The 110118-nt window shown below is 43.1% G+C and overlaps 5 protein-coding genes across 16 annotated transcripts in view; 2 read left to right on the top strand and 3 right to left on the bottom strand.

The window, feature by feature from the left end:
* LOC135554283 (prostaglandin E2 receptor EP1 subtype-like) overlaps positions 1-9467 on the bottom strand; it is a 16024-nt gene extending 6557 nt beyond the window's left edge. The window contains exon 1 of one of the 3 annotated variants that reach the window (XM_064986487.1): positions 9234-9467. Coding sequence is in view for 1 of the 3 variants with exons in the window: in XM_064986486.1 (XP_064842558.1) it covers positions 3310-3442 (133 nt within the window). In the remaining 2 variants the exon portion in view is untranslated. The other 2 variants (XM_064986486.1, XM_064986488.1) reach the window with 2 other exon arrangements.
* Positions 9468-61958: 52491 nt separating this feature from the next.
* On the bottom strand, positions 61959-83492 carry LOC135554285 (protein Wiz-like). 3 transcript variants are annotated; one of them, XR_010457670.1, is made up of 18 exons: positions 83248-83492; positions 82412-82607; positions 82076-82259; positions 81665-81740; positions 78644-78792; positions 76869-78536; positions 75039-75482; positions 74477-74854; positions 71323-71412; positions 69253-69762; positions 68712-69155; positions 68085-68576; positions 67412-67954; positions 66972-67186; positions 65886-66177; positions 65628-65793; positions 64163-65305; positions 61959-63220 (listed from the first exon to the last, which is right to left on the bottom strand). XR_010457670.1 is itself a non-coding variant. In XM_064986490.1 (17 exons), exons 2-17 carry the CDS (start codon positions 82535-82537, stop codon positions 64930-64932), a joined length of 6141 nt encoding a protein of 2046 aa, XP_064842562.1. In that variant the 5' UTR covers positions 82538-82607; positions 83248-83492; the 3' UTR covers positions 61959-64929. The 3 variants fall into 3 exon arrangements, 2 of the variants coding, with proteins under 2 accessions (XP_064842562.1, XP_064842561.1); XM_064986490.1 differs by having other exon boundaries at positions 61959-65305; positions 74489-74854; XM_064986489.1 differs by having other exon boundaries at positions 61959-65305.
* An 801-nt stretch (positions 83493-84293) lies between these two features.
* Positions 84294-90174, bottom strand: LOC135554287 (N-acetylmuramoyl-L-alanine amidase-like). Of its 3 annotated transcripts, none has more exons than XM_064986496.1 (6): positions 90054-90174; positions 88999-89133; positions 87892-88737; positions 87463-87673; positions 84808-85102; positions 84294-84380 (listed from the first exon to the last, which is right to left on the bottom strand). In XM_064986496.1, exons 2-6 carry the CDS (start codon positions 89108-89110, stop codon positions 84366-84368), a joined length of 1479 nt encoding a protein of 492 aa, XP_064842568.1. In that variant the 5' UTR covers positions 89111-89133; positions 90054-90174; the 3' UTR covers positions 84294-84365. The 3 variants fall into 3 exon arrangements, with proteins under 3 accessions (XP_064842568.1, XP_064842567.1, XP_064842566.1); XM_064986495.1 differs by lacking the exon at positions 90054-90174 and adding an exon at positions 89716-89790; XM_064986494.1 differs by lacking the exon at positions 90054-90174 and adding an exon at positions 89558-89776.
* LOC135554288 (trafficking protein particle complex subunit 5-like) lies at positions 89769-91623 on the top strand. 5 transcript variants are annotated; one of them, XM_064986497.1, is made up of 3 exons: positions 89769-89847; positions 90594-90866; positions 90988-91623. In XM_064986497.1, the coding sequence occupies exons 2-3, from the start codon at positions 90597-90599 to the stop codon at positions 91282-91284; spliced, it is 567 nt and encodes a 188-aa protein (XP_064842569.1). In that variant the 5' UTR covers positions 89769-89847; positions 90594-90596; the 3' UTR covers positions 91285-91623. The 5 variants fall into 5 exon arrangements, with proteins under 5 accessions (XP_064842569.1, XP_064842573.1, XP_064842570.1 ...); XM_064986501.1 differs by having other exon boundaries at positions 90594-90839; XM_064986498.1 differs by having other exon boundaries at positions 89778-89847; positions 90579-90866.
* Positions 91624-91723: 100 nt separating this feature from the next.
* On the top strand, positions 91724-107438 carry LOC135554286 (mucolipin-1-like). 2 transcript variants are annotated; one of them, XM_064986492.1, is made up of 15 exons: positions 91724-92507; positions 92590-92659; positions 99185-99423; positions 99524-99685; positions 99882-100038; positions 101050-101131; positions 101368-101464; positions 101986-102085; positions 102229-102335; positions 104336-104485; positions 104618-104719; positions 104854-104976; positions 105097-105303; positions 105528-105662; positions 105759-107438. In XM_064986492.1, exons 2-14 carry the CDS (start codon positions 92620-92622, stop codon positions 105657-105659), a joined length of 1698 nt encoding a protein of 565 aa, XP_064842564.1. In that variant the 5' UTR covers positions 91724-92507; positions 92590-92619; the 3' UTR covers positions 105660-105662; positions 105759-107438. The 2 variants fall into 2 exon arrangements, with proteins under 2 accessions (XP_064842564.1, XP_064842563.1); XM_064986491.1 differs by having other exon boundaries at positions 91724-92659.
* The last annotated feature ends 2680 nt before the right edge of the window (positions 107439-110118 follow it).

The raw sequence follows: 110118 nt of genomic DNA on the forward strand, positions 1-110118 counted from the left end.
TTTTTTCTTTGTCTCTATGGGGTATGGTGTGTAGATTTAGGAGGGGGGGGACTCTTTCATCTATTTTAGAATAAGACTGTAAAAAGTCAAGGGATATGTCTGAATACATTCCAAATGCACTGTATATTTAAGTTGGATAAAAAATGTCATGACCGGTCTGATGGCTTAAAGTGACTTAAAATGTCAAAATGTGGACAAAACAAAATAAGCTAGATAAATTGGTAACATTTTCTGTGACATAACCATCAGTAGAGTTGAACATGCGAAGGAAACACATTTAACTTGTATTTTGTGTTCGGTACATGGGAATGTAACCGCAAAAAATATTTTTATGTGCACTACACTTCTTCATCACAGACAGCCTTTCATCCGCATAAAGTACATTTGCTGGAAACACATCTCTTGTGGGAAAATGTGCATATGCAGATTTTAGAATATTCTCATGAAAATCGGTTTCCTTTGGATGGAACCGGAGTAGCTACCACTTTGGTACCACTGGCATTGGCGAGTTGAGTGCAGGGCGGATATTGAGCTATACAATGAGATTATTATCGACAAAAGAGCGAGATTGTTTGTATTTGTCAAACGGCAGACAAGCATCATGATCATGTCACCAAAATAAGATATTTATTGGAAAGGAGCATCAAGCTCATCACTTTACACCTTCACCACCCTGTGAAGTTCATCATAATTGATTTAACGTGTAGCCTAAAAAACGGTATGCTTTCCGGAGTCGGACCACACAATTGTCATCCTTATGCTACTGCCTATGGGTCTGCTATCATGATAGGGCACCTTTCACAGAATGTGTGCTGTGTCACTGTCAGACACCGTCTAGATTTGACGGAGCACCTTTCACAAGAACTGCCTTGACTTGTCCTACATTCTCAGGTTGCAGAGTACCACGAGGGAGAAGCTGTTTGGCCTTTGTCTACAATAGGCTATTTAAAGGACACTAACCAGGTTTCCATCTAACCTTTTTATGACAGTTAGCATACAGTTCATTAGGCTACACATTAAATTAATTATGGTGAACTTCACATGGTGAATGTGCACGGTGATGAACTTGATGCTCCTTTCCAATAAATATCTTATTTTGGTGACATGATCATTATGCTTGGCTGCCATTTGACAAATAAAAATAATCTCGCTCTTCTCCATAAATAATTGCATCATGTGGGTAGTCCAGCCGGACTGTAGGCCTTTATGGGAGCTGTTCGCTAGAGCACACATACCAAGACAAGAGTGGGCACATTCGCTATATAAAGCCATTTTTGGGGGGGGGGGGGGGACAAAACCACCGGTAGAGTTGAAAATGCGATGGAAACCCATTTAGCTTGTATTTTTTATTCGGGTACATGGGAGATTAACCGCAAAAGTTGTTTTAAGGTGCACTACGTCTTCACGCACTGACTTTTCCCTCAACAAATGCATTTGATGGAACACATCTCTGGTGGGAAAATGCGCATAGGCTATTGTTTTTATTCGTATTTAAGAATATTCTGTTGCCAATTGACAGGCATTCAATGGAAACCTAGCGAGTGTCCTTTACATAGCCTATTGTAGACAAAGGCCAAACAGTTTCCCCCTCGTGGTACTCTGCAACCTGAGAATGTAGGACAAGTCAAGGCAGTTCTTGTGAAAGGTGCTCCGTGTCTGACAGTGACACAGCACACATTCTGTGAAAGGGGCCCTATCATGATAGCAGACCCATAGGCGTAGTCCCTATGCAGTAGCTATACGATGCCAATCAAATCACTTTTTTCCTTCTTCTTCACACCCTTCAATACATAATAACAGAACAGAGTCACACCACTTCTTCCAAAATTAGGTATACATAAAATCCTATACTGTGCCTAGTCTGTATAATGTGTTTTCTCATGAGTTACTCAGAATCGATCTAGCAATGGCGATTTGTAGCAGAGAGATACCATTGTTCATGGGAAACACACACACACACACGCACACACACGCAAATGGAATGCACCTGCCCAAACATGACATAGCTTCTACAGTTTTGTAGGGTGCATTTGCAGTCCTTGTTCCGTTGACGTTTCTAATCTAAAACAAAAATGATTTTAAAAGGGTGCGTTTGTAAATTCACTCTGTCTATCTACTCCGATTTCAGAGCACTCTCGTCTGAGTGTGCCAGAGCACAGAATAACTGAATAATTTAAGAACGTGCAACACCCGGTGAATATGACCGGTGTTAGTGAAGGTCGGCAAAAAAACGTTATTAAATTGTTGCAAGCAGAACAGTTACAGTCACTAACGCTCTAGATAACACGAAAACAGCCTAATCGAGTGTAAAATGGTCAGAGTGAGGTGTTCTCTAATTTTTGTCTGGAAGTAGCAAGCAAGCTAGCCAACTTTAGCCAGTTAGCTTTGGTGCTTGACTGCTGTCGTGAGGTCAGAACGCTCGGATCAACCCTACTCTTCGGCCAGAGCGTCCAGTGTGCGCTCTGAACACTCCGAGAGCGAAGCCTCTGAATTTATGAACAGACAATCTGACAACGCTCTGAATTTACAATCGACACATAGCCACTCTGACATAGTGGAGGCAATTTACGAACGCACCAGAAGACATTGATGAATGAGAGAGTTGAAAACATTTGCAGGTTTAAAATCGAAATGAAACCATACTAATTCAGCCCAGTACATGTGCACTCACTATTGGTAAAACAAAACGCATGTATGGTTCTTCTAAAAAACCTTATTAAGATGAACAGTGTATGTAACGAATAACTACATGGCGTGTAACGTTTGACCAGGCAAACAATTCTTTCCCCCTATTTTTACCCATTTCGCAAAATAAATACTAATAATTGATCATTGTAAATTTCCTGAATGATTTATGTTCTATTTAATTAATTTGCCATATCCAAATTAAAAGGGATCTGTGTGCATTGTCAAAACGGAATTGATTTATGTTCATAGCTAGTTCGGCAGCATTGGCTACTTGTCAAAACGGAATTTATTTATGTTCATAGCTCGTTCGGCAGCATAGGCTACTTGATGTAAATCAGTAACTTGATTATGCCATTCTTATAGTACAAATTTCGGAAAATGAAAAAGACCTAGCTAAAAGATAAATTGCAGTTAATTTTTCCAAACCGAAGATCATTAATGGTGTGAAATAAGTATTAATGATATTACCTGACCAAACAGTGAATCCATAGAAACAAATTCAGATTTATTCCTTTGGTTTTCAGATGTTAAATAATTTCACAGTGAACCATGAAATTCAAAAGTTCCTGAAACTCAGAGATTCATCAACGAGAATGTTACTTATTATCAACAATGGTTCACCTGAGCTGATAGTGAAGTCATGTATTCGGAGGAGTGCCTCATTCTCTCCTAAAGAAAATAAAACAAGCAACCGCATGAGAAGTCCGTCACCAAGAACAAGACCCAGTCTCCAAAAGGTTGCACAGACAACCATTTACTATTCAACGTGTGTTTCGTTGCTCGGCCCTCTTTATAGACTTGTACCGCGTCGACGCAGCCCCGGGGCTTCTTGAGTCCGCGAGAGGAATGCATGTATCCATATTACAGCAGTTCAGTGAAAGGGAACTGGGAGTGCTACTCAATAACTTATTGGAAACTAATTAGATATTCTATTAAGGCAGCCATTTTATTTAACAACCAACTTTACACGTTAACATGTAACTATAACTTCCTAAGATCAAGTAATGTCAAAGTACAGTATCTTACAGTGTTCAAACAAAACAGCTGGCAGGAGTTTGACAAATGTTTTGTTATAACAGCGTTATTAAAGGGCAATTCCGCCACTTTTCAACCTTATATTCATAATCTCCAGCACCAAACCAGTGTCTACATATGTGAAAACAGTGGGTTTCTATGATTTGTGGTTAAAAAGATAGGAAGAAATGTCTTTAAAAATGCTTCTCTGTGACAACACAGGGTAGCATTAAAAGTTTAAAAAATGTGAATTTCAAAACCTGTATCTAGTTTCGATTTTCTTGCTCCCCAAATCACTGCAGATCTCATAGTGTTTGAATATCCCAGTTTTTAAAATGTTTGAAGTTTTGATGATGTCACTGGGCAGAATTATTCACATACACTTTATATACAAAAGTATGTGGGCTCCCCTTAAAATTAGTGGATTTGGCTATTTCAGCCACACCCGTTGCTGACAGCTGTATAAAATTGCACACAAGCCTAAGATCACCATGCACAATGCCAAGTGTCGGCTGAAGTGGTGTAAAACTCTCCCCCATTGTACTCTGGAGCAGTGGAAACGCGTTCTCTGGAGTGATGAATCAAGCTTCACCATCTGGCAGTCCGACGGACGAATCTGGGTTTGGCAGATGCCAGGAGAAAGCTACTTGTCCGAATGCGTAGTCCCAACTGTAACGTTTGGTGGAAGAGGAATAATGATCCCAGGCTGTTTTTCATGGTACGGGCTCGTGAAGGGAAATCTTAACACTACACCATACAATGGCATTCTAGACTGTTCTGTGCTTCCAACTTTGTGGCAACAGTTTGGGGAAGGCCCTTTCCTGTTTCAGCATGACAATGCCGCTGTGCACAAAATTGTTTGTCGATGTTGATGTGGAAGAACTTGACTGGCCTGCACAGAGCCCTGACCTCAACCCCATCGAAGACCTTTGGGATGAATTGCAATGCCGACTGCAAGCCAGGCCTCATCGCCCAACATCAGTGCCGACCTCACTAATGCTCTTGTGGCTGAATGGAAGCAAGTCCCCGCAGCAATGTTACAACATCTAGTGGGAAGCCTGTTCGATGAGCAGGTGACCACATACTTTGGTCATGTAGTGTATGTTGACACTGGTATTGTGCTGTCGGCAAAAGTTGTGGAGTTGCCATTTAAAGGTGCAGTCAAGTTTCCACATGCAAATAGCCATCATGTCTATACTATCTATATTAAAGGAATTCAATTCCTCGAGTGAAAATATTCAAAGTGGTTGGTCCAAGCACCTTTAGTGTATACAAACATGACATTTTCTGGATTTACTAGCCGATTGGTTATGCTCTTGGTAATCAAAACATAGCCTGAATAACTTTTCATGTTCCTGCAAAACATTTTTGGGAATTATGGTAAAGAAGAGGTATGCAAAGTACAGTATATTTTCAATAAAATGAAAATAATAACATTTTACAGATGTCTGTCACAGATGTCTGCCAGGTGTTATGTTGAGCAACATTATAGTAACATAAGTAACATAAGGTGCCACATAATACACATTTTCTGGGACAGAGATTAAGCCTTGTCTTGGATTAAAAAGCATCTCCAATAAATATTCTACATTTCAATGTATCACACTTCCTTTTCAAGATGTTACTGTGTATAAGCAAGTAAGGACAATATAATTTCATAATGAGCCACGGGCTGACAGTGAACCTATAAGACCATCAGACGTAGTCCTATACACAGTACTATGTGTGCTCTTTTTGAGTAGCAGGGGAATGCCTTAGATACCCCGTGTCCCTTTCATCAACAATTAACCATTCCTTTTCTACCAAATCAGAATTCCGAAAACAAAGTTTGGTTTTGATATGCCACCTATGTCAAAACAGCAGAGGTCTATGGTATATAAGATATCTTAATCTACAGTATATTCTTTCAGCTACTACAAAATCAGACAGAAAAAGACATTGTCCTTGACTGACAGCCTAATGAAGCAAGCAATGGAATCTATCAGGTTGTGTGAGTCCGCTAGCCAGCCAGCACACTTCACAGACCAACATCAGAGACAGGTGAGGCTATTTGCTTGGCTTAATCAGGCCCAGACACTGACAGGTCAAATCAGTATGGAACCTGGACGGCAGCTAAGATCAACACCTTATAGGCAGGGTATTAACTCTGTGGTCATGGAGGAAAGAGTAGTGGAAAGAGAGGGAGCAGAAAGCAGAGGCCTTTTCACCCTGCAAAAGTGCTCTACTCCAAAAATGTACAAGAAAAACTTTAGTTCAAGTACAAGGTGTGCTTATTAGGTGTTTAATGTTATATTTACACAGCTAGAGCAACATAATCACCACTACCACAGCTGAGACTGCAAAGACAGGTGGGAAAAGGCTAACAGCTATTACCTTACTTTCTTTAGGTGGTAGCCCAGATAAATCTGATATGACAGGGCCTTGACTGCAACTGAGCAAATGCTCTGCTGTATTATGTCCCAATTAATGTTTCTTTGCACTAGAACTGGCTGGCACACTTGCAAAGAAAGCATCTTGGGCACTGGTAGTGCTTGACTTTGACTGGTAGGAGAGGATTTGTTTGGTGCAGGCCAGAATCTGATAGCTTTTTCAAGCAGAAATTTGCTTCCTGCAACACTAACTCAAAAAAGTTCTGGGACACTGTAAAGTCCATTGAGAATAAGAACACCTCGGCCCAGCTGTCCACTGCACTGAAGATAGGAAACATTGTCACCACTGATAAATCCACCATTATTGAGAATTTCAATAAGCATTTTTCCATGGCTGGCCATGCTTTCCACCTGGCTACTCCTACCCCAGTCAACAGCACTGCACCCCCCCACAGCAACTCGCCCAAGTCTTCCCCATTTCTCCTTCTCCCAAATCCGTTCAGCTAATATTCTGAAAGAGCTGCAAAATCTGGACCCCTACAAATCAGCCGGGCTAGACAATCTGGACCCTTTCTTTCTAAAATTATCTGCCGAAATTGTTGCCACCCCTATTACTAGCCTGTTCAACCTCTCTTTCGTGTTGTCTGAGATTCCCAAAGATTGGAAAGCAGCTGCGGTCATCCCCCTCTTCAAAGGGGGGGACACTCTTGACCCAAACTGCTACAGACCTATATCTATCCTACCATGCCTTTCTAAGGTCTTCGAAAGCCAAGTCAACAAACAGATTACCGACCATTTCGAATCTCACCATACCTTCTCTGCTATGCAATCTGGTTTCAGAGCTGGTCATGGGTGCACCTCAGCCACGCTCAAGGTCCTATACGATATCTTAACCATCATCGATAAGAAACATTACTGTGCAGCCGTATTCATTGATCTGGCCAAGGCTTTCGACTCTGTCAATCACCACATCCTCATCGGCAGACTCGACAGCCTTGGTTTCTCAAATGATTGCCTCGCCTGGTTCACCAACTACTTCTCTGATAGAGTTCAGTGTGTCAAATTGGAGAGTCTGCTGTCCGGACCTCTGGCAGTCTCTATGGGGGTGCCACAGGGTTCAATTCTTGGACCGACTCTCTTCTCTGTATACATCAAGGAGGTCGCTCTTGCTGCTGGTGAGTCTCTGATCCACCTCTACGCAGACGACACCATTCTGTATACTTCTGGCCCTTCTTTGGACACTGTGTTAACAACCCTCCAGGCAAGCTTCAATGCCATACAACTCTCCTTCCGTGGCCTCCAATTGCTCTTAAATACAAGTAAAACGAAATGCATGCTCTTCAACCGATCGCAACCTGCACCTACCCGCCTGTCCAACATCACTACTCTGGACGGCTCTGACTTAGAATACGTGGACAACTACAAATACTTAGGTGTCTGGTTAGAATGTAAACTCTCCTTCCAGACCCATATCAAACATCTCCAATCCAAAGTTAAATCTAGAATTGGCTTCCTATTTCGCAACAAAGCATCCTTCACTCATGCTGCCAAACATACCCTTGTAAAACTGACCATCGACTTTGGCGATGTCATTTACAAAATAGCCTCCAATACCCTACTCAACAAATTGGATGCAGTCTATCACAGTGCAATCCGTTTTGCCTCTCCTTCCTGTTCTCTGCTGCCAATGACTGGAACAAACTACAAAAATCTCTGAAACTGGAAACTCTTATCTCCCTCACTAGCTTTAAGCACCAACTGTCAGAGCAGCTCACAGATTACTGCACCTGTACATAGCCCACCTATAATTTAGCCCAAACAACTACCTCTTTCCCTACTGTATGTAATTTATTTTGCTCCTTTGCACCCCATTATTTTTATTTCTACTTTGCACATTCTTCCATTGCAAATCTACCATTCCAGTGTTTTACTTGCTATATTGTATTTAATTTGCCACCATGGCCTTTTTTGCCTTTACCTCCCTTATCTCACCTCATTTGCTCACATCGTATATAGACTTGTTTATACTGTATTATTGACTGTATGTTTGTTTTACTCCATGTGTAACTCTGTGTCGTTGTATGTGTCGAACTGCTTTTCTTTATCTTGGCCAGGTCGCAATTGTAAATGAGAACTTGTTCTCAACTTGCCTACCTGGTTAAATAAAGGTGAAATAAAAAATAAATAAATAAAATAGCGAAGGCAGATATCGCATCACACATTTACCAGGACCATCATCACTGAGAGGTTACCCTCGGAACGCCACTGGGTGCTTTTCGTTGTTGACATTGGACCCTAAGCAGAGAACCCTATGAAACATTGCGGGTTTCAATGTTTGTGGTCGTCAACCACAAGCCCCAAAGCCACTTTTTGACCCAGTAACTTTACTCCAGCAGTTTAGGATAAAGTTATGCTGTAGTCTGAATTACTGGGCCTCAGACAACATTTTCCACTGCTTTGTTTTGTAGTGGACGCCATTGTTCCATCTCTCACCATAATTAGCAAATGAAAAGATTGCCATTTGGCACCAATAACCCCAGGGCCCTCCAACAGCACGTCTAAGCCTTGTAACCTAACTTCTCTCACCCTGTCCCATTCACCAACCACTAATACATGCAGTGCAACTCTCTGTTTCTTTCAGGACCTCAACCTGCTAACATATAAGACATATAAGAGAGGATGGTCAAAGTGATTCAGATTGTTCTTCAATGCTTTTGAAGTGGTATTGAAATAAATTGGACCAAAAAATGTTTCCTTGGATTTTGGTCTTGCAGGCACAGATCCTTGATTGCTGTTTCACCATTGAGAGGTGCGGTCATTTTTTGGCATGAGGCTCAAATCCCTAATAGAGGCGGACTTGAGTTTTGCCTCTGTGATGTGTATGATGTACAGGACCATAATGCTATCACAACATCAACACTCTTGACACAGTTATTTTCATATGCTGTGCCAAAATCAGAAACAACTTGTAAACTTGTAATGTAAGCGGTGTAACTCCACATTTGTAAGAGAAACACATCATAAACATGGCTGTGTTTTTCACAGAATTACTTATTTTGTCCTCTGAAGCGCTGCCTTGTCCTTATTTCAAGACCTCAGACTGAGAGGCAGAAGGCCAAGATCAGGGCCACATGTTTTAGGTTTTGGAGCTGAATGACTAACCTGGTTGTTGGCGACGACGCAGTATGGCATCTCATCGTTAAACAGAAACCGAGCAGTGGAACAAGTCCTATTGCTTAGTGAAACACCCAAGTGTCCAACAGTATCTCTGGCCCTGGGGATCCAACTGGTAGCGGAGCAGCATTGGAACTAAGCCATATGTCTTGAAAGTATTTAATCTCCAATTTATCTCATTCCCTTTTAAGTCTGTGAGGTCATATTCCACTTTTTGCACTGTCACAATTTTACCCAGTAATATACTGTTGTGACAACACTTCCTGAGTGTCACAATGTCCACTTCCTGAGGGCAGAAGAAAGACAGGCAGTTTGGCCGTCAAGTATGACACTGCTCGATGAGCCTCCATGGTTGCAGTATCTCATGGTGTCAGTATCTCTTTATGGTGTCAGATAAAATATATGGTTAATCAACTAAATTAATCATGACCCTTTGACAACAGACACTTTATAGCTGCATGTCTGGCTCATGGACCTTCATGCCACTCATACTCACTCACTTTGGGGAATTTGGTCAATGCAATCTGGACCCGGACACTGAAACGCCTTGATTTGGGATAAAAGGAACAACAATTATCTCTAGAAATGACTGTGATTTCCTCTCACCCGAATTTCAACTATCTGATTAAGATTCTGCTGTGCCTGGATAAGAAAATGAGTCAGACATTTAGTCTGCAGTTCAGTGGGCGTCCACTGTGACATTCAGGCCATGATGTCTGTAGACTCTTCAACTTCTTGTGTGCATTTAAACGAGTGCATACTGTCATCTGAAAGAACACCTTTTTTGACACAAATTATCCACTTGAGATATAGGATTGAGCAGGAGGTGCTGTAGTCATTTCTTGGAGACATAATTAACAGAAAGCTCAAATGACTGCTGTTTCTCCTCCCCACAGATTCCTGACAGTTGCACTTAAGCTCCCCTAACCACCCGTCGGTTTACCACACGCAACAACAACAAAAAAGCCTTCCCATTCTGGGCCCAAGACAGGGAGCCAAAGTGGTTGTGGGGTCTGGAAATGAGGGGCGGTGGAGGGAAGGGTTGGATGCTTCTGGAGAACATTGTCTGGGTGGGATGCCAGGAGATGAGTGCTGTTTAGATCTGCAGAACTGGTCAGAAAGTCAGGGGTGACTAAAATATTTCTCTTTGAAGTAATGGGAAGAAGTTGAAGTTCTATTGAAGTTCTATTCATAGAAGGATCCAGTGACTCTGTAGTTGTTGGAATGATAATTCAGCTCATAAATGAAGGGTGATTCAGGGTGTCTATGTCTGTCACCAAGATAGCACATTGTCACAGAGAAAGATAAACAGAGTTAGAAGGGAGGACCTAAGGATAGGATGAATAATACAAGATGTGCCAGGAAGTTTAGAAGTCACTGTTGAAGGGGTCATCAATTCCAATGTAAGTGTCTTTCCTCCCTCCTCCCATCTCCCGTATTGGAAGAAATAACAGCCTATGAAAACTGCAATCAGCAACTGAGCACTGAGATTAGCCTTCTGATTTCCCCCATTTATCAACAGAAGCCCAGGAGTTAGGAGCATGTGCGTGTTTCTTCAGAAGCCATTTCCATTTCCCTGTACTTAGGGTTGCATGATTGCTTTGAAAAGTTACAAGTCTCTTCTAACCAGCCAAACTAGCACATTGAAAAGAAACCTCTGTCCCTGAGGCTCTCGACTGAGCCCCAGAAGGCAGGAAGAGCATTTGGCCTAAATTAATTCTGTCTGTATGGAGTGATTGCCCAGATAAGGTCAGGCCATTTTATAGAGCTTGTGCTTGCATAGGTCTTGGTAACTGTACATATAGGCGTAAAATCAAACATAACCTTAGTCATGCTGCATGGACTTCTTTTTGGTTTTCTATTCGACAGCAATGTTCCATGAATGATGGATGCCTTTCCTTTATCATGTCAATTCTTATTCTGATCTATACCATGCTAAGTTCCACCCTGTTCTCTGAAGCAGGACAGGAGTCTTTTCAAGACATGCTCCAGAACGTTGGCGACTACTAAGGATTTTTTGGTCTGGATGTGTCAATGTGTAGTTCATACATGCATAATCTATGAGCAGAATTACTGTCTTACCTCAATTAGCCTTGAAATCCCTAGTTTGAAAGAAACTGTTTCTCTGGTCCACTTGGGCCAGAACTACTGTCTAAAACAGTGATGGGAAACTGGCCCCCCTTTTGTAGGCACGCGGACCAATAATAGTTTTGGTGTGAGTACGCAGACCCACGAGCGCCCCTTCACAATGAATTCAGTTTTTTTGTGGCACCCACCCCCATTAAAGATGCCCATCCCTGGTCTAAAAAGTATACAAAAGTACCAGAGAATCTCTTTAATGTCGTATCTAATGCATTGCATTCTGCATGATCAATGCTCAGTCAGGGAGGGCAGGCAGCCTTATACTGTATATGATTTCCATAAAACACTAAACATCCTGTATGGAGATAGAGCTCTAATACAGATTTGTGTTTTTCAGTTCTCTTATTAACCACAAGATCAATTTTTCATCCATAGATAAATGTGCCCCGCTAAGCAGAAACTGCCTAATGTAATCTCTCTTTGAGGCTGCTCAGGAGAAGACAGATAGCAGCTCTCAGAAGTCAATACATATCCTCACAGTTCAAACTTAACTCTCCAATATTAGTAATCTCAACGTGCATGGTTAGAACCAATATGAAAAGTCATGGTACAGTGCCCTGTATATCAATTATTCTCCTCCTATCTCCTCCCTCCACTCTGTCCCTGTCCACCTTGCCAGCTTGGCATGTCGGCAATGTAGTCTGAGGTGCCTGAATGAACCACAGTTATTGAGATGACAACATTATCATTCCTGTCTTTCACCAAACCTGTCATGAACAACCTTCTCCACTGACTCACTGGAGTGTGAAATAGCTGGAACCCAGAGCAAAGACCCTGCAATCATTAGGACATAAATCAGCTGAAAATGTCATTAGCAGGGGATTTGAATGTGGATGAAAATAAACTCAGGCTGAATAAGAGACGGGGAAACTGCTAAAGGTCAGCCAGAGAGAAGTGGCCTGTGGCATAAAGCTGTGATGAATAATAGTCCCTTCAGTCCCAGGCATCTCTCTTTGTAGTTGGGGCTCAGTCTCGCTCTGGTAGCTATACTGATAGAGATGAGTAATAACATTGTTTATCGCTGGTTCCATAAACCAATACATGATAGTATTTTGTGACATCAACCATTCAGAACCTATAAGGTATCAAGGGCCATGGGAAAGATACTTTATGTTCTGTATATGCAACACATCCAAGGGTCTGCCTCAATGACATATTTTTCCTCATATCAGAGATATTATAGTGTATGTGTAGAAAAGGCCCATAGAGTTGGTGGAATAATCATTTAATTTCATGGCCACCTACTCAGCTGGGCCAGGGGCACTTTAATTAGGTCAGGTGGAAATGTCCAACAGATCTCAACTTCAGGAGGAAATGGCCATCGCCCGATCTCGCTGCTTTCTCTTCCTTAACTCCGTCTAATCCAGAAGTTCTGTGCGTCCATGAATCCACTGAATCTGAACCTTTCATCTGAACTATCTGTTGTGATCGGGAGAGCGGGCCATCAGTTGTTGTTTATAGTTATTACTGCAGAGCACAGCTTGGAGAGCATGCTTCAAACCTGTTGCTTAATGATCACGGCCCTACAGATCATCACAGGCCAATTATGCCATTGATATATTGTCATATGTAATGTAATTACATGTACATATGAACACAAACTTGAAATGGTGAAATATGAAACGTCATTATTGTTTGCTGAACTGCTCAATTCTGATATCGAACTGATGGAGATTATAGATTGAATACCGATCACTGATTATTGTATTATAATTCTGATTATGATGAATAATTATGAGCCTAAATGACTCAATGATGATTCCCATTGACTTCTTATTGAACTGAATTGCTGAATTACCTAATTGAATTACCAAATGAAAATGATTGTTATGATTTGACCTTTGTGATTATGAATTTGATTGGATACATGTTATTCTGTTTCCTTTGTTATGTAGCACAGACAGACTACCCAGTAAATATACCACTTTATGGTTAAAGGAATTCCTGCCTCAGTCTCATCCATTCCTCTGTCACCTGACCCGTGACACCTGTTCACCTTCATTGTCAGTCATCCTACCTGTCCAGCTACCCACACAGATTCCAATAATCTTTCAATATGTGTTTATCGATCTCTCTAATCAATACTCCATAGTGGCATTCATCCCTGACCCTGTGTTGTAATGATCTTTTCATGCATTATCACTTGCTGTAAGCATTCACAAAAGATTGTGGCTACATAAAAATTCATAAACCCCTATGAATGCATTCATGATACATTGGAAACGGGTAGTGACCTTTTTTTTACCAACCTTAAATGGTGATAAGGGGCCACACTACACCGCTCATATGAGGTCATTGCTAATGGAGAATTAGTGAGTATGTTAGGATTGCAAAGACTGTTAAGAAAGTACCCTTTGATATGAACACAACACGGCTTGGGAACCAGCCGAAGAAAGATGAGGAATTAAAGTACCCCAAAAACATGAACGCTCATTGGTCATTTTTGCTTTCTCACACACCACCCCTTCCTTCTCCTTATTTCATTTACAGAAGGAAAACAGATTAACGGGAAGTTAGAGAGGGGGACTGGGGACCTTCATTCAACATAATCAGTCAATGCTGACGCGTGTGCAACTATGGGGTAAACAGAGGCTTAGATTGTTGACGACATGTACAAAATTAACGAATGGCAGAAATCAACGCAATTGCGCATTATATGATATTTGTTAATCATTACATACATTTTTATTAAACAGTAAATTCTAAATAGTAAGTAGTGCGACTAGTACACAGTAGGCCCATGCAGTTTAAGTAAGCAGTAGGCAAGCCAGATTTCAAACACAGCGATTTTCTGTTCTTATTTACAATAAAAGTGACTCCAAATGTCCCAATAGATTATTTACCATTCATTTTTATTGGGCGCAACATAATCCGTAACACGACCAGAATAAACTGCAAATGTGCATCCAACAAGTTTGTAAAGTCACAAGCTTGATGTAGTCATTCGCGTGCTAGGAATATGCAGTGGCGATCCGTCATTCAGGGCAGGTTGGGTAGAGCACCTGTTTTGAGCCCCAACTGTTTTTAAAAATAAATCATAATAATTGAGTTAATAAAGCCACATACAAACGGTTTCTTTTTTGCTTTCTTGAATAAGGCAGCTCCAAAATGCAGGTGTCGAGCCTAGCTCAGTGCTTTCTGTGGTGGAGGGGCAGCCAGAGGAAAATACAGAGCGTATGTAACGGATGTGAAACGGCTAGCTTAGTTAGCTGTGGTGCGCGCTAAATAGTGTTTCAATCGGTGACATCACTTGCTCTGAGACCTTGAAGTAGTGGTTCCCCTTGCTCTGCAAGGGCCGCTGCTTTTGTGGAGCGATGGGTAACGACGCTTCGAGGGTGACTGTTGTTGATGTGTGCAGAGGGTCCCTGGTTCGCGCCCGGGTATAGGCGAGGGGACGGTCTAAAGTTATACTGTTACACGTAGGTGTTGGTCGTGTTCTCTAGATGTGCCTTGATTGACTCAGTGTTCTGTCACTCATTGGGACACTATGGCACCGCAAAAACTACAGAAGAGCTAAAAAAAACAAGCCTCTTGGGTGCTGCCACAGATTTACATTAGAAGTGCCCATCCAAGAAGGCCAAGGTCATTGTCCACTGATAAAATTATGTCAAATCACGTTATAGTTACTGTAACTTTCATTGGTCATACTTACAAAACCTGAGCTAGCAAGCTCGACAAGCAGTCATAATCATGAATAAAGTTGACAATCTACTGGAAAATCCTTTTCTATCCTTGTCATATGACGAGAAATTACAGATAAAGTGTATCGTGCTCATCGACCATTGGACATAAACATTACACAACAAGTTGGAAGGGGAAGGAATCAGTGGCTAACTGCAAGTGTTGCAAAGCAATCAATAGCCTGCTATTCAATGGAGAAGGTGTGTGGTCCAAGTCTGGGTTTAAGTGTCTCTTTTCCAAGCGTAAAAGGATAAACATTCACATTCAACACCATGGGCCAGAAAAGGTTGAATACATTGGCCATGTTATCAACCAGCATGACATGACTTCTGCTGCATTCAAAACACATGGAAACTCTGAACTGGGAAATCTCAGACTTCAGTAGGTTCAAGACAACTGGGAAATCAAGTTTTGAACAGTCATCCGACTCGAAATTCCACGTTAGGAACTCAGGCCTCTTTCTAGAGTTCTGACCTGAAGATGTCATGATTCAACCTTGTTTTTTCCCGAGTTCCCAGTTGTCTTGAAAGCATCATAAATCCAGAGAATGCCAGGAAGGACTGCCGCGCCACCTTCCTGTTCAAGTGAGCACAGCACAACAAGGTGAGTCCAGAAATGTCTAATATGCTGCTGCATAAATTATAGAATTTGCCAGGGAGATACGTATACTGTAGCTAAGAAAGTAATACGAAGTATATGTTGTGTAGTAACTGTTAGTAGCCCATATGCCTCACCCTAATAATTTTGTCCCTTTCCCCCTTTCCCCCTAGCCTACTGTTCTGACTTGGTGGTGCACATATAGCCAATAGCTTGTTTTAGAGAAATATGATCATTGAATATTGTAAGAGCTTTCAATGTCTGCTTATATGCCCCTTTATTTATCCTATGGTTCTGACTTGTTGTACAGGGGGAATACTGTAAGAACGGCCCATGTTCTCAATTCTGTCGCTGTACATTTTAAAAGTGCTGAACAATTAGTTATATTGACTATGTCCTTTTTAGATCGCTCATTAATGTCTTAATCGAAATTACGAATTGCCTCTTATCCGCTCATTGTTCCCTTATGCCATAGTTTGTACATTTCATTAGAAACCACATTTGTTTAACCTATCACATCTATAAACAGTCAACTTAGTAATCATAACTTCTTATCATATCATCATTCTGAACAGTCGTAACCTCCTGCATCTGCCAAAACCACAGCCTTCAGTACTACACAAATTGGTTGAATTATTTATTTATTAGCTAACTAAATGGTAACACAGGATAAACATACACACTTAATACATTAGAAACGGGTCCCTAGCGGACTGATACAATATGGCGGCTTGTTACAAAAGAGATGGAGAGGGGGAGGACAGAGGGACAGAGACCATAATACCTTGGTACAGTTTAGAAACGACTCTCACAGTCATTATATACTTTGCACAGTATACATATACTTTGCACAGGTGTTGGGCCTTTTTGCGGCATGCTTGTAAGGCTCCGATTGTCCAAAAGGTGTCCCCACCCATCTTCTACTGTTGTTCTCCTATGCTGTCATCTGGTATCCGGTGAATTGTTGTGTAGTCCTGAACAGAATTACAGAGTTTATTCTACTTCCATTTGCTCTGGAAATGCTTCTTTGAAGATAGGCTAGCCAGCCGTGTCGATGGTTCCCAATGGGGTGATGAGAGTAGTAGAATGGTCCCACTTAAATTCGCTTTTCTACATACCTTACTTAGAACAGCTAATCAGCCTTACCAGTGATTGTACGGTAAGTAACTTTATTGTCTCTACCTCGTGTTGAGAATCAAAGTTTAAACCACTTTAAATGTGAACTGCAGCTCAACGTCTTTCTGGTCTGATATGTTAATTCTTAACCCATAATTTTAAACAGTTCTTCAAAACGGGTGGTTCCGTCCTGCTGACCCGCTCTCTGACCTCACTCAAGGGGGTGGCGACTACGTATTTGTACAAAGTTATAGAAACAATTTCCGCTTATAGTTTCTAAAATTATACATCCCTCTCTTAACGAAATCACTGTCATCATTTTTCATATTTCATGCACGCATTGGACTTCACACATAAAGTGTGCATACTTTTCAAGTTATAGTATTTCCTTTATAACATTTTTAATAACATCACAAAATAACAACCAAACCAACATCAGTGATCTTTTAGGTCACCTCTTCCCATTCCCCACATTCTATGTTTGAAATATTGTTCCAGTATTTGCTTTAGAACATGTTAGAGTTTAGTCTGGAAAATATCTGTTGAAACATAGACTCATTCCTTAGGTGAATTTGAAGTGGGAGATAGTTGAATGTTCTGTCCTTGATTTACCACAGAGCGTAAGCTGTTAACCCCCCACCAGTTCCCTTCTCCCCCCTCTGCGGGTGAGAGAGGGTCTGGTTGAAGTTATTTATTGCAAAGTTGATCTGACCTATTTGGATCCTTACAGGACAGTCATGACACTTGTCATGAAACAATAAGGAATAATAACCCTGCTAAAGTTTAGTGCCAGATGTACCATATGTGGATGAGGCCCCTGGGAGGAATTACTCACACTTTGAGCGCATATGTGATCAAATCACATTTTATTTGTCACATGCACCGAATACAACAGGTGTAGTGGACATTACAGTGAAATGCTTACTTACAAGCCTACAATGCTTTAAGAAGTTAAGAAAAAGATTTTAAGTAAAAAAATAGATAAGTTTAAAAAAAAAAGAAAGAGTAACAGATAATTAAACAGCAGTAGTAAAATAACAATAGTGAGGCTATATACAGTGCCTTGCGAAAGTATTCGGCCCCCTTGAACTTTGCGACCTTTTGCCACATTTCAGGCTTCAAACATAAAGATATAAAACTGTATTTTTTTGTGAAGAATCAACAACAAGTGGGACACAATCATGAAGTGGAACGACATTTATTGGATATTTCAAACTTTTTTAACAAAAAATTTCAGTCTCTCGATGTGCAAAACTGATAGAGACATACCCCAAGCGACTTACAGCTGTAATCACAGCAAAAGGTGGCGCTACAAAGTATTAACTTCAGGGGGCTGAATAATTTTGCACGGCCAATTTTTCAGTTTTTGATTTGTTAAAAAAGTTTGAAATATCCAATAAATGTCGTTCCACTTCATGACTGTGTCCCACTTGTTGTTGATTCTTCACAAAAAAATACAGTTTTATATCTTTAAGTTTGAAGCCTGAAATGTGGCAAAAGGTCGCAAAGTTCAAGGGGGCCGAATACTTTCACAAGGCACTGTACAGTGGGTACCGGTACAGAGTCAGTGTGCGGGAGCACCGGTTAGTCGAGGGAATTGAGGTAATATGTGCATGTAGGTAGAGTTAAAGTGACCATGCATAGATAATAAACAGAGTAACAGCAGCGTAAAGAGGGGTCTGGGTAGCCCTTTGGTTAACTTTCAAGATTCTTATGGCATGAGGGTAGAAACTGTTAAGAAGCCTTTTGGACCTAGACTTGGCGCTCTGGTACCGCTTGCCATGCGGGATCAGAGAGAACAGTCTGTGTAATAATAGTTTTTCTCTCTTCCACAATGAGCCATCAGCAGTGAAGTGCCCTGTAGGCCAACGATCTGAGTGGATAACTCATAAAGGCGTTGAGTCACTATCCAAGGCTAATAATCCATATAAGCTTGGAACTTAATTACAGAGAGTGCACACAATCAGCCAGATAGCCCAATATGCTGGCAGAGGCAGGGTAGTGCAGCGCTCCACAGGACTCATAAAGTCCCATTGCAATAATGAGCCTGTGAGGAATCTCTGCAGTGACATGTTGACACACACATGCCTGCATCCGTTCCCAAGAGATAGGCCTGTGAATTGTGGGTACATAAATATATACCTTCACTTTTTAGGGCAAAAGAGACTTGGGTAGAAGCATTGTATCCATCTGAATATATACCATTTGCAAACATTTCAAAAATGGGGGAAATTGTGGATAGTTCTATTTGAGATGCCTCATGCAATGGTATTAACTAGTGAGGTTTGACCAGAAATCTAACTTAGCAGTTGCTTGAGAGTGAGGTTTAGTTACAGGCCCATTATGGTCTGCCATGATATTTTAAATTCTGGAAAGTTTAGTTTAGAACACTGGCATCATGATGCAGTGTTAAATTATTCCATGTCTCTAAACTGTGCCAGTAACAGAACTGGGGGAGGTCTGGCTGTACGGGCTAGAAATGGTTGTTGTTCATACTGAACTTCGAGCCAGGCGATGGTGTGCATAATAGGGTTTTTTGAGAAGTAACGGATGGTTTAGAGAGGAGGGGTAAAATAAAAATAATACAAACCTCAACTCAGTCTGTACCAGTGAGGTAATAAACCCCTTTCCTGCATTTTAGTTCTGAAATATTTCTGGCCATTCATTTCTGGTGGAAAGACACTGAGCTTGTGTACACCACCCAACCAATCAGTGGCTAGATCCCAGTAAGGAGAGGCACACAGATGCTGCTTGTTTAATTCCAAATCGTATGCATGGGTCCATTGTTTCTGTCCATATTAACAACTTATTAGTCATTCATTGATTTATTTTTAGCAAATAAACACACTCATGGGAGATGATTAAGAAACTGTACATTTACAAACTCCGTCCTCTAATCCCTACCCCCTAAAACACTAAAACATACTGTGTCTCTGAAGCTGACTTACTCACTTTTTATTGGTGTAATTTTTTCCCAGACACTACATAGCTTTATAAATACCTCCAGAGAACAACATTCCAACATGAAGGAATCTTGTGTCTGATTGATAGAAATTAGATTTAAATGGTCTTCATGCAAATGAAGGGAAGTTAGAAATCAATAAACACAGGCAGTTAGGAAAGCTAAGGCTAGCTTTTTCAAGCAGAAATTTGCATCCTGTAGTGCAAACTCAAAAAAGTTCTGGGACACTGTAAAGTCCATGGAGAATAAGAGCCCCTCCTCCCAGCTGCCTACTGCACTGAGGCTAGGAAACACGGTCACCACTGTCATGACGTTGGCCTGGGGGGTAGGTTTATGACCGTCATAAATACCTCTTCCCCCCTTTTTCCTCTCTCTACCCTACTGATGTTACATTTGCAAACCCCTTGGTTAACATAGAGATTCTGGGAACATCAGAAGGTGGGGGGGAAATTAACTATATTCTGGTAATCCGACCAATTGAACATATGCGGTGTTACTGAATGAATATGATATCAGTTCGGTTGTCATCTGAGACATTCTCATCAATGATAAGATGACAAACTCTACAGTGTAAAGTCTACACATCAGAGTTATCGGATTCACATGGAATTGTTGTTCAATTTAAATGTTTGAATATGAAATCATTCGTGATGGGATGAAATGTAATTTTAGCTTCCAAATGAGAGATTTGGGTTTTCATAAGGTTAGGGCTCTGCTCAATCAGTGGCCCACCCCTGTGAAGGGACATGGGTTATAAATCTTTTCAAACACGCCCACCTCTCCCTTCCTATATAAAGCCTTGACAACAATATAACCTCCTGTTCCGAGGATGTGAGGACCACGGTCCGATGTCAGAATGGTTCAGATAATAACTACAGAACGAAGCCAACATCAGCGTGAGCTTTGGTTGTGAATGGTATGAACTCTTATTCACTACAGAAGTGATACCTCCTAGCAGTTGAGTAGCAACAGCAGCTGCAAACGAGGGTCAGGAAGGAACAGACAGAGTATCCCGTCTATTACACAACGACATTACTACAACGTATACAATTGACCACCAGAGACATTCAAATGACAAAGGACTTGGTTTGGCAACACGGCCTTCCATCTACCACCAACCTACTGAAGCGCAGCTCAGAGTAAATATTTATTGCATTTTCCTTTTCCAAATGGGCGGTAATTTAGAATGCATAAGATACTGTATTTACGATAGCACAGCTTCTTCCTTTGTTCCTCAGTCTTCCCGCTCTTTTACTCAAACCCAGCCCCTTTCTTTTGTGTAAAAAGCTGACATATCTGTTCCGCCCGCTAGGAATGTTTTCCTTGATGACGTCATTTGTCATCAAGTTATGATTAATTATGTGTATGTGTAATTCTGTGTGATTAGTTAGGTATTTAGTAAATAAATAATGAAACCCAATTTTGTATTGCTGATTAAACTTGTTAAACAGGGTTCGTGAAGATAACCAAGAATTTACAACTTTCAGAAGAGACGGAAGGTGACGATTAATATTGGCTGCTATTGATGTAAAATATTACGAGGTCTTTAAGAGTTTATTCAGAAGATAACAGCTCTATAAATATTATTTTGTGGTGCCCCGACTCACTAGTTAATTACATTTACATGATTAGCTCAATCAGGTAATATTAATTACGGAGAAATGATTTTATAGAAAAGCTTAATCCGGCAAAGCCAAAGTCACGACACCACCGATAAATCCACTATAATTGAGAATTTCAATAAGAATTTTTCTACGGCTGGCCATGCTTCCCACCTGGTTACCCCTACCCCGATCAACAGCCCTCCACTCCCCACAGCAACTCGCCCAAGCCTCCCCCATTTCTCCTTCATCCAAATCCAGATAGCTGATGTTCTGAAAGAGCTGCAAAATCTGGACCCCTACAAATCAGCCGGGCTAGACAATCTGGACCCTCTCTTTCTAAAATGATCTGCCGATATTGTTGCGACCCCTATCACTAGCCTGTTCAACCTCTCTTTCGTATCGTCTGAGATCCCTAAAGATTGGAAAGCTGCCACGGTCATCCCCCTCTACAAAGGGGGAAACACTCTATACCTAAACTGCTACAGACCTATATCTATCCTACCCTGCCTTTCTAAGGTCTTCAGAAGCCAAGTTAACAAACAGATCACCGACCATTTCGAATCCCACCGTACCTTCTCCACTATGCAATCTGGTTTCAGAGCTGGTCATGGGTGCACCTCAGCCACGCTCAAGGTCCTAAACGATACCGCCATCAATAAGAGATATTACTGTGCAGCTGTGTTCATCGACCTGGCTAAGGCTTTCGACTCTGTCAATCACCACATTCTTATCGGCAGACTCAACAGCCTTATTTCTCAAATGACTGCCTATCATGGTTCACCAACTACTTCTCTGATAGAGTTCAGTGTGTCAAATCGGAGGGCCTGTTGTCCGGACCTCTGGCAGTCTCTATGGGGGTGCCACAGGGTTCAATGCTCAGGCCGACTCTCTTCTTTGTATATATCAATGATGTCTCTCTTACTGCTCGTGATTCTCTGATCCACCTCTACGCAGAATACACCATTCTGTACACCTCTGGCCCTTCTTTGGACACTGTGTTAACAAACCTCTAGACGAGCTTCAATGCCATGAAACTCTCCTTCCGTGGCCTCCAACTGCTCTTAAATGCAAGTAAAACTAAATGCATGCTCTTCAACTGATCGCTGCCCGCACCTGCCCGTCCAGCAGCACTACTCTGGACGGTTCTGACTTAGAATATGTGGACAACTACAAATACCTAGGTGTCTGGTTAGACTGTAAACTCTCCTTCCAGACTTACATCAAGCATATCCAATCCAAAATTAAATATAGAATCAACTTCCTATTTCGCAACAAAGCATCCTTCACTCATGGTGCCAAACATACCCTCGTAAAACTGACTATGCTACCGATCCTTGACTTTGGCGATGTCATTTACAAAATAGCCTCCAACACTCTATTCAACAAATTGTATGCAGTCTATCACAGTGCCATCCGTTTTCACACCAAAGCCCCATATACTACCCACCACTGCAACCTGTATGCTCTTGTTGGCTGGCCCTCGTTACATACTCGTCGCCAAACCCACTGGCTCCAGGTCATCTACAAGTCTCTGCTAGGTAAAGACCCACCTTACCTCAGCTCACTGGTCACCATAGCAGCACCCACCTGTAGCACGCGCTCCAGCAGGTATATCTCACTGGTCACCCCCAAAGTCAATTCTTCATTTGGCCGCCTTTCCTTCCAGTTCTCTGCTGCCAATGACTGGAATTAGCTGCAAAAATCACTGACGCTGTCAGAGCAGCTCACAGATCACTGCACCTGTACATAGCCCATCTGTAAATAGCCCATCCAACTACCTCATGTCACGACTTCCGCCGAAGTTGGCTCCCCTGCCTGTTCGGGCGGTGCTCGACAGTCGTCGTCACCGTCCTACTAGCCGCTACCGATCCCTTTTTCGTTTGTCTGTTGGTTTTGTCTTATTAGTTTCACCTGTGTGTATTTTAGTTTAATTAGCTTCCCTATATGTAGTAGGTTGTCCCGCCCTTGTTTTGCGCGGGATTGTTTTTGTTACTCTGTTGGATTGTGGTTTTCATGTGTGTATTCTCTGGACTGTTTGGTCCTGTGTTTGGGCTGGTCTGTTCTATGCTCCCTGTATGTTGGCGTGACCGTTTTTTGGCTGGAGAATAAATCACGATATACTGAACCCTGCTCTCTGCGCCTGATTCCAACCCACCACTCCTAGTATCCCGTGACACCTCATCCCCATACTGTATCTATTTTTTTTATCTTGCTCCTTTACACCACAATATCTCTACTTGCACATTCATATATACACATTCTGCACATCTACCATTCCAGTGTTTAATTGCTATATTGTAATTACTTCGCCACCATGGCCTATTTATTGCCTTACCTCCCTTATCCAACCTTGTTTGCTGTCACACCCTGACCATAGAGAGCCCTTGGTTCTCTATGGTGTGGTAGGTCAGGGCGTGACTAGTTTATTTTTCTATGTTGGTGTTTTTGTATGGTTCCCAATTAGAGGCAGCTGGTAATCATTGCCTCTAATTGGGGATCATATTTAGGTAGCCGTTTTTCCCACCTGTGTTTGTGGGATATGGTTTGTTTGAGTTGGTGCTTGTTGCACCACGTAGTCACGTTGTGTTGCTTGTTTATTGTTTTGGTTGAAGAAGTTTCACGTTAAATAAAGATGTGGAACTCTACACACGCTGCGCCTTGGTCCGTCTCTCCACACGAATGTGACATTTGCACATACTGTAGATAGAATTTTTCTACTGTATTATTGACTGTATGATTGTTTATTCCATGTGTAACCCTGTGTTGTTGTTGTGTCGAACTGCTTTGCTTTATCTTGGCCAGGTCTCAGTTGCAAATGAGAACCTGTTCTCAATTAGCCTACCTGGTTAAATAAAGGTGAAATAAAAAATACAAAAATAATTATGGGACCAGAAGACATGTCAGGATGGGTGCATTTTCATCTGCAGTGATCTGTAAACATTCTGTGTTTTGGCTTGTTGTAATGGGATCCATGTATCTCTCGCCTGTCTAACTTTCTCTTGATACTGTACAAATGGTCACATTGTGTGCTGTTCTTTCAAAATGTTAATCAGCTTCAGAAGAGATATGGACATGAATTACACTGCATATGAAATCCCAGGACGGATATTACAGAGGGGTATACTACAAAGCAGGATCAAAGAGTTACCCAGCTGACTTAAATAAACAACCAGAAGTAACTATAGATTTTCTCATTAATTAACAAAGCTAAACTTAGATATGTGTTTTTGGTTGTTGAGTCAATTGGACCACGCCCATTTCAAACTTATCCTTCTTTAAAAAAGTTATTTCAGGATATTTAGGCAATTTAGCTGGCTAGCTCATTGCTTCTGTTTTGTAATATACCTCTCAGGCCTTAAAATAGTTTACTGTTATAAGGATGACTTGTGGTGACACATTAAAGGGCATTGATTATAGAAATGAAAGTGCTGCTTCTCACTCAGCTGTGTTATGATACATATAAAAGGAGTTGGGATATTTCAACAGAAGTGGTACTTCAGCCTCCCATTGTGTTATGTTATAGGATCCTTTCTATCCATCTCTCCTGGAGGAGATGACATCTCACAGAGTTCACTTAGTCTGTGTGACTGTTCTGGGAGTTAGACGCACTACTCTTCTGCCCTTGCACTCTGTTCTTCCTCTCCACCTCCCCAGAGTCCTCCCTAAAACCTTCTCTCTCATTCTCTCTCTCTCTCTCTCTCTCTCTCTCTCTCTCTCTCTCTCTCTCTCTCTCTCTCTCTCTCTCTCTCTTTCTCTCGCTCTCTCTTTCTTCATCAGCTAGACAGGCCTCCATTCCATTCCATCCGCTGCTGGATAATTTGCTGTAAATGCCTGTGATATGAGTCAATGGCTTAATAACTTCTCAAAAAGGGGAAGTGCCAGGCCGTCATTGCACATTTGTTCTTAATTGACATGCCTGGATAAATACAACAACAAGAAAATCTCATCTTTGCTGAAGTGAAAACAAACTTTGAATCAACAACTCCAGACTAGCCACCTTTCCACAGTTTGTTTGTGCCAGATTCTTAGTATCTGTATATCTGAAAGCCAGATAATTGTGTTGGTCTGTGAATACATGTGCGTAAATAGCTGTTATGTTTCACATACAAAAACAGGAGCCAGAGAACAGCAGAAACAAAGTTGACTCTGGACACACTGTAATCAAATGAGATCTGTGAAACTCCACAATTTATTTATTTTTTCCAAAATCTTTTCTCTGTTTGAACAGATTCCTTGCATAAAGTGCTCTCTGGCCAAGTTATTGGGCTCTATTGATAATATGTTGATGTCATAGGAAGTCGTCCTATTGTTCGCCTCTGGGTTATCTACTGATTGTAACTATGCTCATTGTGTACAGTAGTTAACCTGGATTCTCAAGGCAACATAATCTGGTGCTCTGTGGTAACCCTGGGTCATCACAGAGCATTGGTCCCTGTGGTTTTATTTCACATGGATATTATGTGGTATTAGTGGTTCTGGTTAAATCATCTATTAGCACCAGGGGTGAAATGGGGCCGGAGCTACCCAGAGCCAGGCTCCTGCACTTTGGGTCAAAAACAGAGCCAGGCTCCTGCACTTTGGGTCAAAAACAGAGTCAGGCTCCTGCACTTTGGGTCAAAAACAGAGCCAGGTTCCTGCACTTTGGGTCAAAAACAGAGTCAGGTTCCTGCATTTTGGGTCAAAAACAGAGTCAGGTTTCTGCACTTTGGGTCAAAAACAGAGTCAGGTTTCTGCACTTTGGGTCAAAAACAGAGCCAGGCTCCTGCACTTTGGGTCAAAAACAGAGTCAGGTTTCTGCACTTTGGGTCAAAAACAGAGTCAGACTCCTGCACTTTGGGTCAAAAACAGAGTCAGGTTTCTGCACTTTGGGTCAAAAACAGAGCCAGGCTCCTGCACTTTGGGTCAAAAACAGAGTCAGGTTTCTGCACTTTGGGTCAAAAACAGAGTCAGACTCCTGCACTTTGGGTCAAAAACAGAGTCAGGTTTCTGCACTTTGGGTCAAAAACAGAGTCAGGCTCCTGCACTTTGGGTCAAAAACAGAGTCAGGCTCCTGCACTTTGGGTCAAAAACAGAGTCAGGTTCCTGCACTTTGGGTCAAAAACAGAGTCAGACTCCTGCACTTTGGGTCAAAAACAGAGTCAGGCGGACACCAAAGAGGTACTAACCCAAAAGTACTAACCCTATCCTTAATCTTAATCTTGGCATAACCCTAACCCTAACCGTATGTTCAGACCTGGCTCAACCTTAACCCCTCCAAATTTTGCCATACAATGTCCAATGCCATACAATGCTGGAACTGAACCTAAAACCAACCAAGACATTCAAGTTAGGTATCTTACTAACAGAGACTGCAGATGAGTATTTGACTGCAGGAAGGATTATGGCTCTAAAGTCTCTATTTTGACAGTATTTCCCAGCAAGTCCTCTTCTTGACTCCCTTGTGTGACACTGCGTCCATACAGGATATTAAAAACCACAGGTGTGCACACAGTCCTGCTTGTTCGGCGCACAATGCATTGTTCATGTAATTTCTTGGAATAATGCTCAACGCACTGTGTAGGTGGTCTTCGATAACCCCACGAGGCAAATACATTTGTCGAATCATAATAGAAATCTGGCTTTAGCATTGATTGATGAGTGGAGGGGAGTGAGGGTCAAGGGGTGTACTGGACTATTACCGGAACTGTGGATTCAGCACAACAAAAACACACTTAATAACACCGACAGAAAGGAGCACATTTACACATCACCACACAATGGGCCATAATATCTCAATTCATCCCCAGTCTGTAGAATATACACTGCAGCTTACATTTCCCACTACCATCATTGGCCCTGTTGTTGGGAATGTAGCGTGCTTGAGTGTATAACACATGTGTCACAAATCTCACCGAAGATGGTGCCTCTTCCTGTTCGGGCGGCGCTCGGCGCTCGTCGTCACCGGCCTATTAGCTGCCATCGATTACCTTTCCGTTTGTTTCTGTTTATTGGGTTTAATTGGGTACACCTGTTTTGAATTAGGTTTTGTTTGTAGGCTATTTAAGGGCACTAGGCCCGCTGGGTATTTGTGCGGGCTTGTTTCCTGTTATCTATGTATGAGTGTTATCAGTATTTTTCCAGACAGTTTTTAGTCCGGTGTATTTTTGAGGCGGGTTGTTGTCCTGGTGTTTTGCATGTCGTGGAATCACAGTCTATGGAATAAAATATCCACGTACTGAATTACCTGCTCTCTGCGCTTGACTCCTCCACTCACCATCATTAGAAGTTGTAACAACATGTAACGTTACACTGAACAAAAATATACGTGTTGGTCCCATGTTGGTCCAACGCCCCTACCTTTTTTTTAAGGTAGCCGTGACCAACAGATGCATATCTGTTTTCCCAGTCATGTGAAATCCATAGACTAGGGCCTAATTCATTTATTTCAATTGACTGATTTCCTTATATTAACTGTAACTCAGTAAAATCTTAGAAATTGTTGCATGTTGCATTTATATATTTTTTGTACTGTATGTGTGTGTCTGTGTGCACAGTGCATGCGTGTTAATGGTAAAGTGCTTATTTGTATATATCAGAGTGTGGCTTGAACTGGGTGTTTGTGCTGTGCTGAGTCCAAGCCTCCATTAATAGCCCCATTCATCAGGTTTCCATCCCTCTCCTGACTGCAGGGGCCTTGGGACAGACTGAACTCAAACCAGATGCTCCTCCCCTGCACTGTGCATCCATGTAAAACCTCCCCTGATCCACTCTCATCTACTCTGAAGTGTTTTCCACATGCCTGTTATTTTCCCTTTATCCCTTGTGATTGGATCACTCCCTGCAGCACCTTACAATGAATGAAAATGCTGGGTCAACATCGAGGCTGCACCTGGGGGGGTTTTGGGGTTAGCCAAAACTATGCCAGAGAGATGTAATGGCAAAATAATCACTGTCTGGTTTTTACCATTTGATGGCGTGTCCTGAGTGTTGCAGTCTATCAAAGTTGTGCCTGATTGTAGAGTGATTGAACACTGTGGATACATAGATACTTCCTCAGTCCCCAGAGGAAAGCTGGGTCCTATAGCATTTCTAAATTATGTGTTCACTGATACATCAATGAATCAGTGATACATCTTCATGGTTATTCATTCCTGCTTTAAGTCCACACAAGTCATCATGTACCCAAATAAATTGTCATATATGCCTAAGACATAATATTAGCATATGAAATTGTACTATGAAATTGGTCAGAGACAATTCCATGATTTCAAGGTTCAGATATAGTTGAGGTAATCAGACTGTTTTCCTGGCTTGATAAGTGCAATTACCCCCCCCCCCCCCCCCCCATCCGTATAGGCTATTTTTGGCTCAACCTCAGTGCTTGAACAATGCACAACAAATGCATATCTAAACAATCAAGGGAAGGGTACAGTTCACTTTCCTTGTAATGCCACTAAGTCTGATTAACAATCACTCTCAATTTCTATGTAATATAATCTTTCATTGGATCTAGCAGTGGCATTTCTTCTCAATCCGAGGTCAATGGGCCGTCCCCATTGGGGGTTAACAACTCATCCTGCGCCGCAATCATGGGACAATTTGGGAGCTTCCAGGACATCCTATTTTCATGGGTTTGTGTATCAAGGGACGCAAGCTAAATCTTTGTTTATTCCAGTTGGCTAATGCTGTATCAAAACAAGAGCAGGGGGGAAAAACATTGTGCTGGCTGCACAGCAGCCTACGGGACGTCTGTGAAGAGGTAACCAGCCCAAACAAACAGCAGCTCCTCTGATTGATTCACTGTCCCTGGGAATCTGCTGTGAACAGGGCTGTCAACAGCAGCCGAGGCTTGATTGATCAATCACAGTGTTCTGACACCCTCCACAAATTCTGTGTGGTACCTGGAGCTGGAGGACTCTTGTGCAACAAGTGTAGAAGTAATCAGAGGTGTAATCAACTACTGGGTCCATTCAGAAACACCTTGAGAGCTAATGCCACCAATCAAATATGGTTTGTCTACAGCAGTGAAGGCCATCGTACTGAACATATTGAACCCTGTTCTGCATCCGGTGCCCATCTCTTAAATACACTTAGGCTTCAGAGTGAGAGAGTGTTTACATTCAAGGCGCTTATCTAACTGAGTGACTGCAGATGTCAATACCACTTCAGAAGATTTTCACCCCTCGGCGATCAAACACCTCAAACTGAAAACACATAACTTATTAATGTCATTAGCATTAAGCATAATGTGTGAGCAGGTCCTTTGGGGAAACATAGTCTGACAGACGACTGCTCAGCGGGTGTATCAGTCACAGTTCCTTGGTATGTTGCTAACCATGATGGGATCTTTCTTAAGGCACGTTCTAAATATCCATAAAACTCTAAGTTACCCCACTAACTTAACCCTTGTAGAAAACCAATGAATATAGCAGCTCCTTTACCATCAGTCCCATCCCATTTATCTTACAGAGAACTTCTGACAAATCTCCCCTATTGGAATGCGTATCTGAGTTATTTTTTTGCAAAAATACTGGTGGGACTCACAGCCTTGCACTTTTAACTAGGTCTGAGGAACACGTCATGGCGTGAGCCTATTTTTCCTATGGGGAACTGGTCATGCCTCCAGATGCCTTGGCATTTAGCGGCGATGCAGTAAATCACCTAACGGCTGAGAGACGATCAGAGTATGATGATGAGCTCATTTGCCCTGTACCACTTGGGTGAGATAACTAATACTTCAATCTGCAACATCATCATAGGGCATGTCATAATGATGCTCTGTTGTCAGGATTGCTGCAGATGCAGTATTGGAAGGATAGGCCCATGCACAGCGTTCGAAGCAAAGTGGCACCAGAATAAATACTGTACCTATGAGATGATGGGTAAGCCGGCCAACAACTTGACAGGAGAGTTGAAAAGGTTTCTTGATGTGAAGTGAGACACTGGTTGCTTTGACAGTCTCTTGGCTTCAGTGTTTGGAGTTATTCACCCTCAGACTGTCTTGTGACCAGAGAGGACCCAGCAAACAAAGACATTATGCACCGTTCCCATTATTTCCCTTTAAGGGTTTTGGGGAGACATCATCCCTCTGACGTTCTGAGAACGTTCTAGGAACATTAAAACATGACATTAACCTCTGGACCATGAGACGACGTTCAGTACAGGTCCCCGTTAGGTTGCGGTATAACATTATAATAAGGTATTTCGATGTCCATTAGGGAACGTTACAAAAAGTTTCCTATTTGGGTCTGATAGGACGTTATCCATGGGACATTTCCTTATGGTCAAGGGGACATGATCACATCACATGATGGTCCTTGGGGAATTATGGTTTAGTTCCCTGTAAGTTACCTTTTTAGGATGTTCTCAGAATTTTCATTTTACTAGTCTTCAGGAAGTCACGTGATGGTCCCAGGTGTCCCAAACCATTATAAATAAAGTAAAGAAAATGTATGGGGGTTTTAAGGTAAGTGGTATGCTGTTCAACTAAAATAGTGTGAAAAAGCTTGAATCAATGACAAAATAATAACATTTAACATGATCACTTAGTACTGACTTTTCAACAAAGCACCACAATGTCTGGAGTATTCCCAGAAGGCTCCTACATATCCAATACTAATAATACATCTCTGCACTCAGGAGAGTACTATCTGCACTGCTATTTTAGTTAATCAGTTAATCAGACTATTCTCTCGTCATTGATTGAATTGACTGATTTCAGCAATTTGGGAGTTTCTGTATAGTTGTTTACTATTGGTGAGGCATATGATTTTGTTTTAATGTTACTCCTGAATCCCTATGATAAATGTAATAGGCTTTCTTGGGTGTATTTTTAACTGAGATTTACTATGAAGTGCAACGTGTAGGAATACAGGTGAACTCAGTAATCAAAGCAGACATGGTGGCATAGCAGGAAGATCTGTAACGATTCTCGTCCTCCTCTTCTCAGGAGGAGTAGTAAGAAGGATCGGAGGACCAATGTGCAGCGTGGTAAGTGTTCATTATATTTATTTATAACTCAGAACACTAAATAATGAAACAACAAAGAGAACGAAATGAAACCGAAACAGTCATGTGCGGTGCATACATAAAACATATGTTTATTATATGAACACAAAACAAAAACAATGAGAACGAAACAAAACAGTCCTGGACGGTGAAATACAAAACACAGAACAGAAAAGAATCACCCACGAAACACAGGTGAAAAAAGGCTACCTAAGTATGATTCTCAATCAGAGACAACTAACAACACCTGCCTCTGATTGAGAACCATACCAGGCCAAATGCAAAACACAACATAGAAAAACGAACAACTCACGCCTTGACCATACTAATACAACGACATAATAAAAGAACTAAGGTCAGAACGTGACAGTACCCCCCCCCCCGCCCCCAAAGGTGCGGACTCCGGCCGCAAAACCTAAACCTATAGGGGAGGGTCTGAGTGGGTGTCTGTCCGCGGTGGCGGCTCTGGCTCAGGACGTGGACCGCACTCCACCATAGTCCTTCTCCACCTCTTTACACGCCTCCTTGGCCTCTTTAACGCGGCGACCATTGCCGCCGACCTCAGACTGGGGACCCAAGTCACGGGTCCCGAATGGACGGGAGATTCCGGCAGCACCGGACAGGCGGGAGACTCCGGCAGCTCCGGAGTGAAGGGCGATTCCGGCAGCTCCTGGTTGACTGGTGGCTCTGGCAGCTCCTGGCTGACTGGCGGCCCTGGCAGCTCCAGGCTGACTGGCGGCTCTGGCAGCTCCTGACTGACCGGCGGCTCTGGCAGCTCCTGACTGACCGGCGTCTCTGGCAGCTCCTGACTGACCGGCGTCTCTGGCAGCTCCTGACTGACCGGCGGCTCTGGCAGCTCCTGACTGACCGGCGTCTCTGGCAGCTCCTGACTGGCGGGCGTCTCTGGCAACTCCTGACAGACGGGCGACTCTGGCGGCTCAGGACAGACAGGAGACTCTGGCAGCTCAGGACAGACGGGAGACTCTGGCAGCTCAGGACAGACGGGAGACTCTGGCAGCTCAGGACAGATGGGAGACTCTGGCAGCTCAGGACAGACGGGAGACTCTGGCAGCTCAGGACAGAAGGGAGACTCTGGCAGCTCAGGACAGACGGGAGACTCTGACAGCGCTGGGCAGGAGGAAGACTCTGGCAGCACTGGACAGGCGGGAGCACCTGTAGGAAGGAGACGGAGAGACAGCCTGGTGCGGGGGGCTGCCACCGGTGGGCTGGTGCGAGGAGGTAGTACCGGATAGACCGGACTGTGAAGGCGCACTGGAGCTCCCGAGCACTGAGCCTGCCCAACTTTACCTGGTTGAATGCTCCCGATGTGGAATAGCCCGCACTGGCCTGGCTACAGGGAGCATGCTGTGCTGGCGAACCAGGGACACCATGTGTGAGGCTGGTGCCATGTACCCCGGCCCAAGGAGACGTACTGGAGACCAGATGTGCTGAGCCAGCTTCATGGCACCTGGCTCGATGCCCACTCTAGCCCGGTCGTTACCAGGCGCTGCTATGTACCGCACCGGGCTATGCACGCGCACCGGGGACACCGTGCGCCTCACGGCATAACACGGTGCCTGCCCGGTCCCTCTCTCTCCATGGTAAGCACGGGGAGTTGGCACAGGTCTCCTACCTGACTTCGCCACACTCCCCGTGTGCCCCCCCCAATAATTTTTTTGGGCTGCCTCTCGGGCTTCCAGCCGCGCTGCCGTGCTTGCCTCCTCATACTGCCGCCTCTCAGCTTTCGCTGCCTCCAGCTCTGCCTTGGGGCGGCGATATTCCCCAGCCTGTGCCCAGGGTCCTTTGCCGTTCAGGATCTCCTCCCATGTCCAGGAGTCCTGAGATCGCTGCTGCTGCTGCCCGTTACCACGCTGCTTGGTCCTTTGGTGGTTGGTGATTATGTAACGATTCTCGTCCTCCTCTTCAGAGGAGGAGTAGTAAGAAGGATCTAAGGACCAATGCACAGCATGGTAAGTGTCCATGTTATGTTTATTATATGAACACAAAACAAAAACAACGAGAATGAAACAAAACAATCCTGGACGGTGAAATACAAAACACAGAACAGAAAAGAATCACCCACGAAACACAGGTGAAAAAAGGCTACCTAAGTATGATTCTCAATCAGAGACAACTAACAACACCTGCCTCTGATTGAGAACCATACCAGGCCAAACGCAAAACACAACATAGAAAAATGAACATAGACAACCCACCCAACTCACGCCCTGACCATACTAAAACAAAGACATAATAAAAGAACTAAGGTCAGAACGTGACAAGATCAGAATGCTGTGATCCAAGAGGTTGTGAGTTCAAATCCCTTGTCACGATATGTTAAATAACAATTTGTGCATAAATGAACATTAACAATGCAATCATGTGTGTCAAATATGTATTTTAAAAGCAACGTGTGTGTGGGGGGGGGGATGTCCCTAACATTTCCAACAGACAGAAAGCTGTGAATGAATCAATGGTTCACCAGCAGGACCTTGATGGGCTTGACAACAGTAACAAGGGGTGATGTTGTTATGAAACTAGTGCACATGTGTCCTGTTTGGAATGTTTTTTTAATGGGGGGAGAACTTTTCTTTGCAACCATCAGGTGACATGCACGGAACGAGCCGGGAACTAGACAAAAACCATGACAGAGCGTTCTAAGAGCGTCTTATTAACGTTCTTGGGGACATCACCGGAACAAACCAGGTACTGTACAAAAACCTCCAGATGACCATGACACAACGTCCTGAGAACATTCTAAAATTATCTTTGGGGACATTCCCGGAACAAACCAGGAACTAGACAAAACCTCAACATGACCATGAAACAACGTCCTGACGACTTTTGGCAACCATTTTGTGAGTTTCCGGAGATGTCCTAACAACAATTTATTGTTTGCAGGGTATATAATAGGAGTGCAACACAAACATCATATACTGTAACTAATGGAAGACACTGCTGAGGAAGTGGACCCCACAGATTTCATCCATCATTATGACATCAAGTAAACTAAACAAAGTCAAATACCAAACTATTTCCTGCCGGATTTAGCTCCTTTTTCTCAGCCAAAAGTCTGAGGGGTGAAATCATTTTATTTGTGCTCTGTTCTGCAGCCCATCCCCTTTGGCCAGACTGACTGTTCTCTAAGCTTCTGGACCAGACCCACATCTGTCCTTCCAGATCCCCTGATTTCAACAAACAGGCACACTCACAATAGAGCACAGGTGTCAGTCCATTAGATCTGTTATCAGAAACAAATAGTTTTGATTTAGGTCACAAAATCCAATGTGCATATTGCTGAGATCTGGTTAGTGTCACACAGTTTTAAACAGTGACACAGGCACTTCCACTGAAACCAAAAGCCAGCTGATATGTATAATTGGTCTTTAACTGGTTCAAACCAATCATGGAAAAAACAGTATTGACGATTATGTTGAAAATACATGCAAACCGTTGACCATTCAACCGTCCTGATTCTCATCTCTCCCACCTGCATAGCATTATGAATTAACATGTGACTTCACCCTGCATAACCCAGTGACCCCATTAGTAAGCATAAGGCCTTATGGGAAACGGATGAGAGTGTGAAACAATCGACATCATATGAAGACAATATGCACTTAAGATACAGTATACACATAACTGCCTACTTTACCTGCTCATTCCATTGTTTTCTTCTCACCCAGGTAATGTGATCACTCAGAAGCAATAACAGCACTGATCCTGGGACCCTTGTTCAGAGATAAAGATGGCGATAAACAGAGCAGGGGTCTGTGCATTAGGCTACACTTCACTCAACAGCTCGAGCTGCGCCTCGAGTGGCACTGGATAAAGGCTAAATACTAAATGAAAACATGTTTTATTCCTTATTTTGAGTAAAGAGAACAGAGAGAGTAATGTTATTAACGGGGAGCACATTTCTGGTATGACGGAACATGATGGTAAATTGTTTTGCCTAGTTACTATAATGTGAATGTGTCAGTTGTTGCCATTTTAAGTCCCCAAAAAGTGTAGTTTTCAGCCGCAGAGTTGTGCACGTTAAAGCTGGGCACGTTCTGAATGGAGCACCTGCTGATCCTGGAATGGGGAGTCTGCGGAGAAGTGGAGTTTATGGAGGATATGGCTGGGAGTGAAGGTTGCAACTTCAAAGACACCGCTAAGAAAGTTTTGTTCTAACCTGTTAAAAAGTCACCCTACCAACTCTTATGTCATGTAAACCTGAAATCTCAATCTGAAATCTCAAAGGGCACAAGAAGCCCTTTGTATTACTTTAAATCAAATTCTTTACTAGAATTTTCCACTTGAAAGACTTCCAATGACTTCATGCTTTCAATACTTTTGGATTTATGAGCGGTAGGCTTCCACCTGTCTGTTCAGGAGCTCAACGATTGGCTGTCCAAGTCCCTTGTAAATAACATTGCATCGTAAAGCTTTTCACTCAGTATTGCATGATACCAGATCACCCTGTCAAATTATTCAGTGGAGTATGTGCTCATCTGGAGTTCAGAGGCTACTACTGGGTCATAGTGAAAACGGCCAACAATGAATCTTTAGTCCATTACCTCAGGCATACAGTAGCACTGAAACCTATTGAATGATAGCTTTGAAACAGATACACCTTCTAAAAGAAACAAAAAATGAACAAAACATGTAAATGGGCAAGCAAGTAGACTAATGTTTGCACGGAGGAGGGGAATAATACACAATATCTATACAGTACATAGTGTCTGCAAAGTCTGACATAAAGATGGGCAACATTAGGCAGGTTTGGACACCATCTGGATTTGGGGGTGCATTGCATCCTTCTAGCCTTTCTGGAGATTGATGGGTTCATAGTGACCACCAACGCTCCTGGGTGTGTGTGTGTGTGTGTGTGTGTGTGTGTGTGTGTGTGTGTGTGTGTGTGTGTGTGTGTGTGTGTGCGTGTGCGTGTGCGTGTGCGTGTGCGTGTGCGTGTGCGTGTGTGTGTGTGTGTGCGTGCGTGCGTGTGTGTGTGTGTGTTTTAGTCGTGGATGGAGATAAGTCTCAAGTGAGAGGAGGCTTGGGAAATCCCACACTGTTCTTACTATCCTTCATGGGAGTCATTATATACAGTAAATCCATATCTTTGGATCTCCTGATATGAGTATAGACCAAAACAGACCACAGATAACACTAAAATCTGGCTCTAAATCTGCAGTGATCAACCTCTCACATTCACTATGTGTTCCTCTTGTCCTTTTGTGGTCAGGCAGCGGTCAGAGACGCCCTACTAATCCACACAGCTGGGTAGTGTCATTCAGGAAGGACTTCTGTGCAACGACACACGAAGGAAAAAAAGAGAGCAGAAGGCTAACACTGCATCCCACACAGTGTTCTGAGTCGGGGGAGGACTGACGAACAGAGACATTTAGAATCATACTTTTCCGGCGCAACCTTATATGGACTTCATTCATCAACAACCACGCATTGGCCAACATCTGGGTCATTTTGTAACTGAAGATTCAAGATAATTCATGTGAAAACAATGACAAAATTAAGAGGAAATAAATACTCAATGGAAAAATGTTCCTATTTAGAAAATCTAAATAGGACTAGTCACAGGGGTTTGATTGAATGGTCTTTAAAGTTTGGCTGGCTATTCTGTCCACACGTGTTGTTCCCTATCTCTCACGTACAACAGATTTTCCTCTCCTCAGATCCATCGACTGCCAATGACTGCACCTAAATTACAACTGTCTGTCAGCAGTTAGCCAATAGACCAGGCTAAAGGTCTTATGACCAAGACAGTGAGTGACAGAACACTATCTTTTTTTCCCTCAGGGTGAACGAGCTGGCAGGTAGCGATTCAGTTTTCACATTCCTTCTTACTTCAGAACCACTGAGTTTGTTTTTGGCATTCCTCTATTTCAATGTGGGAGTTTATATTTAACCATGCATCAAGATACCTACAGTGTCTATATAGGATGGAATAATGGCAACGCAAATTCTCTGAATAGACTCCGCTACGGTAATAGAGTGTCGGGACTGGGTGTTACATATCTGTGAGGAATGTTTCTGTATTAACATAGAGTAAACACCCCAAAATACTGCACTCTTACGAAGATTTTATCACCCCCTGTACTGGTTTTATTTTTACGCTCTGTGTTTAAAACTGTACTGTCCTGTTTAAAGTCTCAACCAAGGCACCCGCTGTGTGTCACTGGGATGTAGCAGTAGTCCATTAGGGAATGATAAGGTTTACGTAGTCTGTTATTAGCAGAAGTTCCATACATTCTCACTTTTATTCCTTCCTGAGGGAAAGATTTGGGTTCAACCAAGGATACAGTACATGGCACAACTCTGCATACTGAGCCATTCCTGGTTATTTTAAATCATTTTTTGTATTGAATCATTACTTTAAACTAAATGCTTCTATTAGTTCACTCTATTTAGTTGCATTTGACTGCCAGCTGCCTCAATGGCCCCACTATCCTCTGCAGGAGATGGGGAGAACTGCAGCTACTGCAGTTTCTCAATAATTTGATTATACACACACAAATATATCACATTGTAACTAGACGAAGACAGGGCATGATCTGTCAATCAAACAAATGACATTAATCCAATACTAAATCAAATGTATGACTAAGTCAGTCAGTGAGAGCAGGGAACACCTCGACAAATGACGTACCAGTAGTCAGAATGTTTTTATGACGGAAATCTGACAACTCTTCCCATTTGGCTCAGTAAAAGAAATAAGAGAATCACGCTCATGGAATACATGTTTGGCTCAATATCTTCAGCATCCTGTTTGGGCCTTGATGAATCCAATATATTTTAATGTAACGAGGCAGAGTAATTTCCCTGTGGGGGATTAAATAAATCAGGCGCATGAGAGTACCTTTGTGGTGAGGCAATATGAGGGTCAAAGGTGGCTGGAAAAGGAAAGGCGAGTTAGGTTGAGAATTTAGTAAAATCGTTAAATCTATCATAAATAAACCCTACTAGAACAGTCCCAAATGAATCATGCCGTACTGTGAGTGACCACAGAAATATTTATTGGATTTGAGCCTACCCATTGGGCAAAAACTTGTATGAATCAACGTTGTTTCCACATCATTTCAACCCAAAAACTCAATGCGATGACATTGAGTCAACGTGGAAAACTCATTGGATTTGCAAAAACTCATCAACATAAGAGCATTTAATATTTATTTTCACCTAACTTTTAACCTAAATCCAATGACACAGTGACATGTTTTGTTGATTTCACATTGAATTCACAATGGTTGACAACTCAGCCAAACGTAAATCAAAACTAGACATTGAACTGACATCTGTGCCCAGTGGGTTGTGAAATGTCTCAAAACAAGTGCTTACAGCCAACAGCATAGTCAGCCCCAATTTAAATTTGCTCACAGGCAATTTAATTAAGCACTGAAATGCAGCATTCAGCTAAATGTAACTGCTAAATACCACACTATCAATTATGCATGTTGAGGTAATGAGGCATGGACTCATGACAGGAGCATCTAACTGGAACACTGATACCGTATGCTGTCTCAATAGGAGTTCATTGGACTGCAGCTTACCATGGGGCTCAACAACCTAATTGATTTCAATCACAGCCAGGAAGAAGCCCAGCCTAGAAACAAAAGATGGTGTCCCGTGTGGACGAGCCCCAGACAGCAATTAAAACTGATGCGGATGCAGACGAGACCTGGAGGAAAAAGGCGTGGAGGACACAATTGAGCAAATCTTCACAATCAAGACTTTCCCAGAATAGGCATCATGCAGGGTGGCATTCTGAACATCTTGTCAATGGCGACATCTGAGCGTATTGGCTGCCATCCCTACAGGGAACATTGCAAATATCATTATCCCACATAGCACATGTACAGGACAGGTGTATGATCTTAATTTGCTGCAGTTTGCTACAGCAGGAAAATAATCCTTCAGCAACAGGAAATGTGAATTGTTATGTGGATTATAATTAATGAAAATGTTTGTCGGGGTTGATACCTTTTTTGTAAGGGAAAATCTCATCTGAAATTTCAAAGTGGAAATTACAATGTACAGAAGCCTTTTTAAACCTAAAATAAGTTTTAAAAGTTCCTGCATTGCAGGAAGGTGCTCCTGCAACATAGTGATCAAATGAAGATCCTACACCTGTAGCGCTGATGCCCTGTGGCGCCATCAACCCCACTTCCATCAGATTGCATGTTTGAAATAAATGATACATATTATGGTTGATGTTGTTTTTAAGCACAAAATGAGGCAAAGGGGTGAGGGAATTGAACTCTAGAGAATAAAGGAGGTATAGCAGTATGTAGAATTGTGATCCACATAAACATAGGAGGTAATCTGCTGAACTAACAGTTGATTGATGATGCTGTAAAAACAATTGATCAGGAGTGGCGTGAGTCAGACTATCTATTGTGACCTGAGACAGCTTCAGACGTCTGGTGATTAGGGTCTCTTTCTCTTCCTGTCCTTTCAACAGATCTTAGAGTGGATTTCTATTCTTAAAGAAAACATGATTGCTTCTCAACAACATATAAATGAATCATCAATACACTTAAAATCACATTACACTACAGTAGTGTTACTCTATAGGGATGTATGAAGAACCATATAATTAGGAATTACAATTAGGATCTCTATGTGTAAAACCTACTCTCTCCATTCCTGCTGTTAGAAATGGATGTTCACAAAGTATTCAATGGGAAACACATTAAAGATGCCTTTAACCTCACAGACATGATGTTTAAATAACATCTATGTGGTTTTATATTTTGTGTTTCAGGGAATATTATATCCCACACACTAGATTTACCACCAGTTGGGTGTGAAGAAAAACAGAAAGGCAGAAAAAGAAAAATGTGTGGAAATCTCCACTGTAAAACTACAGTGGGCAAAAAAGTATTTAGTCAGCCACCAATTGTGCAAGTTCTCCCACTTAAAAAGATGAGAGAGGCCTGTAATTTTCATCATAGGTATACTTCAACTATGACAGAGAAAATGAGACAAAAAAATCCAGAAAATCACATTGTAGGATTTTTAATTAATTTAATTGCAAATTATGGTGGAAAATAAGTATTTGGTCAAAGTTTATCTCAATACTTTGTTAAATACCCTTTGTTGGCAATGACAGAAGTCAAACTTTTTCTGTAAGTCTTCACAAGGTTTTCACACACTGTTGCCGGTATTTTGTCCCATTCCTCCATGCAGATCTCCTCTAGAGCAGTGATGTTTTGGGGCTGTTGCTGGGCAACACGGACATTCAACTCCCTCCAAAGATTTTCTATGGGGATGAGATCTGGAGACTGGCTAAGCCACCCCCATGCTTCACAGTAGGTATGGTGTTCTTTGGATGCAACTCAGCATGCTTTGTCCTCCAAACACGACGAGTTGAGTTTTTACCAAAACGTTCTATTTTCGTTTCATCTGACCATATGACATTCTCCCAATCTTCTTCTGGATCATCCAAATGCTCTCTAGCAAACTTCAGATGGGCCTGGACATGTACTGGCTTAAGCAGGGGGGACACGTCTGGCACTGCAGGATTTGAGTCCCTGGCGGCGTAGTGTGTTACTGATGGTAGGCTTTGTTACTTTGGTCCCAGCTCTCTGCAGGTCATTCACTAGGTCCCCCCGTGTGGTTCTGGGATTTTTGCTCAGAGTGAGATCTTGTGTGGAGCCCCAGATTGAGGGAGATTATCAGTGGTCTTGTATGTCTTCCATTTCCTAATAATTGCTCCCACAGTTGATTTCTTCAAACCAAGCTGCTTACCTATTGCAGATTCAGTCTTCCCAGCCTGGTGCAGGTCTACAATTTTGTTTCTGGTGTCCTTTGACAGCTCTTTGGTCTTGGCCATAGTGGAGTTTGGAGTGTGACTGTTTGAGGTTGTGGGCAGGTCCAATTTGCATACCGCCCCAACAGATTCACAGATGATGCAGTCTCTATTGCACTCCACACTGCCCTTTCCCACCTGGACAGAAGGAACACCTATGTGAGAATGCTAATCATTGACTACAGCTCAGCATTCAACACCATAGTGCCATCAAAGCTCATCAATAAGCTAAGGACCCTGGGACTAAACTGCCATGCTGATCCTCAACACAGGGACCCCTCAGGGGTGCGTGCTCAGCCCCCTCCTGTACTCCCTGTTCACTCATGACTGCACGGCCAGGCACGACTCCAACACAATCATTTAATTTGCCGATGACACAACAGTGGTAGGCCTGATCACCGACAACAACGAGACAGCCTATAGGGAGGAGGTCAGAGACCTGGCCATGTGGTGCCAGGACAACAACCTATCCCTCCATGTGATCAAGACAAAGGAGATGATTGTGGACAACAGGAAAAATAGGACCGAGCATGACCCTATTCTCATCGACCGGGCTGCAGAGGAGCAAGTTGAGAGCTTCAAGTTCCTTGGTGTCCCTATCACCAACAAACCAACACGCTCCAAGCACATCATGACAGTCGTAAAGCAGGCATGACAAAATCTATTCCCCCTCAGGAGACTGAAAAGATTTGGCATGGGTCCTTAGATCCTCAAAAGGTTCTACAGCTGCACCATTGAGAGCATCCTGACTGATTGCATCACTGTCTGGTATGGCAACTGCTCGGCCTCTGACCGCAAGGCACTACAGAGGGTAGTGCGATCGGCCCAGTACATCACTGGGGCCAAGCTTCCTGCCATCCAGGACCTCTACACCAGGCGGTGTAAGAGGAAGGCCCTGAAAATTGTCAAAGACTCCAGCCACCCTAGTCATAGACCTATCTCTCTGCTACCACACGGCAAGCGGTACCGGTGCACCAAGTCTAGATACAAGAGGCTTCTAAACAGCTTCTACCCCCAAGAAATAAGACTCCTGAACATCTAGTCAAATGGCTACCCAGACTATTCACATTGCCCCCCCACCCTCCTCTCCACACCACTGACACTCTCTGTTGTCATCTATGCTTAGTCTCTTTAATTAACTCTACCTACTGTACATGTACATACTACATCAACTAACCGCTGCCCCCGCACATTGACTCTGTCCTGGCACCCCCCTGTATATATTGTTATTTTATACTGCTCCTCTTTAATTACTTGTTACTTTTATCTCTTATTCTTATCTGTATTTTTTTTAACTGCACTGTCGGCATTTCACTGTAAGGTCTACCCATTGTATTCGGCACATGTGACTAATAACATTTGATTTGGATTTGATGTACTCTATACTGTTATTGTACTCTATACTCATTGTTTGATGTGCAGAGAGGAGATATGAGGAGGAAGCCTCTGTTGACCCAACTCTCCATCCCAACTGTGATGGATGAAGTAAAAGCACACATATAATATCTGTATTGCATGAACTTTCCATACATACACAGTTCATGTATATGTATGACCAGATGTATGTCTCTGAGTATGACATATGCCTTCATTTCCTCTACTATACAACAATGGAGCAGAGAACATAATGATTTGAAGGCTTCCAGTCCTCTGTTCCAAAGGTTCTGGTCTGATATATGGAAAAGGATTATCAAAGAGGGATTCCTCTGACTCCTGTACAGAGAGCCAAGAGCATGAATCAGAGTTACCAGGAAGAGATCTGAACTCTGCTGTACTTAATGGAACAAGTGACAATTACTGAACCATAAAACCACATTTCAGACACTAATGTGTTGCTCTAATGTTCCGCTCGATTGATCACAGACTTGGCCCAAGAAATAAAGCTGGTCTTTCGGGGTTTTCTCTCCCAACCAGATGTTTTAAGCCACTTTGCATCTTGGAAGAGGCCAGTTCATTTTGATAGTGGGAATACAAAGCATTTGCTTCCCTATTAGTCCCTTGGTTGCTGTCTTTCCTTAAAGGGTTATATAATAATCAGTGAACTGCAATTCATGTGAAATTGATGGGTTCCTTCAACATATTTTCAGTTACTTTTTAGGACGTTCTTTTCCATGAAAAACAGTTTTTTTTATTTAAAGGACTACGCAATCATGTTTGGCCAACATTTTCCATAATCTATTTTCATTTCCATAAGCAAAGAGAGCTCTCATACCTAAACTAATGTCAGAGGATCTCTCTCTACCCCAAAAGCAGAAGATAATGTATACTATCACCTGCTAAATTCAACAAAGTGAAGAAGCGATGAGCAACAATTCACTGAGGTGGATGCTGTTTCTCTGTCAGGTTTGTTTAGACATGAGACTATCCTCTCCAAACAAATGTGCTCTCGTGAGACAAAAAAAACTCCTCAGCGTGTTTTTCTCTAAACAGAATGTAGTGTTTTCAGCATAAGTCACAGGCCCAGCTTGTGGCCAGCATAAACACTTCTTCCTGAGAGAGAGAGAGAGAGAGAGAGAGAGAGAGAGAAGAGGGGTGCAGATAGGTCATGACTGCGATGTTAGATCCCCTTCCCCTTCTCTCCACTTGGTGCCTGGCTGGGTGTTTTGGGGGAAAAGTTGAAGACAAGGCCTTGCGTCCTTGTGCTATGTCCCGGGGAGTGGACAGCCTGTTTCCATTTAATGGTGAGTTATCTTGCCAGTGAACTTGCTGTCCTGAACTCCAGGCAAACGTGTTGTTTTTGCGTGCCTTTCAGACCGAATGGGTGTCTTGGCTCAAGCAGAGGATAAGAGGTTGGAGGCTAATAAATATTTGTTTTGTGTGTCCAATTAGACAACACGCCAGAGATGTCAAGTACACCTTCAGTTGGAGAAGATGCCGAGGAGAAGAGAGCTAGACATCCTGAGAGAGAGAAACACATACAGGCTCAGGCTGACAGTGTGGAGGTTTAGCGTGTGACAAAGAGCAGGCCTTCTCTTCTGGGACTGTCTGGAGGCGGACCGCATCAAAGAGACAAACAGATCCTGAAGGTTTCATCTTCACACTCTCTCTGTTTAGAAGCCTTGTCGGACAGCCCACTCACATAATCATGTCTGTTGAATGCTCTCACTGGGCCTCTGGAGACACCACTGCCAAACTGGCTCACCGCTGAACATCTTCACGCCAACGCTACGCTGTAGGTCTCTGTCAACAAATTATTGAGATAAGTGTGGCAAGGCAAGGGGGACTGGTAGAGATTTTGAGTTGCAGAGTTTCTACGTCTAAGATGAGGTTTCAATCACATCTCGGCAAATTGCTATTACAGAGTATTTCATTGGACATATTTTCCGGAGACAGCATGTTTGATGCTTGTTGCCGATATGTGACAATATCTCAGCTTTTCCAAGCTGTACCAATGAACCACACATAATATTATGATACATGAACACTGACGTTCCTGTTGCTTGAAAATAATTTAATGATATTCATTCTATAATCATTAAATGCTTGGTATGTTTCATTAGCCGATATGAGCAAAGGGGAAACTCTTTAAGACTCTCTCCCAAAATGTCGCCAAGAGAAGGACTGGAAATCCCTCATGGTTTTCCACAGCCTTCTAATCGCTTAATTAAAACCATCTCTCGGACATCCTTTACATCTGCACACACACATGGTGAACAAGTTACTTTCTCTCTTGAAAAATAGTTCAAACAAGTGGTTCTGGCACAAGGGTGTGTTCTGGTGCAAGTTTAAATCTTATGCTGACATAATATACTGAACAAAATGATAAATGCAACATGTAAAGGGTTGGTCGCATGTTTCATGAGAATACATTTTCCATTCGCACAGAAAGCTTATTTTTTACATCCCTGTTAGTGAGCATTTCTCCTTTGCCAAGTTAATCAATCCACTTGAAAGTTGTGGCATATCAAGAAGTTGATTAAACAGCATGATCATTACACAGGTGCACCTTGTGCTGGGGACAATAAAAGGCCACTCTAAAGGGTGTAGTTTTGTCACACAACACAATGCCGCATATGTCTCAAGTTTTGAGGGAGCGTGCAATTGGCATGTTAACTGCAGGAATGTCCACCAGAGCTTTTGCCAGATAATTCAATCTTAATTTCTCTGCCATAAGCAGCTTCCAACGTTGTTTTAGAGAATTTGCCAGAACGTCCAACCAGCCTTACAACCGCAGACCACATGTAACCACTCCAGACCAGGGCCTCCACATCCGGCTTGTGTGTTGTGTTTATAATTTTGTTCAGTATACAAGGGAGGCAACATCAATCATACTAAGTCTACTTGTTCACTCTACACTTTTGACCCTATTCATGTCATATTGTTGATGGTGTTCTCAGCAATTGTTTTGATTATTTTTGGAAGAAACATGATGAACAGACACAAGTCAGACATAACATGACCTTGACCTGGCCCCAACTACACCAAGTCTTATATACCTGTGTAACACTCTTCCAATTTTTTTTTTATGTTAGTGTCTGATTTGCTCATGTAAGAGAATTAATTCAATTTATCATGCCTCCTCCGACATGCATCCGTGTTCCTTGATTCAGCAGGAATGCCGTGTGAAGGCTGTCTGGCATTTGGAGCAGTCTGATATTCATTATGGAGAAAAGGATGAAAGAGGAGAGGTACTTACAGGAATACAGGGATATTTATCCATTATACAAAATCATTCACAAGCTTAGAGTTGCGAGAATGGTAAGAAAGCACAGACGTGAAGGGAGAGCTAACTTCAGTCCAGAACTTCATTCCATGTCAGATTCCTATCCAAGTGCTGACATGCATTGGTTAGTAGACTCAGCACAGGAGAGACCGGGTTCCCAGACCCTTTGACCTCAAGAACATTGTGTCCTCGTTACCTTATGAAGTACCATGTTGAGGAATCCCACTGAGCCGTTCCTTGGATGATTATCATCTTTAAGGAATGTTATACAATCGGTAAGAGAAAAGCTCAACGACACAAGAGAGAGGAATATAGAGGGTTTTAGAACAGACTGGATTTTTGCTTTGTTTTCTCTTGTTTAAGTGACAGGTGTAATTATAAAGTATAGCTCAACATTAGTTGAGAATAATTAATTCCAAGCTATGTCTCTTTGTAGATTGCACATTTGACATCTTGTGAAATTCACCACTATACATTTTTTTCTCTGTTGATGTGGAACCAATGTTGTGGAACCAATGTTGTTTCTTTGTACCGTATTCCAGCCTCTCTCTGGTCATGGTACTCAACAATAGGTCCAGTTGGGAACCCAAGCAGTGCCCCAGGGGTCCTAAGATCTGTGATGTCCGGTCAAAGACACATGCGTTTCCTGTTTTTCCCTCACTCCTCTTGGTTGTTTGAAATCTTTGCTCTGCGGATTAGAAACAAATGTCTTTGTGAGGCTGAGGATCAAGGTAAGGAGGTCCCAAGGCCCAAAGCATGTCCTGAACCTGATTCATTTATCGAAACATTTGGATTATCAGTATAGACATATAATCCCCCTGAACCTTGGTTTAACTGTTGCATGCAAGAAAATGGGACCCGAGGATGAGGAGATTATTCCTTCAAAATGGCTGTAATATTTAATACAAAACAACTTGTTGAATAGCTAGATAGATCAAGTGTTCAATAATTTTGTATTATTACAATGTCTTAACTTTAATTTTAAAGCAAAATGTATAGTCTCTGGGTAAAGCCAGTCAAAGGAAAATAGCTAAATTTAGACTAGTTTGACCAGAGGTTTATTGAAGCAGTACTCTTTCTGCATCTACTGTCATTATTAGTCATTCCAATAATATTATAAGAAAGATTACACAAAAGCTAGGTAAGTCATCATATAAAAAGGGATCTAGTAAACAACTGTATACTCGTCTGAGATTTGGATTCAGATAACTCAGGAACATTTCATTGATGCAGATGTTCGCAAAATCAATCCAAATATATATTTTTAAACAACTCAATAACGATATAAAAACACTTGATAAAGTATTCCTTAAAGAAGAGGTCGATCTGTCAGCTATCTCAGAGGATCTTCAGTTATAGCAGAGAGAGCTGAAAATACACCTGCAGCCAAGTCATGAAACGAATAAATCACTGTGGATTAAAACATGTCTGGTATTAAATGTCTGATGGCTTGCGTGTGAGAGAAGTCACCAGAGACCAGCTTATCCCATGACACCCATCATACAACCCCAGATCCAGCTGAGACCCAGCAAATCATTTTTGTCTTCTCTAGTGGACATCAGTTCTTGGTCCGTATCTCGAAGGCCATACAAGCCACTGTATTAAGTCCTGTTGTCCCTTTGAGACGACTCTGGAATTCTGGGCATTTCAATTATATCACATATGTGGGGGTGTGACCTTGACAACTGTATCTCGCTATGTCTGCAGTCAAAATGTTCACATTTTATGGACATTTTAAAAGAAGTGTGTATAGTTATTAATTATAATTTTTGTGAGTTTGACACTCAAACTGTTTCTAGTAAGTGAATATCTCAGGAATAGTTAAATGAGTTGAGGACTCTGAAATCATTTTGTCACATTAAATAAGAACTAAATAAGACCTTATCAAGAAATGTCCTCTGTAGTAGACACCCTCATGCAGCAACTATGTATTTCACCTACTATAGCCATTGACTGAAATGTAGATATTTTAAATATTTACTTCCTAATGACCACAACAGAAGACAATTTTGCATTTACAATAAAATATAAATAACAATTTTTCTTGGTAAATTAAATTGAACCCCCCCCCCCCTCTGTTTCACCTTTTCCTGTGATTGTCTCCACCCCCTCCAGGTGTCGCTTATTTTCCCCAGTGTATTTATCCCTGTGTTTCCTGTCTCTCTGTGCCAGTTCGTCTTGTATGTTTAGTTAAATCAATCAGCGTGTTTTTCCCGTACTCCTTTTGCTATTCTCTTTTTCTAGTCCTCCCGGTTTCTGCCTGTTTCTGGACTCTGTACCCGTCTGCCTGACCATTCTGCCTGCCTTGACCACGAGCCTGTCTGCCTCTCTGTACCTCCTGGACTCTGAACTGGTTTTGACCTTTTGCTTGTCCACAACCATTCTCTTGCCTACCCCTCTGGATTATTATTGTAAGACTCCAACCATCTGCCTCCTGTGTCTGCATCTGGGTCTTGCCTTGTGTCTTGATACTCAGGAGGGTATAATAATTACATAGAAAGCTCTATTTCATCTAAACTCAGCAAAAAAATAAATGTCCCTTTTTCAGGACCCTGTCTTTCAAAGATAATTCGTAAAAATCCAAATAGCTTCACAGATCTTCATTGTAAAGGGTTTAAACATGGTTCCTTGCATGTTCAATGAACCATAAACAAATAATGAACATGCACCTGTGGAACGGTCGTTAAGACACTAACAGTTTACAGATGATAGGAAATTAAGGTCACAGTTATGAAAACTTAGGACACTAAAAAGGCCTTTCTACTGTCTCTGAAAAACACCAAAATAAAGATGCCCAGGGTCCATGTGCATCTGCATGAATGTGCCTTAAGAATGCTGAAAGGAGGCATGAGGACTGCAGATGTGGCCAGGGCTATAAATTGCAATGTCCATACTGTGAGACGCCTAAGACAGTGCTACAAGGAGGCAGGACGGACAGCTGATCATCGTCACAGTGGCAGACCACGTGTAACAACACCTGCACATCCGAACATCACACCTGCGGGACAGGTACAGGATGGCAACAACAACTGCTCGAGTTACACCAGGAACGCACAATCCCTCATCAGTGCTCAATAGGGTGAGAGAGGCTGGACTGAGGGCTTGTAGGCCTGTTGTAAGGCAGGTCCTCACCAAACATTACCGGCAACAACATTGCCTATGGGCACAAACCCACCGTCGCTGGACCAGACAGGACTGGCAAAAAGTGCTCTTCACAGACAAGTCGCGGTGTTGTCTCACCAGGGGTGATGGTCGGATTTGCGCTTATCGTTGAAGGGATGAGCATTACACTGAGGCCTGTACTCTGGAGCGGGATCGATTTGGAGGTGGAGGGTCCGTCATGGTTTTGGGCGGTGTGTCACAGCATCATCGGACTGAGCTTGTTGTCATTGCAGGCAATCTCAACACTGTGCGTTACAGGGAAGACATCTTCCTCCCTCATGTGGTACCCTTCCTGCAGGCTCATCCTGACATGACCCTCCAGCATGAAAATGCCACCAGCCATACTACTCATTCTGTGTGAGATTTCCTGCAAGACAGGAATGTCAGTGTTCTGCCATGGCCAGCGAAGAGCCCGGATTTCAATCCCATTGAGCACGTCTGGAACCTGTTGGATTGGAGGGTGAGGGTTAGGGCCATTCTCCCCAGAAATATCAGGGAACTTGCAGGTGCCTTGGTGGAAGAGTGGAGTAACATCTCACAGCAAGAACTGGCAAATCTGGTGCAGTACATGAGGAAGAGATGCACTGCAGTACTTAATGCAGGAGGTGGCCACACCAGATACTGACTGTTACTTTTGCTTTTGACCCCCCTTTGTTCTGGGACACATTATTCTATTTCTGTTAGTCACATGTCTGTGGAACTTGTTCAGTTTATGTCTGAGTTGTTGAATCTTGTTATGTTCATACAAATATTTACACGTTATGTTTGCTGACAATTAACACAGTTGACAGTGAGAGGACGTTTCTTTTTTTGCCGAGTTTACATGGTTAGCTTAAAGTGGGAATTATAGGCCATATTTAATGAATTGTGTACAGTTATAAAAACACTGCCTCTGACATGTGCAAACAGATTGCGACCTCAGACAATCTGCTGTGCATTCAGTTCACTGATAGGGTTAGCTATTTTAGAAGGGACAAAGTAGAGTCACAAGCAGACCTTGTGTAGGTAGCAGGTAGCAGTCGAGTGCAATGGCATAGGCTAGGCCTTTACAGTTTCTGCTTCAAACGCACCTAGCAGATTGTCTTTTCTTATGTTCTGCCTTTCAAATAATTCACATATCTTATCGGAGTTTGAGATGGTATGAGTTTTCTGCAGTTCCTCTATTCACAGTAAACAGGCTGTAACATCTCAGATGTCCTCAAACATAATAGGGCTATATTCACATGGCTTGATTCAAGCATTGCTTTGTTCCATCCAGTCAATGGGAAAGTACACATGAGGACAACCCAGCTTCCACATAACGTTCTGAGAAGCATTTCTTAGAGCTTGCTGAGAGTTTGGCTGTCCTATAGTTATTTTCCATACAACCTTGCCGGAGCTTTCGGGTAATGGTGCAGGATAGTTGCTTGACTTAGGAACACATCTCAGCACATTTAAGGAACTTGACAAAGAAAAAACGTTATTTAATTACTTTAACAGAACATTTCCAAAAATGTTAAACATTTTATTTCAATTTTGGTAATGTTCCAGGAATGTTCTCCAACTGGTTTTACGTTGGGAATGTTCTCAATAGTTCAGAGAATGTAAAGAAACAACATTATTCTGTGGGAATTTCAATTCTTTAGCATAACGTTTCCGACAGGTTTTCTCAAGGTTCTATTTAAAGTCATGTTCTCAAACTGTTCCTAGAATGTTAAGAAAACTTTCCATAAAAACTGAAAGAAAACTTTGGTAACATTCAGAGAATGTTCTAAGAATATTATTTAAAAACATATACATTCCATTCTCTGCATCAACAAAACTCTCTCTGTCCTCTAACTTGTTAAATAAAATAAAAAATCTAATCAAATCAAATTTTATTGGTTACATACACATATTTAGCAGATGTTTTTGCGGGTGTAGCGAAATGCAATTGGCCACTAATTGGTCACACCTGATCTTAATATGTGCTTGTTTCGTTTGAAATGGGGTCTGTTTAAATAGACAAAAATGAACAGCTTTTAATGCATAAAAAAACATGACATGCTCGCTCCATGCTAGTGGCCCAGAGGACTAAGTCCATGGATAGGAAACAGAAGATTATAGGTTTGAATTTCACCGATGCTGTCTCACAACAAAAAATGTGTTTGAATGATTAATGTATAAGGAAATTAATTTCTGTATGTCCTATCTGTGCTTGGAATTCAGAAAAGTTCATCCAAAATAAGATAGCAGTGTTATTGAAAAAAAAACTACAAATAATGTATAATTTCCTTTCTCAGAGTGTTAATAAAACCTCCCAGGAAAACGTTTAATTTTACATTTAGCAGACACACTTATCCAAAGCGACTTACAGTAATGAGAGCATACATTTTCAAGGAACCAGAGTAAAACATTCTCAGAACCTCCCTGCAACCTAAAGAAACGTTCCCAGAACAGGCAAAATTGTAACTTCTGTTCTCAGAAGATTTTAAAAAAACGTTCCGGTTTACAGGTCAGGAAACCTACGGCTTCGTTCCCACAATCAATGTGAAACCAAAAACATACGTTCCCACAACTTCAAAGGAACCAAATGTGCTCGCTGGGAATGCTGCTTTCTGCACCAACACAGAATGCATTTGTCATTTTCTGGGAGATGCTCTATGAAACATAGAAACAGGAATGAATCTAAAAATAAGTCTGATCACATGGGCTTTTTATGCATTTGGTAGGATTAATAATTTATTTAGTTGTTTATGTAGTATCATGCCTTCAAAAATGTTCTTTACTATGTGTCAACTCACAAATGACATCATGTAATATGCTTCTATATGTTTCAACATCCACAAAATGTTATATGATTCTTTGTTTACAAAAATGCTGAATTTTTGATAAATACTATAGAAGACATATTTATGAGTAAGGTGTGGAGTCAAGTATAGAGTAATCTGTCTGACAGATACAGTGACTTCATGTAGTCTATGGGTGTCAGTCAGATTGATTGATCAGGTTGGTACTGCATCTCCAACAAGTCAAAGCAAGGCCCCTGACCTTATTCACCACTGGTTTGTGCGGGTGGCTGGATAGCCCTGTTGTTTACCCATCCTGGATATGAAACGTATCCAGGAATGAATCTAAAATAAATCTGATCACATGGGCTTTTTACGCATTTAGCAAGTTGAAGGATTCATTGTGTTGTTTATGCATCATGTATACAAATGTTTTCTCTAGTATGTGTCAACCGACAAATTTCATCCTGTAATAGATTTATTCAAAAGTGAACATTTACAAAATGTTAGATAATTTACTTGTTTACAAGAATGTTACAAGAATGTTTACAAATTGGTTGATTTGTCAGGTTGGTACTGCATCTCCCACAGTACAAAGGAAGGCCCCTGACCTTAGTGTCATCATCTGTTTGTGCTGTGTCTGAGTCCTGTTGCTTACCCATCATGTCTCCATAGAACATAGAACAATATTTCTGGATGTTGTTACACCACCTTGCTGTTTTGGCTGCTTCTTTGTTTGGTTGAACCCATTATATTCATTGCAGGGTTAGTGACCCTTTTATTTTCCTCTGAAACATCTCCAGTCCACATCCCATGGGTTCCATCTGTCAGGGTTTCACACTACATCTGGTGGAAAAACACATCCCTCAACACAGAAATTTGAAAGGAAAGTTGACACGAGTGTCACCAAAGAATGGGAGCCTGAGGGAACAAAGCAATATTTAATGTACACAAAAACCAAGTATGTATAAAAATGCTTTCCATCCTTACTAAATGTTTAGTTTTTCATGACTAATTCATCTTGACAAAATAATAACTCTATTAAGATGTTGTTATTATAAACACGGAAAACCAACTGCCAAACAAACTATCTAAGAGACTGGGAGGGAAACCAGAGGGTTGAGATTTAAGTACTTGTTCACACACCATAAAACATGGCCAATAGTAACCAACAATGGACAGTAGCTACAAGTTTGTGATGTCCACCACTTTCAGCACCATTTCCATCTCTCACCACAGTAACTCCAGCAGTTGATATCAAATCAAATCAAACTTGATTTCTCACATGCGCCGAATACAACAAGTGTAGACTTGTTGTTATACAACAAGTGTAGACAACAAATGTTTACTTACAAGCCCTTAACCAACAGTGCAGTTCAAGAAGAGTTAAGGAAATATTTACCAAGAAAACTAGTTAAAAATCATAAAAAGTAACACAATAACATAACAATAACGAGGTTAAATACAGGGGGTACCGGTACCGAGTCAGTGTGCGGGGGCACAGGTTAGTTGAAGTAATATGTACATGTAGGTAACGGTGAAGTGACTATGCAGATAATCATCAGCGAGTAGCAGCAGTGTACAAAACAAATGGGGGGGGGGGGGGTCAATGTAATAGTCCAGTTGCCATTTGATTAATTGTTCAGCAGTCTTATGGCTTGGGGGTAGAAGCTGTTAAGGAGCCTTTTGGTCCTAGACTTGGCACTCCGGTACCACTTGCAGTGCAGTAGAAGAGAAAACAGTCTATGACTTGGGTGACTGGAGTCTGACAATTTTATGGGCTTTCCTCTGACACCGCCTATTATATAGGTCCTGGATGGCAGGAAGCATTACCCTTTGTAACGCCTTACGGTCAGATGCCGAGCAGTTGCCACACCAGGTGGTGATGCAACCGGTCAGGATGCTCTCAATTGTGTAGCTGTAGAACTTGGGGACCCATGCCAAATTTTTTCAGTCTCTTGAGAGGAAAAGGTTTTGTACTGCCCTCTTCACGACTGTCTTGGTGTGTTTGGACAATAACCTCTAGACGAGCTTTAATGGCATACAACTCTCCTTCCGTGGCCTCCAACTGCTCTTAAATGCAAGTAAAACTAAATGCCCGCACCCACCCGCCTGTCTAGCATCACTAATCTGGACTGTTCTGATTTAGAAAATGTGGACAACTACAAATACCTAGGTGACGGGTTAGACTGTAAACTCTCCTTCCAGACTTACATTAAGCACATCCAATCCAAAATTAAATATAGAATCAGCTTCCTATTTCGCAACAAAGCATCCTTCACTCATGCTGCCAAACATACCCTCGTAAAACTGACTATGCTACCAATCCTTGACTTCGGCGATGTCATTTACAAAATAGCCTCCAACACTCTACTCAACAAATTGTATGCAGTCTATCACAGTGCCATCCGTTTTGTCACCAAAGCCCCATATACTACCCACCACTGCGACCTGTATGCTCTCGTTGGCTGGCCCTCACTTCATATTCAAACTCACTGGCTCCAGGTCATCTATAAGTCTCTGCTAGGTAAAGCCCTGCCTTATCTCAGCTCACTGGTCACCATAGAAGCACCTACCCATAGCACGCGCTTCAGCAAGTAAAATTCACTGGTAACCCCCAAAGCCAATTCCTCCTTTGACCGCCTTTCCTTCCAGTTCCCTGCTGCCAATGACTGGGACAAATTGCAAAAGTCACAGAAGCTGGAGACTCATATCTCCCTCACTAACTTTAAGCACCAGATCACTGCACCTGTACATAGCCCATCTGTAAATAGCCCATCCAACTACCTAATCCCCATACTGTTACTGCTCCTTTGCATCCCAGTATCTCTACTTGCACATTCATGTGTAACTCTGTGTTGTTGTTTGTGTCGAACTGCTTTGCTTTATCCTGGCCAGGTCGCAGTTGTAAATGAGAACTTGTTCTCAACTAGCCTATCTGGTTAAATAAAGATGATATATATCTATATATATTTAGAATAGGTTGTTGGTGATGTGGACACCAAGGAACTTGAAACTCTGACCCGCTCCACTACGGCCCTGTTGATGTTAATGGGGGCCTGTTGAGGGAGAGGTTGTTGTCCTGACACCACACTGAAAGTTCTCTGTCTCATCATTGTCTGTGATCAGACCACTGTTGTGTCGTCAGCAAACATAATGATGGTGTTGGAGTCGTGTTTGGCCATGCAGTTGTGGGTGCACAGGGAGTACAGGAGGGGACTAAGTACACACCACTGAGGGGCCCCAGTGTTGAGGATCAGCATGGCAGACATTTTGTTGCCTACCTTTACCACCTGTGGTGGCTCGTCAGGAAGTCCAGGATCCAGATGCAGAGGGAGGTGTTTAGTCCCAGGGTCCTTAGCTTAGTGATGAGCTTCGTGGACACTATGGTGTTGAATGCTGAACTGTAGTCAATCAATGAACAGCATTCTCACATAGGTGTTCCTTTTGTCCAGGTGGGAAAGGGCAGTGTGTAGTGCAATTGAAATTGCGTCATCTGTGGATCTGTTGGGGCGGTATGCGAATTGGAATGTGTCGAGGGTATCCGGGAGAATGGTGTTGATGGGCACCATGACCAGCCTTTCAAAGCACTTCATGGCTACCAACGTGAGTGCTTTGGGGCGGTAATCATTTAGGCAGGTTACCTTCACTTCCTTGGGCACAGGGACAATGGTGGTCTGTTTGAAACATGTAGGTATTACAGACTCAGTCAGGGAGAGGTTGAAAATGTCAGTGAAGACACTTGCCAGTTGGTCCGCAAATGCTTTGAGTGTACATCCTGGTAATCCATCTGGCCCTGCGACTTTGTGAATGTTGACCTGTTTAAAGGTCTTGCTCACATTGGCTACCGGGAGCATTATCACACAGTCATCCAGAACAGCTGGTTCTCTCATGCATGATCCAGTGTTGCTTGCCTCGAAGCGAGCATAAAAGGCATTTAGCTTGTCTGGTAGGCTCGTGTCACTGGGAAGCTTGCGTCTGGGTTTCCCTTTGTAGTCCGTAATAGTTTTCAAGACATGCCACATCCGACGAGCATCAGAGCCGGTGTAGTAGGATTCAATCTTAATCCTGTATTGACGCTTTGCTTGTTTGATGGTTCGTCTGAGGGCATAGTGGAATTTCTTATAAGCGTCTGGATTAGTGTCCCGCTCATTGAAAGTGGCAGCTCTAGCCTTTAGCTCGATGCGGATGTTGCCTGTAATCCATGGCTTCTGGTTGGGATATGTGCGTACGGTCACTGTGGGGACAATGTCTTCGATGCACTCCACTGAGGTGGTATACTCCTCAATGCCATTGGATAAATCCCCGAACATATTTCAGTCTGTGCTAGCAGAACAGTCCTGTAGCGTAGCATCCGTGTCATCTGACCACTTCCATATTGAGCGAGTCATTGGTACTTCCTGCTTTAGTTTTTGTTTGTTAGCAGGAATCAGGAGGATAGAATAATGGTCAGATTTGCCAAATGGAAGGTGGTGGAGGTCTTTGTATGCATCTCTGTGTGTGGAGAAAAGGTGGACTAGAGTTGTTTTCCCTCTGGTTGCACATGTGACATGCTGGTAAAAATGTTGTAAAACTGATTTAAGTTTGCATGCATTAAAGTTCCTGGCCACTAGGAGCGCCACTTCTGGATGGGCATTGTCTTGTTTGCTTATGGACTTATAGAGTTGGTTGAGTGCGGTCTTAGTGCCAGCATTGGTCTGTGGTAAATAGAGGGCAACGAATAATATAGATGAGAACTCGCTTGGTAGATATTGTGGTCTACAGCTTATCATAAGGTACTCTACCTCAGGCAAGCAATACCTTGAGACTTCTTTAATATTAGACATTGCACACCAGCTGTTATTGACAAAAAGACACCCCCCCAGCCCTCGTCTTACCAGACGGAGCATCTCTGTTCTGCCGGTGCATTGAAAATCCCGGCAGGTCTATATTATCTGTCGTTGTTCAGCCATGATTCAGTGAAACATAAGATATTACAGTTCTTAATGTCCCGTTGATAGGATAATCGTAATTGTAGGTCATCAATTTAATTTTCCAATGATTGCATGTTAGCAATTAAAACGGAAGGCAATGGGAGTTGACTCGCTCACCTACGGATTCTCAGAAGGCAGCCCGATCTGCATCCTCTTTTCCTCTGTCTTTTCTTCATGCAAATGACTGGGATTTGGGCCTGTTCCCTGGAGAGCAATAGTCGTTGGACTCATTAAACTTCTTCAGGATTTGTGTGTCCCCTGCGGGACGGTTGAGCTAACACAGGCTAATGCGATTAGCATGAGATTGGAAGTAACAAGAACATTTCCCCAGGACATAGACATATCTGATATTGGCAGAAAGCTTAAATTCTTGTTAATCTAACTGCACTGTCCAATTTACAGTAGCTACTACAGTAGCTACTATGTTATTGTTTGAGGAGAGTGCACAGTTTTGAACATGAAAAGTTTTAATAAACAAATTAGGCACATTTGGGCAGTCTTGATACAACATTTTGAACAGAAATACAATGGTTCATTGGATCAGTATAAAACTTTGCACAAACACTGCTGCCATCTAGTGGCTAAAATCTCAATTGCACCTGGGCTGGAATAATACATTATGGCCTTTCTCTTGCATTTCAAAGATGACGGTACAAAAAAGGGGCCGATCCATTAGAGGTTAAAGGAAAAAGCTACTTCCAGTTTGTGGTGAGTAATTGCTGTTCTGATGTCCAGAAGCTATTTTCGGTCATACGAGATGGTAGCAGCAACATTATGTACAAAATAAGTTAAGAAATAAGTTACAAACAACACAAAAAAACAAATAATTGGTCAGGAGCATGTAAAATGTTAGCCATCCTCTTCGGGGCCATCTTGTCTCGCTAGACATCTACTTGTCTCGCTAGACATAGACATCTACTGTGTGATACAAAGTTATTCACCATATGAGGATCTACCTCTGCTAGGATTCCAGAAGGAGAAGTCAGAAACCAATAAAACCTACAGCAGGATGTCAAACTTGTTCCATGATGTCACGTTCTGACCATAGTTCTTTTGTGTTTTCTTTGTTTTAGTGTTGGTCAGGACATGAGCTGAGTGGGCATTCTATGTTTTGTGTTTCTATGTTGGGTTTGTTGTTTGGCCTGATATGGTTCTCAATCAGAGGCAGGTGTTTGTCATTGCCAGCAGCAGCAGCAGCAGCAGGAGAGGCAGCACTATTTAGAGAAATGGACTTGGGAGGAGATCCTAGACGGGAAAGGACCCTGGGCACAGCCAGGAGATTATCGCCGCCCCAAAGAAGAGCTGGAGGCAGCGAAGGTGGAGAGGCACTGGTATGAGGAGGCAGCAGGGCGGCACGGATGGAAGCCCGAGAGACAGCCAAAAATGTATTGGGGGTGGCACAGGGAGAGTGTGGCAGAGTCAGGAGTCAGACCTGAGCCAACTCCCCCTGTTTACCGTGAGGAGCCAAGGATGGAATCAGAGCAGTTGGCGAAGTTGAGGTGTGCGTCTGAGAGTGGGGAGGAGATATTGGACAAATTGGAGGAGAGTGAATGGAGGGGAGATTATGAGACATTTAAGGAGTTGTTGATAAAATTGGAGGAGAGTGAAGAGAGAGAGCTGTCGGTTTGGAGCAGTATGCACGGCACTCGTCCTGAGGTGCGTTCTAGCCGTCTGGTTAAGACTGTACCAGCCTCGCGCACCAGGCCTCCTGTGCACCTCCCTAGCCCTGCACGTCCTGTGCCAGCTCAGCGCTACAGTGCTCCTAGCCGTGCTAACCGTGGCAGGTGTTATGCGGTGGAATGCACGGTGTCCCCAGTACGCGTGCTTAGCCTGGTGCGCTACATCCCAGCTCCCCACATCTGCCGGGCTAGGGTGAAGATCCAGCCATGGCGGATGGTGCCAGCCCTGCTCTCAAGATCTCCAGTACGCCTTCACGGTCCAGTCCATCCAGTGCCACCTCCATGCACCAGCCCTCCGGTGGCAGCCCCCCGCACCAGGCTGTCTCTCCGTCCTTTGTATACAGGTGCTCCCGCCTGTCCAGAGCTGCTAGAGTCTCCCGACTGTCCAGAGCTGCTAGAGTCTCCTGACTGTCCAGAGCCGCCAGTCTGCAAGGAGCCGCCAGAGCCACCAGTCTGCAAGGAGCCGCCAGAGCCGGCAGTCTGCAAGGAGCCGCCAGAGCCGCCAGTCTGCAAGGAGCCACCAGAGCCGCCAGTCTGCCAGGATCCGCCAGAGTCGCCAGTCTGCAAGGATCCGCCAGAGCCGCCATTCAGCCAGGATCTGCCAGAGCCGCCATTCAGCCAGGATCTGCCAGAGCCGTCAGTCAGCCAGGAGTTGCCAGAGCCGTCAGTCAGCCAGAAGCTGCCAGAGCCGTCAACCAGCCTGAGCTACCCCTCGGTCCTGAACTACCCCTCAGTCCTGAGCTACCCCTCGGTCCTGAGCTACCCCTCGGTCCTGAGCTACCCCTCGGTCCTGAGCTACCCCTCGGTACTGAGCTACCCCTCAGTCCTGAGCTACCCCTCAGTCCGGAGCTGCCCCTCAGTCCGGAGCAGTTTGTTTAATCCAGTTGGGCCCTTTAGTAGGGTTGCCAGTCCAAGGTTGGTGGCGAGGGTCGCCATTCCTAGGAAGACACTAAAGTGGACAAAGACTATGGTGGAGTGGGGTTCTTGTTTTGTGTTTCCATGTTGGGTTTGTTGTTTGGTATCATTTTGGTTCTCCTCTCCTTCAACGGAAGAAAACCGTTACACTTGAGGGAGTCGAGTGTCTGCTTGTCACACCCTGATCTGTCTCACCTGTCTTTGTGCTTGTCTCCATCTCCCATCTTCCCCCATTATCCCCTGTGTATTTATACCGGCATTTATTTTTGTCTGTTGCCAGTTTGTCTTGTCCCGTAAAGTCCTACCAGCATGTTCCCGTGTTTCCTGTGCTCTAGTCTTTGTTTTTCCTAGTCTTCCCAGTTCTGACCTTTCTGCCTGTCCTGATCCTGCTTGACGTCCTGTACCTGCCTGACAATGATTTGGATTACGACTCTTTGCCTGCCTTGACTTACCTTTTGCCTGCCTCTTGTACTATAATAAACTCTGACATTCGTACTATCTGCCTCCTGTGTCTGCATCTGGGTCTTACCCTGAGCCGTGATAGTATGAACTGGCCATGACCGACCCAACAGATTCGGACCAGCTCCGCAACGCTGTCTCCTCCCAAGGAGCCACCATTGGAAGACACAATGAGTTACTTCAAAACCTTTTGGAGGACCAAAAGCTGCACCCCTGCACTTTTCTCTTCCATCGTCTTACCCTTGCTCAGAGGAACTATGATGTGGGAAATTGAGAACTCCTTGTAGTCAAGATGGCGTTGGAGGAGTGGAGGCACTGGTTGGAGGGGGCAGAACAGCCATTCTTAGTGTGGACTGACTATAAGAACCTGGAATATCTCAGCACCACCAAGCACCTGAACTCTAGGCAGTGTCATGTTCTGACCTTAGTTCCTTTGTTTTGTCTTTGTTTTAGTATGGTCAGGGCGTGAGTTGGGGTGGGCAGTCTATGTTCCTTTTTCTATAATTTGGGATTTCTGTGTTTGGCCTGGTATGGTTCTCAATCAGAGGCAGCTGTCAATCTTTGTCCCTGATTGAGAACCATACTTAGGTAGCCTGGTTTCACTTGAGTTGTGGGTGATTATTTTCCGCGTCAGTGTTTGTTCCACACGGAACTGTTTCGGTTTTGTTATTTCACGTTGTCGTTTATTGTTTTGTTCAGTGTTCATTATTCTTATTAAAACAATATGGACACTTACCACACTGCGCATTGGTCCTCCGATCCTTCCTACTACTCCTCCTCGTCAATCCCTTTTCCAATTGTTTGGGGCATCCGGAAAAAGGCTTGTCTGGAAAAGACAAGGTGAGCGCTACCATCAGTCCTATGTCATGCAAACAGTAAAGCATCCAGAGACCATTCATGTGTCGGGTTTCTTCTCAGCCAAGGGAGTGGGTTCACTCACAATTTTGCCTAAGAACACAGCCATGAATAAAGAATGGTACCAACACATCCTCCGAGAGCAACTTCTCCCAACCATCCAGGTAGTTTGGTGACGAACAATGCCTTTTCCAGCATGATGGAGCAACTTGCCATTAGGCAAAAGTGATAACGAAGTGGCTCAGGGAACAAAACATCAATATTGTGGGTCCATGGCCAGGAAACTCCCCAGACCATAATCCCATTGAGAACTTGTGGTCAATCCTCAAGAAACGGGTGCAAACAAACCCCCACAAATTCTGACAAACCACAAGCACTGATTATGCAAGAATGGGCTGCCATCAGTCAGGATGTGGCCCAGAAGTTAATTGACAGCATACCAGGGCGGATTTCAGAGGTCTTGAAAAAGAAAGGTCAACACTGCAAATATTGACTTCATGTAATTGTCAATATAAGCCTTTGACATTTATGAAATGCTTGTAATTATACTTCAGTATGCCATAGTAACATCTGACAAAAATATCTAAAGACACTGAAGCAGCAAACTTTGTGGAAATTAATGTGTCATTCTCAAAACGTTTGGCCACGACTGTACTATCCACCTCCTGTGTCTGCATCTGGGTCTTAGCCTGAGCCGTGATACTGCTGGTATTTGGTTTCTACTTTTAATGTGTCCAATTAAGATGGATTTGCAGTCAAAGCCAATTTAAGTGCTTTCAACAATTGTACAGTCATTCTATTGTAACTCATTATTCACCTCATTGATTAGCTAGCTACATTAGCTCATTGACTTGAAGACATTGGGTCACAATGTAGGTGAATAGGAATTGATCTAGGAAGTGGCTCCCTGGGTTTCAGGAAGCAAGAATTAGTTCACTAATGTTTTGTTGTCTTTTAAATACTTAATTCCACATAATTCCCCCCCCACCCCCCGATTGATTATGACAGTTGTGCAGAATCTCAGCATAATAAATTGGGGTAGTCAAGCCTGATAAATGTGTCACAAATCATACCTAACATTTTCTTTCTTGACCTATTTTATAATTGTTTCTGTATTGGATGTTTTTTCTGTTCTGTGCTGTTGATCTTGTATTGTAAAAGCAACTTCTTGATATTCAACATAGAGAGCCTCTCCAGGATGACTATGGAGTACAAAACCTGTCCTCTAGCACCTCCTGCTGGCCAAATACATGTTAGTAAAGTGTTATCCAACATTCATTCCCTTGAAAGCATTTTTGTAGGGCAGACATTAAATTAACATGATCAAGCATTTAAGAAGACTCAATTCAAAAGTGGCTGAGTTTGAAATCACATTTAATGTTTGTTCAGGAGCTGATTCACATGAACCTCAACCCTTTGTGTACAGTACAATTCTTCAATATTTTTATTATCATCATCAGATCATGGTCTTAGCTCTCCACACACTCATTCACACACACACCAACCCTCTGCAGCCAGTCATACCAGCTGAGGGGTACACACAGGCAATCTTAAAGGGGACTTAGTTGTAACACCAGCGGAAACTCATCTTACACGGTAACACAGTCACAAACCTGCCAGAGGCTAACCCTATCACGATGTGAACACTCACTGGTGGAGGAAAATCTGAACGTGCAAAAGTGGTCCCCTTTAAAGACTGAAGTATTTAGAGTCCTCTGATCTTAGGACACAACAATCACTCATTTTCTCCTGTCTTCAGTCACTCCCCTTCCCCACCATCCCATTCTCATGAGCACCAATGTTCAGCTTGGAGAAACTAGCTAACAAAGAAAATAAAAAATACTCATCAAGGTTTCACCTCCTGGACTGCAAATACACAAATGCACAGAGCAATAAAAAGACAGAAGGTTGAAACTAAATCACGATAAAAGGAATCAAGATCCATTTGTTTTGTAACTAGCTGTTAATAGAACTGTTAATAGCTCTAATAGCATCGACAGTTTCATAAGTACATGTAGTTATATATACGTATCTATATTCCATAAAAGGTATGGGGGATTGTTCGGGTCAAACAGTCATGTTTTCAACATAGTTCAATGCTGGAACAAACTTGAAAAGTTCATTTCTGTAAGGACTCTTCAGTTATTGCTTTACTTTGCAGGAAATATAAACACTTACCTGAAGCAATGTGAAGACACGCTGGAGCGACAGCGTTGCCCCAGTTTAGAAGCTGTTCCACCAGAGGCCATACGTAACGCGTCTGGATTTAAGGGCACCAATACTTCACAGAGCTCTGACAGATAGCAACCTCTGTGGGCGTCCGTGTACTGGGTGCAATAATGCAGTAGTGTAACAGTTCCGTGAAGCCAAGGCCGCTTATGTATGTCACTGCAACAGTCAGTCAACTCTGTGGTTCACATACTGGGAGTCACTGGATCCAGATGTACACCGATACATGTCCCTCGTCCAATGAGGAGCCTTGGTTGCTCCGTAGCTGTGCAGAGCTCCTCCCTACGAACAGGTCCCATGTAAACAGCTTACAGAGGCGAGACCAGGGAGTAAACACACTCTTTGGCACATCCTTAGGAGAATGGCAGATGCAGTCAAGTCCTGATCAGACTGAAAAATAGACCAGATACCATGATTAGCTAGATTTTAGCTACGGAGAGGTCCTGTGTGTTAGCTACTGTTGACCTCTGTCTAGCATTTAAAAGTCATTGAAAGACATACACATGCACCTCTTGTGCAAAAATACACACACACAAACAAACAAACACACATAGCTTATGCACTTAGATAAAAGTGTCACTGACCTCATTTCAAACATTCCAATGTTCTAATTGAGCCTAAAAACAACCGAGTTCACCACATTCAAATGTATAATAAATAACAACCAAGGTTTTGGGTTTCATTGACAAGGCAAGAAAGAAATGGCAACATTTGTATGTGTGTCCGCATTGAAACTTGAAATAGTGACCTTCAATACTTCTATGGACCCTTTCATCTAAAGAATAAATGAGTTTCATCAAGAGCTTAAATGCAAGTTAGCTAAACAGTGTTGGGGACATCAAACTATGGAATAACATAATGACCAGCCTAATTTAATATGGCACAGTCATCTCAAATAATAAGTGCATTAAAAGGGATAGTTCACCCAAATGCCACATTGGTTTCCTTACCCTGTAAACAGTCTATAGATAAGGTATGACAGCAATCCTGGTTTAGTTTCCCTGGCACTGTTTTCAAATGCGTTTTAGCATTTGTGGCACAAATCCCATGGGACCGATATCAGCAATTATATATAAGTGACTTTGTTGTGCTTTTAGACATTTTCCGAATGATTTGGACATGTTAGAAAAATGCTAATATCATATAGCCAATACTTAAATTGGATTTGTGCCACAAAATTTGGAAAGGGTGCCAATGAAACTAAACCACAGCATGGATTGCTGTGATACCTTGTCCATAGACTGCTTACAGGGTCAGGAAACCAATATGTAATTTGGTTGAACTATCCCTTTAACTACATTCAGAAAACATGAAGTTACTGTGTGACTGCACCTGTCAGCCTAACACTAAGGTGAATGGGACGTCCCTTCAAGGTGCTGCTTCCTCTACAGGGTCCTTCCTTTTCTCTGAAAGGGATCTTTTCCTCATCATCACTGCCCTAATCAATGGGGCATTTAGTTAAGTGCTAGGTGACATTGTCTACGTTAAAATTGTCTTATCAAAATAACGTGTAAATGGGCTTTTTAAGTCTGTACCATAGACTAAGCATGAATACAAAAACGTTATTTAAACTCCTTTTAAAATGTTGTTGAGGGAAGTAAAGCAGGAGCCATGAGTGTGCTCCTCTTAAGTGCTTCAAATATAAATGGGCGGAGCGTATCAGGTCTTTGTAAAGCACTGTTTAGAGCAGGGAGATAGGTCAAAGTTCAATATGGTTTAAGTTAACCTCTCGGTTGACCACTGAGCGGCAGGAAGTGTAACTGTCCACGTTACAAACTGAACATTCAGCTCAAACAAGTCCAAACAAAGAAGAAACAGCAGACCCCGAAGCCCTGGACAGTTGCAATCACCCACTCTGGTCAGGAGAGCTTGGGTTCCCATGGAAATGGGGCTTTGTAACCATCTACAGAGCTTCCTAGGAGAGGCTGGGGGTTGAGAGAGCTCGTTGGGGGAAAGCTTCCCTTTAAACACTTCAACAACAGGTCCCCAGTGTTGAGGCCGACAAGTGGATGGAAAAAAGGCATGGCAAAGATGTGGCAGAAAAAGATGGTTGGAGAAGAAGTGGCAGAAGAATGTGTGGATTGTTATGGACCTGGGGGTTACAAGGACAGGGTGGGGATCAGGATCGGGGTGAGGGTGGACTCTGCTGAGGCTGTTGCCATTGGAGTGGCAGTGACAATCGGAGCAGACTCAGTCATTGGGGGAGGAGAGGGGCTGCAAGGAGGGGGAACAGTAGGAGCTGTGGTGTGGGTGTGGATGGAGGGTGAGGTTGAGGTGGGGGCAGGAGTTGTGGTGAAGCTGGAGGTAGTGGCTGGGACTGAGGTTGAGGTTGGGGTTGGGTTGTGGTCTTGGGTTGGGGGATCCGTGGTAGAGGGAGCAGGCTTGTTGTAGTTGAGGTTGAGGATGTGCTGTTGGAGGTGGCGGATCCAGTCCTCCTGCACAGAGAGAGGACCCTGGAACTCCACCTCACAGAACCTGGAGGAGAGAGGCAGAGAGCACACTGTACTCACACATCATACAGCCACAGGAGGTAGACAGGAACGGTACATGGATCATTTAAAAAAATGTTGCTTTAATAAATCAACAGATTATAATTATCATGAACGTTTTTATGGCCCCTGGGCCGAAAGACAAAAAGCACTCATTCACACAACTTCCAAATCTCAAGTGCCTCCCTATTCCCAAAATAGAGCATAACTTCTGACCAGGGCTATAAAGGAGTGCACTATATTGGGAATATGGCATACTTTGAGATTAACCGATGAGTTCAGTACTACAGTTCCCCAGAGAAACTCACCGGCACCTGAGGGAGTAGATCTTTCCCACCACTTTGACCAGGGGGGTGGAAGGGGGTTTGGGCACCAGGGCAGGAATGGTGCCGGTGCGAGGGGGCTTGGGGGTGCCACTGTCCCTCTCTCCTCCCTCTGAGTGGGAGGGGTGTTTAAGAGGTCGCCGCTCAAATCCTGGACATGAGGAGAGAACACCAGGCTGAGCATGAGATGGACAGGTATGTGTGTATGGCGAATAGTTGTGTGTGTTTGTGTGTCACACTCACCTCTGGGCAGGCGCACGTTGAGCTCGCTGCGGGCCACCTGTGTGTGGGGAGGAAGGGTGTTGGAAAGTCGGGCGGGGCTGGGACTGTGACTGCTGTGGCTGGGTCTGGAGGGGGGAGTGAGACCTGCATCACCCTCTGCTGCCCGGGGTGATGCCAGGGTGAGCTCCCGGCCTACCCGTCTGGCCTGGGCCAGCCCCAGAGCCGCCCACTGGGAGGAGGAGGAATGCTTCTGGGAGGGCATGGGGGGGAGGAGGTCAGAGTCGGACGATGGGGAGAGAGACGAGCTGCTTTTCTGCAACATAAAAGAGAGGGATGAGTGCTTCTCATTAAAATAGCTGTCTCAATGTACTCTAATAGAAGGACATGACAGAGTAATCTTCTAGTCTTTGTGTGTCAACTCATCACAGAGGGAGTAATGGTGACACAAATACACTATGCTAATTCAGGAGGGACGGACAAGTCTATTTTCTAGAACATAATTCATCCGAATATGAAGGAACTATGTCACCCGGTGCTCTGGTTACCATAGCAACTATTAAGTCAATACCTAAACCTGTTGTGTCCCCCACAGAGGAAATATGCTGATATGAAAATCTTTGTGTTGGAGCTACATGATAGCAGATCTGAGTGAGGCATTTAAATCACAAAATGTCTGGTGGTGGCTGAGGCCAATTCCATCTTTTGACCTTTAAAAGCCCATCTCCTGGCAGGTGTTGTTAGTTTGAGAGAGCATTATGGTAAACAATTCACCTGACCTTTAATGATATGGGTTGTCATGTCAATGGTCTAAACAGCCCTAACAGTGTGGCGACAGACCTCATAGTGGTCCGAAACCCACAACTTAAATGGACGAGGTCGGCACTAATAAAAAACGACTTTGCAATATTGCAGCTTGATTGTGCATTGTGTGCACGATGTCACACGGTTCACTCTAAGTCAATAGAAATAATTGCTGCCTTCGCATGGACATTGGAAAAATGGAACTTTCGAGATAAATGTCACTGCAAGTATTGTGAGTAGCATAGTCCTTTTACTATCATCTATCACCATTAGATAAACTACTAAATAAATCAATTCCTCCCTGACCTTCTTGGAGGTGGAGCGGTTGGAGCCCTGCATGTAGCTGCGGTGCATCTCCACCACCCTGTGGGGCCGGCTGCGCATCCAGGCACTCAGCGTCTCGATGGGCGAACCGTTCACACACCACTCTGTCACGCCAAACTGACGCAGGTGGGCCCGCGCGTGGCTAGCCAGCGCCTTGCGGTTCTCAAAGTAGAACCCACACAGCTCACAGCTGGCATCTGGGAAGGGGGTCAGGGGGTGAGAGAAGGCAAAGGAGGGGTGTTGTCAGTCAGAGCTAGGCTTAAGTTAGAGACATTTGATTAATGTTTCATAAAATGAAATGTATATAACAGAACATATGTGTCATTCTCTGCTAAATGCAATGAGTCTGTACTAAAAGACAGTCAGCAAGTTAAAGGATGACTGCAACTTTTCTGAGGATCTTTAGTAAGGTCATGGCTTACCCAGGTGCCCTCCGGCATTCTTGTCTGGAGAGGACTTCCCTTTGATGGAGAGGTCATGTGGCAGGGGCGAAAAGGACTGGGGGTGGGATGGTGACCTCTCAACTGGACGGCCCTCCTCCGACATGGGTCTTTTACCCAGCAGGGACACGGCAAAAAACTTCCCGGCGGGAGGGGTGGAGGAGAGGCCCACCGCCCCCAGGCCGTGCTTATGAAGCCGGGAGCCAGAGTGCAGCAGGTTGAGGGGGGATTTGCGCGAGAACTTGGGCGACTGGTAACCCAGGCCCCCCACCAGGCCTTCCCAGGTGGGGCTGGACCCCTGGCTGGTCTCCTTCTTCAGCCCCGGGGCTGGGGACGAGGTGCCCCCATTCTTGTGCATGAGTTCTCTCAGGGTGTCTATGGGGGAGCCGTTGACTGTCCACTCTGTGATGCCCATCTGGCGCAGGTGGGAACGGGCGTGGCTGGAGAGACCTTTACGGTTCTCAAAGTACTCCCCACAGAACTCACAGCGGATGTCCCGAGTGGGCTCTACTTCATGGGTTGTGACTGTGGGAGGAACAAAGGGAGGGGGAGACAGAGAGATGCAAAAAGAGACAGTAGAGAATAAAAACAAGGCATCACTTCAGTATGGATATTACCTTAATAATTACAAGATGGTCTTTCAACTTGGACTCACCCAAGTTAAGAGGGAGCATATTGTCGGAGCTGCTCCAGCTGCAATTCAGTGGCTCAGAGGAGTATTCCGCTGCTCCCCCCACCGCTCTTGGCATGGTGACTTCCAGCTGCATAGGCTCAGGCTTCAGCTTGACTATCAGGCTAGGGGAGGCCGGTGGAGCTGAGCCCATCTTACGCACTGTGGACTGGTGGCTGGGTGGGTGGGCGAAGGCAAAAGGGAGGCGACTCAGGAGGCTGGGCGAGGCAGGGGAGGACAAGGGGGAGCGAGGGGGTCCGGGAGATGGGGGGGGGGATTTTAGGGGCTTAAGGGGCAGGGCGCATGGTAGACCTCGACGTGTGATCAGCTCTCGCAGGGTGTCTATGGGGGAACCGTTGACTGTCCACTCTGTGATGCCCATCTGGCGCAGGTGGGAACGCGCGTGACTGGAGAGACCTTTACGGTTCTCAAAGTACTCCCCACAGAACTCACAACCAATCTCCTTCACTGGTTCACCTGCAGGAGAGATGGAGAGTAGAGATGAAGATCAACTTAAAATAAGCACCTCACGAAACTGTACAACAAGTCACTGATGCTGTATTGTATTGAATGGAGAATGAGTTTAGTTTCCATCATATGACAGACACTCACTGTGGGGGATGGGCGTGAGTTCCCCGCCACTCAAACGGAAGACCTGTAATTTGGAGGACTTGGGACGTTTGGAGGGCGGGCCAAACATTGAGGAAGCTGAGGAAGAGGTAGCTTTGGACCCAGATCCGCCCCCCATCGTAGTGACCTTGTAGAGGAGAGGTGTGGAGGAGGTGGTGAGGAGGGAGCGTTTGGGGGAGGAGAGGCTGGCTGTGAGGCCCCTGAGCCCTTGGGGCCCCTCAGGCTGCAGGGCGCTGGCTCTGTGCTTGAAGTCATCAGTGTGAATGAGCTGGTTGAGGAGGTCTATGGGGGAACCTTTGGACTCCGAGTACTCCACCCCAAAGTGACGCAGGTGGGCTCGGGCATGGCTGGACAGGCCCTTCCGCGTCTCGAACCAGGCGCCACACAGCTGGCACACTATGTCCTTGTTGGGGTCCACCTCCAATGCTGCATAGACGAGGAAAATGGGGTATGAGGAAATGTTTTACTTCAGACACCTTTACAACTTGTGCATTAATCAGTTGGGGATGAATGACACACTTACTGAGGTTGAGTGGGGCATCAGTCTCCTGTGGAGCCCAGAAGGGTTTGGCAGAGAGGTTAGAGGTGGTGCTCTTCACCCCTCCAGGCTTATGGTCCAGACAGCGTAGGGGGGATGACACAGGCAGCAGAGAAGAGATGGGGGCCTTCCTCACCACAGGAGAAGGGGAGCAGGCCCTGATGAGGGAGGAGGGAGGAGGGGAGGCCACAGGGGAGGGAATGGAGAGAGGGATGGGTTTCTCGTCCATGTCTGTGTCTTGATATCTCTCCTCTTTCCGTGGGGTTGGCAGGACGGGAAGGGGCTTCTTGGCGACGGGGGGGCGGGGGAGGGGAGGGGGGAAGTGCCCATCCAGACCACGCTCCTTGGTGATCTGGTAGAGGAGGTCGATGGGTGCCCCGCTGCTCTCCGACATGCCGATGCCCAGCTGGCGCAGGTGGGAACGGGCGTGACTAGATAGGCCCCGCCTCGTCTCGAAGGGGGCACTGCACACCTCACACTTTAACAGGTTGGACACTACAATAGAGAGGACGACAGTGAGAGGGAAGAGATGCAGCTGACCAGCACACAGCAAAATACACAGAATAGGGAAAAATGTCCCTTTGCACATTTTATTTTAGTCATAGTTCAGCACTGTTGTATGTATTATTACATCATTTATAGCACTTCAATTAACGGACGGTGACAAAAAGAGCAGGAGGCTGTGTAGCTGAGAATTCTCAACTCCATGATACAATGGAGTTGAGTGGCAATGAGTTTGCTGCAATCCGTAGTTTTTGATAGAAACAGCATTTTACATGACCTACACCGTTGTTTGCAAATGAAGAAGGAACAGCCCCATCGTTGAAGGACGATTGTTTTTGTTTTGGCAGGAGATGCATAGAATGCAATTGTCATCAAAAACTATGGATACAACTCCCTCGGACAGCTGTATAACAATCTGGACAAGCACAGGTACAAAGTAAATGTTTAAAAAATTAAAGAATTTTAAGTATCGAGTGGCAGTGCATGTTTGAAGTCGCTAACTTCATACTCCATTGGAAAACAGTGAATGATGCAGCACAATTTGACAAAGGTCACATTATAGCCCTATTAAGACGGGACTAGTATCAGCAGAGACGCTGGTAATTAATTAATACACCAGCATTTTAAATATTCCAGAGGACAATTCGCGCGGTATACGTTTTAACAACTTGCAGCCTTTAATTCTTCATTTGTTTTCATTCAATTGACTCTTATGATGGAAGCCTGGAGGGTTTTATTCTAAACGTGAAGATATGTCAACATCATGTCTAGACAATAAAGGTTACACTGATAACTCATGCTTGGCGGCCAAATGTAAAGGTGTCCCCATAATGTTTAAATTGCGGAAGTGTGATCATAATCATTATTTTAGGGATCGACGGTAGACTGTCCTAATGAAAAGGCCTCCCATCCTGCTGATGTGAGCTGTTGAACAGTGCTCTTGCACTTGAGAATCGTCTATGGATGAGAAAGTGAACTTGCCAATTCCCAAAAAGTTTAGCTCAGTGGGGAATCAGGGATGCTCTGTTTGCAACCTATTGCTTACATCAACAGCCACGGTTGAATTAAATAAGCATAGGCACAATGTTTTTTTATTGCACATTTAATTAAACTGACGCATTTGGCGATGTTCAACTCAAAATATTCACTGTGAAACTTGATCAATTTAAGCCATTCATATAAAATATACGCGTAGCACTTTGCTTAAGCATCAATTCATCAAATCAGTTCTTGTTTCCTTGCTAAAACTGTGCTCAGCGCCTGTCAAGCTCTTGTAATGTCTCGAAAAACACAGGGATGTCATTATGCACAGGACTAGCATTATCAGAAGACCTTGGAGTTTGCCAAAAAACATTAGGTTAATCTGGCTGGAATTTTGACTCTCCTGCCATGTAAAACTGACTGACTCTGATGTACATATCGTGGAGTTGAACATTCTCAGCTAGGGGCTATGGTGACCTCAGCCACATCTGTCTGACACATAACAAGGCCTTCAGATCCCAGGGGAGCTTTATGTCTCATCTCATCTTGCCCCATGTTGTTCAGTCTCACCCTTGATGTCAGCTTCATCACTCGGGGAGGGGCTCCCTGGGCTGGAGGTCAAGCTGTCCAGTGCTGGCATCTGCTCTTCCTCCTCCCCGCCTGAAACACAATACACAACCAAATGAATGATTCATTCATTAAAGAGTCATTAACCTGTGAGGATGTGAATTAAACATGGAGCCTAATGTCACCAGGAAAATTACATAAGTACTCATTTTGGTGACTTGTAACACATGAAAATACACAACATGACGAAAAGTATGTGGACACCTGCTCGTCAAACATCTCATTCCAAAATCATGGGCATTAATATGGAGTCGGTCGCCCCTTTGCTGATATAACAGCCTCCACTCTTCTGGGAAGGCTTTCCACTAGATGTTGGAACATTGCTGCGGGGACTAATTGTTGGGCGATTAGGCCTGGCTCGCAGTCTGCGTTTCAATTCATCCCAAAGGTGCTCAATGGAGTTGAGGTCAGGGCTCTGTGCAGGCCAGTCAAGTTCTTCCACACCGATCTCGACAAACCATTTCTGTATGGACCTCGTTTTGTGAACAGGAGCATTGTCATGCTGAAACAGGAAAGGGCCTTACCCAAACTGTTGCCACAAAGTTGGAAGCACAGAATTGTCTAGAATGTCATTTTATGCTGTAACGTTAAGATTTCCCTTCACTGGAACTAAGGGGTCTAGCCTGAACCATGAAAAACTGCCCCAGACCATTATTCCTCCTCCACCAAACTTTACAATTGGCACTATGCACTGGGGCAGGTAGCGTTATCCTGGCATCCGCCAAGCCCAGATTCGTTCGTCGTACTGCCAGATGGTGAAGCGTGATTCATTACTCCAGAGAACGCGTTTCCACTCCTCCAGAGTCCAATGGAGGCGAGCTTTACAAAACTCCAGCCAACGATTGGCATTTTGCATGGTGATCTTAGGCTTGTGTGCGGCTACTCGGCCATGGAAACCCATTTCATGAAACTCCCAGAGAACAGTTCTTGTGCTGACATTGCTTCCAGAGGCAGTTTGGAACTTAGTAGTGAGTGTTGCAACCAAGGACAGACATTTTCTACGTGCTACGCGCTTCAGCATTTGGTGTCCCCATTCTGTGAGCTTGTGTGGCCGACCACTTTGTGGCTGAGCCGTTGTTGCTCCTAGACGTTTCCACTTCACAATAACAGCACTTACAGTTGACCGGGGCAGCTCCAGCAGGGCAGAAATTTGACGAACTGACATGTTGGAAAGGTGGCATCCTACGACGGTGCCAAGTCACTGCGCTCTTCAGTAAGGCCATTCTAATGCCAATGTTTGTAGGGGGATTGCATGGGTGTGGGCTCGGTTTTATACACCTGTCTGACATGGGTGTGGCTGTAATAACCGAATCCACTAACTTGAAGGGGTGTCCACATACTTTGTATATATAGTGTATGCATAGGCAAATTAAATAGTTTTAAAATAATACAATGTGTTATGTTTCTTTATGAATAACAAAAAATACATAAAACCTTTACAATGGAGCAGCTAATAATGATAATAATACGATATTCATTAAAATAACTGCAATTTGCAGCGCTCATCAATTATTGGGCTTCAGACATAGTCTGTCAAATAAATCACTTCTTCAAGTGTGTAGACCTGTGATAATGGCAAAACACTCTTCGTGTTCCTGTTGTTGTACATTTCGTAACAGACACATGCCTTTCATTGCGATTGTGTATTTCTGGGACAAAACTACCATTTTCTGCGACAAAACGGTAAATCATAAGCGACGTGAGTAGACAATGCTTTTTGTCCGGTGGGCGGCTCTGCGCTTGTCAGTTGATCTCGTCTCATTGTGCTCGCAGAGCAAATGACACCTTTGATTTTTTTTGCTTTATTTGCAGCATCAAAAATGTGATCACTGCAGCAAAATGATACCCTGATTTGATAAAACTATTCAAAGTAACAAAGTTACAAAATCCGGACTTCAGTTTTCATTATATAGCAGTAATAGGCCTACAGTAACATCAAGTAACCTGACACTTAACAAAGTGACACTTAAATGTATTTTTAAGATCTAAATAAGTTTTGATACGATTACAGATTTGTAGTCCGTTATTCCTGTATTATAAGCATGAAGCAATGCATTCATAAAGAATGACACCAAGAGCGACCACATTCAAGAAATCAAAGGAAAGTAAAATGGCGAGGATTTGGGAACTGTAGGTAATTTTAGAAATCCTGCAGTATTGGAAATAGTGAACGTCATCCGAGACGCACAAAATATATCACACAGAAAATGACAGTCCCCATCAAATGTTGCAAAACACATTCCTGCGCGCGTAGCTACAGTGATACAAGCAACTCGAACAATGACAAGAATGACACATTTGTAGCCAATGCCTTGACTTTGTGTATCTCACATTTAGCGCGCGACAGTAATTTTAAATGGTCTAATATTATTTGATTTTTTTTACGGATAATGTGTCTTGAGACAATTTTGACGTACAGCAAACAATACGGGCTACGACGCGACGTGCAACAATGAAGCTGATTAATGTTTAAAGGGCACCGGCGTTACGGTGCGTGGTACTCACCGGTCAGTAGCTGCGGTGCATCGGACTCCCAGCAGCGAAAGCCAGACAGTTTTTCCGCTATTGTTTGTGTCTGCAGGGAGGTGGAAGCAGCCATTTTGCCCCCATGCACATGCACCGCTAAACTAAGGCGTGACCAATCGAGCAGAGGCTGGGACAAACGCGCTGAGCACCACATCTCCCTCTAATATGCTCAATTTACAGTAACACTTTGTCCCAAATACTGCAGTTCATCATAGACAAGAAATCTGCTACATCACACAAGTCTCACAACTAGGGACTGTTATTACAACACCAACAGGCAAAGTCCCACATCAGGAGAGTAGTTCCATAATACAAAATAGTTGCAAAACTATTGCACAGAATCGTTTTCATCATTCAATATTCCTTGTGCATTGCATTGCCACTGTCGTTACCATGGAGTTACCATATTCAGCACAGAGACATTTCTTTGGAAGTCTTATTCACGCTGATCAACCATCATGTAATCTACCAACAACCTATAACACAGTCAGACCACAGTGTGTTGTATTCATACACCACCACGGCAGCTCAAAAAGGCATCCTACAGTACACACACCAAGTACACACACACCTTCAGGCTCACCAACGCTGTGGTCTTTCTCCCAAGGCTGAGAAGGCGACGATGGCAGTAGGTTGGAGACTGTTGCACCTGTTGCCTCTTCACTCCCCTCCCCTCCCCCTGGTTCTTCCTCCTCCGTCTCCAGGTCTTCGTCCTCCTCCTCGTCTGAGGCTGGGCTGCGTGGAGGGGCTGTGGGGAGGACCAGGTCTGGGCGGCTGGAGAAGAGCTGCCGGAGGATATGGATGGGCGAGACAGTCACCTCCCAGTTAGTAATCCCAAAGTCCCGTAGGTGCGCCCTGGCGTGGCTGGACAGGCCAGCCCGGGTGTCAAAGCCAGCACTGCAGAACTCACAGCGCATCACACTGAACGTATCCGGGTCAAAGTTGGCAACTGGAGAGAGAGAAGGGCACATAAAACGTCAGCAGTTTACAGACTGACTTGGAAGTTGTACACATCCTCTACCCTGACTGATACTTGTTCCTTTGTTACTTTGTTACATTATAGTTTCTCACAAATATACTGCATCATACACCAGACAAGGTCCTAACAATGTAATAACAAAGATTCCAGATACCCTTTTTCTTCTTCTTCTGGTAGGAGAACTTCTTCTCAATGGCATTGACCTCCTCGGGGGATATGAAGTGGCGCACGTTGTAGCTGACGCCCACTCGGTTGAGGTGGCCCCTCACATGATTGGCCAGCCCGATGCCATTGTGGAAGCGATCAGGGCAGTAGGGGCATTTCCTCTCCACGCTCTTCAGGGTCCCTGTTTCCTCATCAATCTCCTCATAATCCTCATCTGATATGCCCTCCTCTAAGAAACGCCGGATATTCTCCTCTTCCTCTTCTTCATCATGATCATCGTTGTCATCATCATCGTCATTTCCAGCAGCAAAAACCTTGTTTCTCTTCTTTTCAAAAGCAACCTTTGTCTCCCCGTCCTCTTCCTCTTCCTTCACGGGCTTCCCTTCTGTAGAGCTTGAGGCTGTGAGGCTCTGTTGTTTTAGAGAGGAGTCATCTAGCACAGGAAGGAAAGGGATATAGTATGAGGCTGAGCTGAGACAGACATTTATTACACAGTATTATAATAGAGAAGTGTTCAATCCCAGTGCTGGAGAGCCAATGTGCCGCTGGGTTTTTGCTGTGTCAGTAACTGGCTCAAACAATCTTCAACAGCAGATGAGATAACTTTATATCACGTCAATTTACTATGTGCTATAGTGGCACATCAAGAATAGGCATCATATACAGAGACCCTTCAGGACAGCGATGGAACAAACACTACAGAGGCCATTCAAACAGACGCAACATGAAGAACACAGTGATAAGATGCAATGGGGTGAAATTAGAAACAGACATCTACTCACCTAGCAACTGAGCCTTTATATTGATTTGGGGAGAGCGCAAGGAAGATAAGGCTGACTAAATTGTATTTGGTGAGGGGAGCCATGCATCACTGCATGCCAGGTGGCTACTTCACAACTCAGCCTGTCACTCACCCATTGCCTTGCCTCCCTCCCAACGAACAAGGTAAGAGAGGAGAGTTTGGGGGTCAAAGCGGTTGGGCTCATTGAGGACAGGGGACAGCGTGTGTCTTAGCAGGGCCTGCTGGCCCTCAGTCAGCCCCAGGCACTCTGCTGCCCCCCGCAGGCTAGCTAAGAAAATGAGTTTCAGCTGCATGGCCGGGGCAGGCACCTCCACAGGGCATGGAGGGGAAGCAACGGGCAACCCAGGTTCTGTTATGGGCCAGGCAGGGACTGCTGAGCATTTTCAGTTACAGCCAACCCAGTGACTGATCTGCAGGCTTGTGATGTTATGATATTATTTGATAGCACTGTCCAACAGTACACATGAATGAAGCACAAGTTATGCATTCTAGGTGAATATAATTTCAATATTGAAGGACAAATATCACAGGTTACCCAACTATGCAGGTCCAAGTTGAAAATAAAGACAGAAAATATTGAATTGGAATTCGGAGTAGCCTCAGGAGTCCAAAATATTCTGGACAGTAGAATATTTTTGCTTATGGATATGCATATAGTGTGGCCATTCTCTAGTGCAGTGGTTCCCAACTCCAGTCCACAAGTACCCCCAACAGTACACATGTTTATTGGAGCTCCAGACAAGCACACCTGATCCAACTTGTCAACTAATTATCAGGCCCTTATAAGGTGTTTTTTGTCCGGGGCTACAACAAAAAAGTGTGCTGTTGGGGGTACATGAGGACTGGAGTTGGGAACCACTGCTCTAGTGTATCAGATCATTAATGATGAAAGGTTTGTCTCAGAATTAGCATGAGAGCAGTTTAATAGGTGAGACTCTAAAGAAAGTCTAAGGTATTGGCTTCTTTCAACTGTATTCGAGAAGGCTTGAGGGGATAGGTTCTGCAGCTTAGTCTCACCTCGGAGGGATCGAGCCCTGGTGAGCGGTTTGGATCCAACAAGTGATTCAGTCTCTTTTTGGTTCATATCGGTTGCCAGGTCAGGGCTCTGGCGCTGTCTTTGTGCATCATCGGTCTCAGGTGGACCGCTGTCCAGTCTGGGATTTGGCCGGAGGAGTTCTGTCCCCGCCTTCCCTCTCCTATTTGCCCTCTTGTTCCCGATGGTCTTAAAGGCTAACTCTCTACGCTGGGGAGCTGTAGCAGTGTTTGATAGTTGGGGCTGTGTGTCACTGTCCTCCATAGCAGAGATCCAACGAGAGGAAGACTTACTGGCCTTTGATTGGCTTTGGCCCTCTGGTGGAGAGACAGGCTTAGAAAGCTTATCAGAACATGGTGGAGAGGAGGCATCAATTCTGGACCCTGGATGGTTAATCTCTTCAGGCCCTTCCCCACAGATGGAGGTCTGCGCAGGGTGAGCCACCTGTTGGTGCTCCTTTAGAACAGTTTGACTGGAGGCCTGGAAGGCACACTGATCACAAGTGAGAGAGATGGAGGTCAGGCCAGAGGCAGATCCAGGTGACACAGGCGGCTCCATAGGAGTGAGCTTTGGCTGAAAGCGTGGAGAGGCTCGCTGCAGACCAGTAGGTTTTCTGTTGTGGGTCTTGGCATGGTTGGCCAATGCCTGTGAGGTGCGTGTACTGAAGTCACACTTGAGGCAGAGATAGCGACGATTGGCTGGGCCTTTGACCTTTGCTTTGACTGGGGTTTTGGCTCGAGCTTTGACTGGGGCCCGGACTGGAACTGGGACTGGATCTGGCTCTGTGAATGGAGCTGGATCTGGCTCTGTGAATGGAGCTGGGACTGGCTCTGTGAATGGGACTAGAGCTGGAGTCATGACTGGAGCTACAAATGGTTCTAGGACTGGGCTTGCAGGTTTGGTCACCTTGCTCGGCTCACCCTGCGTAGTCTCTCCTTTCCCACTGTCACTCAGCTTCCCAATCTCCTCCAGGATCTTCTGACGAGACTCCTGGTGTCGTCTGTTGTGGTCCGCCAGAGCCAGCCTGTTTGACAGGTTCCATCCACACTCCACGCACCGAAATCGTGCGCCCTTCACTCCGCGCTCCCTCCTGCCAGCCCCCGGCCTGCTCTGACTGTGCTCTTGCATGTGATCCTGCAGGTAGACCTGCTTCTTGAAGTAAATGCTACATTCCACACATGTGAAAATCTCTTCACCAAGCCCTCCCTCTCCTCCTCCTTCTTCACCACCCTTTTCCTCTTCTACCTTCTCCAGATCCTCTGTTGCCTTTTCCAAGTCCTCCTTAAAGTCATAGGCCCCTCCACTCACCTTCACTAGCCCCAAGCTCTTTGCTCTTGAGGAAGCACCCCTTGCCTTCATCCCAGCTCCTGTTGATGTGCGTTCCCAGGAGCCCTGGCCAGAGAAGGGCCTGAGCAGGGCCCTTTTCTTCTTCCGACGCTGGATGAAGGTGCAGTGTGCCCAGGGTGCTGGTGGGGGGCTCTCTGTGTCTGAGTCCCCAGGAAAGGTGTACACATCCCGCTCAGGTTCCTTGTCCTTCCCTGTCAGGTCCTCTTCCTCTCTTTCCTCTTCAATTTTGCGCCCCTCCTTTGATGTCACTTTGGACTGAAACAGTTCAGCTTTCTCCGATATATTCCAGACTCTGTCATCTACCACTGTGGATGGTTAAGAGACAAAAGGAAATTAGAAAAGGAGTTATTTTGAAAATAAACTATTTTATCTGTTTAATCTAGTGTTTAACCTTGCTCCCTATCATGCTTACATTCTTTTGAACTATGTTGGCCCTTTTTTGGCTTCTCTCTGTGTGTGTTAGGCTTGTCTTGGTCCCGCTCCTCCACATGGCTGAGTAGGTTTGTCTCAGTGGGTACGTGCTGCAATTGTTCAGGTGCTTGGTGATCCTCACTGTCAGGTCTGGACAATATTATACAGAAAGAGACAGTTGTATGAGTGGGTCAGAAAGAGCAATGAGTCCCTATCTGTCTATCTGACCATGTGTCCGCCTAACCTGTTAGTGTGTCCGATTGTCACTTTATTTGACCTCTCTGGTTTACTGTCTGTCTGCCTTGTAGTGTCGTGTCCTATCACTCATACAGTGGAAGTCGGAAGATTAAATACACTTAGGTTGGAGTCATTAAAACTTGTTTTTCAACCACTCCACAAATTTCTTGTTAACAAACTATAGTTTTGGAAAGTCGGTTAGGACATCTATTTTGTGCATGACACAAGTAATTTTGCCAGCAATTGTTTACAGATTATTTCACTTATAATTCACTGTACCACAATTCCAGTGGGTCAGAAGTTTACATACACTAAGTTGACTGTGCCTTTAAACAGCTTGGAAAATTCCCAAAAATTATGTCATGGCTTTAGAAGCTTCTGATAGGCTAATTGACATAATTTGGGTCAATTGGGGGTGTACCTGTGGATGTATTTCAAGGCCTACCTTCAAACTCAGTGCCTCTGCTTGACATCATGGGAAAATCAAAAGAAATCAGCCAAGACCTCAGAAAAAAATCTCCTAGAGATGAACGTACTTTGGTGCGAAAAGTGCAAATTAATCCCAGAACAACAGCAAAGGACCTTGTGAAGATGCTGGAGGAAACAGGTACAAAAGTATCTATATCCACAGTAAAACGAGTCCTATATCGACATACCCTGAAAGGCCGCTCAGCAAGGAAGAAGCCACTGCTCCAAAACCGCCATAAAAAAGCCAGACTACGATTTGCAACTGCACATGGGGACAAAGATCATACTTTTTGGAGAAATGTCCTCTGTTCTAATGAAACAAAAATAGAACTGTTTGGTAGAGGTCGACTGATTATGATTTTTCAGCGACGATACCGATTATTGGAGGACCAAAAAAGCCGATACCGATTAATCGGCCGATTTTTAAAAGATTTTTCTTTGTAATAATGACAATTACAACAATACTGAATGAACACTTATTTTAGCTTAATATAATACATCAATAAAATCAATTTAGCCTCAAATAAATAATGAAGCATGTTAAATTTGGTTTAAATAATGCAAAAACAAAGTGTTGGAGAAGAAAGTAAAGTGCCATGTAAGAAAGCTAACGTTTAAGTTCCTTGCTCAGAACATGAGAACATATGAAATCTGGTGGTTCCTTTTAACATGAGTCTTCAATATTCCCAGGTAAGAAGTTTTAGGTTGTAGTTATTATAGGAATTATAGGACTATTTCTCTCTATACCATTTGTATTTCATATACCTTTGAGTATTGGATGTTCTTATAGGCACTTTAGTATTACCAGTGTAACAGTATAGCTTCCGTCCCTCTCCTCGCCCCTATCTGGGCTCGAACCAGGAACACACCGACAAAAGCCACCCTCGAAGCAGCATTACCCATGCAGAGCAAGGGAAACAACCACAGGCTCAGAGCGAGTGACGTTTGAAACGCTATTAGCGCGCACTAACCAGCTAGCCATTTCACTTCGGTTACACTAGCCTCATCTCGAGAGTTGATAGGCTTGAAGTCATAAACAGCGCAATGCTTGACGCACAATGAAGAGCTGCTGGCAAAACGCACGAAAGTGCTGTTTGAATGAATGTTTATGCGCCTACTTCTTCCTACCACCGCTCAGTCAGATAGTTAGATACTTGTATGCTTGTATGCTCAGTCAGATTATATGCAACGCAGGACACGCTAGATAATATCTAGTAATATCATCAACCATGTGTAGTTAAATAGTGATCAAGATTGATTGATTGTTTTTATAAGATAACAGGCAGTCTCCTTGTGGAGTGCACAAGTTAACTGTAAGGTTGCAAGATTGGATCCCCCGAGCTGACATGGTGAAAATCTGTCATTCTGCCCCTGAACGAGGCAGTTAACCCACCGTTCCTAGGTCGTCATTGAAAATAAGAATTTGTTCTTAACTGACTAACTAATCGTCAAAATCGGTGTCCAAAAATACCGATTTCCGATTGTTATGAAAACTTGAAATCGGCCCTAATTAATCGGCCATTCCGATTAATCGGTCGACCTCTACTGTTTGGGCATATTGACCATCGTAATGTTTGGAGGAAAAAGGGGGAGGCTTGCAAGCCGAAGAACATCATCCCAACCGTGGCAGCATCATGTTGTGGGGGTGCTTTGCTGCAGGAAGGACTGGTGCACTTCACAAAATAAATGTAATCATGAGGAAATAAAATGATGTGGATATATATTGAAGACATTAGTCAGGAAGTTAAAGCTTGGTCACAAATGGGTCTTCCAAATGGACAATGACCCCAAGCATACTTCTAAAGTTGTGGCAGAATGGCTTAAGGACAACAAAGTCAAGGTATTGGAGTGGCCATCACAAAGCCCTGACCTCAATCCTATAGAAAATTTGTGGGCAGAACTGTGCAAGCAAGGAGGCCTAAAAACCTGACTCAGTTACACCAGCTCTGTCAGGAGGAATGGTCCAAAATTCCCCCAACTTATTGTGCGAAACCCAAAACGTTTGACCCAAGTTAGACAATTTAAAGGCAATGCTACCAAATACTAATTGAGTGTATGTACACTTCTGACCCACTGGGAATGTGATGAAAGACATAAAAGCTGAAATAAATCCTTCTTTCTACTATTATTCTGACATTCCAATTCTTAAAATAAAGTGGTGATCCTAACTGACCTAAGACAGGGAAGTTTTACTAGGATTGAATATCAGGAATTGTGAAAATCTGAGTTTAAATGTATTTGGCTAAGGTGTATGTAAACTTCCGACTTCAACTGTAACTATCTTCCTGCTGGCTGCCCTTCTATTCCTCCATCTCACCTGAGTCCAGAGGAGGGGGATCCTGGGCTGTGAGCGGCCAGACCATGAGGGTTAGAAAAGTGCTGTAGCTCCTCCTCTGACAGACAGCGCAAACCACAAAACAGACAACAACAGGAACGTCACTTCACATGTCGGCCACCCACAGGTAAATTCACAGGCAAAGATTGACAGTAGTCATTCCTAGTAAGAGACACAGTTCTGACTACAAGCAGATGGAGGAACATTGAAACATTCCCGGAAGTGTCAACAAATATAGCTGTGGGTGACAGCAACAAGTTTAACTGATAGCATCACATTTAGGAAAGCCCATAAACTACACCACTGACATAGACGGGACACACTTAAAAATGCAATAGAATGATTCATATTGTGTTCATACAAAGCTCAGTAATAAACCAGTGTGGTAACTACCGTCTAGTGTCTCTTTCTCAGAGTCAGAGTCCCAGGTCAGGGAGGAGGGAAAGGCTGAGGGCCTGATGCTCCTCTGTGCACTCCTCCCTGATTCCACCTGGGATAAGGGGCCTCCGGTCCTCTCAAAGTCCCCATTGTCACCACTGGACCATGGGCTCCCACTGAAGGTGAGCTCGTCTGAAACCTGTTGATGACATTGACGCAATCTCACAGCAAGAGGCAGCATACTGAATGCAACTGACATTGATTCTGAAGTCTGTGATTTTCACTTTTGTAAAAGCCTATGTTTCAGCAAATGCAGAATGTGGTGGTCGACCATGAAAGGATTGTCTTTACCTGTAAGGTGTGATTTAGGAGGTTGTGTGTTGCAGTGTCCTGTGCTGAGAATGAGGGTGGTGGCCCATAGCTGCTCACTGAGGTGAAGGAATCCCTGGGAGAAAGAGAGTCCCCCTCTAGCTCCATGGTCCCCAGAGCACAGTATGGCGTCCCACTACTGACCACTACAGTCTACATTGTGTGGTGTTCTCTTCCACTGTTTTCATATACACAAACAACACACACGCACACACACACACACACACACACACACACACACACACACACACACACACACACACACACACACACACAGGGTACACTTCCATAATACTGTCATAACAGAGAGATAAGCAGCACTCCATAAAAGGTGTTCTGATGCACACAAAACAACCAATTTAAAGTAATTGGAAAATCATGTCACTAATTTGGGGGCCTGGGTTGGCCACTTGATTTTCTGCTTCAAATGCTGCATTGTCAGTGAGCCACAATATCACACCAAGACCTTGATGAATTCGACAAATCGTAAACGCAAGAGATGGTAACAAGCATCGCGCAGTGGCGTCACAGGTTCAGCCCACTGCAATTTTGGGAATGTCTGACCCATTTTCACAATGTCTGGTGATATTGTGAGAATATAACATATTTCCCAAATGGCCACGTACAAAAGTATACTTTTATTCAGGCCCTGTCTCGCGTGTTAGCTAAAAATAAACGAAAATGCAAGTAGCTAACACATCAAGGTGGGAAAAAAATGCTATCTACCTGCAAGGGCATTGTGGATGGATGTAGCAAGCATTATATAAATATGTGAAAAAATGTTTATAATGTAATAACGCCCGTTATTATGTACTCACGGAAAACGGCCTGGCTTGAGGTCTGAGGAAAGGAGTTGTTTACGCACCGTTCTCCATGCTTCATATGGAACAAAGCTACGGATATCCTCAGTCCATGGATGCATGTAAAGTGTGTTGCTATAATTTTGTCACATCGGTGCTACATTTTTTCCATGAACCCGCTTGCAGACCACACGCTCGACTCCATGTTATTTGCCTGCAGGCACGCTAAGGCTACGTGAGTGACGTCGATTCAGAACTGCGTTCATGCTATCCCTCTCAAATCCATGTTTCAATTTAAATGCGCCACTACACTGACAATACGGTATAATGCTGATAGCTTGACCACGGATAGCTTGATCGCAGTGTTGGACAGCGGAAACTTCTGCGGTCAAATTCAAGTTGATTGCATTGCACTGGAAAAGTGCAATGGTAAAATGTGTGTTTGATGTTATGCACTAGTATTTTTTGGTATTTATGATTCAACATGATAAACAGAACAATATCAAAAATAGTGTACTAAAATGTGTAAATCTTTGTTTCTGTCTTTTACATTTATTGTTTACATTTTACAGTAGCTGACACTAGTGAGCTGCCTGTGACCAACAATCAGATTATGTACTAAACCTATGACAATGTAGACTTATGAAGACCTAGATTTCAGCCCATGAACTGAACTATAGAATTTCTCATATCACAAACTGCATCAATTGTGTATTATGCACAAAGGGGCAGGGTTAGAGCGTTGGGCCAGTAAGAGGTTGCTGGTTAAAATACCAGCACAAATAAGGTGAAATAATCTGTTGCTGTGCCCTTGAGCAAGGCACTTAATCCTAACTGCTCCAGGTGCGCTGTACAATGGCGCCCCTGGCCGTGACCCCACTCCCTGCGGGTGTCTCACCAAGATGACCAGGTGTGCGTAATGAAAAATAATAAAAGCTGTCAATTGACTGATTGGTGCCGACGCAAAACTGACAACATAATTTCCTGACCTATTCAGATCAGCTCTATCAGAGCAGCTATCAGAAAGTCATATATAACATTTGTTGATTAAAAAAAGGCAACACTGGCATTTTAGATATGAAATATTTATTCTGTGATACTGGTCAAGATGAATCACTCCACTTTTCACATTATCTTCAGTTTTGAACCTCCTGGGGAAAATGAAAAGAATGAAAGGAAGTTTGTGGAGAGATAAGACCATTAGACATGAAATAACAAAAACACATAGGCCTATTCATTGTAATAACAGCCTTATAATCCCCACATATGCATATACACACAGATGTAGGCTCTTAATTTGAGTCAGTTTGCTACAGCAGGAAAATAATCCAGCAGCAACAGGAAATTTGAATTTTTATGTGGATTATAATTAATGAATATTTTTTTAGGGGTTGATACATTTTTTGCAATGAAAAATCAAGTCTGCGATTTCAAAGTGGAAATTGCAAACTTCAGAAGCATTTGTAAACCTCAAATACACTACAAATGTTAAATGTCCTGCATTGCAGGAAAGTTATCCTCCAATAGGGTGATCAAATTAAGATTCTACATCTGTACATACTGCACACACTCTCTTACCCCAAAGTGCTCCCAGCCTGTGATCTCTGAGTAGAAGGCGTCTCCAGGACAGGAAGTCTTAACCAGCTGTCTGTGGCCATACAGGGTGAAGTTGCCGACCAGTCGCCCGCCTCCCACAGCACAAGATGCCAGACGATCTCTCACCAGTTCCATGGTCTGTTGTGATGGTAATCTGGAGGTGTAGTCACCGATGAATGACACCCCGTAGCCCTTGGAGTTATAGCCCTTAGTGTGGGCCCCTTGCCAGTGCCACCCACGCCCTTGATAGAGGTACCCGTCAGAGCCTGCCACAAAGCTGGAGACAAACATCGGCAAGGGATGAGTCATTCATCATGAGTGATTCATCATCAAGTCACATCTTGCTTGGTAAACAACAATTCCCAGAAGCATTGGACAGTGGCTAATTTCTAACTCCCAATTATGAGAGTGACACACACACATACTGTATACTAAAACTTGACACATTACATAAGCATTGTGGTTTACGGGGAGGCTGTGTAGTGTCCAACTGTACAGCGCCTTCAGAAAGTATTCACATCCCTTTACTTTTTTCACATTGTTGTGTTACAGCCTGAATTTTACATTTCTTAAATTTAGATTTTGTGTCACTACACACAATACCCTATAATGTCAAAGTGAAATTATGTTTTTAGGCATTTTCTCAAATTCATTAATAATGAAAAGCTGAAATGTCTTGAGTCAATAAGTATTAAACCCCTTTGTTATGGCAAGCCTAAATAAATTCAGGAGTAAAAATGTACTTAACAAGTAATATAATAAGGTGCATGGACTTGCTCCGTGTGCAATAATAGTGTTTAAAAGGATCCGCCCCTTTTTCCCAATTTTTGCCGAAAAATTCAAAGCAAAGATATGCATATATTCTTTGTACCATTTGAAAGGAAACACTTTGAAGTTTGTGGAAATGTGAAAGGGATGTAGGATAACATAACACAATAGATCTGGTAAAAGATAATACAAGAAAAAAAAATGTTTTTGTACCATCATCTTCGAAATGCAAGAGAAAGGCCATAATGTATTATTCTTGCCAAGGTGAAATTTAGATTTTGGCCACTAGATGGCAGAGGTGTATGTGCAAAGTTTTAGAGTGATCCAATGAACCATGGTATTTCTGTTCAAAATGTTGTATCAAGACTGCCCAAATGTGCCTAATTTGTTTATTAATAACTTTTCATGTTCAAAATTGTGCACTCTCCTCAAACAATAACATGGTATTCTTTCACTGTAATAGCTGCTGTAAATTGGACAGTGCAGTTAGATTAACAAGAATGTAAGCTTTCTGCCAATATCAGATATGTCTTATGTCCTGGGAAATGTTCTTGTTACTTACAACCTCATGCTAATCGCATTAGCCTACTGTACATTAGCTCAGCCATCCCATGGACAGGACACCGATTCCAAAGAAGTTTTAACATATTTTTGAATGACTACCTCATCTCTGTAACCCGGCCTAAACATACAATTATCTACTGTATAAGGTCCCTCAGTCGAGCAGTGAATTTCAAAAACAGATTCAACCACAAACACCAGGGAGGTTTTCCAATGCCTCGCAAAGAAGGACATCTACTGGTAGATGGATAAAACAAAACAAAAAAGCAGACAGTGAATATCCCCTTTGAACATGGTTAAGTTATTAATACACTTTGGATGGTGTGTCAATACACCCAGTCATTACAAAGATACAGGCGTCCTTCTTAAATTAGTTGCCAGAGAGGAAGGAAACCATTCAGGGATTTCACCATGAGGCCAATGGTGATTTTAAAACAGTTGCAGAGTTTAATGGCTTTGATAGGAGAAAACTGAGGATGGATCAACAACATTGTAGTTACTCCACAATACTAAAATAAATGACAGTGTGAAAAGAAGGAAGCTTGTACAGAATAAAAAATAATCGAAAACATGCATCCTGTTTGCAATAAGGCTGCCAAAAATGTGGAAAGTAAATGTACTTAATGTCCTGAAAACAAAGCGTTATGTTTGTGGCAAATCCAACACAACACATTACTGAGTAACACTCTTCATATTTTCAAGTATGGCCGGTGGCTGCATCATATTATGGGTATGCTTGTCATTGGCAAGGACTGAGGAGTTTTTTAGGATAAAAAGTAATGGAATAGATCCTAGAGGAAAACCTGGTTCAGTCTCTTGATAGACTACGGAGACACTGGGAGACAAATTCACCATTCAGCTGGACAATAACCTAAAACACAAGGCCAAATATACACTTGAGTTGCTTTCCAAGATTACACGGAATGTTCCTGAGTGACCTAGTTACAGTTCTGACTTAAATTAGCTTGAAAAGATATGTCATTACTTAAAAATGACTGTCTAGCAATGATCAACAACCAACTTGACAGAGCTTGAAGATTTTTTAAAAATAATAATGTGCAAATATTGTACAATCCAGGTGTGCAAAGCTCTTAGTGTCACGCCTGCTCCTGCTCCCCTCCCTGATGCTCGAAGGCACCGGGCTCCCCAGCATTACACACTCCTGCCACCATCATTACGCACACCTGCCTCCCCCCCATCACGCGCATCAGTGATTATTGGACTCACCTGGACTCAATCACCTAAGTCAAGGGGTATTAATACTTTCTGAAGGCACTGTATATCCTAAGACCTATGTACTACACATACCTGTATCCAATATCATCCCAGCCCCGGTCATCCTGGTGAAAGCGTTGCATGGACCTCATGTCTGCAGAACACTGCTGAAAGGTGAGACAAGGCTGGCCAGGCTGGTATGTGTGGTGGATGTACATGAACGAGAGGGGGAGTGACAGGGGGGTGGGAGTGCCCCGATATGGTGCAGCCCCCCACTGACACCGTGGGATAATAGCTGGACAGTCTAGAGGTAGGGCGATCCAGAGAGATATTGAGTTAACATGTTTATCCACTCCTTTTTTCAACAATAACACCATGTCTCAATTATTGTTACTATTTGTGCTTTCTTGTATCAAAGTCAAAATTATTCCAATAAATGTTGACCTATCCTTTTTAGCTTTCCCTGGACTACAGTAACCCTCTGTATCTCCACTGTCTCCCTCTGCAGTGGGGTTTACTTACCCATGTATCTGTGGACAAACTCCTTTATTCCTTCCCTCACCACAGCTGTCAGCTCTTCCTTTTCCTGTGACAACATCGTAGAGTGGTCGATCAGTCTCCTCTGTAGGACCAGGGATCTCACCACCTGCCTCTGCAGGAGGGGGGGCCTGGCCAGTTTTCTGAAGTTCTCCCTGCGTAGGCGGCTGATCAGACGAGGAGCAGTGTCCAGTCCTTCCCCCTCAAGACGATGACAGTAGTACGTCCTCAGTAGGCTACTCAGCTTGAGAGGACGCTGGGACTGAGCTGAGACCTCCATCCCTAGAATGACACCATCCATACCGCCGTTAACCAGGGCATCGGTGGCGAGGGAGGGCTTGTCGGAGAGGGTGAAGACCTGAGGCGAGGTCACGTCATCCCAGCAGCCATCAGGGCCCAGGCGTTGGGAGAGGAGAGAGCTATGGAAGCGCTGGAAGGACAGACCCAAGTTCCTAGCCAGAGTGAGGGGGTACAGGCCACGGACTTGACACCTCGTCTTAGACACTAGCCCAGCTTCAATACCCAGAAGGACTGGGCTCATAGCAACCGTGGTGCCATCAGCAGTAAGGACAACCCCTTCCTCTCTACCTCTCTCTGTCACCTGATGGCGCACAGCTCTGCCAATGAAATCTGAGAGATTGGAGTCCATAACTGGTGCCTCTGAGGTGCTGTCCTCCCTGATAGTGCCCAAGAAGTGCTGCATGAACTCATCTCTGAGACCAGCTGCCCTGCGCAGGCCTCTCAACACATTTACAGGCTCCAGTCCAGGGTTTCTGTATTCTACCTGCTCCAACACTCTGATGAAGTCATCCATATGCTGGGAGAATGTGACTGAAATCAGAAAACACACTTGTTTACATTTGATAATATTCAGCATCGCTTTTCTATAAACTGAAACTACATACTGTTTTGTACTGTGTATTAATAACTGCACCCTATATTTCCTAAAATAGCATTTTCTTGCAACTTCTTCCTCTAAGTAGCTGTAATGCATTTCCTTGCTGAGTTTCTTTCTCTCTCTCGAAAAGAGTTTGACTGCTCACGACCTCTAAATAAATTGGAAAAATGTGAACACAAACAAGATTGAGTTACCTTTGGTATCAGTGTGAGCACTGACCAAGACCACAAGAAGGGTCAGACACCATTTCCAGTGCGGTTCCATTGGAGAAATCATTGAGTCTTCGACGCCCTGTGCTCCTGACATGTATTATGCATGGCATCGCCTACCTTGAAACATTTATAGGAAGGAAAACACATCAAGTGGATTATGCAACCACTGTACAAACAGATACGGTGCTGGTCAATTTGAGTCATTTGAGGGACATGGTGTGGGAAATTGGCAACTGTTAGGTAAGTGTGTGTGTACATGTGTGTTTGTCCTTATGGCTCAAGGTCTTTCTGAATTTAAACATTTCATTTTTTACATTATTGCATTACACCACTGTCACAAGTACAACCTTTAGGTCTGTAATTTATTTTCCCCTTCTCCTTGATTACTTTGTATAGACTGTTGTTTCATGATATCTCAATATTAAACAAAATTCTGTTAAAAAGGTACTGTACAGCAGCATCATATTGTATGTTGTGTTTAGGTAACAGTATCTTTTAAATCACTGAAAGGTATGTGACGCATGAGAATGCAAGCATGTACTTGTTCCTTTTCCAAATGGCCCGAGAAATACACAGCAAGAACTCACAAAGGAAATTCCCATGCATCCTTTAACAGGAATAAAAAAATTTAACCATGCAATTGACATTAGGAAATCTTGCATTTTTAAAAACTTTTTCAAAGCATGTAATTTAGATTACACATGTGGATCCAGGTATGTGTCAGATGAGCGCATGCACTGCTGTTCACAGATCAGTGCTTTACTGGAACAAGACACGTGACCAGAACAGGAAGTCACCAACACAACAGCAGGCTAAAAACATTGAAGCACGGTAAGTGGTTTTAGGTCCTTGTATAAAGAATAATGAACTATATAAATAAATAAATATGTTTAATGTTAGCTTGTTAACATTCTGAATGACTGAGTTCTGGCCTTTCTGTCGCCGAGTGACTTCGCTAGCTTGCTTGACAATATTAACTAAATTTGCACTAGCTAGCAGCTACATTAGCTGGCTAGTTACGCTAGCATCCAATATACTTTATCTTCCCCTTTCGTCTGCACTAGCAGCCACTTTGTTGTTTCTTCAACGCAGTTAGCTCCTCCTAATTCACGAAATCGTCGTTGGCTAATCTCTTTGCATATATACTGCAGGTAAAGATTGCCACAGCCCGCACATGCGCCGAAGCTGGCCCTCTTGAGGCGCGGCGACCTGAATCCCAAAACAACCCCCATAGGCCCTACCCCTTTCACCTGATTTACGCGCGAGGCACGTGACTACACAGCGAGCTGTGACGAATTCGAGAGGTGTGAGCCATACTACCACCATAGGCACTTGTTAAGATCTAAAAAAATAAATAACCAAAAAAATACTAACTTGTTAAAAGACAGATAGCTAAACATTGTGGTTGAAGATCCTGCCGAGTTGAAAGTGTTATCTAACTATAGCTTAGCTATAGCTAATCCTCTCAGATCTTCACCTGCCTAGGGTAGTGGTGAGGGGTTGATTTGGAATTGACATGGCTAGCATATTATCACTTCAGGCTATTTTACTTCTATTTACAGATCATTCTCTTTCAGAAAATGGACACCCGGTTCACGAGAGGAAAGTCAAACATCCTGGAACGGCCTCTAACCCGTCCCAAGACTGAAGTCAGTGTGAGTGCCTTTGCACTGCTCTTCTCTGAGATGGTGCAGTACTGCCAGAGCCGCGTGTACTCTGTGTCCGAGCTGCAGCAACGCTTGGCAGACATGGGTCAGAGCGTTGGCGCCAGTATGCTGGACGTGCTGGTGCTGAGGGAGAAGAATGGGAAGAGGGAGACCAAGGTGCTTAACATACTGCTCTTCGTCAAGGTATGCACTTGCATGGGCTCAAGGTAGATAAGTGCATATGTAACAGTCTGATAAGGTGTAACACTTGTCATTATGCCCATGCATAAGTACATGTCTATAATTTTCAATTTGCTTCATATAGGTGTCAGTATGGAAAGCCATGTTCGGTAAGGAGGCAGACAAGCTGGAGCAGGCCAACGATGATGACAAGACCTACTACATCATAGAGAAGGAGCCACTGATCAACGCTTACATCTCTGTGCCCAAGGAGAACAGCACACTAAACTGTGCTGCATTCACCGCTGGCATCGTAGAGGCCATTCTCACACACAGTGGCTTCCCTGCCAAGGTCACAGCCCACTGGCACAAGGGCACCACACTCATGATCAAGTTTGATGAAGCTGTGATAGCCAGAGACAAGGCCCTGGATAGCAGATAGAGGAGAGAGTGTTGGTGTACACATGATAGAATAAGGGAATGATGAAGTTGATCATCATTATTCACTATTAGGTCTCAATATGCTCTGGCGAGTTAACGAGCCAGTAATGTGAGATATGGACTGAGTGAATGATTTGTCTGTAGGCAAGTCTGCATATGAGTAGTTGAGTTCTGAATATACAGTATATTGAGAAGTGAAACAGGATGTCTATATCACCACATGAGAGAGTAAATATGAATGAATGATTATAATGTTAATCCCAATTCTGAGCTATTGTATTTATTTGGTCCAAGAAGAGTCCATATGAGATGACGTTTATAAAGGTCTATGTTTCTTGTGTTTCTTGTCAGTCAACCCTTATCTAATGACTTTGACATTCTCACTGACAGTGTATCTTAAACCATCTCTCAAGACTGCATAGGATGTATGTGAATGTCATCTCTTTTGTTTTTGATATCCCAAGACATTTCGGAATCACACAAAGGACCAACACATTGACGATATGGGCTGCAGTATAATACATCAATATGTGCAATGGTTTACCCTCCAACTGGGTTCAACATGGTGCAATTAAAGACTGGCATTGTGTTCCCTAAACAAATTATATTTTAAGCTATTATTCAAAATATGTGAAATTTGAAAGTTATCAGTGGTTATTTCCATAGAGCATTATGTTGGCATAAATGTCCTGACTCAGGTTTGTAGGTGTAGTTTCATTTTACACCTTTATTTGTTTCTATCTAGACATGTTTGAAATACTTTTACTGTTTATCACCGTGTCTTAGCATTTTAGCGATTAACTGATATTAAGACTTGCTGAGTAATTCTAAAGATCAGGTGATCATATGTAGAAAATCGATTAATCCAGGGGTGTGTTCAATGTGTTTGCTACGTTCAACAATTTGAACTTAACACATACATTTTAGTAATTTAGAAAACGCTTGAAAGAAATTAGTGACATTTAAAGGGCAGCGGACACATTTTGAAACCATAACCCCTCCCCGTTTTTAAACTGGTCGTTCATTATGACACCGTTTCCGTTGTACTGAACGCAGCCTGGCTTTGATCGTTTGACTATCAATGCAATGGGTGGGGCCACAAACGCTATCACGAATTAGATATTTTGAGACCAATGACCATCAAGGCATATCACATGGTGATTGTCATGTGACTATTGGAAGCTGCGACTTTGTGATTGTGGAGCGCAGCGTCCCTATTCTCTTGTAATTTGTTTCCTCAATGTTTAGCTTTCTGACAGTCCTAAACGAATATTTCTATTAATGTCTTAAATTGTATTATTCGTAGGAATTCATTAATGTCCTGCAAAGCATCGCCATGGCATCATCGAACTGTAACTGCATCCAAGACGGTACAGGTTGGTCATGTACTTCAATTTATCAGTCTAAGCCTCATTTTTAAAGTTAACCAGCATTTACCAAACTCGGTCCTCGGGACCCCAAGGGGTGCACGTTTTGGTTTTTGCCCAAACACTACAAAATGATCAAGGCTTGATGTTTGGTTATTGATGATTTAAATCAGCTGTGTACTGTTAAGGGAAGAAGCAAAACATGCACCCCTTGGGGTCCCGAGGGCCGAGTTTGGTAAACCTAAAGGTGTATGAAATAACACATTTCATAAGGATAATGTATTTGTTGTGTAGTGTTAAATGGGAAGACTGCATGTCATCTGTGAGTGCCTAGCATCGTAGCTAATCCTAGCTAATTAGCACAGGTAGTCGCCTCCGACTTCCGTAAACAAACCGAGGTAAAATTGGTTTTATATTCAACAGACATTCGCCAAAAGAAATGTTACAAATGTAAAAAATTATGACAATCATCATACTAGGTTTGATTTAGTCTATAAATGTCTCGTATACATTTCAACCTTTGCTTTGAATAGAAATTCCAGTTTTGATTTGATAGAAATACATCAAATCTAAAATATTGCATTTAAAGATGAAGAAATCAATAACTAATTCAGTGATTGTCGCAGAAAAGTGAAAATATGCATTTATTTGCAATAACTTTAAAGTAATGTTAATTTCAAGTACAATTTGTTCTATATAAAGTTAGACTATGTAAACAATGTTTACATAATGTTGTGCAATCTTACATTTTATGCCAAATCAATGTTTGCATTTTTAGTGCAACAATTCCACATTTTAAAGTAGTTACAAGGCACAGAATTCACTTATGTCTCTAATTTAACAGCTAAGAGGCCCCTTCCAATCGTTTTCTATTTTGGCTTTGTTCAAGTCCTTTGTCATCCCCAGACAAGCTGAATGGTACCATCTCCTGAGGTAATAGATTCGGCTGTTGAACTCTTACATGCAAATGTTTAATACCCCGGGTATTCCCAGAACACATTACGGAAAGTCTATAGAGTCAGTGGTCACTTTATTAGGTACAACTACCTTTGCATCTGGAACAGCGTGAATTCAAACCAGTTGATGAAACTGGGAAAGGAGAGGGACTGTTCAAGTTAAGTACAGTTGGAATTTATTAGTCAGTACAAGTTTTGGAACTTCTCTGAATTACAAAAGACCATCAGACTGTCATTTTGCACATTCTAAAGTTCAAACAAACAGTAACAGAATACCTGAATACTTCTCTGCATGCTTTAGTGTGTAGAAAGCCAAGACTATGGGACTTGGTGTATGTAGGAGCAATTTATTTTCGTGAATAGGGTGGTGAACCTGGCAATTGAGTGTAGATATCACAAACAACTCATTTTGAGCAGTGTCTGTCTGTTATACGTTTGATCAATGGGTATAATGGTAAATCTGATCCACAAGTTCCTCATAGGCTCACTTGGATATATAGAGCTGGAGGTAAAGAAAAAAAACATTAAACAAGGACATTAAAACAATGGCAGAGTTCATCTACATCCATTCACATAAAATATGTATTTTAAAGTTTAAATACCCTTCTAAGACCACTGTCTTTATGGATGTTTTAAAAGGTTTGCAAATAGTTATATCTGTAATGAATTTGAATTGTACGGGATATGGTAATACCTATGTAGATGACGTAGTTTCTCCACTGGTATAATGTGTGGTAGTTGTACACTTCCCTGCTGAATTATGTAGAGCTGATTTGGGCCAGCTGATATTTGTTTTCATGATCTTTTGTGGGGGGAAAAAATGAATTTTTGTGCTAGCAGTTTGAAAGAGAGGGAGCAAATAGCATAGGCACAGCCTGGTTGAAGTCTGAGTTTTAATGGTTAGTGCCAGTAGATTGTAGAGGGTTCACATACAGTTCAGAGGCAAATCATAATGTATACATTAAGCCCAAAAACAAAACATGTACCGTCCACTTCTTATATCAGTGCTTTTGTTTGTTATGGCTTTATCTTTGCAACTCTGCCCTAGAAGGCCAGCATCCCAGAGTCACCTTTTCACGATTGAGATTTGTGTTTTACGGGTACTATTTAATAAAGCTGCCAGTTGAGGACCTGTTTCTCAAACTAGACACTCAAAAGTACTTGTGCTCTTGCTCAGTTGTGCAGCAGGCCTCCCACTCCTCTTTCTATTCTGGGTAGAGCTAGGTTGCGCTGTTCTGTGAATTGAGTAGTACACAGCGTTGTACGAGATCTCGTTTCTTGGCAATTTCTCGCATGGAATAGCCTTCATTTCTCAGAAGAAGAATAGACTGACGAGTTTCAGAAGAAAGTTCTTTGTTTCTGGCCATTTTGAGCCTGTAATCGAACCCACAAACGCTGATGCTCCAGATACTCAACTAGTCTAAAGGACAGTTTTATTGCTTCTTTAATCAGAACATTTTTCAGCTGTGCTAACATGCTTGCAAAAGGGTTTTCTAATGATAAATTAGCCTTTTAAAAATGATCAACTTGGATTAGCTAACACAACGTGCCATTGGAACACAGGAGTGATGGTTGCTGATAATGGGCCCCTGTACGCCAATGTAGATATTCCATAAAAAAATCTGCCTTTTCCAGCTACAATAGTCATTTACAACATTAACAATTTCTATACTGTATTTATGATCAGTTTGTTATTTTAATGGACTAAAATGTTGCTTTTCTTTCAAAAACAAGGACATTTCTAATTGACCCCAAACTTTTTAACGGTAGTGAACATTATGGTTCACTCTTAGTATTCCGTATCTCCACTGTGGAATGTCCTGGTCTTCTTGATCCATCCACCTGTCTTCTTTGTTAGTCAGGCCTGACCCCTTCATCCTGTTTTTTTCAATGTAATTTAATTTCAAATTTCTGAAGATGCAGAACATTCTGCCAGGCCCCTTCTAATAGGGTATAACAGACTCGTTAGGACTTTGACCACACACACACTCTAGATGGACTACATGCCCTCTATCAAATCAAAACTGGAATTTTTACTAAAAAAAAAAGTTGTAAAAGTATGCTAGACATTTTATAGAATAAATCATACCTCGTTTGATGGTTCTGTGACATGGTGAATTAGTTATTGATTTTTGCCATTTTAAATAGCTTTTGGCAAATGTCCGAATATAAACCAACTTTACCTCTGTCGTTTTTTTTTTTGGAAAATTATTTATTGATATGGAAGTGAAGTACCATGTTTCCATAACTGTATCCCTTGCAAGGCCTATTTGCTTTTAGTGCTAGAGGCGTCGTTACGGACCTTGATTCGATCCCGGCCTGTATTACAACCTGCGGTCATCGGGAGTCACATTTGGCCCAGCGTCATCCGGGTTAGGGTGGGGTTTGGCCGGGGTAGGCCGTCATTGTAAAATAAACATGTGTTCTTAACTGACTTGCCTAGTTAAATAAAGGTTAAATACAAATGATTGTGTCCAGTTTCCTGAGGGTTATTAGAATATTCCATCATTGTCCCAACAAACATACTCAGAACATGGTTGCCATGTTGTCTGAATATAAGTTAATGTTCTAGACGAGTGTCATGGGAATGTTGCGAGAACATTTCGGTATCAGTTGTCAGGACATCGGTTGATCATTTACAGGGCTTTCTGTGTAGTGGTTTAATGTTGGTGGGGCATGTTAACCTGTTTTAATGATATTCCTGAATCACAATGATCAATAAAATAGATTTTCTCGAGTACTTTTAACAGAGGTGATATTTACTTCAAATTGCATTCGCCCTATTGCTTAAGCCTATCAAGTTGTTTCATCTATATAAATGCTAGATGGAGGGGTAAGGGTTTCTTCTGGACAGGGCCTATTGGTCTAACTATACTGCCCCATTAAGCACATGCCCGAGAGATATCATTATTGGGACAGTGGTTAGGGCATTCGTCATTGGTAATGGAGACCTGGGTTCCAGACCTACTAGGAGTCACCCTACTTTTTCATTCTTAGCAATATACACTGAGTGTACAAAACATTAGGAACACCTTCCTCATTCATTTACACCTGCTTCTGCCCTCGGAACAGTCTCAATTCGTTGGGGCATGGACTCTACAAGGTGTCAATTGTTCCACAGGGATGCTGGAACATTTTGACTCTAATGCTTCCCATAGTTGCCAAGTTGACTGAATGTCCTTTGGGTGGTGCACCAATTTTGATGCACAAGGGAAACTGCTGAGCTTAGAAAAACCCAGCAGCGTTGCAGTTCTTGACACACTCAAACCGGTGCACCTACTACTATAATGTGGTTTAAAAAGATCTTATCTTTTGCCCCTTCACCCTCAATGTCACATAAATATAATCCATGTCTCAAGGCTTAAAAATCCTTTAACCTGTATTCGGCACGTGACAAATAAAATTTGATTTGAGATGTAGGTGAGGAGACAACCAGTTTAGACCTTAAAGTGAAATGCTTACTTTACAAGCCCTTAACCAACAATGCTTTAAGAGGTAAAAAAAAAAGTGTTAAGTAAAAAATGGAAAATATAGTAACAAATAATTAAACAGCAGTAAAATGACAAGCGAGACTATATACAGGGGGTAACGGTACAATGTGCAGGGGCACCAGTTAGTCGGGCTAATTGAGGTAATATGTAGGTAGTTAAAGTGACTATGCATAGATTATAAACAGAGTAGCAGTAGCATAAAAATAGGGGTCTGGGTAGCCCATCTATACTGATTTTGAAGTAGATTTAAAAAGCGACATCAATAATGGATCACAACTTTTATCTGCTCAGTCTCATGAAAAGAGGTGTTTTTCATGCTCAGTGTTTGTTAATGTCATTATTTAGCAAGTTACAACACTATAGTTGGGCCATGTCCTGTCCAGAAGAAACCCTACCCCCTCCTCCCTAGGCACTTGTGTTGATCTGAAACAACTTGACAGGTGGCAGGCTGTAAGTAATTGGGTGAATGCACTGAGGTATATCTCAGCTCTGTTAAAAGTACACTCAAAAACACTTATTGATCATAGAGATTCAAGAAAACAGGTTAACATGCCTAACCATCATTAGACAACTACACTGAAAACCCTTAAAATGCCTAAATAAGTAACCCTAAATCAAATCAATGATGAGACTGGTCAGATGAACCAATATAGGTATTTCAGTTAATAAAAAAATGTAATTAAGGTATAACTATTCAAACCCTTTGCTATGAGACTTGAAATTGAGCTCAGGTGCATCCTGTTTCCGTTGATCATCCTTAACATGTTTCTACAACTTGATCGGAGTCCACCTATGGTAAATTCAATTGATTGGACATGATTTGGAAAGGCTCACCTGTCTATATAAGGTCCTACAGTTGGCAGTTCATGTCAGAGCAAAAATCAAGCAATGAGGCCAAAGGAATTGTCCGTACAGCTCCGCGACAGGTTTGTGTCAAGGCACAGATCTGGGGAAGGGTACTAAAACATTTCTGCAGCATTGAAGGTCCCCAAGAACACAGTAGCCTCCATCATTCTTAAATTGAGAATCGACAGCCAGCTCTCTTCCTAGAGCCAAACTGAGCAATCGGGGGAGAAGGGCCTTGGTCAGGGAGAGCAGAGCTGACAGAGCTCCATAGTTCCTCTGTTGAGATGGGAGAACCTTCCAGAAGGACAACAATCTCTGCAGCACTCCACCAATCAGGCCATTATGGTAGAGTGGCCAGACAAAAGCCACGCCTCAGTAAAAGGCACATGACAGCCCACTTAGAGTTTGCCAAAAGGCACCTAAATGACTCTGACCATGAGAAACAAGATTCTCTGGTCTGATGAAACCAAGATTGAACTCTTTGGCCTGAATGCCAAGCGTCATGTCTGGAGGAAACATGGCACCTCCCTACGGTGAAGCATGGTGATGGTGGCAGCATCATGCTGTGGGGATGTTTTTTAGCGTCAGGGACTGGGAGACTAGTCCGGATTGAGTGAAGATGAATGGTGCAAAGTACAGAGAAATCCCTTGGTGAAAACCTGATCCAGACCTCAGACTTGGGGTCATTGTCGACAGGACAACGACCCTAAGCACACAGCCAGGACAACGACCCTAAGCACACAGCCAAGACAATGCAGGTGTGGCTTCGGAACAAATACAGGTGTGCCAAGCTTGCAGCGTCATACCCAAGATGACTCAAAGATGTAATTGCTGCCAAAGGTGCTTCAACAAATGACTGAGTACGGGGTCTGAATACTTCTGTAAATTTGATATTTCAGTTTTTTGGTTTTATTACATTTACAAAATGTAAACTTGTTTTTGCTTTGTCATTATGGGTTATTTTGGGTAGATTGAGGGGGGGAAAAACGTATCAATTTTAGAATAAGGCTAACATAACAATGTGGAAAAAGTCAAGGGGTCTCTTTTTATTGAATGGGCTATATCATACCTACTGATCCAATGCATGCTTGAATTATATAATTATAGTAAAATTCCAATACCACATCGCTTTCCCATTTCCTTCTTTTCAGCAGCAATATCAAGCTTATGAGTGCTCTTTTCAAATATGCCTTCCCTATGTTGTATGTAGAAACTCATGTCTGTCATTGATTCTCTCTCAGAGAAGGATGAGCTGTTCTCACCTGTGAGCAGCTACAGGTCTGATGACCTCAGTGGCGGGAACCCCCGGGTCACCGGTCTGGTAGGCTCAGAGCTCAGGCAACAGCAGCAGGAGGAGGAGGCACTGCGGAGGAAGCTCAAGTACTTTTTCATGAGCCCCTGTGACAAGTACCACGCCAAAGGCCGCAAGCCCTTTAAACTGGTCCTGCAGCTGCTCAAGATCCTCATTGTCACTGTACAGGTGGGCCTTTACTGAACTGAAGAATTGGTATTCATGATGGGTCTTCTGTTGATTTTTTTCAGTGTTTTAACCCTTAATCCCCTGTCACTCCCTTCTCCAGTTAGTCCTGTTTGGGTTGAGTAACCAGATGGTGGTGACATTCAAGGAAGAGAACACAGCATCCTTCAAACACCTTTTCCTTAAAGACTACCGGGATGGCTCTTCAATGGCAATCCACACACAGAGTGAACTCTATAGCCATATTTATTATGCTGTAGATCAGGTACTAGTATCTCAGTATGCAACACTAATCAGAGACTGGCAGATGAGTGACTTCTCAACCCTCTCATTTTGTTCTATGTAATGCCTTGTTATTTAATTATATTTTGTCTTCCTTGTCTGTCTTGTTGATGTCTTGCTATTAGTATAACTATGTTACCTATATCCATATTCCATCCTTTCTATTTTCTTTTCCTCAGTTCCTGGCTCTACCACAGACCTCAGTGGGGCGCTATGCATATGTGTGGGGTGAGGGTGTGAATGAGAGTGCCCTCTCTCTGTGCCAGCGGTACTACAAGAGGGGCATCATCGACCCCATCAACGACACCTTTGACATCGACCCCAAAGTTATTACCGGTACCCTGGCCGCATTCTCCTTTTTCTGTTCATTAGGTTGTCTATCAAATTCCACCTCCATGTATTTGACATCAGTCTGTTCTTGTTTTTTTTAATCCACTGCCAGTTGTCTTTGGCCTGTCAGGAAGTAACTGTTATTGACTCAAAGCTCCACATATGTCAAGAGTTGCCCTCTAACCGTGCCCTACTTTCAGTGCTGAGAATAGATCCTGTCCATAAAAGCATCAACCATATAAGTGCTATTTCCACTAACATCAGCAAAATAATAGAGAGCTGGCCAAATGGACGTCTTCTGTTCGATTCACCTGCTGATTTCACAAAGATGGTTCATTGGCACCGTTTTTTTGAATGTGTTTTGGCAATGGACCATTGTTTGAAATGTTATCAAAAGTGGTTGAGTCAAGGTTGGCAATTAAACAGAAGTAGTTAAGATAACCTAGTATTTCAAAATGTTGAAGTTGTGAATTTTTTCCATTGGCTTTGGGGGGAAAAAAAGTGAATAACAGAATACTTGCAAATGTACACTGAGTGTACAAAATATTAGGAAGACTTGCTAATTCCATGACGTAGACTGACCAGGGGAATCCAGGTGAAGCTATGTTCCCTTATTGATGCTACTTCCTTAATCTACCTCAATCAGTGTAGATGAAGGGGAGGAGACATGGATTGTGTATGTGAGCCATTCAGAGGGTGAATGGGCAAGACAAAAGATTTAAGGGCCTTTGAACGGGGTATGGTAGTAGGTGCCAAATGCACCGTTTGTGTCAAGAACTGCAACGCTGTTGGGTTTTTCATGCTCAACAGTTTCCAGTGTGTATCAAGAATGGTCCACCCAAAGGGCATCTAGCCAACGTGACACAACTGAGGGGGTGCAACACAATATTAGGAAGGTGTTCCTAATGTTTGGAATACTCTGTGTAGACGCTTCTGGAAATACATCTCCTTGATTTCTCTTTTTGTTCCTACTCTCTCTCAACTTGCTTTTTTATTTTATGCTTCGGTCTTTTTCAGATTGCATTGGTGTGGACCCACTACCAGACCCTCCTTCTCCTGATTACAGTGACTACAAGAACTTTACTCTCCAGTTTCACAAGTGAGACACAATGGTCTCCCTTGCTCCCTCTCCACCTTTTATTCTAGCATGCAATTCCTCATGGGGTTTTGAATCCCATTTTTGTCATTTTGTCAGTCCTTATGTTAATATATTGCTTATGTAATGCATTACATATCAACATGGAACATTACTGGGTAATATCACTTCTCTATTGAGATTACATGCATGCATTCCTCTTACTGGATCTTGTCTCTCGTCTTCTTCTTGGTCTCCAGGCTGATCAATGTGACCATTCAGTTCCAGCTGAAGGCCATAAACATCCAGACCATCATCAACAATGAGATCCCTGACTGCTACACCTTTGCTATTATGGTGAGATGACCTACTAATTTCCCTTGAACAGCCCAGTTTCCCCTATATGCATTTAAATTGTGGCCTCCATTAATGTTTTAAAATGTTTTCAGTGTAAACTTAAACGACTAAATACAGATAGGATGGCGCAATATATTTAGAAATAAGAATCTTTGAGAACTAACAATCACCAAAAAGAAACTATGGCATGTGGCCCCCACTGATTTTGTTATAATTTGAGTCACTCCGATGGCATAAGAACACGGCATAAACCATGGCGAAATGTGTAGAATTGCAGACAATTAGCTTTAAAACAGCAAAATTGTCTCCACGGCCAAGAGGAGGGCCTCTAAAACCGTGCCATTGGCTATGCCCACTAGCACGCCACACCCCTTCACCCAACTTTTCCACTGCAGCTGAAAAAAATCATAGGGGAAACACTGCAGCCCCATACAGCCCACGGTATCTTAGACAGCTGTTATAAAGCCAGGATTTGTGTTGTAGCTACGTATACAGTGTGTGTGTATTGTGGCTGCTGTCAGGTTGTCCTGGATAACAAGGCTCACAGCGGCAGAGTGAAGATCAGCCTGCTCAACCATGCCTCCATCAAGAAGTGCAAAGACCCCAACGTGTGGGGACATGGTGAGAGAGCGAGGGTGGGGGGGTACTGCTTGAGATTGATTCACTTCTTTCCTGCTGTTCCTTACTAGCTGTTTGCCTCTTCCTTCCCTTCACTCCCTGACTTAATTCATTCAAACAACCCTCCTTTCTTCTTCCTCCTATAGCGGAGAACTATGCACGGGAGGCTTTTGACGTGCTGGTGGCCATAGTGTGTCTGCTGTCCCTGCTGCTGTGTGGTCGCTCCATCCTCAGAGGAGTCATCCTACAACATGTAAGACCAAGGCTGACATTGTAATTTATATGAACAAAAATATAAACGCAACAATTTAAAATATTTTACCCATAGTTCATAGAACGAAATCAGTCAATTTAAATTAATTTGGCCCTAATCTATGGATTTCACAAGACTAACAAACAAATGATAGTCCCACTAAGCGCAAACCATATGGAATGGCGTATCGCTGCAGAATGCTGTGGAGCCATGGTGGTTAAGTGTGCCTTGAATTCTAAATAAATCAGACGGTGTCACCAGCAAAGCACCCCCACACCACTTCCTCCATGCTTCACGGTTGGAACCACACATGCGGAGATCATCCGTTCACCTACTCTGCATCTCACAAAGACACGGCGGGTTGGAACCAAAAATCTAAAATTTGTACTCATCAGACCAAAGGACAGATTTCCACCGGTCTAATGTCCATTGCTCGTTTCTTGGCCCAAGCAAGTCTCTTCTTATTATTAATGTTCTTCAGTAGTGGTTTCTTTGCAGCAATTCGACCATGAAGGTCTGATTTCATGGAGTCTACACTGAACTGTTGATGTCTCTTACTTGACCTATGTGAAGCATTTATTTGGGCTGCAATTTTTAAGGTGCAGTTAACTCTAATGAATTTATCCTCTGCAGCAGAGGTAACTTGGTCTTCTTTTCCTGTGGCGGTCTGAATGAGAGCCAGTTTCATCATAGCGCTTGATGGTTTTTGCAACTGCACTTGAAAAAATGTTTAAAGTTCTTGAAATTTTCCACATTGACTGACCTTCATGTCTTAAGTAATGGACTGTTTTTCTTTGCTTATTTGATCTGTTCTTGCCATAATATGGACTTGGTCTTTTACCAAATAGGGTTATCTTCTGTATACCACCCTACCTTGTCACAACACAACTGATTGGCTCAAACGCAATAAGAAGGAAAGAAATTCCATAAATTAACTTTTAACAAGGCACAACTCTTAATTGAAATGCAATCCAGGTATTCTTGACTTCAGAACGTTCCGTGAATAAACCTTTTTGTCTATTTAGCCGGGCCTCCGTCTGTTTCATTCGACCAGGATCTTACAAATTCTGGTTTGCAGACTGAGAGTAATCTAATTAGATTGGGTGATGTACCTGGAGAACATAATTCTCTTATCACTACCTCATGAAGCTGCTTGAGAGAATGCCAAGGGTGTTCAAAGATTCCATATATTATTTCATAGTTTTGATGTCATCACTATTATTCTAAAATGTAGAAAATAGTAAAAATAAAGAAAAACCCTTGACTTGATTTTATTAGGATCTCTTTTAGTCCCCATTTGGACTGATCTTCCAAGAGTCCTTAACATAAATTGTATATTAATAATACAAACATACTTTCACATATAACACACTATTACGAACATACATGAGTAGGTGTCAGCTTGCGACCCCATTTTCATATCAATCAATCAAATGTATTTATAAAGCCCTTTTTACATCAGCCGATGTCACAAAGTGCTATACAGAAACCCAGCCTAAAAGCCCAAACAGCAAGCACTGCAGATGTAGAAGCACAGTGGCTAGGAAAAACTCCCTTGAAGGGCAGGAACCTAGAGAGGAACCAGGCTCTGAGGTGTGGCCAGTCCTCTTCTGGCTGTGCCAGATGGAAATTATAACAGTACATGGCCAAGATGTTCATAGATGACCAGCAGGATCAAATAATAAAAATAATCAGTGGTTGTAGAGGGTGCAACAGGCCAGCACCTCGAGTAAATGTCAGTTGGCTTTTCATAGCTGATCATTCTTGGAGACAGCAGGTGTGGTAGATCGACAGTCCAACACAGCAGGTCTGGAACAAGGTAGCACGTCAGGTGAACAGGTCAGGGTTCCTTAACCGCAGGCAGAGGAGTTGAAACTGGAGCAGCAGCACGACCAGGTGGACTGGGGACAGTAAGGCCCCCCCCACATAGGGTCGTGACGCCTAGTTTGGGAACCGCTGCTTTATTCTGTTCATTTGTCCCGTCTCTGTGTTTCTGACAGGAGTATGTCCAGTTCTTCAGACACAGACTGAATCACAGTGTTTGCTGGGCAGACAGGATGGAGTTCATTAACGGCTGGTTCATCCTGCTCATCATCAGTGACCTGCTCACCATCACCGGCAGCTTCATCAAGATTGGCATAGAGTCCAAGGTAATACAAAACAATGCATTGCTTTTAGTTTCATATATTTCCAGGCCTGTGCCAGTCCCCCCACCTTTAGAATTAGACAGAGCAAATAATATCATTATTAATACAAATAATTTAAGTGACTCTGTCCTTCAGAACATGTCGTTGTATGATGTGTGTGGGATTCTGCTCGGTACCTCCACTCTGCTGGTGTGGGTGGGAGTCCTCCGCTACCTCAGTTTCTTCCAGAAGTACAATGTGAGTGACATAATCAGTCACACAAAAATGCACACATTGACAAGTTGAATGGCTTTCTGGGGAGGTTTTGCGTCGCTTTTTTTCTTTGTCCATGTGTAAATTTGTCTTACATTTTCTTTCTTCCTCATTCTCAGATCCTGATTGTGACGCTGCGGGCTGCCTTCCCTAATGTAATCCGCTTCTGCCTCTGTGTAGCTGCCATATACCTGGGTTATTGCTTCTGTGGCTGGATCGTGCTGGGTCCTTACCATACCAAGGTATTTGGTCATGGACAGGATGCACACATGTATTTTTCTTATTCATAAAAAATAGCACAAATTGCTGAAACTGTGAAAAAAATGTGTTCTAATACACCAACTCATCCTCTGTCCCTGCAGTTCCGCTCTTTGTCCATGGTCTCAGAGTGCCTGTTTTCTCTGATCAATGGGGACGATATGTTTGTGACATTTGCTGAGATGCAGAAGAGTGGCACGCTGGTGTGGGTGTTCAGCCAGGTCTACCTCTACACCTTCATCTCCCTCTTCATCTACATGGTGCTCTCCCTCTTCATTGCGCTCATCACCGGAGCCTACGATGCCATCATGGTACTGTGGGAGGGGAGGGTTGAGGGGACTGATAGAAGGGGAGGATGAGGGATGGTGGGTGGAAGGAGTGAATGGAGAAATGCAGGACAGATGATTTACTGACATTAAAATAAAAGATTGCGTGTTGATGAGTGCCATATGGAGAAAGGGTGCAATGTACCAGAAGTAGGATGGAAGAGGATTCTTTACAGTCATTTTTATTGAAGCACTCTGTCTCTCTACAGGCCCAAACCCAGGAGCCGATGCACATCACAGACCTGCATGCTTTCATAGCAGAGTGTACTGATACACCTTGCTCTGGAAAGTTCCGTGGCCCAGAGGCATCCTCCTGTTCATTCTTCTGCTGCTGTGACTGAAGAGTGAGTGTTTGTGTGTGCGTCATTCAGGGTTTGATGTTTTTGTCTTTGAAGTAATCTCAATTCCATTGACATAGATTGGTTATTTCTCTATTTCAGATCCTCCAGTGGGAGGATGTCTTCTTGGTGATCGGACCTTAGACTACACTGTCCTCTGTAGGATGTGGCACTTCGGTGCATTTAAATTCAGACGGGTACAGTACAACTTACTAACTGCTGTAGATCGCACATTAATATTTAATATACCAGTTCATTGGGTTTATATAGCTAACAAGTTACATTCATATGGCTAGCACATTCTGCTTGCTAATTCATGACTGTAATACAACAATATAGCTAGCTGTCCTTTCAGAGAGGAAACTGATTTTGCACAACGTACTGTATCTGAATATGTTTTACTAAATATGGGTTTTATTTATGGTGCAGTTTTAATTTTATATTGTTGAATTGGGTCTGCATGACCCTAAGACTGAGGGACGGCAATGGTTTAATTGTGCTTTACTGTGCCTGGGGGCCCTGAACATTATGATTGTCCTCTGAATTATGTTTGACAGAGACGCACACGAACAGACAGGTTGAAACGTGCACACCGTTATGTACTGTATTTTTACTACTCACTCTTTGGTCCTTTATTCCCTTCTCCTCCTCTGGATGGGATGACGACATGTTCAAGGACGGGACCTGCAGCCGTAGTTAGTCATCAATATGTATGAAGCCTTTGGTGTAAAGAGACAGGTGACCCTGACCTGAACACCAATGTACTGCAAGACCGCTATCGTGGCTTTTATAGTGCACTGTACAGACTCCATGTTGCTGAGGAAAAGACACATTTTAAACAATGCTAAATGTTTTAACCACCCTTATTAATTATTTTGTTGGATGACTGTTGCGCCTCACTGAAATACAAGGCCAGTAAAATAATATTTTATGAGATATATCTGACATTGTTATATTGAATTCAGTGTTAATTTATTGAATCTCTTTCCAGGCAAATTAATTCTGCAAACCAGTATGTGGTTCAAATCATGATTCACTGAAGGAAAGGGACTGAATTATCATATTGTATCTGTTTTATTTGAAAAACCTTTTGAAGTGATAATGTAATTCATTGTATGAAATGTTATGAAAGCTTATAGTAATGTTCATTAGGAGAAAAAAGGACTCATTGCACAAGATTCGTAAGTGATCAAAAGGAAGGGAGGAGTTGTCAGTATAGGACAAATGGAGATCTTTGATGTGTACTCAATGTACTGTTTCTGGTGAAGGTGTTTTTCCATTACATGTTTTCAAAAGTGATTCATTCAAGTATGTGTTGATGACTAGAAATGTACATTTTTGTTTCCTTCCCATTCTTTGAATGTTTTTACTTAGTACATTTATCTTGCTTGAGATGATCAGGTACGCATGTACGATGAGCCATGATGACAGAACTAGAACCGGTGCTAAATGTCATGGCATGCAGCACAGTGGCGTAGAAGATTACTTGTAAGGAATGTTGTTGTAGTGTATTTCTTAACTAAATGTGTTTTATACTCTGCTAACGTGATAATTTCTGATGTATTTCTCATTGTTTTACTCTGTTATGGTTGGTTAGACTGATACTAATAATTTTAGTATGGCCAAATTGCTCAACATCTACTTTTTGGATGAGAATCTCGTTTGTACATTTTTATTTTTAAAGCTGTTCTCGTTTTTTGCCCTTTTTTTTCAGTACATTGCATTTCTGTGCCACCTCTCTGGCTAATACCAGTAAACCTCCAATTAAAACTATTGAAAGCGTACTGTTTATTTCTACCAAGCAGAGTCCTATTTTCTGGTGATGTGGTCCATGTTGTCGCTTTTCTGCTCTCTCTCGTCAAGGACATTTTACATTTAGTCCTCTTCATGGTCAATGAGGCAGAACAACACTTTCCCCTTTGTCAGTTATGTCGGTTGAGTGCTCGACCTGTTATGAACTTTTAAAGGGTAATGTAACTTGCTTAAAGACAGTTTTCCATGTATATGGTGAATTGTACTTGATCAGATCATCATTGCTTCTCATCTTCATGCCAGGGCCTGCCCAGTACAGTGTGACTGTGGTGGTATGATGGCACCACTAGAGGGAGAAAGGAGCCTCTTGTCTGACTACATGACCTCCACCAGCCAGCAAGTCAAAGAAAATCAATAGCTGTCTGAGACCATGAAGAAAGAAGAGAAAACAGAAACAAAGGGGATGAGAGGTAAATAGTTTAAAGTACCTTGTTTTAAGGGGCCAAAATGTACCACACACCAGTACAATTGCACATCGCAAAAAGAAAGATAAGTGAAAGGAGATTAGATAAATGCGCATAATTGAAAAGTACATGTCAAGATGGGGAGGGAAGATCAGTGCCGAGATCTGCACAGTCAGTGCTCTTAATGTAGCTTCGTCTGAGTGGTATAGAGGAGAGGGGACCTTGTCCGATTCCCTTAGTAGCAGCATGCATTATTAACAGCAGAATGCAGCCAGAAAGGGCTGGGAAGCACTCCCACTAACCCATCAACCAGAAACTGGCCTGCCTGGACATCATCATGTTTCAGGGTAACAATTCCAATTAAACAAAGTTCTCTAAAGCATGAGACACGAGGCCTCCTCTATTTTAGTGTTTAGAGTGAAACTAGGTGATAACATGAGATGTGGATTTTACTAGGCTGTGTGCATAATACAGTTGTATGATACAGCAATCTTTGTTTATCTGAAATGTTCTTTTATGACATTTTTGTTTTAACATAAACGTTCATGTCGCAGTGAGATTAGGTTATAATTGACTGTAGTCGTAAGTATATAGTCTGTGATGTGTGTTAGTATGCAGCATGTTAATGTAATGCCGTGTTGGCACGTTCTGTTCTCCTGGGAGCCCATGCTCACACAGAACAGAAGCAGGCGTGTGCAGACTTGTGAACATGGTATTCAGAGGCATGTAATGATGAACAGGCTACCATGTGCTGTGTTGTAATGTTTACATCCTAGATATTCTAAGTCCATTTATATTCTAAGTCCATTTCAGAAACACGTGTCTGAATTTCTTTTGGGGATATAGACTGTCGGATAAGATGGGTGTTTCCCTTTTTTTTGTTTGCACAATACCTCTTTCCTCCTTTTGTGTGATTTGACTGATATGAGAACAGCACTCAAGCTTGTGTGTCTGCTCGCAGGTGTTAGTGTGTATTCCTTGTCAAAGTTAGCGCAACAACATCCAGAGGCTTGGCTTTGTTTCACTGACTGTGCGCCAGTTCTTTTGTGCTGCGTTGCCCCAGCTGGGCTGCTGGCCAAGGGGAAACAACAATGAGATAAATAACAGGGGAACTAGGTGGCGAGTACACTGCCCTGCCCCTTCCTGTCTCCACTGCAGCGCACCACAGCCTGGGTGGAAAAAAAACGTCCTCTCTTTGTTGTGCCTGTTTCACCAAGCCAATATGTCCATCTCTGGCAGGCCGAACCTAGTATAGGACCCCCAGACTCCCACTCTCTTTTCCTTGCCTTTCTGTTTTTCCTCTCCCTCTCTTTACTGTGCGTCATAGATTGTGTGTGTGAGGGTACCTCTGTTTTAGTGTGTTTGCTATGTTTCTACTCTGCTTCCTTCACAATACATTTCCTTCTACATTTCTACTGTCTGCTTTGGTCTGTTTGTGTGTTTATTGAAAGTCATGTTAGTCAAGCATGTGTAACTAATTGTGTAGGTGTGGGCCAGAGGGTTTACCTTTGCTGATAATTTTGAGAGAGAAAGAGGCTGTAGGGAGTTGGGGTTCTTCCATGATAGAATGATAATCGCTGGTTTTGTAATCTTAGCATATCAACAAATACGTAGCAGCACAAGGCTACTTTACATTGCCTAGTGACAATGTTACCACAACACAACCACACAGGTCAGTGCACCATTAAGCACTGTTCACCGAGGTAAACATCCTGGGGAAGTGTGTGTGTGTGTTATGATGAATTCCATAGGGTGAGAGCTGAAGGTAACACAATGAGACGCACAATGCTGCCTAGCCAGTGCAGACCCTGGCACAAAAGCCTGGCTCATGTAGACAACTCTGGCTGCACTGGGAGAGCTGAACAACAGCAGTGCAGACGGACAGGCAGCATGCCCGCTGAGACTGTTTCAGAGGTCTGGTGTGAAGACAGGAGCGGCACACACAGACAAAGCCTATGATAAAACGCCCCCAATCAGTTGAGGGAGACAATTGTGTCTGGGGGAAAAACACTGTACAGACAGTGGCAGCACTTTCAACTTTTATTCTGTTTCTATTCCCTCCTCATCTTGTTTCTGCCTCCTTTGATTCCACCATATCTCTGACTCTGTTACAATCTGACAAATCGTGTTTTTATGCACTGGTGATTCTCCTGGCAGCCTCTTTGACAGGTCAAACATGTTTGGTCTTGTCAGTGTGGGGGCTTGTCTGCAAGCAATTAGATATCTTGTCCTTACAATTAAGAATG

The sequence above is a fragment of the Oncorhynchus masou genome, chromosome 14 (assembly GCF_036934945.1).
Source record: "Oncorhynchus masou masou isolate Uvic2021 chromosome 14, UVic_Omas_1.1, whole genome shotgun sequence".
Classification (NCBI taxonomy): domain Eukaryota; kingdom Metazoa; phylum Chordata; class Actinopteri; order Salmoniformes; family Salmonidae; genus Oncorhynchus; species Oncorhynchus masou.

Coding starts and splice junctions, on each gene's coding strand:
- LOC135554286 (XM_064986491.1), top strand. CDS start 92,620: ATGGCATCATCGAACTGTAACTGCATCCAAGACGGTACAG. Junction 92,660..99,184: donor CTGCATCCAAGACGGTACAG/GTTGGTCATGTA, acceptor ATTCTCTCTCAG/AGAAGGATGAGCTGTTCTCA. Junction 99,424..99,523: donor TCCTCATTGTCACTGTACAG/GTGGGCCTTTAC, acceptor TCCCTTCTCCAG/TTAGTCCTGTTTGGGTTGAG.
- LOC135554288 (XM_064986497.1), top strand. CDS start 90,597: ATGGACACCCGGTTCACGAGAGGAAAGTCAAACATCCTGGAACGGCCT. Junction 90,867..90,987: donor ACATACTGCTCTTCGTCAAG/GTATGCACTTGC, acceptor TGCTTCATATAG/GTGTCAGTATGGAAAGCCAT.
- LOC135554287 (XM_064986496.1), bottom strand. CDS start 89,110: ATGTCAGGAGCACAGGGCGTCGAAGACTCAATGATTTCTCCAATGGAA. Junction 88,738..88,998: donor TGCTCACACTGATACCAAAG/GTAACTCAATCT, acceptor TTCTGATTTCAG/TCACATTCTCCCAGCATATG. Junction 87,674..87,891: donor GTTTGTCCACAGATACATGG/GTAAGTAAACCC, acceptor CCCTACCTCTAG/ACTGTCCAGCTATTATCCCA.
- LOC135554285 (XM_064986489.1), bottom strand. CDS start 82,537: ATGGAGCTAGAGGGGGACTCTCTTTCTCCCAGGGATTCCTTCACCTCA. Junction 74,855..75,038: donor CCAGAAGAAGAAGAAAAAGG/GTATCTGGAATC, acceptor CTCTCTCTCCAG/TTGCCAACTTTGACCCGGAT. Junction 71,413..74,476: donor CAGCGTTGGTGAGCCTGAAG/GTGTGTGTGTAC, acceptor ATTGTGTTTCAG/GCGGGGAGGAGGAAGAGCAG.